This window comes from Aedes albopictus, chromosome 2 (genome assembly GCF_035046485.1).
Source record: "Aedes albopictus strain Foshan chromosome 2, AalbF5, whole genome shotgun sequence".
Classification (NCBI taxonomy): domain Eukaryota; kingdom Metazoa; phylum Arthropoda; class Insecta; order Diptera; family Culicidae; genus Aedes; species Aedes albopictus.
In genome coordinates this window covers 9,295,930-9,440,108 of record NC_085137.1, presented here as the reverse complement: position 1 = coordinate 9,440,108, position 144,179 = coordinate 9,295,930, and the positions used below count along the sequence as shown (strand labels likewise).

The 144,179-nt window shown below is 40.8% G+C and overlaps 6 protein-coding genes across 8 annotated transcripts in view; 3 read left to right on the top strand and 3 right to left on the bottom strand.

Annotated features, from left to right (window-relative positions):
- Positions 1–3,433, bottom strand: part of LOC109429791 (transport and Golgi organization protein 1) — a 33,995-nt gene extending 30,562 nt beyond the window's left edge. For both annotated transcript variants that reach the window (XM_062849137.1, XM_029864306.2), the window contains exons 1-2: positions 3,255–3,433; positions 1,633–3,054 (exon numbers count right to left, since the gene is read on the bottom strand). In XM_062849137.1, coding sequence (XP_062705121.1) covers positions 1,633–3,054; positions 3,255–3,360 — 1,528 coding nt within the window. In that variant the 5' untranslated portion in view covers positions 3,361–3,433. The remainder of the gene's footprint in view (positions 1–1,632; positions 3,055–3,254) is intronic.
- A 10,532-nt stretch (positions 3,434–13,965) lies between these two features.
- Positions 13,966–18,932, top strand: LOC134287374 (uncharacterized protein K02A2.6-like). Its single transcript, XM_062849119.1, has one exon. It carries the CDS (start codon positions 14,148–14,150, stop codon positions 18,741–18,743), a length of 4,596 nt encoding a protein of 1,531 aa, XP_062705103.1. The 5' UTR covers positions 13,966–14,147; the 3' UTR covers positions 18,744–18,932.
- Positions 18,933–29,483: 10,551 nt separating this feature from the next.
- Positions 29,484–75,907, top strand: LOC109398287 (UDP-glycosyltransferase UGT5). Of its 2 annotated transcripts, none has more exons than XM_029864308.2 (5): positions 29,484–29,632; positions 55,706–55,999; positions 61,349–62,141; positions 74,840–74,946; positions 75,022–75,907. In XM_029864308.2, exons 2-5 carry the CDS (start codon positions 55,742–55,744, stop codon positions 75,415–75,417), a joined length of 1,554 nt encoding a protein of 517 aa, XP_029720168.2. In that variant the 5' UTR covers positions 29,484–29,632; positions 55,706–55,741; the 3' UTR covers positions 75,418–75,907. The 2 variants fall into 2 exon arrangements, with proteins under 2 accessions (XP_029720168.2, XP_029720170.2); XM_029864310.2 differs by having other exon boundaries at positions 29,499–29,632; positions 55,710–55,999.
- LOC109429786 (sterol carrier protein 2) lies at positions 75,805–102,010 on the bottom strand. Its single transcript, XM_029864314.2, has 5 exons — positions 101,521–102,010; positions 81,997–82,511; positions 81,563–81,779; positions 80,835–81,501; positions 75,805–76,165 (listed from the first exon to the last, which is right to left on the bottom strand). Exons 1-5 carry the CDS (start codon positions 101,563–101,565, stop codon positions 75,975–75,977), a joined length of 1,635 nt encoding a protein of 544 aa, XP_029720174.2. The 5' UTR covers positions 101,566–102,010; the 3' UTR covers positions 75,805–75,974.
- An 8,237-nt stretch (positions 102,011–110,247) lies between these two features.
- On the top strand, positions 110,248–113,901 carry LOC109398329 (uncharacterized). The gene is made up of 3 exons (XM_019670683.3): positions 110,248–111,023; positions 111,101–111,652; positions 113,032–113,901. The coding sequence occupies exons 1-3, from the start codon at positions 110,793–110,795 to the stop codon at positions 113,884–113,886; spliced, it is 1,638 nt and encodes a 545-aa protein (XP_019526228.3). The 5' UTR covers positions 110,248–110,792; the 3' UTR covers positions 113,887–113,901.
- A 233-nt stretch (positions 113,902–114,134) lies between these two features.
- Positions 114,135–129,450, bottom strand: LOC109398328 (uncharacterized). The gene is made up of 6 exons (XM_062849118.1): positions 129,207–129,450; positions 128,536–129,063; positions 125,589–125,894; positions 125,325–125,526; positions 114,894–115,238; positions 114,135–114,827 (listed from the first exon to the last, which is right to left on the bottom strand). The coding sequence occupies exons 1-6, from the start codon at positions 129,330–129,332 to the stop codon at positions 114,349–114,351; spliced, it is 1,986 nt and encodes a 661-aa protein (XP_062705102.1). The 5' UTR covers positions 129,333–129,450; the 3' UTR covers positions 114,135–114,348.
- Positions 129,451–144,179: the final 14,729 nt, after the last annotated feature.

Sequence of the window (144,179 nt, the reverse complement as noted above, 5' to 3'; positions counted from 1 at the left end):
GTTTTCCTAGAAATTATAGAGAAATTTCAGAAGGCATCATTGGAGGAATTCTTGGAGAAATCCCTGATGGAATTCCTGGAGGAATCCCTAAAGGTATTCCTGGGAAAATCTCTAGAGAGAATCCTGGAGGAATGCCTGGAGAAATTTCTGGGCAAAATCCTGGCGTAATTACTGGAAGAATCCTAGGATGAGACCCAACAGGATTTCCTGGTGAAATTCCTGAAATTCTTGGATGAATTCTTAGAACAATCCCTGGAGAAAATCGAGGAGGTTTTCCTGGAAAAATTTCCAGAGAAACTCTGGGAGTAATTGTTGGAGAAATTTCTGAAAAAAAATATCTTTGAGAAATTCCACGGGAAATTACTGGAGGAAACCCTGGAGCGATCCCTGGAAGAATTTCTGGAGGAATCCCTGAAAAATTCCTGAAAGTATTCCTGGAGAATTTCCTGGAAGGATCTCTGAAGAAATCCCAAGACCGGGAGGATTTCCTGAAAAAAATCCTGGAGAAATTGCTGACGTAATTTCTGAGAGATGTCCTGGAGATATTCCTTGGGTAAATCCATTGAGAAATTTCTGGAGGAATTTCTTGCGGAATTTCTGAAGGAATTCCTGGAGAAATCCGCGAAGGAATTCCTGATGAAAACCCCGGGGGAATCCTTGAAGAAATTTGAGGAGAAATCCTTGGAGGAATTCTGAAAAATTACTGAAGGTATTCCTGGAGCACTTCGAGGAAGAATTTCTTAAGAAATCCCTAGAGGATTTGCTGGAAGTATCCTTGGTGGAACTTCTGAAGGATTTCCTGGAGGAATCCGTGGGAAAATCCCAGGAGAAATTCGTGGACAAATCTCTGGATAAATTCCTGAAGCAATTCCTGATGGGATCTCAGATTCCTGATGGGAATCTCAGGAGAAATTCATGGAGAAAAGCCTGGAGGACTCCCTAGAGGAATTGTTAATAATTTCTGAAGGATGTCCAGGATCAATTCCTGAAGTAATCCCTGGAAGAATTCCTGGATAAAATCTTCTAGGAATGCCTGCAAGAATTCCTAGAGATATTACTGTGGGATTGTTAGAGGAATCAATGATGAAATTCCTGGAGAAATCTCTAGACGAATTTATGAAAGAATTACTGAATAAGTTTCTAGAAGAATTTCCAGAGGAATTCTATTATTTTTTAACTTCTGAAAAAAATCTTTTAATAAAATCCTGGAGGAATTTCCAGTGGAATTTCTGAAAGCATTCCTGGAGAAATCCTCGAAATTCCTTGAAGAAAATTGTGAAGAAATCCCTGGAGGAATCTCTAAAGGAATTCCTGGAGTAATCCCTGAATCTTCGAATTATCTCCAGGAGGAATCCCTGGGAAAATCCATGGAGAAATTCGTTGAGAATTTCCTGAAATAATTTCTGAAAAAAAATCTGGTGAAATTGCTGACATAATTTCTGAAGGATTTCCAAGAGACCCCACCTCCCCTGCCCCAACTAGCTACGCCCATGATTTATTTTATTCTGTTCAAGTTAGGGCAAACTTATGTCGCATTGAGTGAAATGTCGCAACAAATTCAGGTTGCGACATTGTCATTATTGTTGAACGATGGTTGAATTTTTGATTCAGTGGTTTAAATAAATGTCCTACCTTCTTGTTGTTCTGGTTGTTTGTGATGGTCGAACGTTTCTTCGCTGAACGAAAAATCCGTTTTTTTCTCCTCCGCTTCCAAAGACTCAGTTTGCACAGGAATTTCTGGCTTCTCTAGATGCATCTGCTGTCCATGTTGTTCAACCTCCACTTGTTGTTGCTGTTGCTGTTGTTGGTGATGATGATGGCCACCTTCATGATGGACATGCAAATGATGATGATGGTCGTGATTATGATGATCATGTCCGTGACCGTGATGATGATGGTGATGATGCGAGTGCGACAGGAGACTTCCCAAGCCTCCCCTGAGCAGTCCCGATGGTGGTTGAGGTAGTGCCGACTCCGTAGTGGGAGTGGGAACATCTTCGACGAGAGTTGGATTGACGGTGCTAGGGGTTGTCTCTGGTGGAGGAAGCTCGGGTTGTTCCGTTACAGGAATTTCCACTCGAGAATCTACAACAGGGATAACTTCTGGAGCCGGTGTAGGTTCAACCGGAGTAGGATCAGCCACTTCCGGAACTGTGGTGGAGGTCTCAGTGGATTCGACTGGTGCTGTTGGATGTTCTTCCATAGAATTTGGAGTGGTAACTTCCACTGATTCCATCGTCGGTGGCAATTCAGGAGCACCATCTAATGGAACTTCCGTTACGGTGGTTTCTGATGAATCGGTTGTCACGCTATCCGATGAAGATCCTACTTCTTCGCTTACAACTACTGTTTCTTCGGATGTTGTTTCATCATTCACAGCAGTTTCACTGAGGTTTGCATTTTCTAATGCTTCTGCAGAAGCGGTTCTAGGTTGCTCTACAGGCTTATCACTAGAACTATCAGACGTTTGTTCACCATTACTTTCAGCTTCTTCTTCTTCATCATCTTCCACTCCAGCAACTTCCTCTTCATCGTCTTCACTTTCTCCGTCTTCATCTTCTTCTGTTTCACTGTCGTTATCCTGTAATTCTTCTGGTTCCGGTTCAGAAGTCTTCACTGGCTCCGAAGCCTCTGTTACTTTTGTTGGAAGACTCGATGACTCCTGATTCGAAGGAACCATCTCTAAATCCGGAGTTTTCTCTTCCATCGGTACCGGTTCTTGGGATGGCATGGGCTGTTCCGTGAACGGAACACCGCCAATGGTAGTTCCATCTACCACGCTCTGCTCGGTCGTTGCACTCGGATTAATTTGCTCCTGCGATTCGTCTTCATCCGGGATCACGATCCGGTTTTTCACCGAGACAAGGATCTCCATCTCCCGAATGAATGACGGGTTGGCCAAACCAATTTTTCCATCCCCCTTCTGAACCAGGTAATCATTATCCTTTCCAACGTTCCGCCCAAGAATCAACAACTTATCGCCTTTCGCCAAGTTGACCTTCTGGCCGCCTCCGCCCATATATTTGAGCAACGCATACGCTTTTGCGATCGGAGCTAAAATAAAAGAAATCACATCAGTAGATGTTTACAACAAAAAAAGGATATGTTCCGCTAACATCGACCCACACTGTTGTGGCTCGGGCGAGACGAGACGAAGACGAACGGTGTCACCGCCGTCCGTCCCGTCAACCAACCGAGAAAGTGCTCTTTCACTCAATCTGGAGCAGCGAACCCCCCAGGAAAATCGTACTTACTTTTGCATTCCGGATCACCGCATTCCTTGGCACCACCGCCGGCAATGGCCAGCACTAAAACCAAACAGCTAATATGTACAAAACAAGCAAAATTCGACTTTTTCATGATTTTTCTCGCTGCTTATGATAAAGCCACATCACTCGGTTTCGAACGCACACACAAAGTTATGAATGAGCGAGCCAGCTGTCAAAGTGCGAGACGGGGGGGGCTTGTGAATGGAACGTGTGGATTTTGGAAGCAAAACTCAATAAAAGGGAAGCAGTGAAACACATTCAAATATTTATAAATATACTTTTTTACAAAAAAGAACAACAAGACACATTTTGAGATATCATTTTTATAATGGGTGTATTGTTCACATGTCGAAACTTTTGTATGTGCTATAATTTTTAAGCAATTTCAAAACTAATAATTTAATTTAAAAAAAGTTATATTTATTGGTTGACCCCTCGGCTTGATCTCATTCCATGGCACTGCTTGCATCTCTAATATGTAGGTAACCCGATAAAAATGCTTCAAATAAAGCACGCAGAGAAACCTAATTATTAACCCTTCAGCGCGCGCGCTGTTGTAAAAAGTACAACACCACCAAAAAACCTCGCTCGTTGTATAAATCGCGAGCGCGGTGCAGTTTTAGCTGCTTGATGGCGCGTGTCCTGGAAGGTTAAGAGAAAAACAACTGGAAGCAACAGGAACAGGATTAAAGCGAGATTATAAGTATATATGAGCGGTTCCATATCATTTCAGCAACGAGTAATTTTCATATATCTTAATTTGGATGAAACCTTGCATACAAGTCTTTGGGGGAGAAAAACGCCGTTTTGCATACTTGGTTCGCCATTTTAAATCTAGCCTTACTTATGAGAAGGGCCTATGAAAAATGCACATGATATCTTCAAAAAATTGTATCTCGAAAACGGTTTGTCCGATCGGTTTGGTGTCTTCGGCGAAGTTTCAGACAATTGTTGGTGCTATATGGAGAAAATATGCACGGTAAAAAAATATGTTTGGTTTTTGTGATTTGAACTAAAATATAGTTTTTCCCTCAAAAGTGACATCCCGCATAGAAAATTACAGTTTGCATTAAACTCCAAACAGTACGTCACCTCTATCTGTTAAGGTAACTGTATCACGATCAGGTGCATTTCTGTTGAAAACTATGACCGGATGCTTTGAGATCATAAAGAATGGTCTAAATAACCCATATCAAGTTGTAACAGTATATCATATTGTGCAGAAATTGTCAAATGTTATAGCGATGAAAACTCGTGAGACATGGTAACAATATAGAATGGTCATATCTCAAATGGCTTGTAAATATGTTTGCACAATTCACTTACACATGTGTATTGCACTGTATGCCACTTAAATTCAACAGTTTGCCAAATAGTTGCAAACATTGGTATTTGTAACGACAGAACTTTGCAGTTCGCGCAGTTATGTAGAAAAATAAAAACAAAATCATTCGTGCGGCCATCGTCTGGTTCAGTGGAAAACAAAATGAAAATGCATTGCGATAAACTGTTTGAAGCACTTGGAGCAATCCTAGCAGCAATCTATACTAAACAGAGGTAAGTTTTGCGTGTTAATTCTATTTTGCTTTTGGTGGTTTAACTATTCAAACGAAAATTATTTTGCAGATTTCGCGCCCCATTTCGCCTGACTCTGTGCGACTACGAGGGACGTTGGAAGGATTCGTCCTGCTCTAGGCAAAAATGTTATGGAAAATCCGTATCTATTGGAGGAAGACCAAAAAGCATTTTTAATTCATCGTAGTTGTTACCGGATATCCCAAAATGTAATGCTTCTTGTGAATATAATCGAAATAAATGTTTTTTGAATAAAAAAGGAATCTTTGGGGAACGCACAAGCGACTTTTTATTTTAATGGTTTGAAAGCAGCATAACCATATACCATACGTTTAAAATACTATTGGGGACCATAAATCAATAATAACACATACATTGTCCGTTTTTCTTCCAGATTTATTGTTCAACTGTTCTCTAACCCTTTGCAATACAGTGAATTGTTTGAAAAACTGAATAATAAACTAACCATATCCTTTACTGTTTTGTGAAAATTTTGTTCGAGAATATGAGCGATTTTTTATGGTAACCTATCTTAACTGCCTATTCCACATACTGTAATTTGGCGGATTACCATTTGTCAAACTGGCAAATCTGTACGTGGCATGGTTAGCTTGCTGTTATCTCGGACAACTTGAAAAATGGTTAAATGACTATTGTTAATAGTCATATACAGTATGAGAAACGCTGCATTTACAGTTTGTGATTATGCGGGATGTCAATATTTTTTTTATTATCCTTATGTTATAGCTGACTGAAAATGCTACCTAGTGCACAGTGGGTTGTTCTGGAGAAAAATAGGTTACAATGAAAAAAAAATGTTTTAAAAAATTACGGTTTTCAAAAAAAGCTATTAAGTAAAGTCAAAAAAGTTTGTCGCCCTAATTTTATGAAAGTACACCAAATTTGCAAGAAAAAAGTACTTCGGTAACATTTTTCTAAGATGCACCGTTTAGAAGATATTACTAATTTAATATTGATTTTTTTGATAACTTAATAAGTTTTAGCCCTTTTCGGATGTACTCCGTGTTTCTCCAGTTTCAAAAGTATTTTTTTCGGAAAGATTGGAAAATTTTGAGTTAAAATGACACTGACAGCTTAAAGATTTGAGTGAAATTCACTGCCTTAAAAGTATTTTGAAACAAGTTACAAAATCCCACTATCAAGAACAATGATTTCTTCCAGTGGTTTTTATTGCCTTCTGCTGAAAACGTGCTAATAAGTATTAGATACAGGTAATTAGATACAGGTAATTAGATACCAGTTAGCTGTACTACGTACAGTTGGTGATTGTAAACATGGTCTTTGTTGGAACTAGTCCACCATGGCCACGCTGGCCCAGGCTTGTAAACATTCGACACTTTTCACTGCCTTCGTTTCGTTGTCGCGGTCGGGTGTCAGCTTGCTTTATTTCATTCGAACGCGACCGCTACCTCTTACACACAACACAAGCGGCAGAACAAAGATCAATAAACAAAAAAGTGGATCAAATCAACGTAGTCTGACACGATGACATTAGTATAATTTCAGCTTTTCGCAAGATTTCAGCCAATTTTGATTAAAATTGGTATAATATTAGTATAATATTAGTCACCTTCCATCAAACTAGACGGCTGCCGACTGATACCTCAATCAACAACCGCCGCACTCTTTATTTCAGGTATATACAATTTACAATCTTCTTCAATAACAATATACCTACGCCAGCAAATCTACCTCGCTCCAACTCTCCAAACTCGTACCTGACGATACCTGAGCGTTCAACTCTACCTATCTTCCAGCAGTCTTTACCCAGCATTCTATGATTTATACCCGTGAGCTGTATAATAATGTCTGACTCGGTTCTGAATTCATCCAGTATCTACTAGGGAAAACCAAACAGTAAATGCAGAAAGGTTGCTAGAAGCATAGTGATTTCATAGTAATTTCAGCTAATATTCCAGTGTTGTTTGATAACATAATAATTGTAAAGGAAAGTGTAACACGTTTTGGTGCAAAGGTAAGTTTTAAATACACATTTTAATTATATGTGTTGTGATATTTTCGTTCAAAACTAACAATTGGAAAATATTTTCTATGTTACAGATTACAAAATGAGTAAAATCAGATGTATTCGTCCATTCAAAGACATTCAGTGTTCGAAAGAGCTGCGATATCTCACGGATGGTATCATCCAAAAACTGAAGTCAATTGGATTTTCCAAGGTATCCACACTGAGCACCAAGGATTTTCGTATTTGTTCGTCTTGCCGTCTACATATTGATTCAAGAGCTCACCTCACCCAAAACGAAGAACAAAGCGTAGCCGGTGGCTCAAGGATGCCAACTGTTCAGACCATACCTGTTGTACCTGATTCGCAAAGCTATGAAAGTTTGGTCACGATACCATCAGCGTCAACGCTAAGCACAATTCAATCAAATGAAGACTTCACGATGCCTGTAGACGTCGAAATATTCAACCGAGGAATAGCAGCTATTCGTGTTTCGCCTATAGATTTAGGTAAGGTTAAAAATGTTCACTATCCTGAAAAAAAAAGTGCGCTGAAATCGTCGAAGGTGTACGAAGAAATCTTTTTAAATTAGACGCTAAAACAGAAAAAGCAAACGAGTTTAATGAAGTCATAGAAAATATGAAAATTAAATTTTTAAATTCAGCCACAAGGCAAGAAAAACTATCAATTTTATCATTGTTACCAAAATCATGGTCAGTACAAAAAATTGTAGACGAATTTAAAACTAGTAGAAATATGGCATCAGATGCAAGAAAGGAAAAAAATAATGTATTAGATTCATCTCAAGGTTCAAGCTCTGGAAAAGCTTTGAGTAATGAAACAAAAGAACTGGTTTTGAATTTTTTTGAGGACGATGATATAAGCCGTGCAATGCCAGGCCAAAGAGATTTTGTTAGCGTAAAGACAGGAAATAAGAGATTAGCTGTTCAGAAAAGATTGTTAATGATGACATTAAGAGAAGCTTTTAATCGCTTTAATGAAGTGTACGTCAATGTAAAAATAGGGTTTTCATCATTTGCAAGCCTCCGGCCAAGGCAATGTAAACTATTGACTATCACAGGAACACATAATGTTTGCGTTTGCACTACGCATGAAAATGTCAATTTAATTCTACATAGCTTAAAAAAATACAATGTCTTGAATGATCTAAAAACATTAACGAATAGATTACTTTGCGAAAATAAGACAACTCATTGCCATCTACGAAGATGTAAAAACTGCCCAGATACCTCAGTTTTAGAAGACAGTTTATTGAAACAACTGGAAGAAAACTTTGTTGAAAAGCTTTCATTCGAACAATGGGTTACCACTGACAGATGTGATTTAGAAACTATTGTAAAGCAAACCGATGACTTTGTTACATTTTTCAGCTCAAAATTAGAAAGTTTGTTTCCGCATGATTTTGTAAAAACCGAACAATCCAATTTTTTGAAAACTACAAAACAAAACTTGCAATATGGTGAATTTTTGGCTATTTGTGACTTTTCTGAAAATTACAGCTTCGTTTTGCAGGATGAAGTTCAATCACACCATTGGAACGTGCAACAGGCCACAATCCATCCTTTCGTAATATATTATACTGAAAATAGGCAAATTAAACATTTTAGCTTCATTATAATTTCAGAAGAACTAAGACATGATTCAGTCGCTGTTAATTTGTTTATTGATAAAATGATGAACTTTTTACAAATTGATCAAAATAAAAACATGAAAAAAAATTATTTTATGTCAGATGGTGCTGCTTCACAGTATAAAAACCGAAAAAACTTTTCTAGCCTTTGTAAGTTTAAGTCAAAGTATGGTATCGACGCTGAATGGCATTTCTTCGCAACATCGCACGGAAAAGGTCCATGCGATGCTATTGGAGGTACGATAAAACGCATGGCTACCAGAGCAAGTTTAGCCAAAGAACGCGAACACCCGATAAAGACTGCAAGAGAGTTGTTTAATTGGGCAAACAAACGAAAAGAAGAAGAACTTACAAAGTTGTCATTTTGTTATTCTACTACAGAAGAATACGAAAATATGTCTTTGCAGCTAAATAATCAATATAATAATGCAAAAACAATTCAAGGAACTCAAAAATTCCACTCATTTCTTCCTCTATCAGAAAATACAATAAAGGCAAAGCTTTATTCAAACTGCCCTGACAATGATGCCAAAATATTCGATATTGTTAAGAAAGTTGTGTAAACAATAATTTGATAAAAATACAGGAATAAAAATAAACTGATGTACAAAGTATAATGTTATTTTTTATTGCGCACAAATACCACCCCTGAAAAATAAGCCTTATTCGCTCTTTTGAATCTTGCTAATTGAGGAGCTTGCGATATGCAAGAGTTGAATGCACATTTTCAACACAATACACCAAAAACCACTGGAAGAAATCATTGTTCCTGATAGTGGGATTTTGTAACTTGTTTTTCAAAATACTTTTAAGGCAGAGAATTTCACTCAAATCTTTAAGCTGTCAGTGTCATTTTAACTCAAAATTTTCCAATCTTTCCGAAAAAAAATACTTTTGAAACTGGAGAAACACGGAGTACATCCGAAAAGGGCTAAAACTTATTAAGTTATCAAAAAAATCAATATTAAATTAGTAATATCTTCTAAACGGTGCATCTTAGAAAAATGTTACCGAAGTACTTTTTTCTTGCAAATTTGATGTACTTTCATAAAATTAGGGCGACAAACTTTTTTGACTTTACTTAATAGCTTTTTTTGAAAACCGTAATTTTTTAAAACATTTTTTTTTTCATTGTAACCTATTTTTCTCCAGAACAACCTACTGTGCACTAGGTAGCATTTTCAGTCAGCTATAACATAAGGATAATAAAAAAATATTGACATGTCACTTTTGAGGGAAAAACTATATTTTAGTTCAAATCACAGAAACCAAACATATTTTTTTACCGTGCATATTTTCTCCATATAGCACCAACAATTGTCTAAAACTTCGCCGAAGACACCAAACCGATCGGACAAACCGTTTTCGAGATACAATTTTTTGAAGATATCATGTGCATTTTTCATAGGCCCTTCTCATAAGTAAGGCTAGATTAAAAATGGCGAACCAAGTATGCAAAACGGCGTTTTTGTTCCCCAAAAACTTGTATGCAAGGTTTCATGCAAATAAAAAAATACAAAAAATAAAAACTGGAAAAATTTCCCACTTGTTCGTGGAATCGCTCATATACACTATAGTGAGCTGGATTTTTGTATGATGAGATGATCAATTCTCCATCTTTGCAATGAAATGGTGCAAACAGCGTGGGCATTATGATTTATTGACTAATTTGATGCTGTTAAAGCAAAAGTTTGTGTAACTGTGTTGTTGTATTTTTTATTTCTTGCATCTTTAACATCACAGCTACCCACACTATTGTTCAAACAGCATCAAGTTAGAGAAGAAATCATAGTACCCACGCTGTTTGCACCATTTGATTGCAGAAATGGAGAATTGATCATCTTATCCTATATTACCTGCTATTCTGCTATTCTGCTATTATCAACGCATCCCCTGGCTTTCGCCCATCTGCGTTGTCTTTTCACTAGGCAATGCGTCTACCAATTGATGTTTATGGGCTTGCCGGACCAAGTCATGTAGCTAAGCCAAACACCCCACCTACAACTGTTGGGTAGGCACCATTGTCCCGCCCACTGGTCTTTTACAGCTAGTTGTAGGTGCATGTGTGCGTGTAAGTATTGGTGTATGTGTGTTAGTGTTGGTGTATTGTAGGCGCCAACTCGTTCTAATCCACTCTGATTGCTAACACCCTATTGAACCATTACCCTCAAATCTGGCAATCTATGAAATAGAATGAGTTAAGCGCCTGGAATAATAGTCAGTTAATCAAACAAGGAATATTAGTATTAAAGTGAAGATACAATGAAGCAACGCCCCGAACCTCGAGAGCACAAACCCCAAGATCCAAATGACAGGCTGCGTGAACAGTCGATCGACTGGCCATCACCAGTGAATAACCAATCGAGCAAACCCTCCAGCACAAACCGCCACCAGCTCTCTCGACCTGCGCCCAACAAATCCGAGGCACAGCCCAGCCATAGCTTCACCTTAAAACCAAAATCTAGATTGCAGAGAACAATACTTCCCAAGTAACCACGCAGCTCGGGCCGCAAATCGCGCACAACACGTCACAAATGAGACAAACACTATCCCGCCCGTACAACCGAAACCGATCTATGGTAGAGAAGGGTCTCTTTCCACTACAACCCCGACTCAACTGCACCCACAGGGAGCGCACCCCACACACACACTGCACTCATGCATCCATCACGATCCGAGCCGCACGGTCACCTGGGTTGCTTCTATCTGCATGACCTCACCCAACCCGTAACGCAGAGTTTAAATCCCTCTCTTGCATTACAAAGCAGTCCCTCTTCCCAAAGTTTGTGCGTGGTATAAATGAGATTATAAAGCTGAAGAAATCGTCACCAACACATCCGTCAACACTGAGCACTCAATGGTGTCGGCAGAATCAATGACGACCTCCTCAGTCCCAAACCCAATTATCCTACACTACCCAAGTAACCACAATGCTGAAGCCGTACTCACTGCCCGTACGAAGTACATACAGACCTATCCGCACCGCCTAAACAAACCACCTAGGCCGAACACAAGTGAAAAGCGGCGCCACCACTGTTAAACCACGACTATGCCAGTAGGTATAATCGCAATTCAGCAATCGTAGATCCATTCCCCGCTCCTACTCAGCCCTAACGATCCATAGCAATGCTTGTCAATATATGCACCCCACATACGCAACCCCCACAACCCAGCGGTATGGTTACTTGAGTATCCCTGGGATTTTGATTACATGATGGTCAGGGATCACAGCCATCAAAACGTTCCACACTTTGCCAGGGCTTGCGACCTGTAACCATGATGATTTCCGCAATGGGAAACCATGATGGCTAGCGGTGTTATCATCTTATCCTATATTACCATACAAAAATCCAACTCACTACATTTAAGCTAGTATTGCGCATTAAGTTCACCACTGGACTGTGGACTCAGTCTTTTTTTCCGCCCCTGTTGGGGAAATTAAGCCATTGCGTTCAATAAGCTGAATTTTTGTGGCATTTCCCGTTTTGATATTCGCATCTAGCCATCCGAATAAAAAATACAGTAGAAAAACCGAACGTTGTATTGTAACAGTACTATTTAGAACCATATTTTTACAACCTTAACCGTTATTGCAATATTGAGGCTCCAGTATGACTAAAGTTTGAAATACACGGGGAAATACATAACAACTTTTGGAGAAAACTGTCAAGTTCGATTCAAGTCAAGTATAAGTTAGGTTAAAAAGCGAACCCACAGACGAACCTATATTATTTTATTTATTTTATTTATTTATTTGGTATTCAAATGCATGTAACTTAAGATAAACATCTTTTTTAATGTTACAATGTGGTTCTTCATCTGGAATTCACGTATTTTCTTAAAACTATAATTTGTTCTCTTTTGCTAATCATACTCAATCATCGCAGATTCTGCAGAAGATCCTTCTTGAATTGAGATGTTGAATTAAGTTCTTTCAAATAAGTTGATAAACTGTTCCAGCTTACAACACCCCTAACAAAAAACGATTGGCTATAGTAACAAGAACTATGCTGCGGAACTCTGAAGCTTTTCGTCCGTGTTCCTCGTAGTGGCACGAGCTTTTCCAAGAGATAAGCGGGCGAAGAAGTTTTGATTATTCTAAACAGAGTCACGCACGATCTGTATTTGTAAAAATTTACGAAGGAACAACCTATTAAGTTTTTTTGTAAATGTGATACGTGAGCATACCGTGAAAGATTATACACATAACGGACACAAGCATTTAAAGCAACCCCGAGCCTATCGACTGATCCGGCCATTGCATTAGAGTAGACAAAATCACCATATATAAAGTGAGGTAAAATCAAAGATTTAAAAAGTTTTAACTTAGTTCCACAGTCATAATGCCTAGTTATCAAACTCAATCTTTTCAAAGACCCATAAACTTTGGAGCATTGGTTATTTATATGGGCATCCCATTCTAAATTATTTTTGAAAAGAAGTTCTAAATTTTTAGCATTATCAACAAATTCTACTACTTCACCATCTATTAAAATTAGAGGTGGTTGGGGAGGAACTTTGCGCTTAGTAATAAGCATCGCCTTTGTTTTTTTTCTGAATTGATGGGAAGTAAATTTTCTTTAGACCATTTTATGACATTGCGCAGATCATGGTTTATCAAATTACCAATGGTATACATATCACTGCTACCATCAGTACAAATATAAATTTGGACATCATCAGCAAAAAGATGTACCGAACAAAACTCTAGAACACTTGGCAAATCGTTTATAAAAAGGGAAAAAAGTACTGGTCCCAGGACCGATCCCTGTGGAACTCCAGAAATGGTTGATGTGAAATCAGACAGCTCATCGTTACAGGACACAGCTTGAGTACGATTTTCTAAATAATTTCTTATCAGTTTTGCAGCAGGATTTGAAAAATTGTACAGAGAAATCAATTTGTTGATCAATTTACTGTGAGCCACACGGTCGAAAGCTTTAGCAAAGTCTATTAATAATAGAATTGTTACACCATTTTTGTCAACTGACTGTGCGATGTCATCATGTACTTTCAATAAAGCAGTTTCAGTACTATGTTGACTTCTGAAGCCTGATTGAAAAGGATGAATAAAATTCATTCTATTAACATATTGCAGGATTTGGCCTTTAAGCAGCTTCTCAAACACTTTAGAAACCGTAGACAGTAAACTTATTGGCCGCAAATTCGAAATATATTTAACATTGGGTTTTTTGTAGATTGGAATGACTTTTGTACGTTTCCAATTGGAAGGGAATTTACTAGCAGATATTATTGAGTTAAAAAGGTGTTGTGGACAACCCGATTGCGGTGTACCGCGCCGCTGAGCTCGCACAAGACAGAGCACTACTGTCGTGCGCGATGCAATAGAAGCGCATCAATGAATTTTAACTTGGTTGTCGTTTGTGCTCTGTGTCTGTGTATTGTTGTCCATAGTAGTTTAGTTATTGTTTACGTCTCGCGATAAATTGTTGTACCGTTTTAACGTGTCGCAAATAAATTAGTTTTAACCGTCTAATCGTGCGCGTTATCATTCCCTGATGTAGGGACACCGGTTCGAACACCGTCCGGTTACCACGGTACAAAAGTGGCGACGAGAATTCGCGAGTGAGAGTGGATTTTCGCAGTGAAAAAAATCGACTGCACCATTCCGTCACCCGCGCGAAAGAAACGCAAACGGAGTGCGATGGCTGACGAAGATCGCGAAAGTGCGCGAAATGGTGTCGACCCCCCGGGAGTGAGTAATCATCGCCAGGCAATTAACCAGCCTATCATCCCGGCGGCGGCGGCGGCGGTGGTCCATCAGCAGCAGCAGCAGCATCCAATCTACGTCCCCGTCGTGTCAACACACCAGCAGCAGCCGTTCATTCCTGTTTCTACCGCCCAGCATCAACAGTATGTACCCTTCCCACCCCACCAAACGCAACCGCAAGCCCCCCACACCGGCAATGAAGCTCTGCTGATTCAAATTGTGCAGATGATGCAGCAGCAGTTGTCGCAGCATAATGAGTTGATGGCTCAACTTGTTCAGAGGCAGAACCATACCGACGACCAGCAGCAACAGCTCCTTCGTGGCATGACGTCGCCAATCAACGTGCAGGTACCACCCAACCCGGAACAAATCCTTGATTCCCTAGCGAGCAACATTAAGGAATTCCGGTACGAGGCCGAAAGCAACGTCACTTTCGCGGCGTGGTACTCGAGATACGACGATCTCTTCGAGAAGGATGCTGCTAGGCTCGACGACGAAGCGAAAGTACGCCTACTAATGCGGAAATTGGGCTTGGCGGAGCACGAAAGGTATGTGAGTTACATTTTACCAAAATTGCCGAAGGAATTCACCTTCGAGCAAACAGTGACCAAACTGAAGTGCCTTTTCGGTGCGAAAGAATCGGTAATCAGCCGACGATACCGATGCCTGCAAATTGCGAGAAATCCCACTGAGGATCATGTAGCTTTCGCATGCAGGGTCAACAAAGCTTGCGTTGAATTCGAGCTAGGCAAGCTCAGCGAGGAGCAATTCAAGTGCTTGGTCTACGTCTGCGGCCTGAAGTCGGAGAATGACGTCGAAATTCGAACGCGCCTCCTCACCAAGATTGAGGACAACAACGACGTCACTCTAGAGCAACTCTCCGAGGAGTGTCAGCGGCTTTTCAACTTGAAGCATGACAGCGCGATGATCGAATCGCCCACTCCTTACGGCCAAGTCCAAGCAGTGCGCAAGTTTGGTGGGAAGCGGTTCAACAAGCGTGACCGAGAAGTGAAGCGTCCTTCCAGCGACACCGGGAAGAAGCCAAATACTCCGTGCTGGCTTTGTGGTGCGCTCCATTACGTCCGGGACTGCAGTTATAGGAATCACAAGTGCTCCGATTGTGGCCAATTCGGACATCGTGAGGGATACTGCGAGAGTGCCAAGCCCCGGAAACCAGGACATAGACGCTTCAGGAAACCCGACGTGTCGAGCAAGGTGGTAGTCGTCGACGTGTGCAGCGTGCAGCAGCGACGCCGTTTCGTCTCCGTTGGCCTTTCAGGAACGAACATTCGGCTGCAACTAGACACCGCCTCCGACATCACCGTCATCAACCGAGAAACATGGCGGAAACTCGGCAGCCCGGCTCTAACGCCGGCCACAGTGAACGCGAGGACAGCCTCCGGCAACATCCTATCGCTCGATGGAGAATTCGAGTGCGACGTCACTATCGGAGAAAGCACGCGGCGCGAAGTGATCCGCGTCACCGAGAAACAAATTCTTCTGCTCGGTTCCGATCTGGTGGACAGTTTCAACCTCTGGTCCGTTCCCATGGACACCTTCTGTTGTCACGTGTCAGGCTCTCCCACGTCTACCGCTGCACTCAAGTCGACCTTTCCCAAGGTTTTCAGCGACCAGCTCGGCTTGTGCAGTAAAACCAAAGTGAAGTTGGAGCTGAAAGAAAGCGTCCGACCCGTCTTCTGCCCGAAGCGTCCGGTGGCGTACGCCATGTACGATGCCGTCGACCAGGAGCTCGACCGACTGGAGAAACTCGACATCATCACTCCGGTCGACTATTCCGAGTGGGCAGCTCCCATCGTCGTAGTCCGCAAAGCCAACGGGTCGATCCGAATTTGCGGAGACTACTCCACGGGTTTGAACGCCGCTCTCCAACCAAACCAATATCCGCTTCCACTTCCGGACGACATCTTCGCCAAGCTTTCCGGCTGCACGGTCTTCAGCCAAATCGATTTGTCCGACGCCTTCTTGCAAGTGGAAGTCGACGAACAGCACCGCAAGTTGCTCACGATCAACACACACCGTGGCCTCTACTCGTACAACCGCCTACCGCCGGGTGTGAAAGTTGCACCTGGTGCCTTCCAGCAGCTCATCGACACCATGCTAGCCGGCCTGGAGTGTACTTCCGGCTATCTCGATGACGTCATCATCGGCGGTAAGACAGAGGAAGAGCACGATCGCAACCTGCGGGCCGCCTTGAAGCGAATCCAAGAGTTCGGCTTCACCATTCGTGAGGACAAGTGCACGTTTCGGAAGCAGCAAGTGCAGTACGTCGGGCATGTCGTGGACAGTCGCGGGCTCCGTCCGGATCCAGCCAAAATCGAGGCGATCGTCAAGCTTCCGCCTCCCACCGACGTTTCCGGAGTACGGTCCTTCCTGGGGGCCATCAACTATTACGGCAAGTTCGTCCCCAACATGCGCAAACTACGATACCCGCTCGACAATCTCCTCAAGGCAGACGCGAAGTTCAAGTGGACTCCGGAGTGCCAGCAAGCGTTCGAGCAGTTCAAGCGAATCCTCTCCTCGGATCTTCTCCTCACGCACTACGATCCGAAGCGGGAGATCATCGTTTCCGCCGACGCTTCTTCCGTTGGACTAGGGGCAACGATCAGCCACAAGTTCCCCGACGGCACCGTCAAGGTCGTCCAACACGCATCCCGAGCACTCACGAAAGCAGAGCAAGGCTACAGTCAGCCCGACCGTGAAGGTTTGGCCATCGTCTTCGCCGTTACGAAGTTCCATAAGATGCTCTTCGGCCGGCATTTCCGGCTCCAAACCGACCATCAGCCTCTGCTCCGGATCTTCGGGTCCAAGAAAGGTATACCAGTCTACACTGCCAACCGCCTTCAACGCTTCGCCCTCCATCTGCTGCTGTACGACTTCGACATCGAATACGTGCCCACCCACAAGTTCGGCAACGCGGACCTGCTTTCCCGGTTGATCAACCAGCACGTGAAGCCCGACGAGGATTACGTTATCGCTAGCGTCAACCTGGAAGAGGATCTCAGGTCAGTTATTTCTAGTTCCCGCAAAATGTTGCCTCTCCATTTCAGAGCCGTCGCGCAAAGCACCCAAGCAGACCCGCTGCTTCGCCAAGTCTACCACCACGTCCAAAACGGTTGGCCCCAGTCTAAACTGGCCGGGCCCGATCTGCAACGGTTCCAATCCAGGCAGGAATCGCTCACCGTGGTAGATGGGTGTATCATGTTTGCGGAACGGCTCGTCATCCCGTCGCTGCATCGTAAGCGCTGCTTGGAACAGTTCCATCGCGGCCATCCCGGAATGCAGCGAATGAAGGCCCTCGCTCGAAGCTACGCCTACTGGCCCAGCATGGACACCGACATCACCGACTTCGTCCGAGCATGCCAGCAGTGTGCGTCCGTAGCTAGATCGCCTCCTCACTCTCCACCGATGCCGTGGCCCAAACCGACCGCTCCGTGGCAACGCGTCCACGTCGACTATGCCGGTCCGATCGAAGGCGAGTACTACCTCCTCGCAGTCGACTCGTTCTCCAAATGGCCGGAGATCGTCCAGACAACCCGTATCACCTCAGCGGTGACAGTTTCCATTCTTCGTGGGTTGTTCGCTCGGCTGGGTATGCCCGCAACGTTGGTCAGCGACAACGGTACCCAATTCACCAGCGCTGAATTCGCCGAGTTCTGCACCTCCAACGGCATCGAACATCTCACGACGGCCCCGTTCCATCCGCAATCGAACGGTCAAGCGGAACGTTTCGTGGACACCTTCAAGCGGGCCGTGAAGAAAATTCGAGAGGGGAGAGGATCGATGCAAGAGGCACTGGATACCTTCCTCCTGACGTACCGAAGCACGCCCAACCGGGCTCTTCCAGACCAGAAGTCGCCATCCGAGGTCATGTTCGGGCGCAAAATCCGCACGTGCCTCGAGCTTCTGCGTCCTCCGCCGGTACGGACACCGGTGCCCACATCGAACGACAGCAAGCAACCGAGATCCTTCCACCGAGACGACCCCGTTTACGCCAAACTCCACGTTCGTAACGGTTGGAAGTGGGTTCCCGGTAAAATCATCGAGAAGATTGGAGACGTGATGTACAACGTGTGGGTCGAGAACCGCCGAATGTTGCGCTCGCACATCAACCAGCTCCGGAGTCGTATGGCCACTGACACGACGCCGAAGCAATCCGCTGGTCAGGTCAACTCTCGCCAGCATTCGCTACCACTCGACATCCTGTTGGGTGCCTGGAACTTGCCAAGCCATTCGCCAAGCACACCGACGTCAGCCACACCGCCGATCGCGCCAAGATCTGTATCTGTCTCCAGTCCCGAGCCTACCCTGATAGGTTCCGAGCCGGCTTGTGCCTCGTCTACGCCACGGCACGAGCTCCCGGCAGTCCCGTCAACGTCTTTGTCATCGTCAACGTCAACATCGACCGATTTCGAGTCCGCTATTGAAGTGGAACCGATGGTAGAGCTACCTAGGCGTTCTTCGCGTACCAGAAGGCCGCCAGTCAGGTTCGACCCCTACCAGCTCTATTAAGAGGGGAGATGTTGTGGACAACCCGATTGCGGTGTACCGCGCCGCTGAGCTCGCACAAGACAGAGCACTACTGTCGTGCGCGATGCAATAGAAGCGCATCAATGAATTTTAACTTGGTTGTCGTTTGTGCTCTGTGTCTGTGTATTGTTGTCCATAGTAGTTTAGTTATTGTTTACGTCTCGCGATAAATTGTTGTACCGTTTTAACGTGTCGCAAATAAATTAGTTTTAACCGTCTAATCGTGCGCGTTATCATTCCCTGATGTAGGGACACCGGTTCGAACACCGTCCGGTTACCACGGTACAAAAAAAGGTGTTCAAAAACAGGTAAGGCATAGGAAGTTATAATTCTCAGAAAACTTATGGGTATTCCATCAAAGCCAGTCACATTAGATTTGATATTAAATATTGCAATTATTATCTCATAGTCCAACACTGGTCTGAAGCGAAATCCGTTATCATTTGAAGAAAACTGGATTCTTTCATTACCTAGAGCCGAAAAGTTTGATGAAAAGTAATCATTGATGGAATTCACGGAATGCTCACAAACAACAGATGAAGAATTTTTCGCTGAAATTCCAAGATTCTTTACATTATTCCATAGCTGTTTACTAGGGAGATACAGATTTAACCTCTGGCGATCGTAGGCTGCTTTAGCATTGAAAATCATTGAATTCACAGTATTTCGCAATCTTTTGTATTGAGTTTTATTCTCAACAGTTTTCGACCGCTTCCAATTGCGATATGCTAAATCTCTTTCGATTATCGCTTTTTCAATATCTTGATTAAACCAGGGATTTTTGCGAAACTTTCGAAATTTCAATGGGAAAAATTGGTCATGTAGTAAACTAAAATGATTATTCAACATATCAGTAAGAATATTCGGGTCATCAATACAAAAATAACTGTTCCAGTCAATTTCGAAAAAAGGCATCGATTAGGGATGCATTATCGAAATTGAAGTAATCGCGGTACTAGTAACCGGATTGTCTATCCAGCTTTGAAAAATTCAACGATCCAAAAATAAGATCGTGTTTAGACATGCCTGGCATTGAAATCTGGCTGAATTTCAGTACTTCATCAGGTGTATTTGTTAACAGCAAGTCTAATAGCGAACTTCCCGAATTGAAAAAGAACGTAGGCTCATAATTTACAACTTTAAAAGACATACTTGCAACTACATCGTTGAAAAGTTTAGATCTTCTAGTTTCTTTAAGGAGATCGGTATTCAAATCACCAACGAAAAAGGTAGAGGAAAATCTGAAAGAAAATTCATTAATATGATTCTGTAGCAAATCAGAGCAGTCGACTTCAGGGGGGTTGTAATAAACAGCTAGTAGTAAACGATTATTACCTACTTGGATTTCTAAAATCAAATATTCGGTAGCATTAGATGAACCATTCATGTTTACTAATGATTTCCTGATCAGTCGATAAGTCAAGTCTTTTCGCAAGTATATACAGATTCCTCCCCCATGCCGGTTTCGATCATTCCGAATAAGATGGAAACCCTCAATGTTTATCATGGCGTCACTAATTGTACTATTAAGCCAAGTTTCTGTGAAACAAGCAATATCTATCTTACAATCCGGTTGCATATTTTTAAGCTCCTCAAATTTATTAAATCTGCGCGCACACAAACTTTGCACGTTTATGTGGGCAATATTGAGATTGTTCTTTTGCAGCACGGCATTGACTACAGCTTTACAAATTATGTTATTGTCAGAGATATTGCCGCTGGAAACCATAGTATCATCCATTGTCAATTAAGAGTTCAAAATACTTCAAGAAGAATCCATCCACAAAACCAACAGCAAAAGAGTAATCTATAGCAAAAGAGAACCACCACTTAAAACTAAACATAATCCATAGCATACGACGAATCATCGATCTCAATTTTGTCGCAGCCAAATCAACTAATATAGCAAATCTAATTTCAAAATACTGATTCATTAAGCAATTCAAAATCTAATTCATATAGAAATGCATAATCTTCCAAAACACATTCAATTCAAATCATATCAAGTTAAGTTCTCTACTGAATAGCCGAGAATTCAGGATGTATGATAATCCCAATTAGTAGCAACAATCCAACAGCACCAGCACAGCATCCCAGCAACAGCAACCCAGCAACAGCAATCCAGCAACAGCAGTACACCAACAGCAGCAAACATACCCATTATATAATCCCGGCAGAGGCAGCTACAAGCTTTTAGGAAGGAATGGATTCACGGAATAAGATCAGGAAATAATTCACGGATAAACAAGGACCAGGAGAATGATATTGCAAAGAATAGGTAAAACTGTTGTTAACTTTCAGGAGTCGATGGATTGATGGAGTAAAACTAGGAATGGAATCAAGGAAAAAGTAGGTAGGAAAAGAATATTTTATGAGGTAAGGGTTTTGCTTCGTGGAGCAATCTGTTGGAGTGGAAATATTGCAGATGCGGCTTCCGATCCTTTCCGTTTAACAAAAACAACTTCGTTCAGAGTAGTAACATTTTCCAGTTGTCCCGATTTTCTTAACTTGATAGCTTCGGCCCGAATTTGTCTCGCATTGCTTGTTAGGTTCTCGTTTATATAAACACGGTTTGCACTCTCAAAGCCAATGTTTTGCAGGCATAACGAACGTTTTGAGAGATACTGGCGGTAGAACTCATTTCTCTCCTGGCGAAGAGAAAACTCGCAGAGAATGAGTGGCGATGCACCCGATGATATCGGCTCTCGGGTCATACGTCGCAGACAAACGATCGGAAGGTTGTTTTCATCAAATCCAATTGAGACAGCAATTTTGCGAAATATATCGCTCAGATCCTCACGACTTTGGAATGGAATACCAGAGAAAACGAGATCCCTATTCTTCTCGATACGGCAAGCAGCTTCGGCAGCAAGATCAACATCGGCGCATACATCAGCTATAGCATCTTCTAGCTTGGCAACTTTATCCGAACACTCTTCCCGCACAGCCGTTAGCTTATCTTCGATGTTCGACATTCTTTTCTCCAGTGCCGCATTACAGCTCTCGATTTTCGTCTCAATTCTCTCGCTGGTAGTCCTGAGCATCGATTGCATCTTATTCCACAGATCTCCAGGCTCACTATCTCACCATCATCGTTTTTGGTGAGGTCATCAGATCGAGTAACCATTCCAGCACTCAGCGACATTTTGAAGAAATGACAAGTGAAAGCAGGCGATTGAAGAAATCTGAAGGGGTATAGCCACGAAATCTGTTTACGGGCAAAGCAATTTGCGACAATAATCGCTCAAAAAGCACTTTCCACTACGATACTTCAATCGCTACAACTTCTGGATGCTTTTGTTGTTAATCCAGCGCACTTGTCTTCTTCGGCGGAATTATTTTGCAGATGAAAAAATAGATTTGGCTGCGAACACTTTAGCACTAGGTACTGTCGCACATCCCTTCAGAATCACACGATTTTCGAAATTTATATGGAGCGTAAACTTTGGCCATTTTCTAAGTACTGAATTTTTAGCAAACCGTTAGTTCTATTTTTTGTCTAATAGCAAAAAAAATATTTTTTTGAATTACACTAAAAATTAAAAACACGCTACAAAAGGATAGTTGAAGCTTTTTTATTTGAGTTGCATTTCAATAACTTTATGTTTAAATAACATTCATTTTTTTTCCTTTTTACGTTGTAGCTAACCGTTTTCTACTGAACTGCTTTCACTACTTGTTTTGAAAATTGTATTTTTTAAACGTAGATCGTTTAAAATTGTATATTAGCATTTTTTTTTATTGGCCAGAAAATTGTTAAATTCTGAAAAGTTGCTTTTAATTACTAAATTATAATATTACCTTTAATTTTTCTAAATGGGGAGAGTTGATCCCCCTATTCATGATTTGTACTAAAATAATAATTATTTGACACATTTTATCAAGGCTTTTCGGGCCCGTATGAAGTTGATCACCAATATCAACTTCTTTTCCCGATCAGCCTAGATAGCTGTGTAGTGTCGGTAGGGGTTAGTTCAACTGGCTAAGAATAGCACTACGGACCGCCTGTTCCAGTGGTAGGAATCCACTAATCAGGTGACCCCTAATTCATGGTGTTATGCGGCTTTATGCTTACCGTGCCTAGGAATGAATGGCTAGGGGGGTCTAATAAAAACCTAACCGCAAACGGAGCCTGTGGAGTACCAGGGCACCCTCCACAGTATTTGCCCTTACTGTGCTAACCGGAGCAATAGCGCGGTGGACCTTGTGTTTCTCCGAGACAATCAGCTGCCCTTCTTCAATCTCATACTTGAGGCTGAATAAGGGCGGGATTATGAAGATGTTATTAATTAGTTTAGATTTTCACCTATATGGTTTCGCATTATGCGTTTTACACAGTGTATTCTGTGCATCCTCGCCTTTGGCGCACTCAATTCGATACCGATCTGGCTTTATTGTTGCTGTTCTTTTTTGTGCTGTGATTGTTAAGAGTTTAATCTTGCCTAGTTTGGGTAGTGGCTACGGTTAGGATAGCTCAGATCAATCTTCAGCACAAAAGAACAGCAACGATCAATCTTTGTAGACTTATGCAAAATGGTACAGCCCAAGTGGCGTTAGTCCAAGAACCTTACTTTCGTAAGGGGAATTTCTATTTAGGAAACCTTGTGAATCCGGTGTTTGCTACAGGGTATATTCCCAAATCCTGGCGGGATATTACTGTGAAGTTTATTCCGAAAGTGGGTCGCGCGTCGTATGAAGAAGCAAAGAGCTTCAGACCTATCAGTTTGACCTCTTTTCTTCTGAAATGCTTAGAACGCATTGTGGATCATCACATCCGTGATGTTTATCTGGCCAATGTGCCACTTCATGTGAACCAACATGCTTACCAATCTGGAAAGTCCACTGTGACTCTTTTACACAAAGTTGTTTACGATATTGAGGAGGCATTCGCTCAAAAGCAATCCTGCTTCGGTGTTTTCTTAGATATCGAGGGTGCCTTTGACAACGTGCCTTTCGATGCCATATTGGAAGCCGCACGGGGTCATGGTATATCTCCAATGATTTCCAATTGGATTCACCAAATGCTCAAAAACCGACATCTCTTCTCGACATTGCGTCAAGCGGCGATTAGGAAATTGAGTGTTTGTGGATGCCCCCAAGGGGGAGTCTTATCACCACTTTTATGGAATCTCGTAGCAGATACGCTATTGAGGCAACTCAATAATAGCGGTTTTCCTACTTATGGTTTTGCCGACGACTACCTAACATTGTTAGTCGGTATGTGCATCAGCACCCTTTTCGACCTGATGCAAAACGCTCTTCAGGTAGTTGAGGGTTGGTGTCGTCAATATGGCCTTTCGGTAAATCCGAGTAAAACATCTATTGTTCTTTTTACGAAAAAACGAAACCGTAATGGTGTTGCGTCTCTTTGATTCTGAAATCGATGTGACTGAACAGGTAAAGTACGTTGGAGTCATTCTTGATTCCAAGCTTTCCTGGATACCTCATGTTGAGTTCAGAATCAAGAAAGCTTGTATGGCCTTCGGGAAATGACGACGAACCTTTGGTACAACTTGGGGTCTAAAACCCAAGTATATCAAATGGATCTACACAACTGTTGTTCGGCCAATATTGGCCTATGGATGTCTTGTGTGGTGGCAAAAGGGCGAAGTGAGAACGGTCCAATCAAAGTTAGGCCATCTCCAAAGGATGTGCTTAATGGCGATATCTGGAGCGTTCTCTTCAACTCCCACGGCAGCGCTCGAAGTTCTCTTTGACGTTGTCCCACTACACATTCATCTCAAACAAGAAGCACTTTCTTGCACTTACCGTCTATGGGTACTCGGTTTACTAGAGGAAACTCCTGTGAACCGCAGTTCAACACACACCTCGTTGTTTCCACTTTTGGTGAATTGGGACAAAGTTGTCCTTGCTCCAAGTGATCTTACAATTGCTTGTAATTTTCCATATAGGACATTTTCCACGAAATTCCCTTCCCGGGAAGAGTGGACATCTGGTTATCTGGAGAGAAGTATTTCAGATGGCATCGTATGTTACACTGATGGCTCCCTTCTCGAAGGTCGAGCAGGTGCTAGTGTTTATTCTCGTGAGCTAAGGCTGTATCAGTCTTATTCACTTGGCAGACACTGCACCGTTTTTCAGGCCGAAATCTTTGCTCTTATGTGCGGAGTGCAATCAGCACTTCAGCAGCACGTAATGGGCAAAGTAATATACTTCTGTTCAGATAGCCAGGCTGCTATTAAAGCACTTGCTTCGGCCAACTCCAGGTCGAAGATAGTTATCGCTTGTCGAACTCAAATTGAGGAGCTGAATTCAGCAAACGCTGTTCACCTTGTATGGGTACCTGGCCATTCTTCCATCGCTGGAAATGAATTGGCTGATGAGTTAGCTCGCACTGGAGCATCACATGACTTCATTGGCCCTGAGCCAGCTATTCCGGTATCCAAGTGTTGGGTGAAGCTTCAGATTGACACCTGGGCTGCCACTCAGCACAAACAATACTGGAATAGTTTGGAGTCATGTCGTCAAACAAAATTGTATTGTACTGAGCCATCTCTAGGGGTGGCAAAGTATCTAACAAATCTGTCAAAGCAGAATTGCAGCATGCTGGTCAAAGCATTGACTGGCCACTGCCGACTCAGTTATCACATGGCGAATATTCAGCAAGCTGATTCATTTGCATGTGATAGCTGTGAATCCGATTATGGAACTTCGTATCATTTAATATGTAACTGTCCAGCTTTTGCGCAATTGCGTTTCCGAGTACTCGGGAAACACTTATTAAGTGAAACTAACTTCAGAAACCTGAATCTTCAGGACGTTCTGTTGTTCTTGACCCGCTGTGGTAAAGAGCTATAGGCTCTCTTTACGCTTTATGCATTATCACAGTGCCCTTCTCAGGGCGCTGTTCGAACCCATTGTGGCACGCTTATGCGTTATTACAGTGTCCTTTTCAGGACGCTATGTGAACCCATTGTGGTACGCTTTTGCGAGTATGACGATCCTATTCCCTTACCTGTCCTTTCCCATCTCCTATCCTTTTTCCTTCCCTTCTCCGTCAGGTAAATGATGAATAGGCTCGTGTTCATGGCGATGGCACAAATTTCCCAAATGGAGGAGAACGTGCCTCTAGAGCCGACCTACTGATACCTGATACGATACTTCAATCGCTACAACTTCTGGATGCTTTTGTTGTTAATCCAGCGCACTTGTCTTCTTCGGCGGAATTATTTTGCAGATGAAAAAATAGATTTGGCTGCGAACACTTTAGCACTAGGTACTGTCGCACATCCCTTCAGAATCACACGATTTTCGAAATTTATATGGAGCGTAAACTTTGGCCATTTTCTAAGTACTGAATTTTTAGCAAACCGTTAGTTCTATTTTTTGTCTAATAGCAAAAAAAATATTTTTTTGAATTACACTAAAAATTAAAAACACGCTACAAAAGGATAGTTGAAGCTTTTTTATTTGAGTTGCATTTCAATAACTTTATGTTTAAATAACATTAATTTTTTTTTCCTTTTTACGTTGTAGCTAACCGTTTTCTACTGAACTGCTTTCACTACTTGTTTTGAAAATTATATTTTTTAAACGTAGATCGTTTAAAATTGTATATTAGCATTTATTTTTATTGGCCAGAAAATTGTTAAATTCTGAAAAGTTGCTTTTAATTACTAAATTATAATATTACCTTTAATTTTTCTAAATGGGGAGAGTTGATCCCCCTATTCATGATTTGTACTAAAATAATAATTATTTGACACATTTTATCGTTGAATATACATACTAGAATCACAGACAAACAGACGTAACATTTCAAACATTTTTCGATTCAAATCATAGTCACGGAAACATATTCGCCCAATGCTAAAAGACTATGTTTGGCCGACCACCAACTAGGTAACGGTAGTGAGCAAACGTCAAACTCGAACAAAAACTATGCGAGCGCCACGGTTGGGCAGTTGGCTAACTATCGAATTTTGAAGAAGACCGTTAAATCGGTGTACGTTGGGAATTATCAGAGTATTACGTCTGTTTGTTTGTGCTAGAATTCCAAGTAAAAAAATAGGAGCTTCCGAACAGAATTTTATTTTTCACATTTATAATGTGTGTGTAATTTGTGATGTAATCCTCGAGGGATCGTGTCTCCCCATGTCCCTGTTGTGTATACTAATCTGCATTAATTAAAACATGTTTATGATAGCCTTATTCGAATGAATACTTTTGATAGTATTATATTTAAACTATGTGCTGTGAAATTTTGACACGATTTGGTTTAATTTGCACAAAGTTATTGAGGTTTTTCGGAATCGCCTACTTCTACTAGATTTCTGAAGGACTGAATATAAACCATCAGACGCTAAAAAAGCAATATACAATCGAAAAATATGTAGTCAAAATATAGTCTATTGTCCACGAGTAGTTTTGTAAAAATTATGCTAGAAGCATATTGTTTTTGATTCCGAGAAAATATGGGGGGAGCAAGTCTTCACAGGGATCAATTCTCCCCTAAGCGTATTCGACAGGGGATACTCAAAATAACTAGGACAGGTAAAATTTTCACTTTTAAAAAAATGTCCAACTAGCTGTAACTTTTCGAAAAGGGCATCAAATATTCTCAAATTTTAACTATAAGTTCATCAACTAGTTGTGTATCAGTGGTCTAAATTTGGAAAAGATCGGGCTATTCTACACAAAATTAGAGCGATTCTAGAAAAGGGTATAATTATCCGACAGCCAACTTTGATCATTTATGACTTACATGATGAACATTGAAACACAAACGAGTCCTATTAATATTCGAGCAATAAAAAAATGTCAAAATTTCCACAAATAAATTAACAATAGCAATAAAAACTATATTTTTTCCAACAAAAAATTTCGAACATATTACATTATATAACTATGATAGAAAGACTAAAACAATGTGTGCAATTTAACAAACAATTGCTTGCTGTCCGAACTCGCTAACGCTCCTCGGACTTTAAAAAGGGATTACCATGGGGATTACATTTCTGTTCGCATTATACCGGACAAATTCTTTTAATTTGTTATGAAAAAATCCGATATATGTATTTACGGAAAATTTAAACTTTTTTGATGGAAAAATATAGTTTGTTATTGTAATTGAATATTCGTGGAAATTCCGACATTTTTTATTGCTCAAAAATCAAAATTAATGAGAAATTTTGATTAATTATGCAATTTTTGATTTGTTTATGGAAACTTTGGAGTTTATTATTGCTCCCACACCTACTTCTTTATTGGCAATGGCTGATTTTGCTATGGAAAATGATTACTTTTTGGAATTTGATTCGTTAGCAAAATTACTAATTTTGTGTGTCGTCCATTTTTTTGAGAACTGCTGGCGAAAAGTAATTGCTTGTAATGATACGGAGACAATATATATATTTTCCAGTGACGAAATGGTCAATGGAGATCCTGCATCGAACTGATTAGATAAGAACTGATGTATCAATATGACACCAAGCATGCTATCAGAGAAGAGAAGGTCATCTCCCGAGTCAGAAATTGATAAATATTTCATGCCGTTGGTCGCGACACCTAGCGGTTGAAGCCACACTTTTTACACGGAAAATTTCAACCGTGTTGACACGAATAAGCAAAGTATTTCGGAGGCAGGTACACCAACTCAAAAACTGATTCGCAAAAAAAATTTGCTTAACTAGAATGTATTTCGGGGACATAACCAAAATTGCTTGTCTCTTAAAATCGTAAATAGGGTACGCGATACAATAGTGATGGGAATATGTATAAAATCGTTATGATAATTAAGAAAAATTGGCAAAACACCATTATGATGCTTTATAACAGCCTGCAATTGCAAAAAACAGTTTTGGTACGTGTACCATATTATTGCAATAGTGGTCGAAACAACAATTGATATGCTCTCAATGAAACAAAATTTCGAAGAATAAGATAATTTACCATCGATATGACGTCATCTGTTCATTAATTTTGCCTATACCTGAAATAATCAATACACTTTGATCCATGCAGTTGTTTTGACGTTTATACACGATGGAAACGAAATGGGAAGAAACAAAATAAATCGAGTCGATTTTTCACGCCTAAAATTTATCACTTCTCGTGTGTTCGGTTTGTTCTGAGATGCCCTTCTCTTCTCTGATGCTATGCACTATCAAAATTATTACCCAGTGATTTTGATACGTCTCAGCTTGGTCTCAGGCTCGGTAGCATGTATGTTACATTATTGATATGCTATTTAAAGTTGCTGCGCATAAGTTTATTGCCTTTGTTTATCAAATAAATACACAGAACGACCGATACCGGTGTTTTATGAGCTAACATCCAAATCCAGAGAAAGAGAGAGAATCCACATCATCTATTATGTCTCTTCTCTTTATAACATACGATACGCTAAATTAAATGTAATCTGTTTTGATTCTCTAACGTATTTTCATAATACTTTTAAATCCTGGGAATAACATTGTAATTTTTAGCAATTCCAACAATATAAGTTTTTTTTGAACATGTACTGCATGAATGTTACATACGTTATGTGTCATGCTCGTTTCTAGCGTGCCCAATCAATCGAATTTTTCTCTTGCGCTCTCTCACGTGAGCGAGATCCGCAACACGTGCGCGAATCGAACCTGCGCGCGCCAAGCGCGAGTCTTTCGCCATGCCGCCACCGTTGCAATATCTACCTAGAGCGCGCTCGCACCTAATCCTTCCTTATAATTTTCAGCATGCGAATCTGAGACCAATGATGCATGCGCGAACTTTTCTATAATGCTTCAGTTTTGGTGCAAACGTCGGGGCGTGCGGACGTGTTTTATTTTCCTTAGAAACGGTAACAGAGAGGAAACAGTTTTTCGGATTGCTTCGATCGAGTGGTGGCGGTGATTTGGGGAGCATATTTAGTGAGTCTTTATCAATTGGGCAGTTTTCGAACAGTCATTTCCGACCCACGGCACGACATCGAAACTTGATCGGTCAGATAAGTCAAGGGAAGCAGACGCGGGATGATAAGCTCTAGAGTGTGTCTGTTGGCGGATGGCATAAATTCGTTAATGGAGCAGTTATTTTTTCAACGAAGAAAAAGAATTCAAACCAATTTTCGTTCGGTTCATGAATGGAAGTGTTTCGCAACCTAGTGACCAGTTGCTGCAGAAAGCAAGCCATTGTTATGTAAAACGTTTAGACGGTGGTGCATGAGGTGATCTCTGATCCCAAGGTGGTTCAACGTTGGTGGTGCACAAATCTGATGGAAATGGAAATGTAAAAAATGCCCAAACCTCTCTATCACTGTTGTTACGCGTACACGTTACTATTCCCAAAAATACTAAGTTCAAAGTCAAAGTCAAATCGTGCAGAAAACATTTTTAGATCATGAAAGTGAATCGCCGTACGATAAGTTAAACATACCCGGCTTAGTTTAGTACTTGTCACGCTGCCAAGTTAGGTGTCAAAATAAACGAGTGCATTTCTTGCGTGTCTGGGAAAATCTAGGGGAATTTCACAGAAAGGTTTTCATTGCATACGGTTTAAAAAATTTGATAAACAAAATTTAAAATTTTCACAACAAAGTTAAAAGACTTAGAAGTTACATTTTTTATCCTGATCTTAGTAGGCCGTCCAAAACACTGTCATTCAGTAATTAGTGTCATCTTATTCCCTATTGTTCCCTTAGCTGACTGTTACAAAAGTCAATTACTCCATACAGGTGAAGCATTCACTACTTCACAGTTGCACATTTGGCGCCTCGAGTGCATGGTAGTAGGCGGTGCTGGATCAGCGGGTTGTTTGAGCCGTCGTACTATGTGCCGTATCATGTTACTATACCCAGCCGTAGAACAGCGCGGACTCTTTGTATTTACTTCCAAGACAATTAACAAATGGAAAAAAAGCCGGTCGGTGGTAATAAACATTGCTACAATTATGGCCAACTATCCTCCACTCAAACAACGGTGTTGCTGAGTTTTCCAATTTCAAGACCAAAATGACGAAAGCAGTTATTTGCACGTTTCCTAGCTGAGCGTGGCCATGACTCTAGGAGGTTAAAGATTAGAGGAAAGTGAATGCATTTGATCCCCCTATTTGAATGAAGTTTGTCTATGTGTACAATTTAAAATGTTGTAAAAATTTGATGATCGGGCGACAAGCAATGTATGAGGTATTAAAAACTCACTGTGTTAATAATATTTTGGATTAATTTCGGAAACAACTCAAGAAGCGAGATTTTACCAACTTGATAGTCAAATGCACTAAATTTTCCACTCAGTATTCCATAAATTTACATATTTACGGAGAATTCGAAGATTATGTTCTAATATGGGTGCCAATTCAGATTTTTTTTTAAATTTTGTTTATGTTTTTTATATATAACCAACTATTCCTTAAGAAGCTCCTCTCGAGAAACTCTCTTAAAAAAGTTGAAACATAATTCCTAACTACTGCTCACTTTACTAAAACTTCAAAAATTATTCTACAAGCATGAGTATTTATTGGGCAGAGAATAGGAAACACGTCTTGTCTCGTGTGTGGACGGTACTAAAGTAATGATTTATTTCTAATGTCTAATTCTAGTTACAGGTCATAGGTTGCTTCGATACGTTCTTCAACACTCCTCCTCAACCTAGTGACTCTGGATTCCCATAGCGGCTCGCTGTAGCTCGATCTTCGGTTTTGCGAGCGGCTTCGTCAAACAGTCCGCCAGTTGTTTCTCGGTACTGACGTAGACAACATCGACGTCGCCGCGTTGAACAGCCTCCCTGATGAAGCAATGACGGATGTCAATATGCTTAGTCCTTGGATAGTATCCACCGTTTTTGGCGACTGCGATAGTGCTTTGGTTGTCGCAATTGATCTGGACCGCTTCATCAACATCAAACGTTGCACGCAGGCGCTTCCACCAAAGCGCTTCTTGAACGGCTGCCGAGAGTGCCATGTACTCGGCTTCACAAGTCGAAAGCGCTACAGTCTGTTGACGTTTGCAGCACCAGGAAATCGCACCACCCTGCGCGATGAAAACGAATCCTGTAATGGACTTACGGTCCTCACTGCTCGTAGCCCAATCCGCGTCAGCGTACCCTGTAATCGTCGAGTCGGCGTCCTTCCTGTACGTTAGTCGAAACTTCGAGGTGCCTCTCAGGTATCTCAGCAGATGTTTGACGGCGTTCCAATGTTTTTCTCCGGGGTTTTCATTGAACCGGCACAAAACGTTGACAGCGTGGCATATGTCCGGACGTGTGCACTGCGCCAGGTACATCAGACATCCTACGGCCTCCTTGTACGGAACACGCTTCATTCGTTCGGCCTCTTCATCGTCGGTTGGTTGCATATCCTTCGTAAGCTTGTCGTTAGGGTTTAACGGTGTCGCAACCGGGTTGCTCTTGGCCATTTGGAACCGCTCCAGGATGGTCTCCACATACGCTTCTTGGTCGATGGAAATCTTACCTTGGCTTCTCGTGATACGCATCCCCAAAACGTGCTTGGCTGGACCGATGTCTTTCATCAGGAACTCCCGTGCCAGATCATCCTTCAGCTGCTTCCGCCATCGACGACAGTTCGTAAAGATGAGCACATCATCGACGTAGATCGCCACAAACATAATTTTGCTGCCGGCGATCTTGTAGTATACGCAGGGGTCGTAGTCCGTTGAAACCAGTCCAAACTTCTTCAGTGCGGTATCCAGCTTTTGGTTCCACACGCGGCTCGATTGCTTCAATCCGTAGAGAGCCTTGTTCAGCTTGCAGACCTTGGTCCTGTTCTGAGTGTCTTCGAAGTAAGGCGGTTGTTCCATATATATCTCCTCCGAGAGTTCTCCTTGGAGAAAGGCTGTAACCGCATCCATTTGATCGATGTCGAGATTCAAACGGGCTGCCGTCGCAAAGAGATATCGCAGGGAACTATGACGTACAACAGGGGAGTATGTTTCTTCATAGTCTACCCCCTTTCGCTGTGAGTATCCTTTGATTACCAGCCTGGCCTTGTGACGAGCTGGTCTTCCTTCCGCGTCGAGTTTGGTTTTGTAAACCCATTTGCAACGAATGGCCTTCCTTCCTGCCGGGAGATCCGTGAGAGTCCAGGTTCCATTTCGCATCTGCGCCTCATACTCCTCCTGCATCGCGGACTTCCATAGCTGGGCGTCGTCTCGCGATAATGCGTCTTCGGGAGTAGCGGGATCATCGGAAATGTGCTGCGGGGAATCATAACCGGTGGAACTGCCTTCAGGGATGGTATTACAATACTTGCCTTGGGGAAAGCGTCCCCTATCGCTGAGCATCAACCCTTGTTGAACATCATCAACTGGCCTTTGATTGGAGTACGACGGGGACGCAGAGTGCTGAGCAGATTCCGAACTGTTGGCCAAACTACCGGTGACCTCACCAGTCGCGTCGTCGCTCGTTCGGCATGGACCATCTGAAAACGTCGAAGCGGGTAGACCTTTGCATCGAATACTATATTGTTTATACTTGCCGGGGATGAAGCGCTCCCTACCGCTTCGCCTCGACGCCTCGTGTGACACGGGAGGATTTGAAACTGTTCGCGATGGGAGCGCAGTGGGGTTCGTCACAATGTTGTCAGCAGGGATCGTCACAGAGTCGTCTGCGCTATCGTAGTTGTCCTCGGAGCTGCTATCGTCATCTTGTTCGGGTGGATTCGTACGGTTCACTTCCAGCACTTCACGGGTTTCGTCTGGCACATCGCAATCCTCGAAATCCAACCGGACCATCGTTGGTTGTCGTCGCTTCGCTCTCAGGTTCACTTCACCATCACGCTTCTGGACCGCTAACTCTTGACACGCCGCTGACCTTCCTTCGTCAATGAACGTCACATCTCTTGATTTGAACACGGTTCTGGTTTTCTTGTTGTAGAGCCGGTATGCCTTGCTTTCCTCATCGAAGCCGATCAGGATACATTCTTCTGCCTTCGCATCCCATTTGCGCCGCCGTTGCTTCGGAATATGCGACATCGTTGTTGTCCCGAAAATCCTCAGGTTGGACAGATCCGGTTTCTGTCCCGACCAGGCTTCTTCGGGAGTCGTGCGAATTCCTTTCGACGGTGAACGGTTGATGATGTACACAGCGGTAGCAGTCGCTTCCGCCCAAAATCTCTTCGGCAGGTTGGCTTCGTGCAACATGCAACGGGCTCTCTCCACTATCGTCCGGTTGGCCCGTTCTGCCATCCCATTCTGCTCGGGTGTATACTCCACAGTTGTCTGATGGCAGATTCCTAGACGTTCCAGGAGCTTCTCGAATCCACGGTTCTTGAATTCCTTTCCGTTGTCGGTCCTCAAGATCTTCAACTTCTTGCCAGTCTGTCGCTCGGCCATGGTGTAGAAATTCTTGAACGCTTCGGTTACCTCTTCTTCGGATTTTGTGCGCAAGAAGTACACGAAAATCCTGCGGGTTTTGTCGTCGATGAATGTAATGTAATAGCGGCTGCCTCCGATGGAAACCTCCTCCATGGGACCGCATATATCGGAGTGGACCAGCTCGAGAATCTCCGTGGCCCTTCTTCCTTCCTTGCTGAACGGCAACCGGGTCTGCCGTCCCAAAGCGCAAACCTTGCAGTCACCAGTTTCCGATTCGACGAAATCCACGCCTGATGCTAATCCGTTATTCAATTGTTTCAGGCCCTTGATGGACAGATGTCCCGTACGCTTGTGCCACAAATCGATCGACTTCGTTGGTTGACACGCCAATGCCTTCGAGGGTTGCTGATCCAGCTTGAAAAGCCCATTCGATCGATGACCGGTGGCGATTTTCCGTCCCTCTGGGTTGATCACCTCGCAACCTTGCTGCCTGAAAATGACCGTGTGACCTCTATCGACGATTTTACTCACCGAAAGCAAATTTGCAGCCAGTCCCGGTATCAGCTGCACTTCGCTGACGTCAATCGGTGTTCCTTTCGAACATGAGGGATGCAATGCGACGGTGCCTTCCGCGACTACCTTCATCACACCCTTGTTCGCAGCGAAAATTTGTCCATCGGCGTTGTGTACGTCGCTTAGCAACGACTCGTTCCTCGTGAGATGACGACAGGACCCCGAATCGAAATACCAGTCTTCGGCTTCATCCATCGCAGCAACCGATAAAATGGTGCAAAAAGCGTCGCCCTTTTTGACACTTTTCTTCGCTGGTTCCTTGGAGGGACAAAATCGAGCGATATGTCCAAATCTTCCACAGCTTAGGCATTTCGGACCCTTCGACGGAAACTTTTCCACACCGTTTGGCTTGCTTCTTCCTGGACCTCTGGACACGAACGCCGGATCGACACTCGTTGACGACTGCTGAACCTCCTGGAGTAGCTTCGTTTTCACTACGTCTCCGGTTATCGCAGCTCCAGAGTTCTCCAATGCCATGACCATGGGCTTGTAGGACTCGGGCAGTCCAGCGAGAAGCAGCATTCCCAGCCACTCTTCGTCTATCTTCAAGCCGACGCCATTCAGTTGGTGAGCCGTACCAACCATCCTCGTCACATACGCTTCCATCGACCCACAGCTGTCCAGGTTGGTCGTTATCAGCTTATGGAGAAGTCCCCATTTCCGCGTGAGGCCGCTGTCTTCGAATACCTTCTCCAGCTTTTTCCAAGCTTCCCTGGCAGTCTTTGTGTCTTGAACGTGGACGTACAGCGTCGGATCCAGCCCAAGAATAATTTTTCCACGGGCTTTCCGGTCCTTGGCGGCGTTGACTTCAGGCAAATTCCCAACTTCGTCCGGAGTAGGTTCCACGGCTTCCCACAGCTCTTCGACTTCCAAAAACGTGCGAAGCGCAAACTTCCAGGTGTGCCAGTTTTCACGACCGACGAGCCGCTCGATCGCTGGCAGTCCGGGGGAAGCGAGTCCGTTACCACCTCCGTTCATCTTCTTTTGCTTCTTTTGGAAAAATCTTGAGATCCGGAACTTTCTTATTTTCTTCTGCGTACCTCTGCTGGCCCATAACCTATTGGGCAGAGAATAGGAAACACGTCTTGTCTCGTGTGTGGACGGTACTAAAGTAATGATTTATTTCTAATGTCTAATTCTAGTTACAGGTCATAGGTTGCTTCGATACGTTCTTCAACAGTATTATTATTAGTTTTTATTAACGACACTTTACCATTATTGTGGCATTCGTGTCAACAAGCATGAGTATGAATTTCCTGAAAATACCTGCTCTTTGGAAATTCTTTGAGAGCACTTCTAGATTTCTTTAGCAATTTACGAAAATTCAGCGGAAGCCTTGGAAATAAAAATATGTTCATGATTTTATCATGTAAAATTCACTGCTAATTCGAGGTTTTCAGTTAGTAGATTCTATACCTATTATAAGCAATTACTGCTTAAAAGAAAGTTGGCTTATTATTGACTCTGCTTAAATTCGTCCCACTCAATAACTCAGAATTCATGGACAAAGTAATAATTCAGCCATTCCATAGAAAATCGATAAAGTACAACTCCGATTGTCGTGAAATTTAATGGGTTGATAGTTCATCGAAAATAATTAGACCTTTTTTTATTATTTCGTCATTAGGGGTTCAAAAATCAAGGTTTTTCAAAACTATTTTTTTTAATCTTAAATTTCGAACAAGTTGACCGACTTTAAAAATGTTTTATTTTCTAGTTCAAGTTTTCTGGAAAAGAAAACGTTGAAGGAGCCAAAAGTAATGAATCTTGTATTGAATTGTAGTTTTCAGGAAAAAATATGGTGTTAAATTGTGTTTAGGTGATTTAGGTGAAATTATGCAAATACAATAGTTTTTTTCACGATTTTATGGTTTTAGAACCAGGGGTGCCCTGGTTTTATATTTTTTTCAGGAAATTTGGCACAGTAAGGACCCTATTTCGATAGCATTTTGGGCTGTCAAAATCAGGTATCCGACAAAATCGGGACATATTTAAAAATAATTTTTTATTCATAAAAAATCGACACTGATTCTTCATTTGGGCCTAACTGACATTTTAGAATTCTCTTCATCGATCTTCTCTTTGTGTTATCACAGAATATGTAATGAGTTTTCCAAAGATTTTTTGGTTGAAATGCGAAGAAGACGACAACATGCTGCTATAGAAACAAAAAAAAAAATGGTTTTGTTTGTTTTGATCAAGTTATTAGCGAAAGAGAGAGTCGGAAGAGAAATCGATCAAGTCAGTTAGGCCCTAATGAAAAATCATTGTCGAAATGTTCTGTGCTCGTCACAGACATTGGCAGCGAGTGAGGAGTCACAAAGAGGGGCCATTCATAAACCACGTAGACATTTTAAGGAAAGAGGGGGCGGTCTAGCCAAAGTCTACGCTCCATACAAATTTTAAAATTTTTGTATGGACAGAAGTCTACGAGGGGGGAGGGGGGATCTGAGATCGCCACATTTTGGTCTACGTGGTTTATGAACAGCCCCAGATACATGAGGAGGGTCTGCTTTGTGGTAAAAAAAATCGAGTGGAAGTTAAGGGCACATACAACAAAGGGATTTTAAAGTGAATATTCAGTGTCTTGGCATAATGAATGTTTTATTTGCATTTTACAGCTGAACTATTCAATCTTTCACTCCTTCTTCTTCTTCTTGTAATAAAATCCCTACTGGAACACAGCCTTCTCCCAGCAATTGTGGTCTATAGAATATAGTTGACGGCAATGGAAGCGAAACTGGTTAGCGCAGCTTGAATCATAACTTCTTGCTTTAGCTGTAAACAAATATGAAAATGAACCAACATCTGATTGACAAGTATGTCATACTCATACTGCCCGGATCAAGGCCCAAATTGGCTACGTTTCCGCTGCCTTTCCAAATAAATTTCCAGAGCTTAATCTTTAGAAAATCTCTAAAGAAATCTTTGAAGGAATTACGGAACGTAACTCGCAAGGCATTCCCGTAAGTAGTTTCCGCATAAACCATCACAGGAGCTCCGGAAAAATCCCTTAAGTAATTTCTAAAAGAAGCCCTACTGCAATCCCCGAAGAAATTACAAGAGGCATTCCTGGAGGAATCCCTACAGCAATTCCTGTAAAATCATTGAAGGATTTACTATTGCAACCTTTGAAGAAATCTCTGTCAAAATATCAGCTGAAATTCCTTGAGAAATCCATGGAAGAATTCCTGAAAAAAGTACCGGGAAAATATCTGGAGTAGTTCCAGGAGTAATTACCGCAGAAATGGGTTGATATATTCCAGCAAAGGAATTCCTAAAGCAATACCAAGAGATTTTAGAATAGCAATATCAAGCGGTAATCCAGGAAAATCCATAGAGAATGCTCAATCAGAGAATCTAATAGAGGAATCCTAGTGAAATCTCTTGAGGAATTCCTATATGAGTAATAACTTAAGGCATTTATAGATAAACATTTTAAGAAATTCCTAGAAGGATCTTTGAAGGAGTCATAAGAGAAATTCATCACTAGGTCGGCTTCAGTGGCATGTTCTATTCAATTTGGGCAGTTTGTGCCGTCCAGTTATTCATGGATGTAGTAATTCACAGAGGAATTATTGCAGGAATATCTACAAAAATTTCTGAATACATCACAAGAGGAGCTCATGCAGAAATTACTGGATACAGCCCTGCAGGCAGGGATGGAAAATGTCACGGAATTTCATGAAAAAAAAAATGTCATGACGCTTTTCTATTTACACCACTTTCGGTGTAAATTTCTGTTCGTATGCATCACCAGTTCATAACGCTGATTAGTTATGGATGATCAATGATGTCATCGATTATCATTTCCGACTAAGTGCATTAAAATTAGCAAATAACGAAATGACATTTCCCTCCCCCTGCCTACAGGAATACTAACAAGAATTTCTGGAGGAATCCTGCAGCTCCTGGGGTATCACAGGAAGAATGAACAATTCTTAGGGGAATATCTGAAAGAATTCTAATAGAAATTTCCAGAAAAAAAATTGGAGGAACTCCAGCAGAAATTCCTGGAATAATCAAAGCAGATATATATGGAGAAATCGCAGCAGGATTTCTTGAAATAATTCCTGGATACAGGGAATGGCCAAAATGTTTGGGATAGGCAACTTTTTTTTTCTCTCATAAAAATGTTCAACATGCTGTAACTTTTCATAGAGTGCATCAAAAATTCTCAAATTTTGACTTTTTGTTCACCTATTATATGTGCATGATTGGTACAAATTTGAACTCGTTTGGTTAATCTTTCGCGAAGTTAGTACCGTTCTGGTAAACACTATTTTTTAGACAACCAATTTTTCGTTAAACCTAAATTTTTCGACGTTATTTTGATGCAGATGTATCATTACATAAAAGATTAATAGTATTTCTGATAATAATACTAGAAATTTCAAGTGCTTGCAGGACATTTTATCGAAATCATTGAAAAACAGTTGGTCCGGTCTGACTTAACGCCGACCATATAGTAGGTGAACAAACAGTCACAATTTTTGGGTGATAGGTCAAAATTTGATCACACAATTTGTTTCATAACTTGAGACTGCGTACACCAAAACAGCTGATTTTTGGACCAGTAATGGTACATTATATGTAGCTTATACCATAAAATTTTCATCAAAATCGGTTTAGTATTTGCGGAGATATTGTGAATCCTGAAAACTGCAATTTTAAAATTTTGTACAAAGAGGATTAAAAAATAAGAACACATTTTTATTGTTTTATTTATAGAGCCAGAAATACTGAACCAATTTCAATGAATTTTTTTCTGTATGTAAAGTATACATTAGGTTGTCCCAAAATTGCACATGGTCAAAAAACTTGGGGGCTCACCCTGCAAATGATAGCTAAGGGTGTTAGAAACAAACTTTTGTATGACGGCAACTTTCAAAAATGACGTTTAGAGGTCGCCCCGGCGAGATTTTTGAAAAACGGCCATTTTTCGTAATAAATTTCATACAAATATTTTTTACCGTACAAAAATTGGCAATACCCACTATTTTTATATTTTTTACAGCTTGATATGGATCCAAACTTCTTGGAAAAAATAATTAACGACATGTTTTGCAGGTAACTTCTTGATACTGAATTTTTGAATTTACTAAAATTTGTCATTTTTTTATATACTTTGCATTTTACCCATCATAAAAAGTATCTGAACCTAATGCTAATTTGAAACAATTTCCATAAAAAGATAGGAAATTTTATGAGGAAAAACTTTGCCGAAGACAGCATGGCGTTTTTTCTATCCGTTTTACAGTTATTCACAATTTACTATTTGGTGAAATTTGAATTTTTAGGTATTTTTCTAAAAATTGCACAAAAGAACTGCCCAAAAGCGCCTACAAAGTAAAAAATCACATGTGCTCAACAAGTTTTTGTCTTGATTGTGTTATGGAATTATGGTGACATCATTATTTGATTTTTATTTTTTGTTATTCAATTCCTTCATGTGGAAATTAACTAGCAAAGATTTCTTAAAAAGCTAGTTCTCTTGACAAGCTTCGTACAGTCTATTGATTTTTTAAAGATATTCTCTACAAAATGTTGAGCCATATTTTCGCGTTTATCTTACTTTCCTGTCGATATTCTCAATTATTTTTCTTCATGAAGACGTATGAGTCCTGGACCAGTGAAACAGCCCAGGAAACAGTGGCAAAGTGAATAAAGGCGAATACGTTGATCCATGCCAAATTCAAATCGCGATTACGAACATCTTACGTAAGAATACCAATTTTTAGATACTAAGTTCCAATTCAAGACATTCTGAAAAGCAAGGTATGTCTTTTTTTACATCTACTGATTTGAACTATCTTATCAACACCGAAAATAAGATACACCGAGGCAAATTGAAACGAGTGGGATGAGATGAACCAGTGAGTTAACGTAATGTTATCCAAGGTTAGAACAATTTGATTACCATAACACATACACGGCATACAAAAAGACAAGGTAGGCTATTATTGCTAAACAACAGTTTTGGACGTAGACAAGTGACGTCATTTTTATCGTCCTATCTGTTGATCAAAATGATAGGGACTACTAGAACGTTTTATTCATGTCTTTGAACGATTTGAGCAACATCATTGAAAAACAAGATCGACATTTTTTGCGGAATGTATCACCTTCTAAATGATATAGAAAATGTGCCGTGCGTTTGAATGTGTATTATGCTCGTATAAACCATTGTCAGTACATAACCGTTATAAATGCCATGGCCTACTGAGGCATCTCAAAATGGTACCTAATGATAAAGTTTCTCGCTAGTATGCGCCTTTCTAGATCAAAGAAAATGGATTTGTCAACGGAAAGAAAAAATCAATGAATGATGCTACCATAATTCCTGAACACAATGAAGACAAAAAACTAGTTGAGCATGCGTAATTTTTTACTTTGTATGTGTTTTTGGGCAGTTCTTTTGTGATTTTTTTTTTAAATACCTAAAAATCCAGATTTCACCAAATAGTAAATCGTGAATAACTCTAAAACGGATAGAAAAAAACGCCATGCTGTCTTCGGCAAAGTTTTTCCTCATAAAATTTCCTATCTTTTAATGGAAATTGTTTCAAATTAGCATTAGGTTCAGATACTTTTTATGATGGGTAAAATGCAAAGTATATAAAAAAATGACAAATTTTAGTAAATTCAAAAATTCAGTATCAAAAAGTTACCTGCAAAACATGTCGTTAATTATTTTTCCCATGAAGTTTGGATCCATATCAAGCTGTAAAAAATATAAAAATAGTGGGTATTGCCAATTTTTGTACGGTAAAATATATTTGTATGAAATTTATTACGAAAAATGGCCATTTTTCAAAAATCTCGCCGGGGCGACCTCTAAACGTCATTTTTGAAAGTTGCCGTCATACAAAAGTTTGTTTCTAACACCCTTAGCTATCATTTGCAGGGTGAGCCCCCAAGCTTTTCGACCATGTGCAAATTTTGGGACAACCTAGTATACATATCAAAATGTTGTGTAAAAATGTCATTCAATTTGATCCAGCCGTTACAAAAATATAGGTATTTGTTTAGGTGGTCAAATTTTGTCAAATTTTGTTAAGTCAAGACAAATTTTGGTCACACAATTTTTTTTTCATAACTTTAGACTGCGTACACCAAAACAGCTGATTTGTGGATCAGTAATGGTACATTATATGTAGCTTGTACCATAAAATGTTCATCAAAATCGGTCTAGTATTTGCGGAGATATTGTTGAACCCTGAGATCTGCAATTTTAAAATTTTGTGCAAAGAGTATTCACAAATAAGAACACATTTTTACTGTTTTATTTATAGAGCCAGAGATACTTAACCGATTTCAATGAAAATTTTTCTGTATGTGAAGTATGCATATCAAATTGTTGTGTAAAAATTTCATTCAATTTGATCCAGCCGTTACAAAGTTATATTTGCTTAAGTGGCACCCGGTCAGTTTTTTTTCATATTTAAACTGCTACAACTTTGAAAGTATTCATACAAAATGGCTCAAAATTTTACTAAGAACATATTTTCATAATAGTATTATACTGTAAAATTTTGATAAAAATCTAAGCAGTATTGGTAGTTCTATAATCAAAATTGTGCTTTACTGACCTTAAATTTTCGAAAATTTACTATGGAGCGCCTTTGCACAAAATTTTAAAAAGGTAGGTCGTTGGTTTTATCTATATATCAACCAATACTTAATCGATTTTGATAAAAAGTTTATGGTATAAGCTACATATAATGAAGCATTACTGGTCCAAAAATCAGCTGTTTCGGTGTACGCAGTCTCAAGTTATGAAAAAAAAAAAATGTGTGACCAAATTTTGACCGCGTCACCCTTTATGAAAAGTTAAACCGGTTTGAACTTTTTTTGTGAGAGAAAAAAAAGTTGCCTATCCCAAACATTCTGGCCTCCCCCTGTCAATTCACGTAGTAATTCAAGGAGGAATTATTGAAGAAATTTCAAGAATCTCTTATATCTCTCAGAGACGAGTCGGGTAGTGGCACGAACTCCGGGATGGGATACACTATGCAGCTTCTCCATGATTCTCCGCCGAAATTCGTGTGGGACGAATGGACGGATGGCTTCTGTAGAGATGTCGCAGTATATCGGTGTGGAGGCTAGAGGTGATTTCAGTCGCTTCAGCTTGACGGTTGTGTTGGTTGGTGGGTTCTCCAAAAATTTCTGCAGCTCGGGATCGGTCTTCTGCAACTCAGCCATTCGGTCGTAGTCGATTGCCTCGGTGGTGGTAATGGTGTTGATACGACTCAGCATGTCGGCGACTTTATTTGCTTCGCCCGATACATGCCGAATGTCGGTGCAGTACTCACTGATGTAGCTGAGTCTGCGCTGTTGTGTTGGAGTTGCTTTGTCGGGTCGTTGCTGGAAAGCGGTGGTGAGGGGCTTGTGATCTGTATAGATACAGAAATCTCGAGCCTGCAGAATATCACGAAAGTGCTTGACTGCTTCGTACATAGCGATTAGCTCCCTATCGTACGTGCTAGCCTTTTGTTGGCTCTCGCTCAATTTTCTGGAAAAGAAAGCAAGTGGTTGAGGGCCTTTGTTCGTGATCTGGTGTAGGACGGCTCCGATGCACGTGTTAGAAGCGTCGACGTCTAGGGCGAGCTTCGCTTCGGGAGACGGGTGAGCAAGCAGAGTAGCGTTCGCCAAATCCTGCATGCATCGCTCGAATGCTTCATTCGTGGCTTCGCTCCATTCGAGTGCTGTGGTGTCGTTGCGGACATTTCCACCGATCATCGCCTGCAGAATCTGTTGGTTTGCTGCAGCTCGTGGGATGAAGCGTCGGTAGAAATTTATCGTGCCGAGGAACCTCTTCAGCTGCTTGGCGTTTGTTGGCCTCGGGACATCCAGGATGGCTTGGACCTTGCTGCGCTTGGGCTTTATTCCGTCGGGAGTGACTTCGTGGCCCAGGAAATCAACTGATTCCTGACCAATCTGGCATTTTGCGGCGTTGATGACGAGGCCGTTTTGCCTCAACCGCTCGAAAACTATGCGGAGGTGCTCTTTGTGCTGCTCTACGTTGTCTGATGCAATGCAGAGATCGTCGATGTAGGGATAGACGAAGTCGAGGTCGCCCAGGATGGCGTGCAGGTGCCTTTGCAGTGTTTGACCTGCATTCCGGAGCCCAAAGGTCATATACTTAAACTCGAAGAGTCCGAAAGGGGTTGTGATGGCCGTCTTGGGGACATCTTCTGGGGCTACTGGGATTTGGTGGTACGCACGCTGCAAATCAATACAGGTGAAAATTTTCTTACCGTGCATGATGCTGGAGAAATCCTGTATGTGTGGCACGGGGTACCGGTCGGGAACAGTGATGGCATTCAGGTTCCGGTAGTCGCCACAAGGTCGCCACTTGCCGTTCGACTTCTTGACGAGGTGCAGCGGGCTGGCCCAGCTGCTTTTCGATGGCTGACAAATTCCTTGCTCCATTAGGAACTGGAACTCAGCTTTCGCTTCTTTCAGCTTGTCCACAGGTAACCGGCGGGGACGGCAGAACACGGGTGGGCCGGTGGTGATGATCTGGTGAACGGTGTTGGCTTTGGTCGGTTTGTGTTTCATATCGAGGACGGTGATGTCTCGATACTCGGCGAGGATTTCGGCGAACGGGGAATTCGCATCGTATGTGGTGATAGCTGGCTCGGTCGCTGCTCGGATATTTTCGATCTCCAACCGGGTGGTGTTATCGATCAACTTGTTTCTCCGCAGATCCACGAGAAGATCGAAATGCTTGAGAAAGTCAGCACCGATGATTGGAGATTTCACATCGGCGATGACAAATACCCACAGGAATGTTCTTCGCAAACCAAGATCGACGGTGATGCGTTTGGTACCGTAGGTCTGAATTGGAGTACCGTTTGCGGCGAAAAGTTGTTCGGAGGTTGTTGGCTTGAGGCGTTCCTTTGGTGTGGGTGGTACGACAGAGATGTCGGCGCCGGTGTCGATGAGGTACCGGTTCGAAGTTTTGAGGTCGTGGATGTGGATTCGCTGGACGTCCGCGGTTTGGTTCAGGCTGCTGGTGTTTTGGGTCGGGGTAGGTTCGCTAGGTGTTGCGGGGTCGACGACGGTGGTACTTGGAGCTAATTCTCTCTCGGGCGAGAGTACACCTCGATATTCCCGTCGAAAAAAATGCACTTGACGTTGGGGTTATCACTTCTGTTCTTCTCACACTTCCTAGCTTGGGCACCGTGTCGGTAGTGAAACCAACAGATCCAACGACGGCTTGACTTGCTTCTCGCTGGGGTCTCTTCTCGCCGGCCGGACGAACGATGGCGCGGACGGCTACGTTGTCGGTCGCGTCCACGGAAGTTGCTTGACAAGGCTTCATCCAGGCGTCTCGATAGTGCTTCGATGCGTTGTTCGAGGGACGACGTCGATGAGGTTTCGGGCTTCTGAACGGCTGCGATCTTCTCACGGGGTGCTTCCAAGATTTTATCCGCCACCTTCGCTTGCTCGTCGAGCGTCGCAGTTGGCCTGGCGGCGATAATAGAACGAGTGGTGTTGGGAAGGGCTCGCAACCAGAGGTTAGACAATACGCTGTCGGTGCAACCTACTCCGCCCAAGCGGCGCATCTCGGAAAGAAGAACGCTTGGTTTTTGGTCCCCTAAGGACATACCGGAGAGCAGGCTGGTCAATCGCTGCGTTTCTGACGGCTGGAAGTGCGCCATCACAGCTGCTTTGAGACGGTCGTACTTGTCGTTAGTGTTCGATGCGTTGCAGCTAGTGATCATTGTGTGCACAAATTTCGCGCGCGAACCGAGGGCAACGATTACGGCATTAAACTTGAACTTATCGTTCCGTATGGAATTTACACTAAATGCCGCCTCGAGACACATGAACCAGGTCTCAATGTCGTCCGGGTCGAAATCCGGGAAACTGATTTTGGCAATGACCGGTTGTTCTTTGGAGTCGACGTCATCTTCTTTCTTGGTTTTGCTCGCGACTCCAGAAAGTTCTTCGGTCGCCATTGCGATTTTCACACGCGAGTGATATCGGCACTGTGATTTCGCGATTTCACGGTATCGAAAAGAGTTTTTTTACGATCGCGGTTCGATCACTTTTAGACAAATCGCGGTTCGAATGATTTCGCGACGTCGGGGTCACCAGTTGTAGGGTCCGTGGTACCTACAAGATCGGAACGGATAGAAGACGTTCTTTCGGACGATAGCTAGACTATCGGGTTTGGTGGTCCATATGAAACTAAAACTATATTTACAATTTCGTGTGAGAGTTCAAGGGAAATGTACATATGTGTGTTACGTAACAGATATTCATAGTGTTGTGTTATATAATAATTCACGTTGATTTGTGTTAATATGACGTAATAGGCCAATGTGTCGGATACGCCACAATCTATTATTCGGCAATCCAGTAAGAGTAAACGCAATACCCGCACCTATTGTTTGCGTTTCCGCTAAATATTAGCATACTTGGCAACACTGCCGTAAAAATCAATCGAAAGATATTTTTACAGGGATTTTTATAAGGAGTTGGACCTTCGAATATAAAATAAAAATACTGAAGTCTGAGCTACCAGTTGCACGACGATGCGTAGTATCTAATATTATCTAATCCCAAAGGATATCATACTTTATATTTTATCATATTCCATATTTTCAGGTTCAGCTTCTGAAATTAGCTGTGGGTCATTGAATGTAGTTATATCGAAATTACATTTTCAGCACTGTTGCTTATAAATAAACTCATCAAATGTTTTCCTGAAATATATTTTACGTCGATGTTGCCAAATGTACCAAACCTAAATAAAAAAATACTTTTGGCTTGTTAATTAGATTTCATACTAATGTTCTAATAAAATTAAGATTTCTACAATAAATATTACATATTTGGCAGCACTTCTGTTCAGATAATGTTAAAATATATGAAATTTGTTTAGAATTGATGATCTCAATCTCAGATACATTTTTTTAGTTCAACAGGTTATGCTAGTCCATTACGATAGACTCATAATTAATGAACTGGCAACACTGTAACATTTTTTAATCCTTTTTATACTATTGCGCGCAAACCCCAAAATTTTATTCCCACCTTTGGGTTTCCGCGCCGAAGACCCAGCGCCAGATTCGGCGACAAAGAAAACTGACAGCAGTCGCCGGACAGTTGGCAATCCTGATATTTGACGGCGGCCGCCCGGTAGTCATGGGAGTGGATTGTTGTCACGCAAATAGATCTTTTCGCTAAAAATGCATGTGTATTGAGTTATTGTTGACAGATTTTCTGCAGTGTTAGTGTGAAATTCAGCGATTTTCTGTATCGCGTAAGCCTTCGCTGGAAGAAAACGTCATGTTGTTCAGCGAAGCAAGGAAAATTTTCAGTGAAAAAAGCAATATTTTTCAAATTTTCAAAAAACAAAACGACTTTGTATGGCATTGAACAATTTTTTTTGCGAAATTCGTAAACTGCACCTGATTTTATATGATACTTTATATGAAAAAAATGAATATTGTTTCTTAAAAACGCTATATCTCAGGAACGACGCAAATTACTTTGGGGAGTTAAGCTTTTTCGATAGAAAAACGTCTGATAAACACGATGGAATCAAAATTTTTAAAATCAAAATATACGTATTTTGAGAAAAATCGATTTTTAGTTTTAAAATTGAAAAATATGATATCTGGCAACACTGTACCAAAAAAAATATATTTTTGCTGGATTCCCTGAATGATTCCCTTTAAAAAAGCCGAAGGTCAAAAATGTGTAGGTGCAATCGTTTCAATGATAAAAATAAAAGAAAGAGAGGATAATTTTCATATCGGCCAAAACGAGGGGTGCTGCCACGGGCCGAGGGGTGATCCGATCGGCACCAAAATTTGGATTTTTTCTTTTTCCATCTAAACAAATGTTTCAACCAAATTCGGTTCAAATACGTGATGGTCGGTCGCAAGTTTTCACATTTTCTCGGTCACTTCATATGGAATGACCCATATCTAATATCTTCATGAATACCACACGATATACAATAGGCAGTGGACGATCTCAGTAAATAATTGACAAAGTTCTCATAAAACATAAAACACTTTTTCTGTGATATGAATACTACTCGAAGTAAGAGGGAGTAAGGAAAGTAATGAAAGAATACGGTGGATAGATACGCAAACGAGCGATAAGAGAAATTGAACAGAAATTGAAATTAACAGAGGGCCATTAAAATAAAAAAATACGATGAACTACAAACCCACCAAGATTCATGACAATTGGAGTTGCACTATATGGATTTTGTATGGAGCTGCTGATTTTTTTTTTTAATTTTAATATTCATTATTTTTACACAAACACAGAAATATGTATAGCTTCTGCTACTTGTTTCTGTCATGGGATTAAACTGACACAGTCTTCCAGTTAAATGCTTTATTTGCACTTCTACGGTTAGTAAGGGGTTGTTCATAAACTACACAGACCATTTCTTTTATTATTTCTGACCCCCCTCACAACTTGTGATGAAATTTTGTACATTTTTACAATATGTTCAAAAATTTTAGGGAGTGTACACTTCGGCAAGACCCCTCTCCTACAAAAAGTCTGCGTTGTTTATGGCTGATTATGATTCAGATTTCTACTAGATCCTGATATACATAGATATCTAACTCAGTACTTTTTCTGTTTATCAATTTCATTACTTTGCCCTGGCTGATAAACGTTCAGTCTCCAACGTCAATATATCTCAACAAATGCAAACAGAATTCATAGTAAATAAGCACTTCTTCAAAGGTATCCACTAGGTATTCAAGAAACGGCGATCGCCATACCTTCAGTTTGCACAATCCATACCATTACCCAGCAGTTAGAGCCCAGCTGTTTTCCGCTCGCTGCACTTACTGCTGCACCATATGCACCCTGCCACCATGTGCTCATCGTGGCAGTGGCTTTGTCGCAGCTAAAAACAAAACGCTTACAACTGCTCGACTCTGAGACTCGATTACCTACGATGCCGGTTCCTAAGTATAGCAGGCCGATTCATTCGTACCGAAACACTAGTGATTCGCTAGTTAGGTAGGTATAGAGTAGTCGAAGAAGCATAAACGGAAAAGGTCAGTGCTAACATGTTCCATGTGCAATAGCCGTAAGTAGGTATTTACTTACCTAGGTTTGAACCGCGTATTGCGCGTACAATTATACCAATTGCGACAGTTAGCTGTGTAACGCTTCCTCGCCGTTTGACCGGTCGCTATTAAAGCACTAGTATTGACACCGCTTCAGATTTAAATTTCCGCCTGGAAGTTCGCGCTCTGTCGCAATGAGTGAATGAATCAATGAATATGGATGGAAGAAAATGGATCTGCGACGAGATTTGGACGGTGGAGATCAATTAGTGACATGAAGCTGGTAGTTACATAAATAGGTATTGGCGTGCGCAGAGAGCATACCATAGGACCATGATGTGCTAACTAAACTGCACTTCGAATATAAACCTGATTGTGAAAGTCTTAAACGTTGTCGGTTATACCTTTGAGCATAACCGAGCACTTGCTGTAGCATTGAACTACACCTATACCAACACCAGCCCTTTCAATCATCACACAAAAACGATCAATCTGATTCAGTTTTCGTGACTAAGAAAACATGTTTGGTGGAATACCCCCCATGCCCGGTTTCATGAGATGAATTTACTTCGTAATTGTTTTCATGTATAACTAGTTCAGGTAGAGCTAGATAGACCCTTGACATAAACAAGTATCAAGGATCAGAATATATAACGAGTCAGTCGTTTCCTGTTTGTTTATTATTACGGAAATATTTCGCGTCTTTTCGTCGTTCATTTTGGTTTATCGGAAGTTGGCTTGTCTAGGAGTTTTCGTTGTGAAATCAAAGGGCTTTCTCTAGCCAAATTTGCATATTTGTATTCACCATGCGAATTCAAAAGACTTACTCGTAGGTATCATAAGCTACACCAGATTAAATAATTCTCACATCTACCTATCATTTGTCCTGCTTAGAGAACCACAAGAATATGAATTATCATTGACGAATGGAAAGTCTGAAATGGGATGTGATAAGAGATTGTCCGAAGGTAGGAAGGTAAATGGTGATAAGGAAAATGTAGGTCAACCAAACGGTGACCATCACTAGCAAAAATATTGCATTTATGAACAGCTGCTATCAACATTGAATATTTGAACGGATTACTTTAAATGGTGGCTACCTAGAGGAGGGCATAAAGGATAATGGACTGTCATACAAGAATGCTCAAATAGCCACTGCAACGTCAAAGCAGTGAATGATCGAGCGAAAACACGAGGAGCCAAAGCTGCAGTGCATTCACCTGCTTGAAATAGTAGCGTAGATAGAGGTTGCGGAGAATGCGATCCACACCTTGCCTCCAAATTCAGAGGATCACCGAATGAAGAAAGATTACTTTATATACTTAAAAAAGGGCTGCAAAACGGTGTGTCGAAAAGGAGAGCGTCCAACATAGCTCTGGTTCTCGCAAGTTCCTACCTCATGCTTCCACGGGTCAAGCGATGACGAAGACCACCAGCTAAGAGTTGTGTGCTTAGCTGGTAGTGTAGTCTGGGCACTGTTGTCCTTCTGACTTCAGCTAGAATGAGAGGGTACGTCTCGAGCGTCTGTTCACCAAGGAGGTGCGGCTCAAACAGCGTCTGTTCTGGCATCTAGAGCGGCTGAGTATGAAATGCTCCTCCACCGGAAGCTATACCTAAGGTGGCAGCCCCACCACGGTGGATAGGAGACCTTAGCCAACAACAACTACTGTTTCCGAAACTGTAAAAAAACCATTACAAAAACCGAAAAAGAATGACTACGAACTGATTCAACGGCAACGACTTTAAGCGCGAAACAACGGGCAAGGATTGGAACTTGGAATGTATTAACCCTAGCCCAGCAGGGTAAACTGGCACAACTAGCCAATGAGGCATGCCGTATGAAGCTTGAGATCCTAGGACTGAGCGAAGTCCGTTGGCCGAACTTTGGAGAACACAGATTGGCGTCGGGTCAAATTCTGCTATACTCTGGCCTACGAGGTGAACACGCTCCTCGCCACCGTGGAGTTGGTTTCCTGCTCACGCCCACGTAGCGCTCATGAAGTGGGAACCTATTAATGAGAGGATAATTGAAGCCAGATTTACAACACGGGTTAGAAACCTTACCATGAATCAATGTTAGGCGCCAACCGATGCTGCCGAATTGCAACACAAAGAGAACTTTTACAGTCAACTGAATGCTATCGTGGACAAGATTTCGAAAGGAGATGTCAAGATCCTCATGGGCGACTTCAACGCGAAGGTTGGTTTTGACAACTCGGACTATGAGCACGTCATGTTTGCAGAGCTTTATTGTGGCAACAATGACATGGTGATTGGGGGATCGCTCTTTCCTCATCGACCAGTGCACAAAGTGACATGGGTTTCCCGTGATGGCGTCACGGAAAAACCAATCAACCACGTCTGCATCAGCCGAAAATGGAGACGGAGCCTTCTTGATGTTCGCAACAAACGTAGCGCCGACATTGCGTCCGACCATCATCTCCTAATAGACGAGATCCGACTGCGCATTGCTAGGATTCATCGGCAGGAGGAGAACATCGGGCGCCGGTTCAACACACGCCGACTGGAAGACGCTGCGGTGAAAAGGTCCTTCGTCGAGGAGCTAGAGAACCGTGCTGCGAATATTCCAACAGGTGGAAGCGTAGAAGATCAATGGAGCGCCATCAAGAACGCCTTCATCGCCACTGGCCACTTGGGTGAGCTACGCACCCGGAGAAAGCAGTGGATCCCAGATGATATCTGGAGGAAGATAGAGGAGCAAAGGAAAGCCAAAGCCGCGATAGAGCGGGCGAAAACTCGAGGAGCCAAAGCCGTAGCCCGTCAGAGCAATTCGGCTCTCGAGAAGGAAGTGCAACGTTCATGTAGACGGGACAAAAGAGCGTGAGTGGACTCCCTAGCCGACGAAGGCGAGTAAGCCGCAAACACCGGCGACATCCGTCTTCTCTACGATGTCTCACGTCGCCTTAGTGGGACTAAGATGAATGCTACGATGCCCGTGAAAGACACGTCTGGACAGTTACTGATCGACCCGGTTGACCAGTTGAAACGCTGGTTCGAGCACTTTGGAAACCTTTTTCAAGTGTCGGTCACGCCATCAACACCTCAGCATGATCCGCCAAGGGTTCGACGCAGTACCTGTGTCAATACCGAAGCTCCATCAGTACAGGAGATAGAAACAGCCATCCGTAGCATGAAATCGAATAGGGCCCCAGTAGTGACTGCTGCTCTCGACGAACTGGCTGCTCTCCTAACTCAACGGCGCTCAAGAAGGCGAGGGCTGCTTTAGCGAGTTTAAGAAATGTATGGAAAAACAATTAGATTAGTCGACGCACTAAAATCCGAATTTTCAACTCGAACGTGAAATCTGTGCTTCTGTACGCCAGTGAAACTTGGTGTGTATCAGTGGAGAAAACTCAACGGCTGCTGCTGCAGGCCTTCATTAAGAGATGCCTGTGGTATATAATTCATCCATGGTGGCCTGACAATTGGATCTCCAACGTGGAGCTCCATCGTCGATTACATCAAAGCCGATAGCGACAGAAATTCGGGAGCGAAAGAGGAGGTGGGTCGGCCACACTCCACACTCTACGCAGGGGCGGAAACGTATGTAAGCAAGTGTTAGATTGGACCCAGCCAACCACGTATCGTAAATCATTGTGTGAAAAAAATCGTATATTTTCATATATTGAATCAGAATTGTATAATAATATGTATATTTGTTGACAATGATTGCGAAAAATCGCATTTCATGCCAAATTAAATTTCAATTGCGATTTTGTTTCATATAGTCGTCTCCGATCATAAAAGGTGCGAGATACTATCGGTAGGATCGCACAGAATCGGATAGAATCTTGAAAAAAACATACATTCTTAGTGTCAAGCTGCAAGTTCGCTAGCATCGTATATATGATTTCTTTAAATCGTGGAAATCGTCGCTTCACATCGTATATGAATCTGCCAAATCGAGCTTGCTACCTAAAGGTATGATCAAAATCGGTGAAATCGTATACAACTATAACAATGTTGTATATTGATCGTTTGCGTCACATTTGCGTCGTATACGAAGTGAATGAAATCGTAGAAATCGTATATTCATTTTTACAGTCGCCCTTTTAATAGTCGAATCTTAATTTCGGAAATCGTAAATGGTTTTGTTTACATATTTGTATGATGGAGAAAAAGAAAAAAATAGCATTCATCACAAATGTGTATTTTTGTTGTTGTTGTTGACACATTTCAACCATAATATATAATAATTTCAACCAATAATTTCAACCTATATTCATTATAGGTTTTCATACTAGCAGATGACTAGCAGATTATTGTAAGTGATGTATAGATTCCAACAACGATGTGAATTCCGGGCCTCTTGCACGGCACCACTTTTGGTGCCACTCATTGCACAACAATAACGCTCCCACCACAAGTCTCGCACCGTATCATGCTAATTTTTATTCGTTTCATGCCATTCATTTTGAACTCTCTATTTTCAACTTGGCGATATAGCCAATAGAGATAACGCGCAGTTCTCAATCAAAGGACCTAAGTTCGTTTCCCACTGAACACCATTTGCATTTTTTTTTATTTGAAAATCTTGAGTCGTATATTGGTATTCCCAATCGTAATAATATCATGCATAATCGTATATTTAGACGGATAAAATCGGCGAAATCGTAGATTTTTTTCCGGAAAACGTAAATTATGTTGAATGGAATCGCAGTAATCGTATATATGATTCGATATGGCCTCCACTTTAGTATGTATATGCCTGTTTCGTGCATTGAATACGATTTCTTTGGTGCTATATATGTGTGACTATTTCAGTTGCAATTTCGATATAGCAACCAAATTGCTGGCTGGGGAACCCAGCAGGACGTCGAAGCAGAGGCAGACCCAGAGGCTCAGGGCAGCGCAGCATCTACAACAAAATCAAGCAAGTCGACAGAAATTTGACCTGGCCACAGATCAAGGCGATGGCGGGCAATCACCCAGGATGGAGATTGTTGGGTAGATGTTTCGGACTTCGATAAAGAATTGCAGGCTTGACAGTTTTTTGCAACTTGCCGAACCACGGTGCGAAGGTTCGGCACATGAAAGCGTTGACGAATTTCATTATGGACCGTCTCGTGCTTCGCATGCAGGTAGCGACGATGGTACCAGTTGATCAGGAGCAAAGTCAGAGGATGGCGTCTAGGTAAGATAATCGGGAACGTAGGTTAAATACGCTGCCGATCATATACGACTGTCCTTGTGCATTACTCCCTGGTGGTCGATGTATGGAGAGAGCTTGTAGACCGGGCTGGTCTTCTCGATGAGTTTCCTGGATTTTCCGTTGCTCTGGTACAGAATCGCCATTTCATCGAACGCCATTTCACGAACGCAAGTGGAGAAGCGTTCGCTGCAGCAGCCTATTTTCGGACAGCGGTGAGTGACACGGTGTTTTGCACATTGGTGATGGCCAAAGCAAAGGTAGCTCCACTAAAATCATTGTCGGTTCCACACTTGGAGCTTATGGGTGCACTGCTGGGAGCAAGATTATCAAAATCAGTTTGCGAATACCACACGATTCCGATTAGTCGCCGAGTTCTATGGACAGATTTTTCGGCAACATTGCGTGGATCCAATCACAACACTGCAGGTATCGACAGTTCGTGGCATTTCGAGTAGGAGAGATCCTGAACAAAACGGAGGCAACAGAATGGAGATGGGTCCCCAAGCAACATAACGTAGCCGATGAGGCCACCAAGTGGGGGGAGAGGACCATCCACAGACGTCGAATCCCGCTGGTTTCGAGGGCCGAGTTTCCTATATCTTCCGGAAACGGAGTGGCCGAAGAAATCGTCATTAGGTCCATTCGTTACGGACGAAGAGCTTCGACCATGTCCGGTTCACCAAGAGGCGGTTGGTGGCTCCACCGAGGAAGCAATTTGTTGGGGAAACTTCTCCAGACGGTAACGCCTTCTGAGGGCAATGGGCTACGTACACCGTACACATGCGAATTACGAGATGGTCCACAATGAAGTTCGTCAACGCTTTCATGTGCCGAACCTTCGCACCGTGGTTCGGCAAGTTGCAAAAAACTGTCAAGCCTGCAAGAATTCAAGTATTGGTACTATAGTCGCGTACATAATTATGTTAAGGAGTGCATTTGTTAAGCGGAGTTTCTGTAGTATACAATAAATGATGGATGAGTGTATGATTTACTACATTTTTGTTTGAATTGTTTGTAAATTAATTTACAATTGAAACATAAAGTAAACCACCATCAGTTGAGGTAAAATGAGTTAACGATTTATGAGGATGTCACAACTCCGTCACAAAACCATTCAAGCACATCTATCGACTAAGTAAGTCGTGCCTGTTTGTTGTTTACGTATAGGTCAGCAAAACTCATCATGAATGAACAAATCCGGTAAATTTCCGAGATTAAATGCTTGAATCACTTCGAAGCTGACCGTCATAGTACCTGTTATTCGAAATTGCAATGACTTAGCAATACTTTGTTATATGTCGTGTGTAATCTGCCACTGTTTTACGACTTGAAAGTCATCATGTCGCACCATTAAGCGTTCGCTAATTTGCTTCTGAAACGACCGAAATTATCTAACACTAAATCATTACTGGGGTACTGATCTCACCCAATTCAAACAGTATTGCTTATTTGTCTGTTTTCTGTTTATGGTTCAAACCATATTAGACTGGCAATCTCCCAGGGCTATAAGAACGTAAACGAAACCGAAACTTCATGAAGGCATAACAGCATGAAAAGGGAGAAGCAAAGACCTTGAGTTAGACGTGTGCGCAAATTGCCTCCACACTGTCTAAGAGAGTTTCCATTCGGAGAGGAATACGACTCTTGAATAACAATCAGCTGACGACCGCCAACCAATCCATCCAATTGCGTTCAGCTGAGATTGAATCGTTTCTTGTGGTGCTGTTCTGCTTAAGCTCTCTTGACTTATCTCTGAAGATTTAGATCCAGCTGCGATCTCCACGAAAGGTGTCGTGTATCAGCAAAACGAGTTTTGTTTAAAAAATCAGCTGAAATTTAAAACCTCATTTCATTATGCATGCAACAGGTAGGTTGGATGAAGTGAGTCGACGCCGTCGCCAGGATGAAACCGTTGGCTGTGATATTGGCGCTTCTGAGCCTCCTAGCGTGTGAACCGGCCTGGTCGTACAAAATTCTGGGACTATTCCCCCATCCGGGCGCCAGTCATTTTCACTTTTTCGAGCCAGTCCTGAAGGGGTTAGCTGCGGTGGGCCACGAGGTGACTGTCGTAAGCCACTTCCCGAAAGATGACCCTCCGCCGAACTATGTCGATATACCGCTGGAAGGAATGAAGCTGCTGTCGGATTCGGTCAGCTTCGAGGTGAGTAATTTGATAACACGGAATAAGTAAGAAATTTGATCACTGAATGACTGACTGACCACAACTGATAGAGACATGAGGAAAGAACTAACATAATAAACCAACTGAAGTGATGGAGAACAAGATTGTTGACATTTGGTTTAATTTGATTGAATACATTTGAAATTCGGACAAAATCGACAAACACAAAAATAGAAAATGTAGATCTAGAGTGAATAGCAGAAGTAGTATGAAACGAGCTCACCAAAATTTCTTAAAACTGCGTTTTTAATGCACTTTCAAATGTGCGAAAAAGAAAACGGTTAAGACGACAACAATGCAAGTTATCATAACTCAAACACCTTGATTCTGATTTTTTCTAAATAAAATAAAAATTAAGAAATGCGGAGACATCAGGTCAATTTAAGGTGGACTAATATAAGGTTTAAATTACAACCTACACTTACAAGGGCGTAGGCAGCTTTTTGGTCAGGGGGGGGGGGGGGGTCCAAGCACCCTTGGCAAATTTATACCTACCTACTAGTTTTTATAACTTAACGCAACACGATGAAATTGAATATAATAATATTACACTCTAAAATAGGGTGGGGCGGGGCAAGATGGGTCACCATAACTTTGTAAATACAAATCGTATTGGTTTGTATTCGTCCGCTACTCTTTAATACACTAGTTAGCTATGCTAAAAGGCGATAAAAAGTTCATTACATACAAAATATGATGTTAAACGAGCAGTTTTAAAAAGTGATCAATTTGGCGCCGTGAAAAAAGTGCGGGGCAAGATGGGTCACCTTTTAAGTAATTCACATTTTCTCAACGAAAAACGTCAAAATATGAGATTTGTTCCGCATTCATATATGCTCCATATCCATACTGAGTAAACAAGAGCTACTAGTAAACATTTTATAAATTTATTTGGAATATAAAAAACTTTACGATTTGAGTGGTCCTAAGGCGACTTGAAAATCGATGTTTTCACTAAAAAATTATCATAATTTTATGTTATAATTTTGAGCGTTCATTGATTGATTGATTGATTGAAGTCATTTATGAGATGGTCTTGTAATAAAAAATAATTAACTTTTGAATGCTCCAACAATAAATTGAAGGTGACCCATCTTGCCCCGCGGCCGTTTATATGGAGATTATATGGTAGCTAAAAACCATTTTATTTTTTATTTCCAATAAGAGTGAATAATTATTTTTCAATCAATGCTCCAAACTTTTGTATATTCATGCTGGTCATCTAACAAAATTATTAACATCAACAAAACATGAGTAATGCGCCCAAAAATGGCACTGACCCATCTTGCCCCGCCCCACCCTATTTAACCCTTCAGCACTCCCGATGTTGTATTTTGAATAATACGTTGAAAATAGCTCGCCTGTTCTACACAAGTTAACGTGGTGCTGTTAGCGGTGGACAGTTTCTGGAAGATTTAGAATTTTAGGATTACTCGGGCATTGTTTCTTCTGGACCTAAGATTTTTTTGGTGATATCTACAAAACATTCGTAAGAAATTAAAGCTGAGCTCTTTTGGAAATTACCAACTCTTTTGAGGACTAATCCAGAAGTTTCTTTTTGATTGCCTTAAACAAGATATTCCAATAGAACATAATGAAACCCCGGCCGAAGATTTTTTGTTTTCAAAATGTCTGCATAATGTCTTCCATGACTAACTGGAGTTCTTTCAGTAATTTGTACATATACATATACATATGTGAATTGTACACTGTGGTGCATAATTGATCGGACAAACGCCGATTTTCATACAAAATGGCCAAGTTTGAGATGCTGTAACTATAGTTTGCTTTGGTGGATTGAGCTCAATTTTTGACACAAAACTACGAATATGCTGAATTTTGTGTATACAAAGTATAAAATGTTTTCCTTCACAGGTTTGGGCGTGGCAAGGCGTTGAAAATATTGCAAAAGTGATCGGACAGCGGCACGCGTGTAAATCAAAGGGGTACCGCTGTCCGATCACTTTTGCAATATTTTCAACGCCGTGCCACGCCCAGACCTGTGAACGAAAACATGTTATACTTTGTATACACAAAATTCAGCATATTCGTAGTTCCGTGTCAAAAATTGAGCTCAATCCACCAAAGCAAACCATAGTTACAGCACCTCAAACATGGCGATTTTGTATGAAAATCAGCGTTTGTCCGATCAATTATGCACCACAGTGTATATGCTTATTGGCAATCTTGGAATGTCCTGGACCTCTATTCCTTTAAGAATAAGCCTTCAGTTGAATTGTTCCGAGTATATCCTTGTCGAAATCTCCCTAAAGATTGTTTTATATACTCATATACTGCAAATACTCATCTCAGAGCATAATCCTATAAAAATATCAATTGACGTATTCCCGGGAGGATCCTTGGAAATATTTTTTAAAATATTCTCATAAAAGCCTTTAAACTATCACTGAAGAAAACCCTCGAGTTATTCCTGTGAGAATTCCTGGAAGAAATGCCTAGAGAAATTCTTGAAGAATTTTGCTGCAGGTATTTTCGGAGAACTCTCAAATAATGGACTTTTTGAAAAGATCCTGGCATTCATTCAAAAATAACTGTCTGGAGGAATTTAAGAAGGAATTTATAGAAAAACTATGAAGAATTCCGAAATAGTCTTTCCTGGATGAATCCCTGGAGAAATATCTGAAAACACTCTTAGCATGTAAGAATCACTGGAGGACTTATTGTCTCGCTTATTGTAGGAATTGCTAATGGCATCCCTTAGTAAACTTCTGAAGAAACTGCTGAAGGGGATCTTGAAAGAATTCCTGGATAATTTCCTGATTCCTGTGTGCATCCTTTTTAAATTATCTTCAAATTCCTCCAAAATTTCTTGAAATAATTAAAAACAATCATCAGGTAATCCTGGAAACATTCTTGGGTACATCCCAAAAACAAATGATTGAAGGATTTTTGAAATTTCATAAGGAACTCTTTAATGAATTTTTGAGGAGAAATTGAGAGGAATGTATGAAGAAATCATTTCAGGTATTCCTGGAGCAATCCCTGGAAGAATTCCCGGAGGAATTCCTGGATAAATTCTTGGATGAGACCCGGTAGGAATTCCTGGAAGAATTTCTGGAGAAATCTCCAGAGGAATTTTTGGAGAAATTTATGAAAAAAAAAATCAAGATGGTATCCCTAGAAAGAAAGAAATCTCTTGAGGAATTCCTAGAGTAAATCTCAGAGGAATTTCTGAAGAAATCTTTGGAGGAGTTCTTAGAGAAATTCCTGAAGGAATTCCTGGAGGAATCCCTGAAGTAATTTCTAGAAAAATATCTTGAGAGAATCCTGAAGGAATGCCTGGAGGAACTTCTGAACGAATTTCTGGTGTAATCCCTGGAAAAATTCATGGAGCAATTCTTGGATGAGCTCCAGCAGGAATTCCTGGAGAATTTCCTGGTGAAATTCTTGGATAAATTCTTGGAGCAATCCCTGGAAGAATTCCTGGAGAAATCTTCAGAGGAATTCTGGGAGGAATTCCTTGAGAAATTTCTGGAACAATCACTTGAGTAGTTTCAGAAGAAATTCCTAGAAGAATCCATGGAGGAATTTCTGGAGGATTTCCTGAAGGAATCTCCGAAGAATTTTCTGGAGGAATCTCTAGTAAAATCCTGTAAAATCCCTGGAGAAATTTGTGGAGATCTCAGGAGGAATCCCTGGAGGAATTCATGGAGAAAAGCTTGGAAGAATCCCTGAAAAAATCTCTGAAGAAATCCCTAGAGGATTTCCTGGAGAAATTCTTGGAGAAATTGCTAACATAATTTCTGAAAGATGTCCAGCAGCAATTCCAGGAAATTTCCTGGTGGAATTTTTGAAGATGGAGGAGGAGGAGGAGGAGGAGGAGGAGGAGGAAGACGAGGAGGAGGAATCCCTGGAGGAATCTCTGAAGCGATTCCTGAAGGAATCTTTGGAAACAATCCTGCAAAAATCCTGAAGGTATTCCCGAAAAATTTCCTCGATGAATTTCTGAAGAAATTCCTAGAGGATTTCCTACAGAAGTTCCTGAAGAAGTTGATGACAAAATTTCTGAGGGTTGTTCAGATGCAATACCTGGATCAATTCCCGGAGAAATCAATGGAGGAGTTCCTGGAGAAATTCCTGGATAAAATCCTGGAGGAATGCCTGGAGGTATTCCTGTGGGAATTGCTGGAAGAATCCCTGAGGGAATTCCTGGAGGAATCAATTACTGGATGAATTTCTGGAGGATTCTCTAGGGTATCTCTTGGAGAAATTTCTGAAGCAATCCCTTGAGAATTCCTGGAGGATTTCTGGAGGAATTCCTGGAAAAATCCTCGAAGGAATTACTGAAAGAATCCCTGGAAATATTCATGGAGAAATCCCTGCAGAAGTTCCTGGAGCAATTTTGAGCGGAATTCCTGTTAGAATTCCTGGAGGAATCCTTTCAGCAACTCTTGGAGGAAATTCTGGAAGAATTCCTGGAGGAATCCCTGGAAAAATTTCAGAAGGTATTCCTAGAGAAAATCCTGGAATCTCTAGAGGCATTTCTGTAGGATTCCCTGGAGAGATTTTGAGAGGGATCCCTGCAGCAATTTCCAAAGGAATCCCTGGAGTAATTCATGGAGGAATCCCTTAAGGAATTCCTGGAGGAATCCCAGGAAGAATTCCTGAAGAAATCGCACATGGAATTCTTGGAGATATCTTGAAGGAATACTAAGATGAGTTCGTGGAGGAGCTCCTTGAGGAATCTCTGTTGCAGTTCCTGAAGGAATCCCTGCAGGAATTCCTGAAGAAACCCCATGCGGAATCCTGGAAGCAATTCCAAGAGGAACTCCTGAAGGAATGCTATAAAGAGTTCCTGGGAGAATCCTTGGAGGAATTTCCCTGGAGTTGTTCCTGAAAGAATCACAGAAGAAATTTTCGAGTGAATCTTTGGAGGAATTCTTGGAAGAATCCCAGGAAGAATTCCTGAAGAAATCACAGATGAAATTTTTGGAGAAATCGTGAAGGAATCCTAAGAGAAGTTCGTGGAGGAACTCATAGAGGAATCCCTGTAGCAGTTTCTGGAGGAATTCCTGAAGAAACCCCAGAAGAAATCTTGGACGCAATACCAAGGGGAATTCCTAAGGGAATCCCTATACATTTCCAGGAGGAAGTACTGGATTAATTCCTGGAGCAGTTCCTGAAAGAATTCCAAGTGGAACTCCTGAAGGAATTATGGACGAATTTTATTGTTGGAATCATTGGATGGACTCACACAATTTAAAATTCTATGATAAAATTGAAATGGTTTTCCTGGAGAAATGCCCAACTCTGGCTACGCCCATGTACACTTATGCTAAATCTCCTTCCATTTTTTTCGATTTCCAGCTATTCGAATACCGACCCGCCTTCTCCCACTTCATGGAATTCTTCATGCTGTACGATTGGGGTAAGCAAGCCTGTGATAATGCGCTCAACTCAGCCGCCATCAAGCAAATACTGGAATCCAAAGTCCAGTACGATCTGATACTGGTGGAACAATTCAACAACGACTGTATGCTCGGTGTGGCACACCTGTTGAATGCACCCTTCATTGGGCTCAGTAGTTGCCCGCTGATGCCGTGGCATTATGACCGAATTGGCAATCCAATTAACCCATCGTACATCCCAGCTCTGTTCATGGGCTATTCGGAGAAGATGAGCTTCTCGCAGCGAACGGCCAACTTCATCACCGCACAAACGTTCAAAGCCATGTACAGCTGGTTCAACGATAATGCCGCCAATGCGATGATCAAACAACGCTTCGGTGAAGGCTTGCCGGACATCAAGGACCTCCAGAAGCGAACCAGCATGATGTTCGTCAATCAGCACTACTCGCTCAGCGGTCCAAAGCCGTTGACTCCAGCTGTGGTCGAAATCGGAGGAGCGCACATTCAGGTGTTCAGAGAACTGGACGCAAAGCTGAAGCAACTGCTGGATACGGCCGACCACGGAGTGATCTACATCAGCTGGGGCTCGATGATCCGAGCGGAAACCCTTCCGGAGGACAAACGCAATGCGCTACTGAGTGCACTGGGCTCGTTTAAGCAACGAGTCATCTGGAAGTGGGAGAACGAAACTCTGCCAAATCAGCCGTCCAACGTGTACATTAGGAAGTGGCTACCACAGAAGGAAATCCTATGTAAGTACTATTGCACCTTTTAACAATTCTGCATTACTGTATCATGTGGTAGATTCTATGCCCAGAGAAGTCTTGAAACCATCTAACTCCAGAAAGACCATTGACCCAAGCACAGACATGTAGCTTTAGCCGTCTTCTGCATGGTCTCACTCACTGTCCACGCACGTTATCGCTGCTGACCTACATACCTGCATCTGCAGACATCACCAAACGAAACACTTCCGTTGCAAATGTACACATACGTACCTATCTATATACCAAAAATCAAATATTTTTCCACTTGTCACCACTGCTGATTGTCGGGCAGGACAGTAGCCAGACGAGCCATTATTGAGTGGCGCAAGCTATTTTGTTTTTGCTGTATCATCGCCAGACCCAAAATTAGATCACACGGTTTCCAAGCGTGGGACTTATTGGTGCTAATGAAACGAAAAACACTTCAGATCGAAGATTTTGGACCTTTTGAAAACTTTCTGCGGAAGTAATTTTGAAAATGTTTTTTTTACTACAGATATCTATCGATTATGTTAGGACATTTTTCTCGATTTTTTTAGATTTTCTGTAATAAAAAATAAATAAAATACTCATTTCCAATACTTCTAATGTGCCTCTAAATCTTCGATCGGAAATGTAAATTTTCTATCACACTGTTGGGTTAGGTCATCGATAACGTTTAAAGACGTCTAATGAAAGACGAAAAGCAGAAAACAGTCTGCCGAGTCAATTCGGTAGTATTCGTTGAGCAGCTGAACGCCACTAGGTAGAAGATTATTTTTTTCTGTTCCATGAGATATGATTCGACCGAACCAAAGAGACCGAACGTTAATGTACGTGCGGCGATATGAGTATATGTGGAAAGATTTATTGGTTTATATTGGAGTGAATTATATCTATGATATGAAAAAAAAAGATTCTAAAATCACAATGATTGACCTTCAGAGCACGTTTCGTCTTTGCAAGATCGTGGTATCCAATTTGAACACTTGTCACTAGATTGGGATAAAATTCTTTGTCTAAACCGTGATTAACATTAGTAATACCAGGTTTTAAAACATTTTACCCCGAATTTTTTTTATAGTCAAGGAAAATAGTTGTGCTAAGAAATGCATGGTACCTCCCCTCTTTGCACCCTCCCCCCTTTTGCTGGGAGCCGAAAATACGTGGCTTTTTTTGTTTTTTTTTTTTATATATTCTAAATGTTTTTGCTCAAATTTCATCGTTTTGCTAATCATCAATAATTTTCACTGCTCCTTGACATGCAATGTACTGCGCGTTTCGCCGTAAATCCACCCGCAAATTTGATCGCAATCGTAAATAGACGTGCGCTTTGACGTTAAATCGATTTGGTGTCTTCTACAATAAGTTCGCAAATTACCCCAGGAATAATTCGCATATGACACCAAAACGGTTTCTTGCAGTCGCGCGCGTCTATTTATCATTGCGATTAAATTTGCGTGCAAACTTTTCCCGCAACGCAGGATATCATTACCCATCATAGTCTGTTGAAGTTTTGATCCCAGAGCAATTCTAAGGCCTCCAAAGTACACCGAAGTTTGTGACACAAATTCAATATATTCAACAAATTTTATACACGATGAATGATCACAGAACATGGTCTACGGTACTCAAAAAGCCTCAAAGCACCCCTAGAAAAAAATCATGATTGGGTAATCTAGGTCATCCAAACTACTCTGGAATTCATTTTCTTAAGATCTACAACATCTATCATCGTTTGTGACTCAGAAATTTAGTCACGTTGATGTCCATTAGACCTCGCAATGCTATGAGCAACTTGATATTTTGGTAGTTGGAAGTTCCGTGAAATACAAATGGCCTCCAATACACTTTGAAGTTTGGGTTTCCATGATATTTGATATTGTTCCACCATCTATTGTAGCAAGGCAGCTGCCTATAGCACTGGAATAATCTGAAAAGCGATTTGATCAAGACTGTGCTGCTGTTAGTGGTCAGTCATTCTCCTGTATGAAGGGCCAAAAAGGGTTGTGCGGACCCGCAAGCAGAGACACTTGCGCGAAACCCGCGTCAGGGGAAAAGAATCTCCTTCCAGAAGAAAGTTCTCACGAACAACTGCAAAATCAAGCCCTCGATTGACGGAATACTCCCAATAGATGGGGTCGAAGAGCCCGCCCTCAATCCACGAAATGTTAACAACAAGGAGGAGGCAGTTCCAAGCTCCTGTCCAAATCGTTTCAATCGGGTGCCCTGATGGTCCCTCCCTTTCCCAATATATGATGAGATATGTATATGTAATGTATGTCAGTGTGTGTTGTATATATTTTGTTATACATTTGTTTGAAAAACAATCATAAACATGATTAATAAGCATTTATAAACAAAGCATTTACCTGATTACTCCTGAAATAAAATGTGGATTAGTAACAAAACATTAAAAAACACATTAAATCTCGATCCTGGAATGTCTGCTCACCACTGATCGGCCACTTAAGGCATGAAAACATGAACAAGATCGAAATTTAATGTGGTGGTAGATCTTACGCCGCAATGCACCATTCTAAGGTGATTTACCCACATTACGGGGCCTTTGAAGTTTGGGTTTCCATATCTACATACTGTATCATGCTTTAGTTGTAAAAAAAAAAATCCTGGAATGTATTCTATACTACTGATAGAACTTCAGTGCATAGCTGTAATGCTTTTAGTGCATTCATGGGATATGCCAGGCTTTCCAAACTATTCTGGAATTAGGACCTTCAAGGTCTACAGGCTCTACTCTTGTTTTTCTTCACTCTATCAACATAATTCTTTTACGATTGCGTCTGTTGCACCTCATTATATTACGAGTATCTCTATTTGTTGCTATTTAGGTGTCCACTGGCATACAAATGGACCCCATGTATTTTGAAGTATGGGTTGCAATACCCGTAAATCTTAGGATATTTTTATTGTAGCGAATTCTCACCGAACATAATCTACGCTACTCTTGGAGTCGCAGAGTGCAATTTTGATAACTTGGTGATCTAGGTCATCCAAACTTTTCTGGAATTAAGACCTTCAAGCTCTACAAGCTCTACTCTTGTAATTCTTTACTTTATCGATGTAATTCTTTCACGATTGCCTCTGCTGTATCTCATAATATTTTGAGTATTTTTTGTGTTACTTGTTCATCCACTGACATACAAATGATCTTCATGGCTGAGATGGCCAACATTTGATCTACGTGGTTCATGAACAGCCCCCCAGGGGTTCCTCCAGCGATTTCTCTAGAAATTTTTCCTTAAGCGGTTCCTTCAGGAATACTCCGAGGGATTCCTTCGCGAACAAAAAAAACTTCAAAAATTCCTTTATGAATACCTCCTAGATTCTTCAGGGAACCTTGAATTCCTTCAAGGCTTTCTCCAGGAACTACTCCGAGACTTCTTCCAAGAACTTCTCCAAGAATTTCTCAAGGAAATACTCCAAGAATTTCTCCAAAATTTTCTCCAAAACTTCCTCTAGGAATTTTTCAAATAATTTCTCCAAATATTCCTCCAAGAATCCGTCCAGGCATTTCTCCAGAAATTCCTTCAAGAATTTCGACAGGAACTCTAATAAGAATATCTTCAAGACCAGCTCCAATAATTCTGTCAAAAATTCCTTCAAGAATCTCTCCAGGAATTTGGCCAAAGATTACTTTATTAATTTTTCTAGGAATACCTTCAGAGGTTTTCAATAAGTACCTCCAGAAATTCCTACAAGAATACCCCCCGGAATTCCTCCAAGTATTCCTTCAGGAAATCCTCCAAAAATTCGTCCAGGAATTCCTCCAAGACATCCGCCAAGAACTTCTCCAAGCTCCAACAATCTCTTCCAGAATTCCCTTCCGTGAATTACTACAGGAATACCTCCAAGAAATCTTTCAAGAATTCCTTCAAGAATCTCTCTATGATTTTTTCCAGGAATTCCTTGAAGATTTTTTTCAGGAATATCTCTAAGAATTCCTACAAAAATACTTCCAGTATTTTATTCAAGAATTCCTTGAAGAAATATCTGGAGAAAACACTGGAGAATTCCTGGAGTCTAGCCTGGAGTATTTCCTGTAAGAATTCATGGAGTAATTCATGCGAGTAATGCCGAATTCATGCGAGGAATTACTAAAGCATTTCCCGCAATAAATGGAACTGAAGTAATTTCAGGAGAAATTCCTGTAGTAATTCCTACAGCAATTCTTGTTGATAACTAGCAATGTTAATAACACAAAAATTCCTGATTTTGTTACTCAGTTATTTTTCCAATATAACACATTTTATGTTATTCCTTTCTGCTCGGGAACTACCGGAGGATTCGGTGAAGATGAGAGTAAAAAAGAAGGAACACCTGGAGCATTCTAATCAACTCATGGAGCAAGTCACGGAAGAAAGTCACGAAAAAACCGCTATTTTTCGAATATTTAAAGTAAATGCAAACAATAAAAATATAAAGAATGCCATCTTTTACCTTTTTCTATGCAAACGTCAAGCGACAAGACAAGTGGCGCTCTCTAAGCGTATTAAGGTGGAAGATCTCTCTGTAACAGTGTTCGTGATTTGTCATAAGAGAAGGTGGTGTGCGTACGTTTTGGTACCCGTATTCAATCAGTAACGCAGACTGCCATATAAAAGTTTGAACTTTCATCCGCAGATAGCGCTGCGATAGTGTCCCCCCGAACATCAGCGGAGTGGTCATTCCTGATATCCTTATTCTTTGGTAAATGCCACGGACTACCTCCGAAAAATGCCAATGATATTCACGGTGAATATCAATTGGCGTTTTTCAAAGGTAGTCCGTGACACTTACCGTAAAACGGGGTAACTTTGATAGTTTTTCAGCAAATTTTCTTAATATTTTTCCATGTCAAAGTTTTTCGCCGACTTTTATATTTTTGAAACAAGTACTGGGGTATCAGTTATCAATATCAATTGAAAGATTCGATAATCTGAAATATTTTGGGTGACTTTTTGTTTCCATATGAGCGAGAATCAGATTTCCATTTTGGGGTAACTTTGATAATGCCCTGGAAAACACATCAAATCTCAAAAAATAGTCACAGGTTGGAATCTTAGGAGTATGAACATGATGAGAGAAGCTTTGTGGCATATATCAGATAACATTTTTCTATCAAAACACTGATTTTTTTTTACTAAATTCTACATATAAAATGAGTTTGTGGAGTACTGAGTGAAAAACACAGTGAATTTGGCTATCAAATCTCATTATCTTTGTAAAAATATATGTTTAACAGTATATCAATATATGATTACATGCTATTCATAATGACTTTTCTTTTTTGGGTGGTTTTTTAATGTTTTATTAACAAATTTTGAACAACACAGATTTATCTACATAGACTTACAAGGGCATTGCATACTTTTAGGCGTTTATCGATGTATGAAGATTTATGTCCCAATTTACAAAATTGCTTCCATTTCGTAAAAACACACTTCGTTAAGAGATTCAAGGCCAGATTTGGAATCGACTATGATGAATCTATCGAGAATAAGGTTCCATTCATTCAAAAAATAGTTGTAACGAAGTTGTATAGCAGATTGTTTGAAGGGGTTGACAAATGACAAAAAAATCTACAATTTTTATTTTTTGTCCAAAAAGTTGTATATAAACTAGGTTTTAATGAGCATACGTCTAAGATAAACTTTCATTATAGAATTGATCTACGTTATCATTTTTCTTAGGTTGAAGGAATCAAAGTTATTAGATAAACTATACAATGCCTTCCGCACTATCAAAGTTACCCGCATTATCAAAGATATCCCGTTTTACGGTACCTTACATATTCGAAAAATAGCTATTTTTCTGTGACTTTCATGCAGAACTGGTCTAGCCGCACAAGTTTTCCATATACCATATTCTCAGGTAAAGCTTTTAAAATGAGCTGTAGGTTGTTGAATTTAGATATGAGAAAATGAAATTTTCAACACTGGTAAGAACCCTCAGCATTACAAGAAAATAATCGTTTAGGCAGTTTTTACTACAAACATGTAGTAAAAGCCCATGCCGAAATGTTCTCATACCAACAATCAGAGCCGTAGCGTGCACAGTGTTCGAAATCGATGATTTTACGATCAAAATTAAATAACTTTTTTTAGGTTGGTTCTAGAGGCTTGGCGTGTTCTACAAAGTTTTTCTGCATGTTAAAAGGCGTCTTTTGATAAAATGTAATAAATGATCAATCCCCCTAGAAGTGAGATAAAAAAAATATTTTTTCGAAATATTTTTTTAGAGGTTTGACGTCTTCGGCAAAGTTGTAGCCCATAATAAGAGAACAAAAATCGTAGAACATGTCAAAGCTCCATGTCTTACGGTTTTCGAGATATGAAGCGTTTTGTGCGAAGTACCCCTAAAACTAGTTTTTTCAGTGTAGCTTCAACAGATAAAATCCTACAGTTTTGTGACCTTCTACAAACTCGTTCAAGACGTCGAATTACACATTTCTTCCGACTAATGACTTGACTCATTATATCTTAAAACAAAAAAGTTATAGGCAAATTTATCATATTTTAAGGTGTACTTTCACCTTAAGTAACTATTTCCGGCGCAAAATGGTGCAGATGGCTCAGTCGGTAGTTGAAAGATTAGACTTTTTACTATCACTTGGGGGTGGAAACCCTCGTGGGCAATAGTTGGAAAGGTGGTTTAAATACATGACAAAAACTAATTATTTTGCCTGTAATACAAGCAAAATAAATGAAAAAATAATAATTAAGAAGCCCACAGTAATTTTTACTGCACTGTGTTTCTTGCGGCAATATTTTACAACGCTTTTGCAAAAACCAGTGGGTTTTTATCACTAAAAATTAAAACATCAGAACAAAATATTGTTCCCGAGAGTTATAACTAAAGCTAGTTCCAAATAAATGTATTGAATTTCTTCAAACTTATAATAACATATCTATGCCCAAACGAATGACAACCTACTTAATTGTCATAAAACTGAATGGCTACGGTGGTTAGAAAATCAAATGCGTTTTGATAAATACCTTCGCAGTTCTTATTAAGGTAGTTGTAATTTTACATTCTTCAATACATATTTTGACGATTTCCTGGTGAAAATAAAGTTAATCTTTTATATCAAATGATCAATTTGATATAAAATTTTATTTTCAACCCGATTTTTGTGAAAAGTACTGTTAAAAATATGAAAAGTGCTTCAATTAACTCATGATGCAGACGATGGGACGTAACATGGAATTGGTTAACGTCAAGAGATTAAAAATATTAAAATATATTAAAAAAAAACTAACGCGTTATTCTCGGCACCCCTGTATTTTATTGATTTATAACTGATATATTTCTATTGCTTCCCAGTTGTAAGTCAAACTCGTGGATTACCGAAAAAGCTGTTAATCTGCTATCGGACGAATCAAAACTTCTCCCGATGTTTTCCGATACTGATTCCGTAGTTGAAAAGTCAAACAACAAATATAAATATAAATACATGAAAAAATAACAAAAAAATCTACTATGTGTTTTGATGCACATCTTGAACTGTTTAATATTTCCTTCTTCCTATTTCTAGCGCTACTTAACTACTTAATCAATATTCAGCCCAAAAAAAAACTTCAAACAGGTAATTTTAAAGTAACTTTATCAGAAATTGTCTGACCATCTGATAGTAAACAATATGAATTCAAAATCATGAATAAAATATTTTGTTTGGTAAAAACAATGCTCAAAAACGACACGAATGCAACTTTGGAGTAAAGTGTCGCTAATTTAGGTAAATAAATAAATAAATCATGCTCAAAAATGTTGTAAAATATTGCTGGAAATAACGCAATACAGTAAAAATTACTGCGGGCTCCTAAATGATTAATTTTTCAACTACCGACTGAGCCATCTGCGCCATTTTGCGCCGGAAATAGTTACTTAAGGTGAAAGTACACCTTAAAATATGATAAATTTGCCTATAACTTTTTTGTTTTAAGATATAATGACTTGACATCTTCTGAAGAAATGTGTAATTCGACGTCCTGAACAAGTTTGTAGAAGGTCACAAAACTGTAGGATTTTATATGTTGAAGCTACAATGAAAAAACTAGTTTTAGGGGTACTTCGCACAAAACGCTCCATATTTCGAAAACCGTAAGAGATAGAGCTTTGACATGTTCTACCGATTTTTTTTTATATTTTATTAAAAAGTTTTTGATTCTTGTTTTTCTTTGGGAATTTCAATGGGAGTTGTCCAAAAAACCAAAATTTATTACTCTTATACGAGTATACGTACGAACACATTTTGCACTTCAAGAATCACACTAAGCCCAGCACAATAATTAGAAACTTAGAAACAACATTTCAGATTCTCAACATGCATAAATTTGTTCAAGAGTCTTACAGTATTTTTTTTTTTTTTTTTTTCATCTTCTTATATTCTTTTTTTTCAACTGAATTTTGTTTTCGAAAATACTTGGGTTTGAGTGGTTTTCAGGTATCCTCAAACGATCCATTTTAACAATTTTGGGCGATTCACAGTTGACAGTCACCACCTGAAGACAACAGACGTGTGCGAAATTTTCTCCGTGATTACAAAGCAATTTACGATGGCGAATGTACGCAAAAACATACTCGTCGTGGACTTTAGTGTTCTTCCAGTGCGTCCGGATGCGGCCAATATTGAGAAGTTTCTGTGCGAGAAAATCAAGCTTCAACTGAAAGATATTGCAATGATACAGTTTCATACCATTCGAAACTGTGTTTTGATTGAACTATCAGATGCTGATTTAGCTAAAAAATACCATGATGCACACAATATGCGACACGTAGTAGCTCACGAAGGAAAAAGTTTTAAAATACCAGTTTACGTAGATGATGATGCCGTTACCGTTCGGATCCATGATCTGTCAACGGACATCCCTCATACCACCGTGAAAAAGTATATGGAGGACCGATACGGTGTGGTACTCTCTATCGGAAGGGAGCGCTGGAAGCATTATTTTCCAGGAATACCAAACGGAGTTCGTTTACTGAGGATGCATCTATCTAAACCGATACCATCCTACATCGAGATCGAGAATCAGCAGACCTTGGTGACCTACGAAAATCAGGTCAAAAGTTGCAGGTTCTGCCAAAAGGAAGCGCATCCAAAACGGAAGTGTTCAGAAGTTTCGCAAGGAACAACATCATCCTCACCAAAAACAGCATTACTTTTTACCCAGAGTGATTTCCCCGCGTTGAGCGGAGTGGTAACACACAATGGGAAACAAAAAACACCATCCGTGCCATCCACTACAACTGCCGCTATCCCATCTGAACCGCATTGTGCTCCAAAATCTGATGCCGACCACGAAAAAGAAGACACGGGCAGCAGCACCAGCAACGAAGACGAAACCAACAGCTCGAGTCAGGAAATTATTGAAACAGAAACGAACAAACGGCGACTGTCAACTCGGCTACAGAAAAAGGATCCCAAAAAAATGTGCATGCCGCAAGGTTGCCAGAATAAAGAAAAAGTGGTTACTACTGCAATTAAATCAAAATTGAGGAACGTTAAAAAATGAACTTTTGTATGCAAAGATGTTGTTTTGTAAGAATTTTCTATGGAGACGAACCAGCCTCAGGCTGAAAATCTCCTTAATAAAGGAAAAAAAAAAATTTTTTGGGCGATTAGTTCAATTGATTTCACTAGAATTTTTCAATAACTTTACCAAAGTTTGTTCAAAATATTTCCCAGAAGACCTGTAAGCCTGGATAAATACCAGGAGAAGTTCCTTTAGATATTTCTACATGAGTATATGTTGGAATCTCTGGAGGGATTCCTGCAGGAATATCCGGTGCATATTAAAATCCGGGAGACATTTCAGAAAAAAATCCAAATGGAATTCATGGAGTAATTCTTGCTGGAATTCCTGGAATAGTTCGTAAAGAAATGCCTGAAGGAATTCTTGTAAAAAACTGTGGAGAATCACTGGAAGAACTCTTGAAAAAATACTTGGAATAATTTTTGAATGAATCCCTGCAAAACTTTTTTAAGCAATCTCATGAAAATCTTCTTCAATCTCTAGTGAGCATGGAACAATTTCGGAAGGAATCAATGGAAGATTATCTATGCTATATTAGAGATTTCTTCAATTTAAAGGGATCTACCAAAGACTTTCTGACAACTTTGATAAAATTTCTAAAGAAATCTATATACGATTAAAAAAAAAAATACCTGGAAGAATGTTTGAAGGAATTCTTAGAGGCATTTCCCTGGAGGAAATCCATGGAAAGATTTCTGAAGGAATCTCTGCTGAATTTTCTATAGGAATCCATGGTGGAATTACTGGTGAAATTTAGAGTTACTAAGTAATCCTTATAAATATTTTTGCAGAAATCTCTATAAGATTTTCTGGAGGAAACTTTGGAAAATTTCTGAAGAAATTCATTGAAGAATTTCCTCAAGGACTCCTGGACATTAATTGTGAAACAGCAGTAATGAGAAATAGAGTTATGTAAAATTTTCGAAGGAAATTGAAGAAAATTTATCCCTGAAAGATAAGTATCTACCGAAATTTATCAAGGAAGCTGTGGAAAATTGTCTAATCAAATCTTTGGGGGAATATAAGGAGGAATCCTTTCACCAATTTCTGAATTAATTCCAAAATAACTTCCTGAATTTCTTGAGGAATAAAGGAAAAAAATCAATGAATGCGAAGAAAATTTTCGAAAGTAACCTAGTGAGAATATCTAGGATTTTTTTTAAACAAAAATCACTGTAATTTTGAAAGCATTTGATCTTGCTTTGCTCGATAAAAAAGCTTAACTAATTACAAAAAAAAATAAAAATTAGATAAATTCCCAGGTAACATTATGGTAAATGTTCAAAATAAATTAAAACAAACTAAAAAAAAATGAGAATACGGAAAACTAAAGAACATATTACCAATTTTAGATACTGAAAAAAGTGAAACCTTGATAACATTCAAGAAAACAGTAGCATCATCCTGTTTTCCTCTAGCCTTAGGACTTTTCGGCGCCCCTTTGCGGCTGGCGCCCTTGGCGGGGGCCAACCTGGCCAACCCCACGCTACGGCTCTGCCAACAATATACTAAACCAAAGTATTTTTTTTAGTTAAATAGACTAGAATAGGTTCTTAGTATCATCATAAAACCAAAATAACAGGTATAAGGCTTTATGTCGGTTCTTAAAACCTCTACTAGTCTAATTCGTCATCAAAATGTTACTTGGGAACTCTGTGAACTTATCTTCTAAGTAGATCTAAAAGTAGTTCGCTATTAACTGTTTTTGGCTACGCAGTCATAAAATGAACAAACGACGTTATTTATTTGCCCAACGTTTCGACACGGGGTTTGTGTCGAAACGTTGGGCAAATAAATAACGTCGTTTGTTCATTTTATGACTGCGTAGCCAAAAACAGTTAATTGTACCATACAGTCGATTCAATCCCAGTAGTTCGCTATTTTTTGTAGATATTGTATTGCGCATTTCCCACCCCACTGGACCCCTTTCGCAGTTAGAATAAGTGCGGGATCGTGAATAAAACTGCGATTTTGCATCGAATCGTGTCGGTGTCTTCTGCGCACTTATGCATTACAAAGTGCTGAATAAGTGCGCAGAAGACACCGAAACGATTCGATGCAAAATCGCAGTTTTATTCACGATCCCGCACTTATACTAACTGCGAAAGGGGTCCAGTTGGGTGGGAACTGCGCAATAGCTGCTCGCGTATTGCGCAGTTCCCACCCAACTGGACCCCTTTCGCAGTTAGTATAAGTGCGGGATCGTGAATAAAACTGCGATTTTGCATCGAATCGTTTCGGTGTCTTCTGCGCACTTATTCAGCACTTTGTAATGCATAAGTGCGCAGAAGACACCGACACGATTCGATGCAAAATCGCAGTTTTATTCACGATCCCGCACTTATTCTAACTGCGAAAGGGGTCCAGTGGGGTGGGAAATGCGCAATATATCAAGAAATTCTTAGATGAATTCCGCTAAACTGCCCTCACTCGCATTATTGCTTATCCAGAGAAATCTTCCAACCTGGCGGAGTGAAGAAGACAAAGAAGACCTGTTCCGCAAACGTCAAACTGCTGCACACTTCAAAAAGTATGCACACAGTCTTGAAACAAAAATAAATAGTTGAAAATCTAAATTATGTTTAAAGGCATACAGCTGCATACTAAAGTGCTAAAACTACACCTAATATAGTTTAGAAATAAGTTACATGTTGTGGCAGCAATTGCGATTACATAAACCATAAATGAAACAATTTTCATCATTTTTGAATTTTATGGCAACCAAGTGAGTGAGAGCTTTTTAGCGTGAGCCGAGCACTTTTGACGTTTGCGGAACGACTGCGGCGGTCGAAACCACCGCAACGCCGTTGGATTTTTTTTCTATTTTACCGCAATACTGTCCCATATGAATAGGAAACCCAGCAAAGATGGGACTGTTATGCGAGTGGGGGCAGTAAAAAAGATGCAAAAAAGGTGGTAGTCGAGATGAGTAGTGTACTAATTATTTGAAATGGAGTAAAAAGCTGTTATTCACATGGTTATAACAATCAATGCACATTGCACATATACGTACATATGTGAGGTATCCGGTGACTCACAATTCTTTCTCTCGACTGACCTTGTAAGTCACGTACAATTGTGGTTTTTACCGTCATGAGAAAATTATTTCGACAGAACATTTTGTTCGTGAAAGAATGACATATTTATCATTCTCGTTTCTCATCGCAGGTCATCCAAAGGTTCGTGTCTTCATGAGCCACGGTGGACTGCTAGGAAGTTCCGAAACGGCTTACTGCGGAGTTCCAGTGGTTGCCACTCCCATGTACGGAGATCAGGTACGATATAGCCTTCTCCAAATACACTGTTTCTGTCTAACTAAAAACTAACGTCCAATTTCTCCTTTCCCACAGTACAACAATGCCGCCGCACTGGAGCACCGCGGAATGGGCGTGGTTTTGCCGTACGAACAAATCACCCGCGACACCGTCTACGAATCGTTGAAGAAAGCCCTTGAGCCGGCCACCATGGAGAAAGCCAAGCAAGTTTCGTACTCCTATCGGAACCGGCCGATGAATCCGGTCCAAACGGCCGTCTGGTGGTGCGAACACGTGGTGGCCACCGGAGGTCTCCCGCTGGCCAAGTCCTACTCCACCGAGCTGCCGTGGTACGTGTACCACCTGTTGGACGTCAACTTTGCCCTGCATGCGTTCAACTTTGTGTACCACCTGTGCTGGTTCTGGCTGGTGAAGCGAGTTTGCTGTCGCGGCGTTTCGGCGTTCAGTGAACCCAAAGTGAAGACCAATTAAGCGCGTGGTGGGTAGGATTAGGAGGACGATATAGACTGTACAATAGCAAAATGAACGGGGAGTTAGACGATTACCAACTCTGCCTTTGTGAATGAAAATCCAGTTACTACTAAGTTAGGTTTTAGCTAAAAAGTAGATAATTAAAAACTTCTCATGTCCTAAGTCTTTAAGTTTATCTTATGATAGAAAGGATTTGCAAGGATACTTCCTGAATGAACATTAGACAATATTTTTGGCTTTCTTTCGAATGAACTGCTGAACTTAGAATCCATTTATTTTATTTTGGATAATCTTGAAAACGAAGTGTTATGAAGAATAAATAGATTTGAATCGAGATAATGAACAAGACCTTTTAAAATAGACTTCGGATGCAGTAATGAACGTAGATTGTAGTTAGTTAACTATCACCAGTGTAAATTTTATTTCGTGTAAAAATATTGTGTACAATAAATCACCACATTTTTTAAATGCCGCGACGGAACCAAAATAATTGATAAACTGCCACTCCTAAACAGTTCTTTTAAAACCTAAGCTAGCTTTGCACTGTGTTACAGTTTTTACAGCTTCGCCCGCAGCTCCTCGATGCGGGAATTGGCGCTCTTCTGCAGGTCCACCAGCTTCATGGCCAGGCCCATGTTGCCCTGAACTTTCACCTTACCCTGGAAGAAGGCTTTCTGGGGATTCAGCTTGCCGGAAATCAGATCCACCACGTCGATGTCGTTGATGATGAAGGTGACGTCGGGTTTTTCTGCAAAAATGATGGAGGTTGTGAACAGAGATGACTTACATTTCTTCACTGGGCTTAAAGTTATTTAATAGAGGTAAAGAAAACAAGTGCACCATAATACTAGTAGACCACTCATAAAAGCGTATAAACGGAAGTCTAATTCATAGATTTGTCTGAAGTTTTCAAGGATAATAATTGATGCTTGGAGCAGGTAGCTAATCAAATGAACATCAGGTAACAGGAAGATGGAAGCAGCACTACGATGAACAGGCTTAGATGACACAAGTCAGACCAGTTACCGTATTATTGAACGGAAGTACTACAGCTCCTTAGGGGCCATCTATTAAGTACGTCACGGTCATAGGGGGGAGGGGGGTTTGTGAAAGTGTGACGAGCACTGTATTAATGTATTATTCCCATTTTAACGTGACGTAATTAATGGATGTTCCCTTATCTTAAAAAGGACTGGCATGCCGAAATAGATCATAAACGATCGCTGATCAAGCAATCAGGTAGCAAATCCTTTGACAATACCGTGAACTGAACAATGGAAGACGGGAACAGGTAGTCAAGAATTTTTCCAGGTAGACGTACAATATCTACTTGTATGCGGGACTGGATTTGATCCGATACCCTGCCATCTCAGAGTGTCTACTGATAACACAAAATAAAATTCCCTGAGTTTTCCAATTTTTTCCAGGGGAAATTTTAACGTTCTAATTCAAAAAAATAACACAAATTTTCTAAAAAATCCTTCAAGATTTCTGAGAGCTGTTCCTGGGATTTTTACCAGAGTTCCTTCCTGGATTTCCGCAGAAGTTTTACACGAGATATCTGTTGGAGTACCTCCCGATATTTCTTCTAGAAGTTTTTTCGATATGCTTTCAGAGACTCTCGCTGGATTCCTCCTGAAGATCCATCTAAAATTATTCAAAGTTCCTTCACGAATGTCATTTAGTTGTTTTCCGGGATAGCTATCCAACTAGTTTATATCGGGATTTTTACCGATAGTTTTCCTTGGTTTTCCTCGTGGAGTTTTGCGCGTAGGTGCTTTTCGGAGCTCCTCTCTGGATGACCTTAATATTTCCTCTCGGGATTATAGTGACCCCACAATTTATGAATCGGCAAAAATGCCCACAGTTTATGGATCACTCATTTGATCAACATGGTGATTCATAAATAGTGTACAAAATTAAGGTGTTTCATCGGTGTGGGGTCACTGCATTATTAGAATTTTTTTTTCGAAATGTCTTATTTTTTCTCAAGTTTTTCCTGTCGAGATTTCTTCAATAAGACTTTGCGGAGTTTCTCGCAAAATTTCACTAGAATTCCATTGAATATTTCTCCAGGAATTTCTTATAAGGAATTTCGTAAGTTATAGTTAAGAGACATTCTGAAGAAAATTCGTGGAAAATCCCTCTAAGAACTTTGGGAGTATTTATTAAAGACCTAAAGGAATATCCAGAATATCGTGATTATTTCCGGTAAAGATTCCGGGAAGAATTTGAGAATAATGCAAAATGTAAAACAAATCTCAGGTAGATCACTGCAAAAAATCCAGAACAACTACGAGGAACAGCCTGTGAATAAGTTCACAGGAAGAATTCAATGAGAAATATCAGCAATAGCTCCTGTAGAAATCTCAGAAGGCACTTAGTAAAAAAATCTTAGGAAAAAGTCCAAGGTAAACTGAGAAAAAAAATTGAGACACATCCTAGAACTAATATCGGGAGGAATTATCTGAGAAAAGTTTCAGGAGAAAATTCGAGATAAATCTCAGGGAAAACATAAAAATGAACCTCTCGAGAACATTTAACAAATATCCCAGCTAGAATTTCTGTAGAAAAACAGGAAGGGAATATCGAACATAACTAACAGAAATTTCTTGAAGTTATTACAAGAAAAACTTTGGAAGAAATCTCTGGAGTACGTCTTGCCGAAAATTCGTAAAAATCTTCTTAAAAAATCCTTGGAGGAACTTTAGTAGAAATCCCAGGAATAACTCCTTTAGCAACTCTGAGAAAAATTCTTGGAATCCTACCAAGATTCCTATGAGAAGGAGAAACTCCGGGATAAATCCCACAAGGGGCTCTGGGAGCAATACCGGGAGAATTTATGTAGCATCCCCGTGAAAAGATCCAGGAAAAATCAGTCGGAATTCAGAAATCTTAGAAAAAAAAAATGCAGGAAGGAATTCGGAAGTATACACACCAAAAATCGATTGAAAGTTTCAGCAAATTCGTTTGCTGAAGCACAACCAGCAAATACACTTTTTACTGAAAAAATCAGTGAACCAATGGCGTTTGCTTATCTGTTCCGGGATTTTCCCTGGTAAATAAAATTCCCTGAGGATTCCCGGTTTTCCAGGGTTTTCCAGATAGTAAACACAGGGTGTCTACTAAAAACTAAAAAATTGGAAAACCAAGAATCTTAAGGGAATTTTATCTAACAGAAAAAACCCTGAAATAAATACGCGAGAAATTTTGTACCGATAAAAAATAAAACATTGGGTCGTATGAATAAAAAGTAGCGAACTTGTAGATTCACTCAAATGAAAGTTATAAACTAAATAGGTATTTGTTATGAAGATAAAAGTTTTAAAATATTTAAAATATCTTTCTGGGATACTTTTTTAAGCATCCTTATGGATTTTTTTTCGAATGAGTGTAATCAGTTTCGTACCTTTTAATTCCGCCCTATGTTGCTTATCCTTTGACAGATACGCGTATTTTGACTACCACTTGTAATCTTCCTCAGTGTCAGTTATCCACTTGGATAACTGGATAACTGGAGTGGATAACTGACACTGAGGAAGATTACAAGTGGTAGTCGAAATACGCGTATCTGTCAAAGGATAAGCAACATAGGGCGGAATTAAAAGGTACGAAACTGATTACACTCATTCGAAGAGGGTATTCTGCTTAGAGGGTTCGAAAAGTCGGTACAAGATCCTTATGGATTCCAGAATTTCTTCGTTAGGGTTTTCCGATATTGCCTAGTGCCCCTCGTGGGATTTTCCCGGAGTTTTCCCCAAAAAAAATTTAATGGATTTTCGTCCAGGATTTATCCCAAGATCATCACAAGAGTTCCCATCAGAATAACTCTCAAATGTTATCGCGGAATTTTTCCTAGAGTTTCTCTCGGCTCTCAGGTTTTCCCTTGAAAACTTTCTGTGATTTCTTCCAGTATTCCTCTTGGGACTTCTCCAGGAAATCTTCCCGGAATTTCTCCCAGAGTTTCTGTGGGAGTTATTCCTGGTATTTTTACTAGAGCACCTCCAAAGATATCGTAAGGAGTTTTCACGAATTTTCTGCAGGAGTTCCTGCTGCGATTTCTTCCAAAGTTTTTCCTGTAATTTATTCAAGAATATACCGTAAGCTTTCTTCTAGCTGCGTTATTTCCTAAAGGTTCTTGCGGGATTTTTTTTTGAATTTTCTCTCAGTTCTCTCTGAAGATTGCTTCCAATGTTGGTGTTTCTGGACTTTCACCTAAGATTTTTTTTTTCTTTTGGGATATCTGCAGGAGCTATTTTTTATGGAGTTATTTCTGTCGTTTCTTTCAGAGCTTTTTTCTAGGATTTTCATCGTAGTTGTATTCAGGATTTCTTGCAGATTATTTTCGTGCAGATTGGCTCAGGATTATTTCTACAACTCGTCTCGGGATCCCCAACGAAAATTGTCTCTAGATCCTGGGTGCTTATTCTGGGATTTTTTCAATAGTTACACTACTGGGAGTTCTTGCAGGGTTGTTTTCAGGTTTTTTTTTATAAATTTCTCTTGGGATAACTGACAAAATTCCCTGTGAGAAAAGTTGGAACATATTTAGTTGAAATCTTGCGAGAATCTCCACAGACCTATTGGATAAATCTCGAAAGGAGCTCCGGAACATCCGGAAATCTACGGAAAACGGCAACATCTTAGAAAAAGGCTCTGGAAGTGAACCTGGGAGGAAATACTAAGAAAATTCAAGTAGGAACTCTGAAAACCTCTAAGTGAAATTTTGCGAGGAAACGCAAGAGAAATCCCTGCAATAATTTCGCAAAAATCCTACAGCGAGAAACTCTGGAGGCATATCGGGAAAACTTCGGGAAGAAATCCCAAAAGAACAGCGACAAAATCTTAGAAGGAATTATGGAGGCAGATACGTTAAATATCTCCGGATGTAAACATGAGAGAACTGGATAAAGCCAAAAAAATAACTCCGGCAAACCTCCAGGAAACAAAAAAACATTGATAAATTCTAAGAAGAACTCTCGGAAATAATTTGGAAAGAATTGAAGTAGGAATTGCCGTAGAAATCCAAGAAGGAATTTGGTAAAGAAATCAAAGAAGAATCATGGAGAAAGAAAGCGTCAAAGGTGCACCGAAACAAATTCTGGACAGATTTGTTCTCAAATTTTGAAGCAAATCTTTGCAGAAATTTCTAGTCTTTGAAAGAGTTTTTGAGAAGTATTAATCGGAATAGCTAGGATAATCGATGTGACACTGAACTCGACCTGCTGAACTACTTTACAGTTGCTAACTAGCACTACCTTCGTCTTGTGGTGAGCTACTATTGTTCGCTCCGCGAATAGAAATGTGTTATGCTACAGAATTTCCAAAACTGGTTCTCCTTCGACACTAATTAAGCAGATACCCGCAACGCTGGAAGAGGATTTACAAAAACATGTCTAAATAGTCAATAAGCTTACCTGTTCCCTTATAGGTAACCGAACCCTTTCCGGTCTTGGCGTTGATCACCCAGTAGCCTTCAGCTCCACTTGGTCCATTGGTAACCTTAAATCCGTAGATGCCCCGCACCTTCTCGATCAGGTTGTCCTTATCATCTGCCATAGCTTCCTCGAGCAGTTTCATGTACGGTGCCACCAAAAATCCTTCAGGCGTATCCTTCAGCTTGCCGGCCGACGTCAAATTCAGGTTGACCGATTTCTTGGCATGCGGGAATCCAAGTCGATACAGACCCACCACAGCCGCACCTCCCAAACCAATGTTGTGCTGCAGAGCCAACTTCGCCCCCTTAACCTGACGCTTATCGGCTTCACCTCGCAGTTGCCAGCATAGCTCGCTGCACTGGGCCAGCCCAGTGGCACCCAAAGGATGACCCTTGGAGATCAAACCTCCACTCGGGTTCACAACTACGCGACCTCCGTAGGTGTTGTCCCCTCGGTCGATGAACTCGGCGGCCTTGCCCGGCTGACAGAGACCCAGGGCCTCGTAAGTAATCAACTCGTTCGCCGAGAAGCAATCATGCAGTTCCACCACATCGACGTCCTGGGGTTTGAAGTTCGTCTTGGCGAAGACCTTCTCGGCTGCGTTACGAGTCATGTCGTAACCGACGATTTTCATTGCACTGCCCTCCTAAAAAGGTAGAAGAATAAGGATTAGAAATCTCGTAGGAATCGACATAGAATACACTTACTCCAAACGATGACGGCAGATCGGTGGACATTTCCATACCAACAATCTCGACGGCTTGTCCCTCTAGTCCGTGTCGTTTGACGAAACTTTCCGAGGCGAGAATACAGCACGCGGCTCCATCACTCGTGGGACAACACTGCAACTTCGTCAGGTATTCGTGCACTTGCGTTGATTTGACGATCTGATCGAACGAATACTCATCTTGGAACTGCGAGTAGCTATAAGAGACAAAATGCGCCTGAATGTCGGCAACTGGGGCTGTTTTATAGCTCAGTGTTTCTCATGCGGTTTTGATTTGAAGTTACTTACGACGATAATTTAGAAACACTGAACCACCGTCGCGTGCAGCATATTTGTCCCATAATTACAGGAAATGCCTATTGTCATGGGACATACACGCTGCAGCGTACCTAACTAAAACTAGCAATAACTCACGGATTGTTGGTGGAATGTTTGTGATTTTTGTAGGCAATTTTCGCAAAATGTTCCGGCTTGGTTCCATACTTTTGCATGTGCTCTAGCCCGGCGTTGCCGAACAGCTGCGCCGAGATGGGAGCTCCCGTGATGTCGTGCTTCTCCGCCATAGCAGATACCAACAGCTCCACCGGATTGGTCCGATCCATGTACTTCGAGGTCAGCGAACCTCGTTCCATTTTCTCGAACCCGAGCGCCAGCACGCAGTCGTTGTTTCCGGTTTCGATCAGCTGCTTGGCCAACAGAAGCGCTGTAGAACCCGTCGAGCAGTTGTTGTTCACGTTGTAGATCGGAATTCCGGTGAATCCGACTTCGTACAGAGCACGCTGGCCACAGGTCGAGTCACCATAGACGTATCCCACAGTGGCCTGCTGAACATCCTTGTACTGAATACGGGCATCGTTCAGCGCCTTGGTCACGGCTTCCTTGGCCATCTGTGGATAGTCAAAGTTCTCCCGGCGGCCGGGTTTTTCGAACTTTGTTCAGGAATAGACATGGCACAGTGATTGATTAATTACAAGTGGAAGGGATTAAAAATGCAGTCGATGAAATGTGATGAACAGTGGGATGCTTTGGATCGGTCGGTACGTGCTTGGACCGTTGGTTGTTTGGTCAAAACAATCTTGCTGATAACGACAAAAATAGCAACTCATCGAAGATAAAGGCACCCAGTGGATGAAAGTTCAACCGCTTTATCTTAACAAATGGCTGTAAAATGTGATTATACTCGTTGTGTCAGCAAAGATGAAATGTGCAATAACGGTAGATATCTTTAGCTTGCGCTGCGGGTGGCATTTTTATGAAATCTTTTATATTTTCAAATCAAATACTAGGTATAAAACGATGTTTTCTTAAAAGTTAATAGGTAATATGCAAACTAGAACTGATTAAGACATATTAGATTATTAGGAAGATTCACTAAACAGCGTATGCCGCTGAATCAATATTATCATGCGTTTACTCGCGATCACCGATTATTTCATTCGCAATTTCATGAAACACTTCAATAAGCGAATAATCATGGATTCGCGGCTATTTACGTAAATCCCCTTATTATTTTTTATTAGGGAAGTGGAACCATCTCGGCAGGGGTCCTATTTTGGGCACTTTTCTGCTATAACTCAGTTATTTTGAATCAATTGACACAATTTTTGGAACGCGATGAGATACGTATAGTATCTAGCCATGTACAATATTTCAAGTCAATTGGTTTGGAATTGACTGAGTTATAGCGAAGAATGCCCAAAATACCGGCCGCTGCCCAAGTGGTTCGCTACCCTATATTGCGGTGTGAATTCAAAATGCAAATATCAAATGCGGGAGCACCAAATGCGGTAAGATTTTCTAACAAGTAACCCGATGTCAGTGGGAGCTTTCGAATCCTAGGGAGGCGGTGATATTGACTATGGTTGCTACGTTGCCTTTGGTAACATGTGTTACCGCGTTTGAAGCGCATTTGGGCACCGTTTGCATCTTGAACGCACACAGCAATATTAAAAAATCTGATGGTACTTTTCATTAAAATAAGTAGAATAATTATTAAGTTTAGATTGCTGCGTCTACTGGTAACACTGATAACCTATATTAGTCAGTATTGAATGCATGAGTCGATACTTAAACACGGTGGAAGCGCGGTCACTGAGTCCATTCACACAATTACGTTGCGTGTTGAGGCCGATGAGTGGTATACTTAGCCGGCTGCCTAATTTACATTTGTTTAGCAGCACATTGAAATGTGCGTTAAAGAGGCCCGCTAAACCGGTGAAATTGTGTAACAGGCGGACAGGAACTGATTTTGAATTCGATACTCACGTGCCACGCACAGAAAGATCTCTTCCCGCGTTTTAATGACGATGACTTGAAATTAAAATACGTCTCTATTATGGGGGGCAAAAACGCTTCTTGAGCTGTGCTGACGTGACGTAAATAGTAGTCATGTCTCATGAGCTCATAGAAGCAATATGCTGCTTTTACAAAAGAAGCTTCAAGCACTAGACAATTTTCAATGTTCGTCACTGATGGTTCTGGCTTAACTTTGATCTAATTATTTTTTTTGTCTGTATTAACGAGATTTTTAACCCTAGGCTATTTCATCTCGGAACCCACATTTTACTTCCCTTCCGAAGGAAGAACCCACATTTTGTGAGATTCGATCCCAGGTCCTCGGCGTGATAGTCAAGTGTTCTAACCACCACATCAGATCCGCTCCGATCTAATTAAAAGTTTAACGATGTTTTCCAAAATGACCACGATGTTGAAGCTTTACTTGTTGCATTTACATAGCACATATATTGACATGTATTACTCTATATAAACAATCAAAGACGAATCAACTCTTTGGTTGAGGCCCCAAGCCCTTAATAGAAGTGAACTGTTTTCGGCAAAGTTACAGTGCAAGTGCATCAGTAGAGGTAAATGTTGCTTTTTGATATGGTTTACTTACATTCATACGGACTTGTTGTATACTGTATAGTAAAGTGGCCACACTTATATGAAAAGCATTCAAAATTCGAAAAAAAAAGTCAAGTCAGATCTCATGAATCAGTTGTTTTAGAATCCCAGAAGCTACGTTCAAAACTTGAGCAAAATTGATTAAGTCTAAACGAGCTTGAAGTTTGAATGGAAAAACTTGGCCAAATTAATGTACATTGGCGAAACTACGGATTTTTGCCTGGGGGCACTGAAAACAAATATTTTCAAGGAATTCTTTGAGAAACCTCTGAAGGAACTTCAGGCAGAAATCCTAAAGAGATTTCTATAGAGGATTACCTGAAGGAACTACTGGAGCAACCTCTAAATTCATGAAAAACTCCTGGAGAAATCCCTCAAGGAATTTCTGGAAGTGTCTCTCAAGGAATTCCTGGAGGAACCTCGGACCCCCAAAGAAAAAAACCTTCTGGAAGAACCTCTGAAAGAACTCCTAGAGTAATTCTTGAATTAACTCCAGAAGAAAGCTCTGGCGGAACTTGAAGGAAATGTCTTTGAGGAATCCCTCAAAGAATTCCTGAAGAAATCTCTCACTCAAGGAATGTCTGGTGGAATCCTTCAAAGAATCCCTAAAGGGACGCATACAGAAATCCCTGAAAGATCTCCTCAACGAATCTTTGAACGAACTCGAAAAGGAACCTCTGAGGAAACTCTTTGAGGCATCTTCAAACGAATTTCTGAATGGCATCCCAGAGGAATCCATTAAGGAACTTCTACACTAATGCTTGAATGAACTCCAGTAGGAACCTCTAGGGGAACTCTTTGAAGTAACTCCTGCAGAAATCTCTGAAAAACATTCCTGATGGAATCCCTCAAGAAATTCCTGAAGGAATCCCTAAAGGAACTCCTAAACGAACCCCTGCAGGCACTCTTAGAGAAATCCTTGATGAACTCTCCAGGAGGAACTTCGGAGGAAACTGTTTGAGAAATCTTTGAATTTCTGAAGGAATCCCTCAATGAAAACTTCTTCGAATCACTGTTCAACATTGCACCAAAAATCCGGTGCGATAGTTTAGTTTATCATGAAATTTGTGCGCTGGCCACATTGGAATTCCAATAGGCTTCTTTTTAAGAAATTCTTATAGGGGAATCCCTAAGGAAACTTTCACAAGAGCTCAAGGAGGAAACCCTGACGAAGAAATTTCTGGAAACCCCTAAATAAATCTCTGTAACGCCAATAACACATCACACGGTTTGCGGTAGTACGGATATTAACAGTCAAGGAGAGTCACTATTATAGTATTAGAGTATCTGTCTTCCAACAATATCGACATTTGCAATACATAATGGTAATAAACCTACTTTCTCAAATGCAATCAGACATGGTTCCATCACTAATTGAGGTGTTCAAGGTTGGTTTTAAATAGAATTACGTTCCGTGGAGACTTGTAAAAGTTTTTTTTAAAGGTTTTTAGCGGCACTCCGAGGGACGTAGAAATCTCTCCCATCACTCTAATTTGTCATAAATAGGTTACGTTAGTCAAAGTCGTAGTAATCAGTTTTTGTCGATTTCGTCAAATATGCGTCGTAAGTGTTGATCACCCGTTAGCAGCGGGGTAGCGCGGACGTCAACCACGAATAGATGAGCCGTAGTCCACATGAATTTGACATGTTTGGGAAATTGACACTTTTGGGCACTCTGACAGATCTGGGATGTGTTCGACATTTGCGAATTAGTCATTACCATAAGTTATTACTTAAGTAAAACGTGTAAAACTAGCAAAGGGTTATCAAAATTTTAGCGTGCAATCGTTCGAAATTACACGACAACGCGGAGATAGCAAATAAATCAGTAAGAAATTGTGTAATGCATCAATTTACAGCACAAACCATTTTGGACGTGTTTTTGTTGTGAGCTACGGAGATTTTGGCTTTCGCTGCCCCCCTGCCCGTTAGCTTCGAATCTATAAGCAAGCACTATTACCCAAGTAACCTAAAGTTCAGATAAAAGGGTACTTTATAGCAAAGCAGCTTGTTCAAGGTTGCTCATTAGCCTTCTAAGCAGCTTCATTTTTAAGTAATTTTGGAACTTGAAAGTTCACAAAAGCACGCTGGATAGCCTTCTAGGCAGCTTCTGACAGAACTTTGACAAAATTCATACAGAAACAAAAATGTGTTTTTCAGCATCACAAACCTGTTTGGTGGGTTTGTGATTCATGTCTCACAGTTCGAAAAAAACCTGTAAAATTATGACGGATCGAATGTAACAAAAGGACCCCGTCATATATGATGGAAATTTTTGTGCGATCTTAAAATTACATTGCAGATAGGGTATCGCGCTACTTGGGCGGTGGTTTTCTTCGTCTGTTATTTTCGTCTGTTTTCCACTGTAACTCGGTCAATTTTGAAGCGATTGACTTGAAATTTTGTACACGGGTAGATACTCTACCTATCTCACCGCATTCCAAGAATTGTGTCAATTGGTTCAAGATTGACTGAGTTATAGTGGAAAACAGACGAATATAGAAGCCACCGCCCAAGTAGCGCGATTCCCTATCTGTTAGAAAACATAAAGTAAAATTGAGCTCCGAGCGAGAATTGAACTCAGATCCTTGGGGTGTGAGTAGCACGCCCGAGCTCTCTTGGCTATCTCAGCAAGTTGAATAGTAGACAGTCAAAGTTAAACTGCTTCTACCATAGACGAGTGCACCGATGAACTGAATTCATCGCGGTCCGATAATTTTGACACTACAGCGGGGTCGTTCCCAATCAGAATTGTTCAATTCTGATTGGAAATCTTTCACTTCTGATTGGAAGCGACCCCGCTCTAGTGTCAAAATGCTCGGACCGCGATGAATTCAGTTCATCGGTGCACTCGTCTATAATGCACGAGTTTCCGACATGCCTCGGCTGCTGCTGAGAGTACTGAGAGAGACAACGGGGAAACTACCACAGCTGCGAGCAGCCGTTCGTTTAGCTGATGACGGAGAGTGGTTGGCATGATTGATAGTAGATGAATATAAATTTAAAGCGAATATGCTTTAAAATCTGTTAACAAGCCGTCTGACCAGCAGCGGCTGCTCGGCTGACGTTATTTGCAGGTGATTTACATTTTTCTGCCGCAAATTTCAGTTGATCTTCGATTTACGTGCTGTTGACCTTTCATATTTTTTGCTGTGAGTTGCCGACAGGAAATCGATTCAAGTCAGATTTTACCTGCTATTAACTCAATCGCAACTGTAGTACTGTGGTAGAGCGTAGGGTTGTCACGCAGCGACTATCGGTTCGAATCCGATGGGCGGCATTTTGTTTTTGCTCAAACCTAGTATTCATTGATTTGATGAATTCATATTAAATCTGTAGATGTAGATCGGAAAAGGATTGCTCTAACTACTTTCTGACGCAAAAAGTAAATCAAAATTTATATATACAAGCACGTTATAATCGAAAGAGGAGACTCTTTTGCAGATTGGATCTTTAAACATGTTTGGCCAGAATTTGTCTTTTATTCGTGTATGCTTAAACAGTTGTTTTCTGTAAAAGAAATAAATTTAATCTTCATTGAAACACAATGCTACTGAACTGAACTTCCATGAATTTGAAAGTTCCGACAAAGTTCCGAGTAACATCTTGAGCAGTTTTAAAGTTCCGCGAAGTTCAGATAAAGTTCCGAATGGAACTTTCTGGCTGCTTAAGAAGCTAACAATGAGCCTTGCCGGAACTTGTGACTGAAGTTCAGGCAAGGCTCATCGTTAGCTTCTTAAGCAGCCAGAAAGTTCCATTTGGAACTTTATCTGAACTTCACGGAACTTGAAAGTGCATTTTGTCATGGGAGGCGGAACTTTCGGACTTGGGTAAATGCTGCACTTTCACACTATTAGTTCCTTAGTTATTTTAAATTGATATTGCAAGAAAACATTACTAAGCATTAGGTATTCGGAACATATTAGGGTTTACTCACAAAACTATCACATATAAAAATAATGAAAGTGAAAATTAAATTACGAGTAAATCAAATATCGAGAATTGGATACACGAGATACTACTAATTATTGCTTTTGAATAGATTAACTTGATGATTTTGTGGCTATATCGGTCTCTTTCTACTCATAAGCAGTGAAGAGAATTGTCAGACAAAAGAGGCACAAAACAAGCAACAAACACGACGCGGCGATTACTAATTATCCCAACTGGTAACGGATAATGACATGATCTCGAAATTTTTTGTTGCAGACAAAACGGAGGCTGAATTTGTTGCGTACTTTTCAACTCGTGAATAATCAATTACACAGCGTAACAAAAATTAACTTTTGGTCTGTCTCAAAAGCAAACTTATGTGTCTCCGAAGGATTTTGGGCCGCTAAATCCGAATCCGGGCTCAGATTTGCTCTAACACGTCACAATTTTGAGCTATACCTCAATTTATAGGGCAAAATATGCGATTTTGGGCTTTTTTGACTGCAAGCCATTAAGCAAGGAAACATTTTTTTTAAGCAATCAAAAGGTTAATTGGTCAATTAACATCTAAATTAACGACTCATGCAAAATATTTCATTTTACCAAATCGAATTTGATAGTTTTAAGCGATTTATGTTGGGTACGATATTTCCCATACAAGTCACCCTCCAAAAGTTGCATGCAAGTTTTCATACTAACATAAAATGCTTAAATCTATCAAATTTGATTAGGTAAAACTAAATATTTTGCATGAGTCGTTAATTTAGATGTTAATTGACCAATTAACCTTTTGATTGCTTAAAAAAAATATTTCCAAGCTTAATGGCCTGCAGTCAAAAAAGCCCAAAATCGCATATTTTGCCCTATAAATTGAGGTATAGCTCAAAATTGTGACGTGTTAGAGCAAATCTGAGCCCGGATTCGGATTCAGCAGCCCAAAATCCTTCGGAGGCACACAAGTTTGCTCTTGAGACAAAAAAATGTTGCGCTGTGTTATTACTAATTTTCTTTCAAACAAGCACTGAAATCTTTGCATTAGACTAAAAGACAGATTATTTCAAAATCAAACATTGCCGTTAATTTCAAGTTTTCAATTTGTAGGTTCGATTAATTTTCCTTTGTAAACTTTGTTACACAATTGTGTTGTTTAACTTTCCTTAACCTGATACAAAGTTGTAAAACTGACAGGCTTACGTACGATTAATAAATTACAAAATTACAAATTACTAACCCAAAATCGAAACTTTTTGATGATACATCTTCTGCAGCGTTGTAGTGTTTACCGACTCGAAGTTACCGCTCGAAAATCACAATGCAAGGCTTAAAAATCTTTAAACTCGTGGTGCACGATCTTTGTCCTACACAGCAAATAATTTTGTAATATCCAGGCGCGTAATTTCTGGCGACGTATCCAATTTCTAACGTAATTTCAATCGGTTACATCGTTTTCCAACAATTATCACACTCACCATGCACACCCTGGTTGGCACCGGAAAGTATCAACAAACCCATTCGAGCAGATACCTAGAAGCAGTATCATATTTATCACCTTCCTTCTAACTCGGTGAGATAGCCAAGAGGTGAGGGATATGCCTCACAATCAACGGATCAGTGTACGAATCCATGCCAATATTTTACTTATATATGATTCAACTACAGATCCGGTTCTAGCGATTGCTAGACCCTGTTTCAAGCTGCGGCGGCTAGTTTGTTGCATGAAAATGATGTTATTGTTTACATCACTTTTATGACGCGACTGATGTGCAGAGCCGTAGCGTGATCCCATGGCGCCCTTGGCAAGCATCCAAATTGGCGCCCCACGACAATTGGACTTTTTTAATTAGCAAACCTTTGTTGTAAATTATTTTTATAAAATTCTTGAAAAGATTGATTTCGGTGGTTCGAAGACACAAATTAACGCCAATTTTTTGTTATAGTGTTTTTCTTTGGGAATTTCAATGAGAGTTGCCCAGAAATTTTTCAAAATTTATTTCTTTTATACGAGTAGTAATACGAACATATTTTGCATTTCAAGAATCTCACTAAGATTAGAAATGACATTTCAGATTCCTAACAAAAACGATGCATGAATTTGTTCAAGAAATCTTATAAAAACTATAAGATTTCTTGAACAAATTCATGCATTTTTTCATTTCTGAAATTTTTGTTCAACTGAAGTTTGTTTTCAATTGATTCTACCAAAATATTTTCAAGAAGATCTGTAAAAAAACAGTAATCATAGATGAACCATGGATATGGATAAATACCAGGAGAAATTCGTTGACAAATCTCCATTTTAGCTTATGTTGGAATCTCTAAAAGAATTCCTGCTGGAATTACAGAATGAAAACATGCAGAAACCACTGAAGGAATTCCTGTAAGAATATCCGGTGCACATATCACTATCAGCAAGAATTTCCAATGGAATTCATAAAGTATTTTTAACAGAAATTCTTGGAGTAGTCCGTGATGAAACGCCTGAAGGAATTTGTGGTGAAACACTGGAAGAATTTCTGAAAGATTACCTGGAAGATTTTTTGATGGAATCCCTGTTGAAGTTTCATAAGGAATCCATGGAAGGCTTTCAAAATTATCCTTTGGAGAAACTGTGTACAAAGTCAATGGCAGATTTTCCAACAGAATATTTAGATAAATTTCTGAAAGAATTCCAAATTTATGGTTTTCTGGAGGAATTTACGAGAAAATTCATGAAAGGTATTCAAGGGGAATTCTAGCAGAAATTCATGGAGCAATATCTAGTGAAAATGAACCAATTTCGGAAAGAAATAATAAATGATTTTGAAAGCGCTTTGAAGGAATCTATACAAGACTTCCTAAAGGAAACTTAAGTTTTTTACTAAAAAAAATTAAAGACGATTTTCTAAAAAAATATCTGTAGGTAGTTAATCCTTTAGCAACTTTCAGAGGTATTTCTGAAGAAATCCCTGGAGGGATATCTAAAGGAATCGCTGCAGGATTTTATAGGAATCTATGGAGGAGCTACTGAGGAAATTTACAATTTCAAAGTATACCTTATAGGTATTTTTGCACGAATCTCTATAAGAATTTCTGAAGAAATTCTGGAAAATTCAAAAACCCAGAAAAAAATGTGGAATAGTAGTATTGAGAAAAATAACTATTTTTAAGGAATCTGTGAAGGAATTTCTGGAGGTATCCTTGAAGAAAGTTCACAAATTTATTAATGAAAAATTTTGGGAATATCTGCTGAAATTCCTTGAGGAAATTTCGGAAGATTACCTAATAAAATCCTTAGAGAAATATCAGGAATACTTCATTGACTAATTTCTGAATAAATTGCTAGATATCCTATATCTTGAATTTCTAAAGGAATAAAAGACATATTAAAATGAATGCGTAGAAAATCCTTGGAAGTAGTCTCTTGTGAACGTGTTTAAAAATTTTAAAAAGGACTTTTAGAAAGAACTTTCAATAGAACTTTGAAAGCATATTGATTTAGCTTGGCTCATTAAAAACCTTAAATAGTTTCTCAAAAGAGAATAGAGACATCATGGTAAATGTTCAAAACTAGAGGATTCAGATTTTTTGAGAATATGGAACAACTTATAAAAAAACAAATTATCGATCTTAGATACTGAAAATGGTGATATCTTGATAACATTCAAGGAAGCAGTTGCATCTCCTGTTTTCTTCTAGCCTTAGGCCTTTTCAGCGCCCCTCTGAGGCTGTCGCCCTTGGCGGGGGCCAACCTGGCCAACCACCCGCTACGGCTCTGCTGATGTGCAGCGAAAATGATGTGATATCACAAGATTTTTTTTGCTGTGTATTCTGTTCAAGTTGGGACAAACCTATGTCGCATTGGGTAGAATGTCGCAACAAATTCAGGTTGCGAGATTGTCGTTATTGTTGCGCGATGGTTGAATTTTGATTCACTGCTCATAAGTATAAGGGAGTAGAGATCAAAGTGGATAATGGAATGATAGATATGATAGAATTCGCTAGGTAGCGAACAAGTGTGAAAATTTTATAGAAGGTGAAATTAGGCAAGTAGGCCATGTATTGAACGAATACATCGAATGCGTGAAACTTCTGCCGTGCGACCTGTGCTTTTAAACAGATCGGCTTGGTTGGTAGTTCATACCACCTTACCAAGACTGGCAAAAGTTTCAGGCACCCGACTGCCTAATGTATTGTTCTGTTTTCATCACAAATTCTATCGATCGGTAGCTTTTTCGGAATTCGCACTCCGTTCATAGAGGTATGTCTATATCGCGGCGTGTTCTTCCTATTAGCTTTTTCGATCTTATAGGATAGAACACTTTGTTTTTTGAGCCAAACTTTTCATATCATATGCTGATTTATCGACCGTATTCTATTAATAACTTGATGATTTTGTGGCTATATCGGTCTCTTTCTACTCATAAGTATAAGGGAGTAGAGATCAAAGTGGATAATGAAATGATAGATATGATAGAATTCGCTAGGTAGCGAACAAGTGTGAAAATTTTATAGAAGGTGAAATTAGGCAAGTAGGCCATGTATTGAACGAATACATCGAATGCGTGACACTTCTGCCGTGCGACCTGTGCTTTTAAACAGATCGGCTTGGTTGGTCGTTCATACCACCTTACCAAGACTGGCAAAAGTTTCAGGCACCCGACTGCCTTCCGAAAAAGCTACCGATCGATAGAATTTGTGATGAAAACAGAACAATACATTAGGCAGTCGGGTGCCTGAAACTTTTGCCAGTCTTGGTAAGGTGGTATGAACCACCAACCAAGCCGATCTGTTTAAAAGCACAGGTCGCACGGCAGAAGTTTCACGCATTCGATGTATTCGTTCAATACATGGCCTACTTGCCTAATTTCACCTTCTATAAAATTTTCACACTTGTTCGCTACCTAGCGAATTCTATCATATCTATCATTTTATTATCCACTTTGATCTCTACTCCCTTATACTTATGAGTAGAAAGAGACCGATATAGCCACAAAATCATCAAGTTATTAATAGAATACGGTCGATAAATCAGCATATGATTTGAATAGATTGTTAAAATTAACCGAATAGTGGCAAGCCCAGACAACAATTCAAAGTCTGCTGACTCCAAAAAGATTCTGAGATTCGTCACAAAACACAAATGTTTTCATTACGATTCACAACGACTCTCATAACCCTTTCAGACTCAACCGACTGGAACTGTTTTCTGAGTATATAAACTAATAAGCCCTAGCAGGTCCTTCCTGTTTATCGAGCATTTCTGATAAATCAGCTATACTTCATCTGTAGCAGCCGGTTCGCAATGAACCGTTGGAGGCGCATTAAAGAGTTAAAGGTAATAATTTCATTACAAGAATGGGGCACGTTCGGTGTAGTACTAGATTTGTAGTAATGAGCTGAATTTTAGAATAGTGAGAAGGTCAGTTCTCTGTTTCTGCAATGAAATTGTACAAAAAGCGTGGGTATTATGATTCCTTGCCTAATTTGATTTGGGCTGCAAAACGGTGAGTCGATAAGGAGAGCATCCAATATAGCTCTGGTCCTCACAAGTTCCTACCTCATGCTTCCACGGGTCAAGCGATGACAAAGACCGCCAGCTAAGAGTTGTGTGCTTAGCTGGTAGTGCAGCCTGGGCACTGTTGTCCTTCTGACTTCAGCTAGATTGAGGAGGTACGATCCGAGTGTCTGTTCACCAAGGAGGTGCGGCTCAAACAGCGTCTGTTCTGGCATCCAGCGGCTGAGTAAGAAACGCTGCACCACGCCCAGCTAGATCCAAGGTGGTAGCCCCATCAGCGTGGTCGTCCCAGTGTTGGTTGGGACGTTAAACAGAACTGGCACGATGGCCCTCCGGCGAGACAGGAGTGTTGGCGTAGGCCCAATAAGCCACCCGTAAAAATCCCCATTGCGAATAACATAGGAGAAAATACGACTCGATACAATCGGCAAAGACCCACGCGACGAAATAAGGACTACGATTGGAAACTTGGAACATGGAATTGCAAGTCACTAGGTTTCGCAGGATGTGACAGGATAATCTACGACGAACTACATCCCCGCAACTTCGACATCGTGGCGTTGCAGGAACTTTGTTGGACTGGACAGAAAGTGTGGAAAAGCGGGCATCGAGCGGCTACCTTCTACCAAAGCTGTGGTACCACCAATGAACTGGGAACAGGATTTATAGTGTTGGGCAAGATGCGACAACGTGTGATCGGGTGGCAGCCGATCAACGCAAGGATGTGCATGTTGAGAGTTAAGGGCCGTTTCTTCAACTACAGCATCATCAACGTCCACTGCCCACACGAAGGGAGACCCGATGACGAGAAAGAAGCGTTCTACGCGCAGTTAGAGCAAACATACGATGGTTGCTCGCCGCGTGACGTGAAAATCGTTGTCGGCGACATGAACGCGCAGGTAGGAAGGGAGGAAATGTACAGACCGGTAATCGGGCGAAACAGCCTGCACGCCGTATCGAATGATAACGGCCAGCGATGCGTAAACTTTGCAGCCTCCCGTGGTATGGTAGTCCGAAGCTTCTTCTTCCCCCGCAAAGATATCCACAAAGCCACCTGGAGATCACCCGGCCATCAAACAGAAAACCAAATCGACCACGTTCTAATCGACGGTAAATTCTTCTCAGATATAACCAACGTCCGCACATACCGCAGTGCGAATATAGATTCGGATCACTACTTAGTCGCTGTATGCATGCGCTCAAAACTTTCGACAGTTATCACCACGCGTCGAAGTCGAACGCCGCGGCTCAACATCGAGCAACTTCGTAACGTAGAAGTGGCTCATGACTACGCGCAGCAGTTAGCAGTGGCCCTACCAACGGAAGAGCAGCTTGGCGCAGCTACACTTGAAGATGGCTGGAGGGACATCCGATCCGCCATAGGTAGAACCTCGGCTACAGCACTAGGCTTCGCGACTCCGAATCACAGAAACGACTGGTACGACGGCGAATGTAAACAGTTGAAAAACGAGAAGAATGCAGCATGGGCGAGAATGCTGCAACACCGTACGAGAGCGAATGAGGCACGTTACAAACAGGCGCGGAACAGGCAGAACTCAGTCTTCCGGATGAAGAAGCGCCAGCAGGAAGAACGAGATCGCGAAGCGATGGGAGAGCTGTACCGCGCTAAGGACACACGAAAGTTCTACGAGAAGCTGAACCGCTCGCGCAGAGGCTTTGTGCCACAAGCCGACATGTGCCGAGATAATCACGGGAATATTCTCACGAGCGAGCGTGAGGTGGTCGAGAGGTGGCGGCAGCATTACGATGAGCACCTCAATGGCGACGTTGCAAGTACCGAAGGTGGCGTGGTAACAGATCTAGGAGTATGTGCACAGGACGAAAGACTTCCGGCCCCTGACCTTCAAGAGATTGAGGAGGAGGTTGGCCGGTTGAAAAACAACAAAGCCGCTGGAGCAGATCAACTACCAAGCGAGCTTCTAAAATACGGTGGAGAAGCACTGGTGAGAGCACTACACTGGGTCATTACCAAGATTTGGGAGGAGGAAGTATTACCGGAGGAATGGATGGAAGGTATCGTGTGTCCCATCTACAAAAAGGGCGACAAGTTGGATTGTGGGAACTACCGCGCGATCACACTACTGAGCGCTGCCTACAAGATACTCTCTCAAATTTTATGCCGCCGTCTATCACCGATTGCAAGAGAGTTCGTGGGGCAATATCAGGCTGGATTTATGGGTGAACGCGCTACAACGGACCAGATGTTCGCCATCCGCCAGGTGTTGCAGAAATGCCGCGAATACAACGTGCCCACACATCACTTGTTCATCGATTTCAAATCGGCGTATGATACAATCGATCGAGAACAGCTATGGCAGATTATGCACGAATACGGATTCCCGGATAAACTGATACGGTTGATCAAGGCGACGATGGATCGAGTGATGTGCGTAGTTCGAGTATCAGGGACACTCTCGAGTCCCTTCGAATCTCGCAGAGGGTTACGGCAAGGTGATGGTCTTTCGTGTTGGCGGGAGCGATGTTTTCCACCCGCCGCCACTGTGTCATCCATCATCGATGATCTCACAATTGTGAGCGCGAGACAGATGAGTGCTTTATTATTAACCCGTTTTTATATACCCCTACACTCAGTATTAAACACAACACGTTCAAGTAAAGAAGTGCCCCGGTCGTTCCCGGTTGTATATCCGATTCTGAAGTTTCCCCGTCTTCCCGGTCTCAATCCTGGTCCGCCGCATAGCTTGCCCCGTCGGAAGTTCCAACAGGTTATGGGCCCAGTGACGCGAGTGTAATAAATGTCCTCCGCGGGTCGGAAGCTAAGGACAATTCGGTGCGAGTCGGAAGAGTTGGCTGTCTGGAAAGCTAAATAATTAGGCTGTGTGATATGCGTTCGGCGTTTTGATTTAAACATTGTTCCCTGTCCCGAGAGTGAACGGAAGAGTTGGCTGACTAAAAGCTGAAAAAGATGGACAAAAGTTGACTTTCTGTTCGGTACATGTGTGAGACTTTGTCGGTGATTGTGTTTGTATCCTGAACGTAGTGAGAAGTGTTTCGTCAGTTGGTTCCTCACTGCCGGTTCGAAGTGAGTCGTGAGTTGGACTGTTGTTTACAAACAGTGTGTCGGAAACTTGTTTGTGACGGTAAAGAAAAACAGAAAATGACGGAGAAAATTTTGATTCCACTGTTGACAAACAGTAATTATTCGACGTGGAGGATCAGAATGCAGGCGTTGCTGATGCGCGAAGATTTCTGGTTTGTAATTGAGGATCCACAACCAGACCCGATTACCTCTAACTGGAAGAGAGGGAACCAGAAGGCGCTGGCGACGATTGTGCTATTTTTATCTGACAACCAGATGAATTTAGTGAAAAATGTTGCGACGGCCAAGGACGCATGGATACAATTGAAGGAGTATCATGAGAAGGCGACTATGACGTCACGGGTGTCACTTCTCAAGCGGATTTGTAGTCTGAACATGACCGAAGGACAGGAGATGGAGAAGCATATCTTTGAGCTGGAAGAGCTTTTCGACCGACTGCAGTGTGCAGGGCAGCAGATGGATTCGTCACTCAAGATCGCGATGATTCTGCGAAGCGTTCCGAGTTCTTATGGTGGATTGGTGACAGCCCTAGAGAGCCGGAAGGACGAAGATTTGACCATCGAGCTGGTGAAGCAAAAATTGATTGACGAGTGGCAACGACGATCGGAACAGTCGGAGAATTCCAATGAATCAGACGAGAGGGCGATGAAGGCACAGAGTAAGCGACAGGAGGAGAAGGTATGCTATTATTGCAGGAAGCCGGGCCACTTCAAAAGGAACTGCCGGCTGTTCAAGAAGAAGCAAGGTGAACAAGAAGAAGATGATCGTGCCGTTCGAGCCAAGCAGGTTGCGGAGGCGGCGAACCCGATTTGCTTCACAGTTGGAAGTAGTCAGTGTAAAGGTCGTTGGTTTGTGGACAGCGGATGCTCGAACCATATGACGAGTGACAGAAGCTTCTTCGACAAACTGGACGAAACTGCTACAGTGGACGTGATACTGGCTGACGGTTCGAAGTCAAAATCAGCAGGTATTGGAGAAGGTTCAGTGAAGTGTTTCGGCAGCGATGGAAGAGCGCACAAGATTCTATTCAAGGATGTAATGTATGTACCCAATCTGTGCAGTGGATTACTCTCCGTTCGGAAGTTAACCCAGAAAGGATATAGAGTGCAGTTCCAAACTTCAAGGTGTGACGTAATCGATCCAACGGGAAAGGTGGTGGCCATTGGCGAGATCCGTGAGAACCTATATGAGCTGAAATCAGAAGAGATGACGAAAGCGAGTTTCAGTTCTGGACGTCAACGTGATTGTCAGCTAGTTTTTCGGAAACAATCTTGCAAGGCCGCTTTTGCGCCGTCGGATCCTACCGTAAAGAGTGTCGGTAAAGTTTTCAACAAGTACAATCGGGAGCAGTCGTTCGGTCATTACGGGCAGTTCATTCAGGAGGAGCTGCAAAACGACGTGCAGGTCGACAAGCAACAGCTGACGAAGCGGAACGAGCTGGAGTCTACCATGAACTTGGAGAAGCTGTGCTGGCACGAGTGCCGGTGCGTTCGAAATTAGAAGTACGTATGTTAGGATACCATACGTTCGAGGAAGAAGACCACAGTGTCTGCTAGCGGTTAAACATCGAGGAGGAGTGTTGGCGGGAGCGATGTTTTCCACCCGCCGCCACTGTGTCATCCATCATCGATGATCTCACAATTGTGAGCGCGAGACAGATGAGTGCTTTATTATTAACCCGTTTTTATATACCCCTACACTCAGTATTAAACACAACACGTTCAAGTAAAGAAGTGCCCCGGTCGTTCCCGGTTGTATATCCGATTCTGAAGTTTCCCCGTCTTCCCGGTCTCAATCCTGGTCCGCCGCATAGCTTGCCCCGTCGGAAGTTCCAACGCTTGCTGTTCAACATTGCGTTAGAAGGTGTAATAAGAAGAGCGGGGATAAACACGAGTAGGACGATTTTCACGAAGTCCGTTCAGCTGCTTGGTTTCGCCGATGATATTGATATTATTGCTCGTAAATTTGAGACGATGGCGGAAACGTACATCCGACTAAAGAGTGAAGCCAGGCGAATCGGATTAGTCATTAATGTGTCGAAAACAAAGTACATGATGGCAAAGGGCTCCAGGGATGAATCACCGCGCCCGCCACCCCGAATTCATATCGACGGTGATGAAATCGAGGCGGTTGAAGAATTCGTGTACTTGGGCTCACTGGTGACCGCCGACAACGACACCAGCAGAGAAATTCAGAGGCGCATTGTGGCAGGAAATCGTTCTTACTTTGGACTCCGCAGAACTCTACGATCGAATAAAGTTCGCCGTAACACGAAGTTAACCATCTACAAAACGCTGATTAGACCGGTCGTCCTCTATGGGCACGAAACATGGACCCTACGTGCAGAGGACCAACGCGCCCTTGGAGTTTTCGAACGGAAGGTGTTGCGCACCATCTACGGCGGAGTGCAGATGGAAGACGGGACTTGGAGAAGGCGAATGAACCACGAGCTGCATCAGCTGCTGAGAGAACCAACCATCGTCCATACCGCTAAAATCGGGAGGCTACGGTGGGCGGGTCACGTCATCAGGATGTCGGATAGCAACCCGACTAAAATGGTTCTCGAGAGTCATCCGACCGGTACAAGAAGACGTGGAGCGCAGCGAGCTAGGTGGGTCGACCAAGTGGAGGACGATCTGCGGACCCTACGCAGAGTGCGGAACTGGAGACAAACAGCCATGGACCGAGTGGAATGGAGGCGGCTACTATGTACAGCAGAGGCCACCCCGGCCTTAGCCTGACCGGTAAGGTAAGGTAAGCCTAATTTGATGCTGTTTGAGCAAAACTTTGGATAATTATGTTGTTTATGTAGCAAGAAATGGAGAAAACAACAACACTGTTGACCAAAGTTTTGCTCAAACAGCACCAAATTAGGCAAGGAATCATAATACCCACGCTTTTTGCATCATTTCATTGCAGAAACGGAGAATCGACCTTCTCACCATACTAAAATTCAGCTCATTACTACAAATCTAGTACTTCACCGATCTGTCCTATTAAAATTAACTTTTTTAAAATTCACTTTAATACCGTCAAACCCTGTAATCTTGGCTAGGGACTTGTAAAAGTTATTATACCAAAAAAGAGCAAGTGACACAAGACGCATCCGAAAGCATATAGGCCGATTAGTCTTTCTGCAGTTTTGTTGAAGACTATGGAAAAAAGTTTTGAAGGGTTTTATCAATTCTTCTTACATAAAATAGTTCGCTTATTAATCTGGTAGGTAAGTCAACCATTATGGCACTTCATTCGCTAGTAACAAAGGTGGAAAAAATTATTTTAGCAGAAGAAATAGTTCTATGCGCCTTTTTAGACATAGAAAGAGCTTTTGATAATGCCTCCTATTTATCTATGAAACGAGTAGTAGTTGGCTTTCATACTTTTTAAACAGACTTCCAAACTTAGGGAGTTACTGCATAGAACATATGGAGATTGGAGAACCATGATGTTCCCTACAAGTTGCACGAAACAACTCGAGATTGGGAAGTCGGAGGCCCCACTGTTCGTCAAGGATAAATCAAATTCTATACAGATGGCTCAAAAGTTGGAATGAAAACGGGAGCAGCAATCTACGGCCCTGGAATAAAAAAATCAGTGGGTATGGGACACTATCCTACGGTGTTTCAAGCAGATTCTTGCTATTTTGAAATGCGCAAATATTTGCCTTCAGAGAAAATACAAAAAATGCAAATAGCTCCAGCTAATAATATTCCATCAGCCTAATGCTATATGTTTGTGGTTCATAAGTGGCTTCGACAAATTAATACTGCAAAGCACATCGTCATAATTGTAATTTTAATTGAGAACGATATCCTGTTAGTTTACACTTTGTATCAGGGCAAGGAATGCCTGAAGTCAATGTTTCAAGCAAGATGTAAAATAAACGCAGGAAGATAAAACACCCTATACTTAATTGCGACTAAATACTGTGATCTAAGCCGCTCGTATCACCGTTATTGAGAACTATTATAGTTATATGTTTCTCATCAACTCTACAGAATGATCTGAAAGTCAGAGTGATTCCAATCTTCAATGTTACCATCCAAGCATTGGAGATCGCGTAACCACAATTTCTCATAAAGCACAGAGTTCAAAGGTTGAAACTCGGTAACAAAACGAGTACCTATACCGACCGACGTGATTTGTATGTGTTGAAACGATTAACTTTATCTGACTTCAATGACAATGCAAATTCGTTTAAAGAAATCTAAGATTTTTTCCCAAAAGATCTAAAAAAGCAGTAGTTTAAAACCACGCAGATACCTAAAACATATCAATATACTTCCAATGAATTCCTACTCTCTTGTCTTCCAACTACTTCAGCGACCTTCGCTCTTTTGCATTACATGTATGCATTGCACTGCTTCATTCCATTACACAATAATTACGGTACGGAGCGGCAATTGCCTGCTGCCTACCACTCTCAAAGTCTACACTCTTCCAAGTACGTATACGTACAACCTGCTGGCGTTGCATGAGAAAATGGTATGAACCAGAACTGGACAAGCAAGAAAACTCCTCTTACCTTGGTCATGCCGACTCCGACGACGTAGACCTTCGGTACACCCATTTCGATGCTGCTGCTTTCTTCGTTGTTGCTCTACACGAATGATGATCAGCCCTGCCTTGGTTCGATTGATTGCGATCGTTTCGTCTCGTTATCACTTTTGTCCTGGATTTTGCTGATGCGTAAACCTTCCGGAACTGGGCCGCACAATCACAAAACCCCGATCTCACTCTCTGCGTGCGACGATGACGATGACGAGTCTAATTATTGCACCACCAAGTAATTGCGGACGGAAAGCAGTCGCGGGAAACCACCTCTCGTACGAGTGCGACCAGGTCGAGATCAAGACACGGAATGAATTAAAATTACCACCAGTTCTAGCGTAAAACAGTGAACGAAAGCACTCTTATTGAATCGAATACCGACGTACAAAAAAGATAATGATTACGCAGCGCACAGAAACCTCTCTCCGCAGCAGTCTAGCGCAAGCACAACACAAACACTGTCGTGTCGGTCGACGGACGGACTGTGCGATGAAAGTAGCTAGCTGTCAAAATATCATCGCATAACGAACCCCAGTGGATTTGGAGTTTTTAGTTTAAAAATGGGGCACGACCAGGGGCGTAAGATGAGTGTCAAAACGCGGAATTGGGTTGTTTAGTGAATAAAATATTGCTATTTTCTATAGCCTACACACCAAACGCTTTCAGCAATATTTTGCTGAATTTTGCCGAGCTGAAGGGATCAGCAAAATTTTTTGCTGAACTTTCGGCAAAGTTTGCTGAATTTCAGCAAAACGTTACTGGTGATCAGCAGAGTTTACTGAACAAATCAGCAAAATTTTGCTGAATTTCAGCAAAATGTTTACTGAAACCTTCAACTCGGCAAAATTCAGCAAAATTTTGCTGAAACCCTTAACAGATTTTTGGTGTGTAATCAAAAAAGCTCATTTTTCTGAGTATAACGTGATTTTATTGGATTCCAATTCCTTTGTTTTGATGGTTAAAATAACAAAACATTTTTAATTTTCGTGGATAGAATGACAGTTCAATTGATAAAGTGACAGTTCCCCATACAAACTTTAGGGCCCATATAGCCGAGGCGGTAAACGCACGGGTATTCAGCATGACCATGCTGAGGGTGACGGGTTCGATTCCCGGTCGGTCCAGGCGAGGGGCGATTCACTAGTGTATTTTCGATTCACCTCGGTGTATTGAGAGCAAGGGGAATGACATATCCTTTTCTAACCGGAATATCCGCTTTTATCCGTTTCTAACCGTCGCTAACCGTTGCTAAGCGAGCTGCTAAGTGAGCAGAAGTTAGACGCGGTTAGCGACGGTTAGAAACATATAAATGCGGATATTCCGGTTAGAAAAGGATATGTCATTCCCCTTGATTGAGAGTCAAATTTGTGTATTTTTGGCGCATTGACATGTATTTTTTGTATTTGTGTATTGTTTTGCACTTTTGCGAATAAAATATAATTGATACGTATTGGTGCAATGATTGAGTATTTTTCGAATAAATTTGTATTTTTTCAATCGATTTTGGCTTTTGCATTTGGGACTTGGGATTTGTAAACAAATCGAAATTTATGCTGCATTAAACCAAAACCTGGATATTCTTTCCCAAAGACGAGAAAAGCCTAATTTAACTCGAATTTTATCTTATCCATCCAAAACTAAAGAATGCGACAACATTTTTAGTTTCCCCGTTACCAACATATCATTCGGCGAAGGCTGCGGTAGCTTCTGGAGGAAGCAACAAGTGATTATTTACTTTTGTGATCACATTTTTGAAGGAGCTCCTGGATGAACATCTTTGAAGCCGCTATTGATGAAATTCTTGGAAGAAGCTTCCAGAAGAATCTGATCATGAAATATTAGAAGATTCTCCAAGAAAGAACTCCTGAAATAATTTTAAAGGAGGGAATTCCTGGAGGACAGAGTTTTGATTGGATTGCCTGAAGAGTTTTTGTTTCGAATTGTTGGAGAATACCGTTTGACAATATCTTGAGGAACGCCGGAAAAAATCCAGAATCAGTCCTAGTAGAGAAATTCCATTAGATGCACACGAAGAAATCTGAATTTGAATATTTCAAGGGAATCCGGAATAAATATTTGAAGGAATCTAAAAAAACTGATAAATCACCACAAGAAATCCTCTTGGAGGAATGTTTCGGAGAAGTTCATTTTATTGGAATCTCCCAAAGAAGTTCTCTTGAAGGAGCTTCCGAAGGCATTCCGCTTAGAGATAACAAAGATAAATATAAAGATAAAATGGAGGAATCTTCGAAGGAATCTCGGGAGGCATTTCTCTTGGTAGAATTTTCCTAAAATCAATTCCGATGAAATTTCATTTGGAATAATCGCTGTTGGAGTTAATTTGGGGAAATATCCGAAGGAATTTCTCTTGGACGGATCTTTGCACATATTCCTCTTGGAGGATTTTCCGAAGCAATGTCTCTCTTACGTAATCCCTCGTGTAATCCGGGAAACTGGTAAAGTCTGCCTCTAGCCTCCAGCATCGTACTAGGCAACATTCACATAAGCTCCACACAATGATTTATTTTCAATTACAAGTTTCTGATACTGTTTGTTGACGGATTATGTTCAAGGAAGTATATTTATCATTTCCTCCGGAAGTTTGGCTTTAATCCAGCGTCAGGTCGTTTGCCAGTCCGGGAATGTGTAAATATCACACTTTATGAAATTTCACGCGTTTTTTCACGAAATCGTCACATTATTCCCGAATTCGGGCATTGCACCAATTCCGTCATATGTATTTGCAAATTTTTGTCAAATTTGAACTTTTATTGTATTTTTCATGCAATGGAGCATTTTTGAATTTTATTCTGAATTTGTGCATTTTCTCGAATATGGTGTATTTGTGTATTTTTATTTCAATTACGAATTAATCGTGTATTGATGTATTTTTGTGTACTTTTTTCGAATGTTGTGTATTTTTCGTTCAGTTTTGATTTTATCGTGTATTTATGTATTTTTGTGCATTACTTTCATTTGTGTATTTTCAACTCAGTAACTCAGTACAGTGAATCGCCCCTCGGGTCCAGGATCTTTTCGTAAAGGAAATTTCCTTGACTTCCTTGGGCATAGGGTATTTTCGTGCCTGCCACACGATATACGCATGCAAAATGGTCATTGGCAGAGGAAGCTCTCAGTTAATAACCGTGGAAGTGCTCATAGAACACTAAGCTGAGAAGCAGGCTTTGTCCCAATGAGGACGTTACGCCAAGAAGAGAATGAGCATGAGCATGAGCATGAGCATAGATGATCGCACAATTCGTAGTTGCTACTCCGTGATTGACCAGAGCAATCGAAATTGCAAAAGGAACCAATGAATAGGGCTTGGGACTAGCTTACTATTCTCAATGTACACAGGTCGAGAGCTCTCAACTTTAATAAGGTCAATAACGGCGCCGGCCACGTCCTTACGGTCATCGAGGATGGAAGGGAATGTTAGTAAGACAAACGTTGTTATAAAGACCGCGAATCGCTGCATCCCCACGTTTGTCCAAGGGGAATGACATATCCTTTTCTAACCGGAATATCCGCATTTATCCGTTTCTAACCGTCGCTAACCGCGTCTAACTTCTGCTCACTTAGCAGCTCGCTTAGCAACGGTTAGCGACGGTTAGAAACGGATAAAAGCGGATATTCCGGTTAGAAAAGGATATGTCATTCCCCTTGCGTTTGTCTCAGGAAGGATTTTTTTGTTAGTAGGGTAAGGTACATTGTCAGTCCGGGAGTCACCTATGGTTGGTGATATGATTTGACAATGGATCAATATACACAAACCGCCGTTAACAACCGACCACTTTTCGACGCAAGAACTAGCCAAAAAGAAAATTCTCCACTAGGGAGCAGAAACCTTTAGTCTAATCCACACAGAAATACACTGAACGCGACTCACTTGTCGGCGCCCGGATTTTTTCTCGACCGGCGAACCCGAAGTATCATTTTTCACTCTTTTGTGTAAATGCAAAAAATGAAAGAAAATATTTATTATCAACTAAAAGTGTATTGGAAACTAGAATAGAGTTAATAAACTATAGAGGACGAATGTCGCTGCTGTTCCCTTTGTTCTCGCTCGCAAACATGTCGGGTATCTATCTGTCAAACTGCATACTTTTTCGCTTTGACACTTATAGCCCGGCCTATCTCCGCCAGCAAGAGATGTTTCGGCAGCGACGCCAGCGACATTCTTCCTCTATAGTTTATTACCTCTATTGAAACTAGCGCCGAAGGGAAGCGAAAAATTCGGAACCGACTCGAACCACGGCGCGCGCACACTCGTCCCGTCTTCGGAGCCCCGCAGAGGGAAGAGGAAAAAAAACGCATAAATCTAGCAAAGCGAGCGCGCGAAACTTTGCTGCTGCCGAACTACCGCACACTACTGACTGCTTGGCGTCCCGTCGTCGGAGCCCCGCAGAGGGAAGAGGATAAAAAAATCGCAAAAATCTAGCAAAGCGAGCGCGCGAAACTTTGCTGCTGCCGAACTACCGCACACTACTCTGAGGACGTTACGCCAAGAAGAGAAAGAGAAAAACTTTAAATAGTTTAAAACTTTAAAAATAGTTCCCGGACTCCAAAAATTATTAAATTTAGGATTTCGACTAATTTTTGGGCGGAGAATCCGATTATGAAATAATCCTGATACCTCTAAAGAACCCACCCGGATAAAAACTAACCATAGGGTATTTGGTGAAAACCATTCCTGTACCATACAGTGTACCAGCTACAATATAGTGTATTGTAATGGAATGGTTCGCTAAAAGCTTTGCACATTGGTAGCTATTATGTAACAATATATTATACTGTTTTTCTCGAGGTTTTTCTTACGTTTGAACCATCCACTATTCCGAAACAATCTTTTTCCGTGCATTTTTTAATTTTTTATTCAGTTTATGATATTTTTCGTGCTTTGTTTTGTTGATGTCCGTGACATTTTTGTTGCAAAGGAAATGAAAGAGAAAAAAGTGAATAAGTTGAAACATCATTTTCAGTTTCTTTGAAACCTGCACGCCGCGCTGCGAATCCCAACTTATAAAAAATACACCGCAGGAAGGTTGCTAGATTGTTTACCACTAATAATTGCAAATTAAACGGTGGGCTTCGATTTTTTAGCTAATACTGGCACCACTTCCTTATGTGTTGATCCACCATAACAAACAAACGTCAATCGGTTGTTGGTTCGTTTACAGCAAGAAGAACTAAGTAAATAATTCTCTGTTTAAAGTTGCTTACGTGATATTTTACGAGTTTGTTTCATTTAGTCCGTGCAGTGCAGAAGGTGCGAAAAACGGTAAAGATGGGTATTAATTGATACACTTAATTTATCATGGAAATTCCACGATTTCAGATATGAATCAGCTTATTGTTGAGCGGAAAGTGAGCGATGTGGAGGAGGAGCTTGAAGAGGCGCTGGAGGAAGAATACCTGATTGAGGATCCACAACACAATGCCGATTTGAACGAGGACCCATTCGCTGAAGATGAATCGCAGAAGTGGCCATCAACTAATGACAACAGCAGGACGGCGTTCAGTGACCAGGGAGATTCATCCGTTGATTCGACGCCAGATAGTGGGGGCGTAGTTGAATTGCCGGAGAAGAAAAAGTATTACTTTTCAGCAAACTACTTCGTCAAAAAGTATACGAGGCAAAAGAATGGCATATGTATTAACGAAAAATCTAACGTACTTGAAAAAGTTTTCGGAAACAACCTGGGGGCTGTCCATTAATTACGTAAGGGTTTATAGGGGGAGGGGGGGGTTCGAGAAATCTTACTCGCCATACAAAAATATTTGGCTTTCTATCCACTTATCCACGAGTGGTAATGGCGGCGGCGGGCATATCCAACCGGTTCGGATTTTGACGTTTCTTGGGGGAAAGTCAAAGCAGTTTCATTCTCCTCCTCACCCCTTCATCCTCCGTTTGGTGGCGCCAACCGATTGCGATCCCCAAGAAACGTCAAAATTCTAAACGGTTATTTGTGCCCGCCGCCGCCATTACCGCTCGCGGATAAGTGGATAAAAAAAATTTAACAGGGGGGGAGGGGGTGTCGAAAAGTCGCAAAAATTCCCTTACGTAATTAATGGACAGCCCCCTGTCAGAAGTGCAGCGATGCATTTGGAACTTTGTCAAACCCCATCTGTGCCGAGAAGTTGATGTACAGGAAGCTGATGGAATGGAAAGTGGCTTGGTCATTGAAAGAGGAACCGGACATTCGTGACATACATAAGTTTGTCTACCTGAGAGATTCAAAAAGAAAGACTCTGATCAAAATGGACCAGCTGGGAGAAGGAAAGCTGATGTTGAACTGGAGAGAAAAAGTCATGAACGTGTTTGCCTTCGCCTATTCACAGTCTATCAGCTCCGTGGCCATATGGGAGGAAGTAAACAAATGCCTGTTGAAACCCAGTGATACAGACAGAGCAGGAGCACCCAGCAATGTAATCTTGGAGGAGCTGGTTCAGGATTTAAAGCACAAGAATTCTCATTTGAGAAGCCACGATTCCGGTTGGATCCAGTGGGCCAATTGGATTCACTCGTCTCCGGCGCACCTACAAGAAAGTTTGATGACGCAGCTTCCGCCTCCAGAGTTGAAAGCCATGTTTTGGTCTCTACCTGTCTCCGAGGGAAGCCGAGCAGAGTGTCTACGTGAAGGTCTAGTTGTGGCACAAAATATCGTACAAAATCTGGCCCCCGATATTCAAGGCTTGTGCGACAAAGCAGAACAACTCACAAACCTTGCTTTTGACGTGAAAGTGGCGGCTCAAGGCTTGAAGGAGAGATTGGACATGTGCAGTGATATGCTGAAAGGGATGCAAACTTCCATACAACCACAGGAATCATCATTGAGTTGCCGATTGAGGGATGAGGTGGGAGATATGATGGATGTTGATCACGCTTGATTCGAATAAAATTTGAACGAACAGAAATAAAAGTTTTAATCATTTTATTTTATTTAAGCAGTTACTCTTCAAATCCAAAGTCTTTGAAAGGCTGGTCGAGACCAATATTCGGATCAAAGTTACTTCCAGCTACATAGCCACACTTGTGAAATAGTGCCGTGCACGAATAGTTTCCGAATTTAACAAAAGTCTCTGTGATTATATACGCCAACGGCATTTTGCTGTTCTCGACGTAATGACGCTTCAAATATTTCTTACAGATTCCAAAAATGACTTCAATGGGGTTGAACATTGGACAGTAAGCAGGTAGAAAGATTGGTAGAATGCCCAACGACCGAAGATACATGATGATGTTTTTGTCACAGTGTATTCGGGCACCATCCATTATCCAGATTGAGTGGCGCCCCGGATACGTCTCTGCTTTTCCACTCTGTAATGCGAATTTCCGAATGCACTCGGAAAACTTCTGTCTAGTGAAAGTACCTTCTGTCCTGTACGACTCAAGCATTCCCATTTGTCTCAGAAAACACAGATACGATTCTCGGGGGCGCCGATTGAATTCACCTCGATAGATGATTTTCTTTCCTTTCACTCCGTACCCGTGATTCCGCAACATGTCTCGGGAATCGAAAGAAACCTCATCAATGAAGACCATTTGATGTAGTTCCCAATTGAATGCGTCTAGCTCGTCGGCATACCTGGAACAAAAAACCGAACTTCATGTAGTTTTGTATTACGAAATGCCACAGGAGTTGATTTATGAATGATTCTTACCTGAGAATGTCTGCTTTCCGTATTTGAATTGCACGTCTCTCAATCTTTTTCCACGTTAGTCCCGCTGTTTTTAGAATATACGAATTACAGAAGCGGCACTGATTGTTGTTTTAAAATGTCGTTGAAAACGGTCGCGCGCTTCATCGATGAATATCACTGGCTTCTTGTAGTACAGGTCCAACAACCACTGCCGTTGTGCGGTTCCGAAACGTCGATAAACCACGATCCATTCCGAGGAAATAAAACGCGTAAAGGCAATGATAGACCGTATTCACACTTGCATGCTTATTTTTCACTCGATGCAAAATATCCTGGTGCAACATTTTTTGTGTTTTGTTCCGATCCGAACAGCGATAAAAACTGTGATTTCTCAACTTCTAAATATTATTGTCTAGTCGGCCGCAACGCTCGCTGAAGCTCACACGGTTGTTTACACAATTTTGACAGTTAGCCTAGCGCGGTGTTTGTTCAAAGCGCGACCGTTCCTTTCGGCTGGCATAGGCCGCGTGAACTTTTGTGCAAATCCCTCAAACTAATGTCGTTTTCGTTTTTGCGGCGGTGCTACACCGTTTCGTGCTACACTTTTCACTGAAAAAACGATCGTTTTTGGTGTAGTTGCATTGGTGTGCGTATATAAAAACCAAAATATTTACAACTTTCCAAACGCTGATTGGTGGACGCGGTGTACACCTGCTACACTCCTGATTTTTTGAGTGCTGCACTATCATGAGCGGTGCAGAAAAAGTGCTACACCGGTGCAGCACGAAAATCAAAAACGAACGTTTTCGGTGCAAAAGTGCTGCACCGGTGTAGCACCACCGCAAAAACGAAAACGACATAAATAAAACTATAAAAAATAACTAAACTTAACTCCGAACGAGTGTGATTTCCCTCCGTGTTCTCATCCCTCTGGACCTTGCTTTGCACTCATTAATTCCTACCTGTTTCAAAAACCTTGAATACCTTCTTTACTTCTGGTGTTGTGCACCGCAGAAATTGTTTGTAAACAAGTATTTTTGCCGGCGTCTGATAGTGAAGCAAATTTCAAGCATAACTTTTCAATCCGACGTAACTCGAGAATGTAAACAAATCCGGGTTAACTGCTGCATGCATGATTCATAAAGCAAATTGAAGAATCCATATCACTGTTTGATGATTTATTGCTTAATTTGTTTAACTAAGCATATTATTCGAAACGACGTATCTAACTATTTTGATGTATACAACTTTACTGATAGATACACCGTTTTGATATATGAGAAAACCAAACGACGTATCTAGCCAAAATCAAAAGTAACAGATACACCAAACTGGCACCATACAAAAGCGACGTATCTGGCATGACGTATCTCTAACCAACCCGGTGTATGTGTATTTTTATCAAAATTCATTGTGAAAATGATATGGAATGAGTAGGTTGTGTTTCTTACCTAGTGCGTGCTATATCCCTGGTGATGTTAAGCACGAAAAAACTTATGAAAAGTATTTTTATAAAAAACTATTTTAGTGAAATGGTCGTCAACATTGACCATGAATTTACTCAGATCAGTGAAAAAGTTAGATACGTCGATTTGAAAAATTATGCTTGATTTGTCTGGAATTCCTTCAATCTTCACCTCCTTCAAAAGTATTTATTTTAAGTATTACAGAAAAGTACTACTGAAAAGTGTACATAAATTGGACACGATGGAATCCGGTTCGTGTCGCGCTTGCTCGCGTACCGAAAATTTTCGTCGGTTTTCATTATATGCGGTCGCAGAAGCCACCCAGGAAGTAATCGCCATGATGATTCTCGAAACTAGCAACATACAGGTATGATTCGAATATGTTTTATTTGGAGGATTCATGAGATATTATTCAATGATATAATTTAATATACTTCTATTCAGGTTTCAACTGCAGACGGTTTGCCACAGCACATCTGCTCTGATTGCTTGATAGCCCTTAGCTTGGCTTATTCCTTTCGGCAGCAGTGCCATCGTGCTGATGCCAAATTTCGTGGAATACACGGAAGAGTGTCGCATCTAACAGTGGTAGGTCAACAGCAATCACATCAACTTCCCGAGAATCGATCATCCCACACTCAGAACACCGATACGTTTGAAATCATAATCCCTAAAGAGGAGGTCGACCCTGATGACCACCGCCATGGATACAATGAGTACAGCAGTTCATCTAATCACGACAGCCAATGGGGGAATCCGAATGCCCACCAACCCATTGGCGGAGGAGCAATGACTGTGGTGCATAACGTCAGTGAACCGTACTTCGGAGGAGCATTTGCTGGCAGGATCAGTGAACCATCAGATGCTGATGACAGCAATTTGGTGCAACCAATGGAGGTTACACCGGAAATGGCAGAATTTACGGCCCTTGGTCAGAACACATTGAAGCAGGAATCGCTTTCCTCGGAGGAAAGTCCGAAAGGTCGCAAGCGACAGGTGAGCATAATAATGATATTTTTTTGGAATGTTTTAGCTTAGCCAAGACTGACGGGAATCGCCAGATCATCTAGAAAATAGACGAGAACCCGAATTCGTTTCTAGCCGGAATCCACATGATCTTCAAGACTCGATCAAGATTCTATTCTCTGTCCAGCAAAACCCGTACGCCTGTACCGGTACACACATCCTCTCCCCGTCATTCCGAGAGATCCTCCAACAGCACCATCGACGTATTACACAAAGAAACATTCCACCACTCGTGGATAGAGAAGATCCAAAGGAAAGACATAACAATATGCTGGGTCCCAGGCCACGCAAGCATAAAGGGAAACTAACTAGTAGACAAAGCTGCACAAAAGGTAGAGAAAACGGAACAAAATACGAAGCACTACCACCACAAGATGCAATCAGCTGGTACAAGACAAGAACAGTATGGTCCCATGAATACCGTTGGAGTAGAAAGTCAAATACCTTTCTCAAAAGATACAAACCAACCACACTACCGGGGAAAGACAGAAAAAAAAACGTTAAGGAACAAAGGACACTAACGAGATTAAAAATAGGCCACACATGGTAATCACAGCAGAACATATAATAAGGGACTGCGCAGGATACGATGAAATAAGAACGATGCACAATATAACAGGACTAAGCATATACAACAACACAGAGACAAGCAAAAGAAACCTCCTCGAGGTTCTCAACGAATCGGCACTACTATAAACTATAAACAAAATATAAACCGAAACGCTCTAGATCAAAAGAAATACACAACCAAAGGCAGGGTTTTTAGAGCATAAACCGCGCACCACAAGAAATAGGGTTAGTGCGACTTTTTCCCTATAGGACGACACGAAGAAGACTAAACAGACAACAACACATGTGCCACAAAACGATACCCCTACCAGAAATTAAATTTACGATCCCAACATCCGCCCCTCGAAAACCTCACACGAGGGTTTGGAGGCAAATATACTCCTAGGTGTGGGTGGTCACGGTCAACGGCAGCTATAGCTAACTGACTAAAGAAAACTCACCCATAATCGACCTAATGATCAAATAGAAGCAGTTAAAAATTGTGAACAACTACGACAGTGGTCACTGACCACCGTGGTGAACCGAACTAAACCTTTGGAAAACCTCGTTAATCTCTAACCAACTCAAACAACACCAGAATTCTGTGCAACGGACCCTACATTACGCCCTCATTTATCTGCTCAGGTGTCTGCTGATAAGATTTCTTTATCCTACTAGCTGCTGAGCTTTTTTCTTGCAACTGTAAAGCTTGTGCATTTGTCGATATTATCTCAGTTTTTTTTTTGTAACAGACAAATATAAAGCAATCGTAAATTTTGAATCGCTTTTTACTTTTCCAGCTTACAAAAAAACAGAACACAAAAACATGCCAACAGGAAAAGGGACAACAAAACCCTAAAGACGGACCCAAAACTTGGAGCGCCGAAACAATGGATTCCGCCTTGGAAGCAATAAAGAACGGCATGAGCTATTACAAAGCATCGTGCTCTTTCGAGATTCCAATAGCAACGCTTTATTGGACAGCCCAGCGGCAAGGCGTCAAAAGTCAGCAAGCCGAGTTTAATAAAAGTTACAAGGAACAACAGTTGCCGACTGCTTTGGAAGCAATCAAGGCGGGTCTAAGTGTGACAAAAGCCTCAACAAAGTTCAACATTCCGCCATCAACCCTGCGACGACACATTGGCTATCATGGAATAAAAATTAATAGTCCGGAGCCTACGTGGACGGAGGAACAGATGAGTGAAGCCTTCGAAGCGATACAAGGAGGTATGAATTGGAAATCAGCGTCCATCAAGTATAACATTCCCTATGCCACACTCATCAAGCGCGGAAAACGCTGCGGAATATCATATCCTGATCAGAAAAAGCCCCATGAACAGATGAGCGAAGCCCTTAAAGCTATCCAGGACGGAATGAGTTATAGGAAAGCAAGAACGGTATTCAACATTCCCCATGGTACGCTCTACCAGCATGCTAGAGCTAGTGGTATAAATCACCCCAAAGCCGCCGCTACTAACGCTAAGAATGATAACACTGACAAACCGATGGGCATGGCTTCGGAAGCGTGGCCAAGCAGTTCCAACGAGAGTCATGAGCACAGTGTTGAGGCATCAGAATCCAGCAGCTCCCATCACACAACCAGTGATGTGAAAGTCAAAACCGAAAAGGATGTTGACGAAACGAATTCTTCATAAAAGTGAACGTTGCCCTGTAAAGTAAAAATATAAAAGAATTTCTGAAATCCTGATTAAAATGGCTTTTTTTTTAATATTTTATTACTATTATTATTACATAGAATACGTATTTATTTCTCATTTGATAAGAATATTGCTATTTCCAAATCTACCAACATGGTTGAGTAAATCTTCAAAGGAGAAAATACTCACACGTCAGGTACCATCAGTGCACCAGATTCCGCTCATTTAAGGCCAGTTTCGAAAATGAAAAAAATGTATTGAATGGCTGTTAAGTCTTTACTAATTTATTTATGCTATCAATTCCACACTACGAAGACTGAACACCGAAAAACATTTACTCTTCCACACACTTATACACTGAAACAATCGAATCACTTATAAACTTACGAATTAGGTTTCCATTTGTTTCGGAATTTTTTAGAGTCCCAACCACAACTTCCACCGCAACTCGCAGAACCATTATGCTGGCTGTTGCGTCCGTAGCGTGGCAGCCAGCGTTAAAATTCTCGCCTTGTTTGCGTCCTCGGGAGGTTCAAAATCAAACAACATATGTGCTAGAAAGTTCCAAAAGCCAGCCGCGCCAATCGGAAAACTTATGTCGTATGTTTTATAGATTTTGAGTGCGATTTCAAGTGCTTTCAGGAATGATTCCGTTTCGTAAATGACGACGTTCTGGTATCGCACGAAGAACCGATCGACACGTTCGATGGCAGATCCGATTACGATTATGATCGGGCAATCTGGGAAGTCTCTCAGTTGATTCCGATGGGGCAGTTTCGAAAGTGTTGTTTCATAATTTGTGAGCGATTTCAGATGCAAGATGGAACTATCACGACTGTCCTGCACTGACGGTCTCCACTTTGTTCCATTGGATAGGCGTATAGATGTACAAGGCCAAAAGAAGAATAGTAGGAACGCGGTGATGGTATTTCGTGAATCTGTTGATAGACGAAAAGGATTTGATATGTAACATAATGTGTGTTGATCTTACACTTAACACTAACCTTCCGTTAGTTCTCGATGTAGCAAAGACAAAAGCGGTTTTCCTTGTGCTGGTATCTCGTTGTCAAACAGAACTTTAACACGATCACGAAGATGCACAAATTTCCTGCCCAGTAGATCAGAAGATTTATCCGGATACCTGAAGTTGAAATCCTGTTCCACCAACTGATAGCCGCTGTTGTTCGTTAGCACCGGATACTCGTCAAGTAAGTGCTGGTAAGTGATTCCATTTAATTTGCTGATTTCATGCAAACGAACGGCACTAGTTGCTTTCCATCGCTCTTTGATGTCATCCCATTGGCCTTGATGGCACCGAAACCAGCGTTTCGTTTCCTGGTATGCTGTTACTGAAATATTCAAAAGAGATAAAGTCCATGTCACGTGTCCAGAGACCCACACGGCAAAAAATCTGCACTCTGATATGAACTGATTGGCACTTGAATTCGCACTACTGTCTAATCAGTTTGTTATCAATTCAAAAACATTCGAAAAAGGGAAGATTCAAAAATTACGTCCATCGTTTTCCTCCCCCCTCTGTCACGCAATTTCCCTATACCCAATACACGTACTGTCACACTTTTCTAGACCCCCCCCCTCCCCCAAATGTTGGACGTAATTTTTGAACGTTCCCAAAGAACATTCCATGCCTCTTCAATTTAAATGGAAATTCACTTCAATTCGTTGTTGACAATGTTTTGATTTCAAAACTAGAATTAAAAAAAAAGTGTTCACCACACTCAGATTCGATACCAGGACCTTGAGATTCATGATCAACAGTTTTCCCACTACACTACATCTCATCTGTTAGAAAGGTGCGTTTCGAAGCGAAACACTTTCTACCACCTGTCATCTATATTTACTTTCATGTCCAAAACAGTCATTACCAAACCAATAGCTTTTCACTTTGAATCGTACTGCTTTATACAGTAGTGAAAATCGAAGTGTTTTCAGTTAATTTCTCCGGTGGGTTTGTTTTGGTTCTAAAATCAACACTGACAGCATTGTGATTTCAAAGGAAAAACATTGCTGATCATGTTGATTGGGATGTTGAAGAGTTAATGGATTTTTCCCTTACATCGAGCGTGCAGAATTTTTACCGTGCAGGGGTGCAATATGCCGACAACATTCTAGCAACTAAAAATCATCCCGCGACTTACAGTAAGCACCATTTTAAGTTCCATGAAGTCCAGATACAGTTCCTCGCGAAACTTTTTTACTGCTCAACACTATGTTCAGGTAATAAACTTGAAAGCTTTTTTTATTTTTCTTGGTGTAACGTCCACATTGGGATAAAGCCTGATTCTCAGCTTATTGTTCTATGTGCAAAGGACGATCAGCTGGACCGCCATCGAAAGCGCCTTACTCTAGGAGTTCCGGATAGCCTGTGCCGAATACTAGTGATTCTCAAAAGAACTTCCGGTAACTTGGAATACTTTGAAGATCTCTGAAAGGCTATCTACTCATAAGACAAAATAAAATTCCCTGAGTATTCCAGGTTTTTCCAGGGGGAAATTTCAAATGTTGACAAATAAAAAATCAGACCAAATTTTATAAAATTTCTATTTTCTCAAAAACTACATAGACACATCATCAAAACTTAAGTAAACCATTCAAAGGAGAAATGCACAAGATTTATTATACTGTTAACTGTTTAACAAAACTCTTTCGTATATATTGCAAAAATCGGTTGAGGAATATTTCTAAACTTTTTCCAGTTATTTTGGGTTGATTGCAAGAAATGGACATTTCCACTTACAATGACATCCAAATACTCTAGAAAATAAAAAAAATCAAGAGTTCAGTCAGTAATTGCAAAGACTAGGTAGGGTGACAATGGGTATTATCGGCAGGTTTGTTCTCTTCGTCATGGGGGGTTTTTGTCAGCCAAATTGCCTGAAACTTGGCCATATAATTCAGCTTAGTTGGGAAGGATTTGAGACCAACTCTGAGTTCAATAGGTTTCAAAAAACCCCCAAAGACGAAGAAAACAAAACGGCCGAGAATAGGTAATTTCCCCTATATGATCGTTAAATTCCATACACAGTTTTGAATTTGAACTAGGATGTTTGTACTCTGTGCTGGTGGTAAGTAATGTTGAGATTTCGAAATATTACCCATGATTCTTCCTTCAAATCCTTCCAGAATTCCTCCTTCAAATTCATTCCCAGTTTCTCGCAGAGTTTTCCCATGAAATTATCGAAGATTTTTGTTTTCTGGCTTTCTCCAGTTTTCCCAAGAATATCCAGAGATTTTTACAAATAGGTCCTTCCCAGATTTTTCACGATTTCAGGTTTTTCACGAGGTCTCTGCTAGAGTATGAACCCAGGACTTTCTTCCAGAGTTTCTCGCTGGATTGCTCCCGGAGATCTTTCCAAAGTTCTGCCAGGAGTTTTTCTTAGAGGTTGCGGGATAGTTTTCCAACAGTTTTTTAGGGATTTTTTGCAGAAATTCTTCCAGAAACAGTTTTTAGATATTTCTCGTGGTTTTCCTTGCGGGATTTCACACGTAGTTTCTCCCCGGAATACTTTTAGAGGTTTTCAGAGTTCCTCTTTAAATTTCCTTAATATTTCGTCTTTGGATTAGCCCCAGAACTTGTTTAAGAGCTAGAAGGAGGATGCAAAGGGCTCGTACCGATGAGGATAGAATTGAACGAAGCGAGGCCTACAGGGCGGCTAAACTGGCACTGAATAAGGAGATTAAGACTCGTAAGCGGGCGTGCTTCGAAAATCTCTGCCAGGCAGCCAACACGACCCCATGGGGTGATGCCTACAGAGTAGTCATGGCCAAAACGAAGGGCGCGTCAGCACCCCCAGAACGCTCCCCAGAGATGCTGCAGAAAATCGTGGAAACGCTGTTCCCGCGCCACGATACAAGACCATGGGCCCCCGTTCCCTATAGCCAAACCGGCCATAGCGAGGTAGCCCCGGTCACGAACGACGAACTCATTGCAATAGCGAAGTCGCTTAAGTTGAACAAGGCTCCGGGTCCGGACGGTATCCCGACATTACCCAAGTAACCATGACGCTTTATATAGAGCATTATTTTCGCTTTATAGTGTATTATATGACATGCGATATAAAGTTGTTTTGTCATATAGGCACCATTAAAGTAGGTTTAAGGTCGAAAGTGGCGCTACTATTGTTGATTTACAGCAAGCTTTACTGTGGTGATTGCTAAAGCATATAAAATGCTTGTACCTTATAGCTAATGCAATCAAATCGCATGGAATGCACACTTAATGCATCATGTCGAAAAAGAAAAAAAGTATGTTTATCATTTTTCTATCTATTTTTATCTTCCGATACTCTCACTTTGATGTTTTTTTATTGTATTTCGGGAATTGAACCTAGACTGCTGAAACTGACCACGATGAAACTCGGACGCGCTAACGCTGTGTGCTACGATACCATGTATTTTGCACCTGGAAAAATGTGCAACATAAAGTAAAGTATACTCAGCTAGTGCCTTATTGAGTTGTGTTTTCAGCAACTCTAAAAAATGTGCCGGGGTCTGAATGCCATCAGTTATGTTACTCTCGAATATAAATTCGTCTGTGTTGATTCTGTTTTTTTTTTGTTTTCATATGTGCTCACTTCTACCTAAAATACAATAAATAAGAAACAATACAAACAGCGCTTCAATTCTTCCTTTTATGAAATCGGGTTAAACAAGGAAACCGATACCCCACATAATTTTTGTTCCCTCAGCATCTGATTTTTTTCATGTCCCAACCAGAAACCCAAAAAACCATACATAATATAAATTTTCACACAGCAACATCAGAGCATGATAATCTAAGTGCTCCGCAGCAATCCATGAAAATTTTAGTTTGTTTTGAATGGTTCTGTTTCTAAAAGTGTATTACAGTTTTTTTTCGAACTGAGCGATATTTTTCTGTTTACAACGATGGAAGCTTTAGTAAAGGCACATATAAAGTAATAAATGCTTGCATTATTGATTGCTATAAAGCTTTTAACATGGTAATGCAATGAAGCATTTAACAACGGCTCTATAGAACTATACAGAACTGTCAAAATCTCGTAATGCTTCAATGCTTTCATAATGTAGATTAAACGCTTCATTACTTGACAGATGTAAAATAAAAGTTATGTTGCATTAGCTAAACTATAATACGATGGAATTAATGTTATGATATAATGCTTGTGGTTACTTGGGTAGCCATCAAGACGGCCATCGAGGCTAAGCCTGACATGTTCAGAATGGCTATGCAGATGTGCCTAGACAGAGGCGAATTTCCGGAGAGGTGGAAACGGCAAAGATTGGTTCTACTGCCCAAACCCGGGAAGCCACCTGGCGACCCGTCGGCATACAGACCTATCTGCCTGCTGGACACCGCCGGAAAACTGTTGGAACGGATCATTCTGTCGAGGCTGATGGTCTATACCGAGAAACCCGATGACTCTGGTCTCTCGGATAACCAGTTCGGCTTCCGGAAGGGTCGATCGACGGTGGACGCTATTAGGGCTGTAACCAAAACGGCCGAAATAGCGCTCCAAAAGAAGCGAACAGGAATCCGCTATTGCGCGGTCGTCACGCTGGACGTTAAGAATGCGTTCAACAGCGTCAGCTGGACCGCCATTGAGTGCGCAATACACCACCTAGGAGTCCCGGTTAGCCTATGCCGGATATTGGAGAGCTACTTCCAGAATAGAGTGCTAATCTATGACACCGAGGAAGACGAGAGGAGCTACAAAATCATCGCAGGGGTACCGCAGGGGTCCATCTTGGGCCCGGTACTATGGAACGCGGCGTATGATGGCGTATTGAGGCTCAAACTTCCACCGGGCGTAAAGCTGGTCGGCTTCGCCGATGATATTACCCTCGTGGTATACGGCGAGTCGATAGAGGTATCAGGTATCAGAAGGCCGGCTCCAGAGGCACGTTATCCTCCATTTGGGACATTTGTGCCATCGCCATACATATAAGCCTATTTCATCATTTACCTGAGGGAGAATGGGACAAGGGATGGAATGGGATTAGGAAAGGGAAAGGTGATGAAATAGGAAGGGGTACCCTAGAAGAGGGAATGAACGCATAAGCGCAATGAGAGCTCATAGCCCATACCACAATGGGTTTATTCAGTGCCCTGAAAAGGACACTGTAAAACGCATAAGCGTAAAGAGAGCCAATAGCTCATTGGAGGTAGCTTGTGACGTCATGCGACTTTCAATATGACATTGAAAGGCACGTCATCGAAAGCATCCTCAATATTCAAGAAATTACCGCAAAACCTACGTTTGAGCGAGTACTTTCTTGAAAACATATACAACTTTGTGTAAAAGAATCACTGTGGACATCCCAAATTGGGAGGCATGTGAGTTCACATAAGTAGGCATGTCAGCCAGACGAACATCACAGATGTGATAATCGACAATGCGTTTTAAGCATTTCAGAAAGAACGAGGTAACCAGATAAATCTGAAACTCATTCCATCTTAATACAACGCACGCACCCTTTCGGGATAAAACTACAGAGTAATTTCACGCCATGAAAATACCTCATAGAAAACTACAAGAGTTCAAAACATGTTTGAAATACTCAAATCCCTCTGCAGGAAATAGGACAAAACCCCATTTCCTCCTGAAGATTTGAATTAAGCAGAGCTTTTTAGGGCCCACTAAGTCGATTATATAGCTATAATTCTCAAGCGGAAGCTAGAGATTCGTAACTATACAAAAGAATGGTTTATCCGAAGATATTTTGAACTTGAACAGATCAGAGTTCTATTCAGGAATACCTCTGCAGTCCGCACAGACTGCAGAGGACAAGCTTCTTTCAAAGCAATAGTTATGGTATGCCACAATGGAGGGCGTTACAGGTACAAAACCACAATGAAACTCTCTTGAAGTAGCAATGGAAGCGAGTTATCCACAAAATGTGGTCGCAACCAATTAGTACAGGTGTCCTAGTTCGTTGAGCAGGGACGCCTGAATACTAAGGTGGCCCACACTTATATGAAAAACAAAAATTTCGAAAAATGCCAAGTCTTACCTCCTAAATCAGTTGTTTTGGACATCCAGAAGCTACGTTCAAAATTTGAGCAAAATCGGTTGAGCCTAAGGGGGCGCTCAAAACGCTTGAAGTTTGTATGGGAAAACTTGGCCAAATGTATGCAGAAATTTTAAGTTTTCGAATTTGGCCGCTAGGAGGCGCTGTAAGCATTCCATAATCAAACCCTTTGGTATTATTGTAGGTGACTATATGCCAAACAACTTTGTCGAAGACCGCAAAGTGATCCAACGTCTGAGGAAAAAGTTATACCCTAGGTAAAGTGATGATAAACTTTATTGTTGTTTTTCCAATACATGTAAAGGAATAATATCAATAATGAAATCTTAATACTTTGCCTCACTTTACCTAGGGTATAACTTTTTTCACAGCCGTCGGATCACTTCGCGGTCTTCGACAAAGTTCTTTGGCATATAGTCACCTACAAAAATACCAAAGGGTTTATTTATTGAACGCTTACAGCGCCACCTAGCGGCCAAATTCGAAAACTTAAAATTTCTGCATACATTTGGCCAAGTTTTCCCATACAAACTTCAAGCGTTTTGAGCGCCCCGTTAGGCTCAACCGATTTTGCTCAAATTTTGAACGTAGCTTCTGGAAGTCCAAAACAACAGATTTAGGAGGTAAGACTTGGCATTTTTAGAAATTTTTGTTTTTCATATAAATGTGGGCCACCCTACTGAATACGCAAATTTTGCGAAGGAACACTCAAAAGTGAAAAGAAGGTCAAATGGAGACTCGTCATCTGACACATGCCAATCAGTCAACTCATGACAAATTCTGCTCATGAAGAGATTGGTTAGGTGCAATTCTATGTTAAGTTATCCATGAACTGTACTACCTAAGTAATCCATCAAACTGAAGCATCTCAAATTAATGTTTGAGCTACTTCAGATGATGTAATCATCGTAGCAATACTGCCAAATATCAACGAAAAAATGCTGAATACAAGAGCTTGCTTGAAGGCATCCATAAGGAAAGGTTGAAAAATACTGTTAACGTTATTCTAAGATATAGCATGCTCGAGGCACGACACTTCATTTATAATGAAAGAAGCAAAACTAGGTTCACAAGGTAACCTATACAGAAGTTACCCTATGAAAATGAACTTTTTGAAGTAGAGCCACTTGGGCCACGCACGCTTTTTACGCTGAAGATTGATCTGAGATTTCCTAGCCGTAGCCACTACCCAAACTAGACAGGATTACACTCTTCACAATCACAGCACCAAAAGGAAATATCAACGACAAACCAAATCGGTGTCAATTGATAAAACGCCAATGGCGAAAACGCATTAAGCGAAACCGTATAGGTAGTAATGTAAGCTAATTTACAACATTTGAATAGTCCCGCCCTTATTTAGCCTCAAATTTGAGACTTAAGAAAGGCAACTGATTATCTCGGAGAAACGCAAGGTCCACTGCACTATTGCTCCGGTTAGCGCAGTAAGGGCGTAATACTGTGGAGGACGCCCTAATTCTCCACAGGCTCCGTTTGTGGTTAGGTTTTTATTAGACCCCCCTAACCATTCATTCCTTGGCACGGTAAGCATAAAGCCGCATAACACCATGAATTAGGGGTCACCTGTTTAGTGGACTCTTACCACTGGATCAGGCGGTCCGTAGTGTTATTCTTAGCCAATGGACTACCCGCTTTGCGCGCAGCCACAGTTGATCAGCAGGAGTAAATCAATTTAATTTGGTATGGCGAAATGCATCTAAACTTGAATTACTTGAAATACAAAGCTTTTCCCGAAAAAATATTTGGTAGGCTTAATAGTGGTCACCATTGTGCACAACCATTACCAAATATTTTTTCGAATAATATGTTCCACTTTGAAGAATTTGCCTTTAGATGGTATTCGCCATACAATATTTTTGCGATTTACTTTTAGCGATTTTTCGCGCATAGAAGCTAGCGCCACATTGGTCGATGCGGAGAGTAGGAAAACAGCCGATGTAGTTAGTTCATTGAGACAACCGCTACCGACACTACACAGCTATCTAGGCTGATCGGGAAAAGAAGTTAACATTGATGGCTAACTTCCGAACAAATCCGAACAAGCCGATAAACGAGTGCTAATCTATAACACCGAGGAAGACGAGAGGAGCTACAAAATCACCGCAGGGGTACCGCAGGGGTCCATCTTGGGCCCGGTACTATGGAACGCGGCGTATGATGGCGTATTGAGGCTCAAACTTCCACCGGGCGTAAAGCTGATCGGCTTCGCCGATGATATTACCCTCGTGGTATACGGCGAGTCGATAGAGGAAGTGGAACTGACAGCAACTCACGCAATTGGCATAGTGGAGGATTGGATGAGGTCGAGACATTTGGCACTCGCGAACCACAAAACGGAGGTGGTGGTGGTGAACAATCGCAAGTCTGAACAGCAGGCAGTGGTCACCACAGGTGGATGCACGATCAACTCTAAGCGCTCACTGAAGCAATTGGGGGTCATGATCGACGATAAGCCGAAATTCGGAAGTCACGTAGAATATGCCTGCAAAAGGGCAAGCATGGCGATAATGGCATTGTCAAAGATAATGTCAAACAGCTCGGCAATAGTCTCGAGTAAGCGTAAGCTGCTCGCGGCAGTAGCGGTCTCCATACTACGGTATGGCGCCGCTGCATGGTCGAAGGCGCTAGTGGTTAACCGAAACGTGAAGCGACTTGAGAGTACCCACAGGCTGATGTGCCTTAGGGTGGTGAGCGCATACCGCACGGTCTCAAAGGACGCGGTATGTGTGCTAGCGGGCATGATGCTCATAGCTTTAGTGGTGGCAGAGGATGAAGAATGCTTTGAGCGACGCGGCATAAGAGGCGCGAGGCGTTTCGCCAGAACCTCGTCTATGCTGAAGTGGCAGAGCGAATGGGATTCCTCCAGCAAGGGTAGATGGACACACAGGCTCATACCGAGCGTGTCTAAGTGGACGAGCAGGCCCCATGGCGAGGTGAATTTTCACTTGACTCAATTTCTGTCAGGCCATGGGTGCTTTAGGTGGTATCTGCATAGATTCGGACACGCAGGCTCCCCCGCATGTCCGGAGTGTGCAGACTGCGATGAGACCGCGGAGCATGTGCTCTTTGAATGTCCACGTTTCGTGGAGCAAAGGTCGAGTATGCAGGAGGTATGCGGTAGAGATATCACGCCTGACAACATTGTTGAAAGGATGTGTATGGGGGCGGACAAGTGGGACTCCGTTACTTCCACGGTTTCTCGAATCGTACTTGAACTACAGAGTAAATGGCGAGCCGAACAACAGCTAGTTGAGTTGGCCCCCCATCCCCATCCAGGAGCTTGAGTTCAACGGGTAGTCTAAGTACTAGCCAGGACCCGAGCCTCCAGGGGAGAGTGAACAACTTAAGGCGGTAGCTGGTGGAACGCTTACTATTAGAGTGTACTCATGTACGGTCCCCCCCTTCTCGAAGTCATCCCTAACGGGCGTACCGCGAAGGTAAGGAAGAGAGAGAATGAGTTTTTAGTGGGTCGATCCCCACATCACCCGAGGAACCACTTCTTGGGTATCTGTTGCAGATTTTCTCATTCTATATAAAAAAAAGAACTTTTTTTTTCTAGATGTCCCAATTTTTCTCAGGATTTCTTTCGTAGTTCCTCTCGAGTTTCTCTAACAAGTCTTTGCGGAGTTTTTCGCGAAATTTGACCATTATTCCTTTAGAGATTTCTCCGGAAATTTCTTACAAGAAATCTCTTAAGTTATCCCAGGAGATATTCTAAAAAAAAAAACTGAAAAAATCCTGCAAGAACTCCGGGAGCAATTTAAAAAGAATCCCAAAGAGGAGCATCCAGAATCTCGGGATAATTTGTAGTAGAGATTCCGGAAAGAGCTCTGGGAATAATCCCGAGAAAATCTGTAGGAAAATAATATCAGGTGGATCAATGCAAGAAATTAGACCATCAACTACATAGAAAAGCCTTGGTAAATATATACAAAAAAAAAAAAAAAAAATACGGCGCGAACTCCATGAGAAATATTAGCAGTTATTTCTGCAGAAATCCCAGAAGGCTCTCTAGAACATCTTAGGAGAAAGTCTATTATGAATTCTGAAAAAAAAAAACTCTGAGAAACATCCCACGATCAACACCGGAAGGAATCTTTCTCTCAGAAGCTCCGAGAGAAATCTCAAAAGAAATCCCGTGAGAACCTTTGGGAAATATATCAGCTGAAACTTCTGTAAATCCAAGGAGAAACTCTTGAAGAAAGATAAATTTCTTGAAGTAATCACAGGACAGACTTCGGAAGAAATCCCGGTATTGAAACAAGTGTCGCTAGCCAAAACGTTGCTATTCGGTTTGGTGCTGGCGCCATAATAGTAAGCCGAAGATTTTTAATTGTAGACATATTCCCACACCAGGCATTGACGATATGATGCGAACAAACCTTCGTTTTCTGTGACGGCATCATCTACAAACGATCGAGATGGGCTTGGTGAAGATTGCTCGTTGGCTTTGAACTTCGTGCCCAGACCGGATGTATGGCTGTAGTTATGATTCCGATCATGCAAGCAACCCCTTGCTATTCGTCCTAATTTGATCTTCTTTCCATTTTCGTCACGATAAAAAGTGGGTTGGTACCAGATGTGCTGAATTCAGGAAAAAAGCTTAAAATTTATAACTTTTTCAAAATCCCTAGTAAGGTCTTTACCTTTTCGATGGTCGGGAAAATGCACTTCAACTCTGCGGCACGAAGCATAAGTTCCTCCCGTGTCAGCTTTCCGAATTCATCTATAAACTGGTCGACGATCAGATGGGTGATGAAGACACGGTCCTTCCTTGGTAGGATATTGGTTGACGCGAATGCTTCCACAATGAGCCTGCCTTTTTTGGATCTGTTTATCAAGGTTTGTGCCGTCCACTGGCTTCGCGGCAAATGTCCTAATACGGCTTTTGGTAGACCACAACTTTGTGATGCTGAATAGCGGTTTGGCAGTGCCACCACTGTATGCATTGCCTATACAAATATGAATATTGGATTAGTATTAGTATCTTGACCAAGTGTATGTAGCAATGACTTATTTTTTGTATTTATGTAGGTAACTACATATGTCATACAACTTTATCGAAGGCCGTAAAGTAATTCAAGGCCTGTTGAAGAAAGTTATGTCTTAGGCAAAGTGATACTTAAAACCTAGCTTTCGTTGTTATTTCTACTTGCATAGTTGTAAAAATAATAAAACCTGAAAGTAACTTATCTCATAGTACTCGAATCACTCAAGGCTCAAATAACCATCATTCAATCATCAGCAATTAAACTAATAAATCAACTATTAAAAAGCATTTTTTTGCTCCAATTCACAAAGCCACTAATGAAAATTATTTCACTGTTATATAGAATGCAGTGATAAATTTTAATTACCTTTGGGTGGAATTTGAGCGAAAAAACTGCAGGGTTTTCCAATACGGATGATGGTTTGTTTCCTCTTAATGATTTTCGACAAAGTTATAGAGGTAATCAAGTTCAAAATGTATGCGTGTCCGAACGTTAAATTCATCATTCTCTTACTTTACGGGTTCACTTACCCGTTTTACGCAACTCGATTGGGTAATGTTTGCATATGAAATTTGAATAGCCTTTGAGTTGGCGTGTATTTTTGTGTGAGGAAAAACTTGCGCTAGTGTTCGTGTGAAAGAAGGCTTGCAGTTGAAATAACTGTTCTGCAATGTTAATTTAAATACACAACGCCACTAAATTTGTGCAGACTGAGTTTCGAGCATAGAGTACAGATTCATGGGATGATTTATTTGTCTAAATAAATTTAATATCTAAATTGAGATTGTACACCTAACCGTCTTTAGAGGAATTCCTGGATGGAATTCCTAGGAGGAATTCCTAAAGAAATTTCTGGAGAAATTCCTGCATGAATATCTGAAGGAATCCCTGGAGGAATCGCAGGAGAATTTCTTGGAGGATTCTTTGGAGAAATTCTTGGATCAATGCCTGGAGCACATCCTGGAAATTCTTAGACACATTTCTGGAGAAATCCTTGAAGAACTCCTGGAGGACTTTTTGGAAAAATCGTTGAAGCAATTTCTGGAGGAACCTCAGGAGGAATGCCTGGAGGATCTTCTGGGCAAATTCCTGGCGGAATTCCAGGTGGAACTCCTGGAGAAATCCCTAGAGGAATTCTTGAAGAAATCCCTGAATGAATCCCTGTAGGAATCTCTAGATGAATTCTGGGAGGAATCCCTGCAGAAATTTGTGAACAAAGTTCTAGAAGAATTATTTCTGGAGGAATTCTAGGAGGAATCGTCGGAGAAATTTCAGGAGGAAACTCTGGAAGAATCCTAAGAGGAATCCGTGGAGAAATTTCTGATGAAATTCCTAGAGGACTTCCCAGAGGTATTCCTGGAGGAAATCCTGGAAGAAATCCCGGAGGAATCCCTGGAAAAATTCCTCAAGGAATTCCTGAAGGAAAATTCCTTGAAGGAATTCCTAGAGGAATCTCAGAAGGAATTCATGCAGGAATCGCTGGAGAAATTTGTGGATTACTTCCTGGATAAACTCCGGGAGGAATTCCTGGGGAAATTTCTAAAGGAATCCCTAGAGGTTTTTTTAGAGCAATTTCTGAAGAAATTGCTGTGGAGGTAGTCCTAAAGGAATTTCTGGAGGAATGCTTAGAGCAATCCCAAGAGGAATTCCTGTAGACATGCCGGTAGAAATTCTTGGAGGAATTTCTAGAGAAATTCCTTGCGAAATCTCTAGAGGAATTCTTGGAAGAATCCCTGTATATATTCCGTGGGGAATCCCTGGAGGAATCCTTAGAGAATTTCCTTCAAGAACTACTGGAGCACTTTCAGGAGGAATTCCCGGACGAATACCTGTAAGAATTTTTAAAGGAATCCATGTAGGAATTCTTAGAGGAATTTCTGGAGGAATCCTTTGAGAAATTCTTGGAGGAATCCCAGGAAGAATTCCTGAAGAAATCCAAGGATCAATTTCTGAGGGAAATCTAGGAGGAGTCTCTGAAGAATCCCAGGAGGAAATTCTGTAGAAATCGATTAAAATTCAGAGGAATACCTTAAAGAAATCCTATAAAGAGTACGCAGAGGAACTTTTGGAGCACTCCCTGTAGCAGTTCCTAAAGGAATCCTTGAAGGAGTTTCTGAAGAAACCCCAGGAGGAAGCTTGAAAGCAATCCCAAGAGGAATTCGTAAGGAATCTCTAAACAGTTCCTGGAGGAAGTCTTAGGATTTTTCCTGGATGAGTTTATGGAAGAATTCCATGAGGATTACCTGAAGGAATCCCAAGAAGAGTTCTCGGAGGCATTTTCAAAATAATCCAGGAAGTTGTTCTCGAAAGAATCAAAGAAGGAATTTCCAGGTAAATCCCTGGAGGAATTTTTGAGAGTTTTGTTAAGGAACCCCAGGATGAATCCTGGAAGCAATCCCATGAAGAATTCCTTAGGGAATCTCACGAGAGCTTTCTTAGCGAACTACTGGAAGAATTTCTGTAGGAATCCCGCTATAAAATTTTGAAGAAAACCATATCTGCAGTGATTGTGCCACCTTGTAAACATCTAAACTTGTCCTCTCTACATGTGCACTTCTATGCGTTTTATGATTAAAATCGCGTCGTTGGGCGACCCACTAACCTGACGATTGAAGCTTTGATTAAACCGTTGTGCTGAATCTGGCAAATAATTTTGTTCTTGAAAACAGCCATCCATTTCCGGTTCATCATTGTTCATTGGTTGTACCATACTGTTGCTATCGTGGTCTGATGCTGCATCTCTTACATTGACAAATTCCGTAGGTTCCATCTCATCCCCACACCGTTCACTGGAGTTATGTCCCGCAGAAATTGACCCATCATCTGTGAATTGAACATCCTGACTTGTCAATGGATACTGATGAGCAGATAAACTGATGGCATACCTACCCAACCCATAGTCGTCAATGTCCACCTCTTCTTTAGGGACTATGCCGTTGAATAGGCTATCATCGTGTGCTTGATGTTGCTGATGTAGCTTATCAACCGTTGAAAATGCTGGTAACTTTTCGCAATTTTCGCGGAATTTTGCATCCGCACGATAACACTGCTTTCGAAATGAATAAGCCAAGCTGAGTGCTATCAAACAATCAGAGCAGATGTGCTGTGGCAAGCCATCTTCCGCTGAAACCTGGAAGAAAATTTTGTCTGAACATATTTCTATAGAGGTAACAATCTTATTGTGGTTAAAACGGAAATAGCTGAATAACACTTTTCTTAATTTAAAAAGTTTGTCAAGACAACTTTCGTTGAGAATAAAAAAACGGTACTTGCCTGTACGCCGATCACGTCCAGTAGCATATTGGCGATCACTTCCTGGGTCACTTCTGCCACCGCATACAAGGAAAACGGTCGGAAATTTTCACTGCCCGAACAGGTCCGACAGTGGCCTGCCTCCATCGTGTTCGATTCACGTATAAAATGCTGCAACGGCGACTGAAATCCAAGAGAAATTTGAATTTTGTAACCACGGCGCTGATGGTTTCTGTTTTATGCCGTCTGCTGGTTTTTGTTTACAAACAACTTCGGTCGGGCACGGGCACTGGCGGCAGTACCTTGCAGGAAGAAGGTATTCCAGATTCTTACAAATGGTAGGAATCTGGGTTTTAAGCTCTCGTGGGCTTTTGCGAGCGCCATCTATCTGTGGATAGCTTAATAATTTGCTAAAACTATAGACACTGTAGATTTCATATAGACATGCGGAGAGATGTAAAAAAAAACAACACTTCGCGATTACAGCCCTTTAACACGCAGAAAAATGAGGCTTATTTAAAACAATAAAACGCATGGTTAATTTTTAAACTGAGCATTTACTTATTCCAAAGTTATGTTTATTTGTTCTTACTTAGAGTTTATCGATCAAAACAACCAATTCCCATCATTCCATATAACGTTAAAATCTGCATTTGTTTCAACAAAATGGGGACCATAAACATGGCCCGGGAGCACTCACACATCTTCAAAATTCTTACCCCAACATCGCCACAACGAAGAAAGTGTAGCAAATCCATCACTCCAACTTCCAAGTGCAGTTTTGGCCGTGATGGATAACGCGCAGGTACTCAATACTGCATCCAAAAAAAAAAGTTGGTCCGTTACGATTTTTTGTCTTTTTTCATTCGTTCTCGCTTCCTTCCGCTTGTCGAGTGTCTAAAAATAGATTTCCGAGCTGCCGCAGGAGCTGCCGTCACCAACAAAATCACTTCCCGGCTTTGTTAGTGGCAAAAGTGCAGTCGTTTAAAACAATCTGTTATTTTATGTTGAAAGTACCAAATAACGGGTGGCCACTAAATAACGGGAATGCTTTTAGCAGCTGATTAAAAACAATAGAAGCATCCATAGAGTAAACATTTTTTAGACAAAACCATCGCCTATCTATCCACAAAGTCAGCGTATTTTTTATTTTGTGTCAACTTATTCTGTTCTGCAGAAAACGCCATTGAAACAGGAAGCACTACCAAAACGCCTTGGACGGCTCTACTGATTGCTCAAAACAACCGTAAAAAAAGTTAATAGTAAACCATTATAAAACTAGAACCCGCCCGGTTTTGAATGAATTCCACATTTCGGCATCCCAAGAAACAGATCCTGAAGGAAATAGAGGAAAACTAGCAAAACCAATAAGCATGATATCATTTCACATAATAAAATCTTCTTTTGTGACATGGGCTGGATAAATCAATAGAATGCCTTGTTAAATAACAAATATTTACATCAAATCACATTTACACATTGAACAACATGTAAATGGTTCGTTATAAAAAAATAGCACAAAAAAAGTTCAACAATGAACCGCAGTGCACAAATTACATCGACACGTTTTGGTGATACAGAAAAATAACATTTTTTGTAAATTTCTATAAATGTCATTTACGGCTACAACCAAAGCAAAAAAAAAAAACAAGTCAGTATCCCCATTTTTTCTTATTACTGTTTGAGTGTGTAGATGCTAAAGGTAGCTGAGAAACCATTTATTTTGACCAACGATTTCACAGACGCAGAAAATGCGTGAAAGTAAACTCTGAAAAGTCGTACAAAGCAGTTGCTCCAACATCACTGCAAAAAAATACTGTACAAATTACTACGTTCAACTTTCTTAAATTTTATATTTTCCATGGACGTACATTGTTAAACCTTTATGATAGTTAAATTCAGATTGCCATTTTTAAAGATCATATATTTTTAAGAGCACATTCAAAGCATTCCCGTTATTTAGTGACCACCCGTTATCTGTTTGTTCTAACAAACTGTCAAAAATTTCGGCAACTGAAAATATTTGTATTATCAAACAATGGAACAGTTCAGTTTAAACTAGAAATCAGTTTGTCGCTATAACCGAGGCTATAACAAACTGAAAAATCGGTTGATTTGAACTAGAATTAAATTGTGTTTACAAAATATTTTTCTGCGTGAAGGTGAAACATATTTATCAGTAGGCTCCAGGGGCACGTTCTCCTCCATTTTGGAAATTTGTGCCATCGCCATGAACACGAGCCTATTCATCATTTACCTGACGGAGAAGGGAAGGAAAAAGGATAGGACAGGGGAAAGAACAGATAAGGGAACAAGATCGTCATACACGCATAAGCGTACCACAATGGATTCAAACAGCGCCCTGAGTAAGGCACTGTGATAACACATAAAGCGTAAAGAGAGTCTATAGGCTATAGCTCTTTACCACAGCGGGTCAATAACAACAGAATGTCCTGCAGATTCTGCTAGGAAGCGCAGTTGCGCAAAAACTAGACAGTTGCATATTAAATGATACGAAGTTCCATAATCGGATTCACTTTTCAGGGATTCACATGTAAACGTCTGAATCTAATGTTTTTTACATCAACATACATCAGAAATACGTTTGAATCTAATGTATTTGCACACCATAAAACATCTAAAAACGTCTAAATCAAATATCCGAATGGACTACCCGCTTTGCGCGCAGCCACAGTTGATCAGCAGGAGTAAATCAATTTAATTTTGTATGGCGAAAAGCATCTAAACTTGAATTACTTGAAATAGAAAGCTTTTCCCGAGAAAATATTTGGTAGGCTTAATAGTGGTCAGCATTGTGCACAACCACTACCAAATATTTTTTCGAATAATGTGTTCCACTTCGAGAAATTTGCCTTTAGATGCTATTCGCCATACAATATTTTTGCGATTTACTTTTAGCGATTTTTCGCGCATAGAAGCTAGCGCCACATTGGTCGATGCGGAGAGTAGGAAAACAGCCGATGTAGTTAATTCATTGACGTCAACATACATCAGGAAACGTCTAAATCTGATGTTTTAAACATCAACATACATCAGAAATACGTTTGAAACTAATGTATTTGCACACCATAAAACATCTGAAAACATCTAAATCTTATGTTTTAATGGAGCACTGAAATAACTAAAACGGACGCTATGAAATGAACAGATAGCGCCACCGTAGCCTTGTGTGTTTGACGTAACTCGACTGCTGTCACTGTGTTACCGTCCATATATGGTGGCGCTTTTGTTTTGATGCGGTCAGTAGCGGAAAAGTCGGCTTCAATGATCCATCAGCAAACGTATGATTCTAATGTTTTTTACATCTACATACATAAAAAAAAACGTTTGAATCTAATGTTTTTGCACATCATAAAACATCTGAAAACGTCCAAATCTATTGTTATTTTACATCAACATACAAAAGAAAAACGTTTGAGTTTTATGTTTTTTGCACATCAAAAAACATTTGAAAACGTCAGATTTTGATGTTTCGGATTACATACTTGAGCCACAGACAAACAGACGTAACACTTGCGAAATTTTCATCGACCACTCCTTTAACGATAATTTTGAATCTTCATAGTTGTAGGTTTCACGACCAGAGGCGCGCGCATCGCTTTTCTCTGCGTTTGACATTTCACACTAGCGCCTTCTGTTGACGATATTGCACAACTCAGTGTAACGTGAAACATTTCCACCAGGTGATGGTAGTGTGAGCAGGGCAATGGATTTTCACGAAAATTGTTCTAGGTGTTACGTCTGTGCTTGAGCATACAAGCATACTTGACATCAGAAAAACGTTTGATTTCCTGTTGTATACATTATGTTACCTTGCATAAACACATCTGAATCGTAATGTTTTCTAATGTTCAACATCAGAAGTATATCAAACCTTGATGTTGATGTATACATCGAAACTTAACGTCAGGCTAATGTAAATTTTTATTCGGGCAGCTATCACATGGAAATGAATCAGCTTGCTGAATTATTCGCCATGTGATAGTTGAGTCGGCAGTGGCCAGTCAATGCTGCAATTCTGCTTTGACAGATTTTTTAGATACTTTGCCACCCCAAGACATGGAAATACTTCTTTCCAGATAACCAGATGTTTACTCTTCCCTGGAATTTCGTGGAAAATGTCCTATATGGAAAATTACAAGCAATTGTAAGATCACTTGGAGCAAGGACAACTTTGTTCCAATTCACCAAAAGTGGAAACAACGAGGTGTGCGTTGATCATATTATAAGCGTATTAGTAACTTTGCAAAATAATCAATTGCTTTCTAAGGAAGCTATAGGGGACGATTTTTCCAACGTTGTCCTCAGCCTGTCCAAAATACATGAATTACCCTAGTTAGGCAAACCAGCTATTGAATAAAGAAATACAACATTTCTGATTAAAATATAAGTACCTAAAGAGTAAATAGTTATGTCAGTAAAGTTAACAGAAGTTTCAAGAACAACCTATAAATTTAAGAAGGGAAAACTCCAGAACAAAAAATCAAGCTAGATTGTCATTGGGAAGACGTTGCTGGATTGATTGTGGATCAGTTTTGAAACGGATTTTGAAAGGTGAAGTAGTATCTGTGGAATCTGGACTACGGGGATTTCGGAAAGACGATTATTCACAGGATTCAACTATAAATTCAGAACACACGCTTGGCTTTATTCTCGGCTTCCACACTTCTACCTAACTGTACCCAACACTGTCTCCTTTCACGCACTCTTCTTCTGCTCTCTCGCTACTCCCTATCGGTGCCCTATTCGCGCTACCTGCTTGTCATACACTGAGAGTAATCATCACATGTGGGATACCACAGTGTCGTGGGAAAAATAACTGAAAAATAAATGGAAGTGAAATTAAAAGTAACAGTTAGTGCATTATTTGTGCAATTTATCGATTCACAAACCCATCATTACCCAAGTAACCACAAGCATTATATCATAACATTAATTCAATCGTATTATAGTTTAGCTAATGCAAGATAACTTTTATTCTACATCTGTCAAGTAATGAAGCGTTACATCTACATTATGAAAGCATTGAAGCATTATGGGATTTTGACAGTTCGGTGTAGTTCTATACGGCCGTTGTTTAATGCTTCATTGCATTATCATGTTAAAAGCTTTATAGCAAGCAACAATGCAAGCATTTATAACTTTATATATGCCTTTACTAAGGGTTCCATCACTGTAAACAGAAAAAACACTCAGTTCAAAGAAAAAAAAAAACTGTAAAACATTTTTAGAAACAGAACCATTAAAAAGAAAGGAAAACAAACCCAAATTTTCATGGATTGCTGCGTAGCACTTAGATTATCATGCTCAGATGTTGCTGATTGAAAATTTTCTGGTTGGGACATGAAGACAGATGCTGAGGGAACAAAACTTATGCGGGGTATTGATTTCCTTATTTAAAATAGTGCTCCGATTTCATAAAAGAAAGGATTAAAGCGCTGTTTGTATTGTTCCTTATTTATTATGCTTTTTGAGCACATATGAAAACAAAAAGAACAGAATCAACACAGACGAATTAATATCTTTATATTATCTTCGTTTGTGGAATCAATCGGTTCTGTAATCGCTTGTTTTCGACTAGGATGAGTTTGGGAAAGTAAGATAACTGATAGCATGCCGACCCCAGCACAACTTTTAGAGCTGCTGAAAACGCAACTCAATAAGGCACGAGCTGAGTAAACGTTATCTTATGTTGTACATTTTTCCAGCTGCAAAATACATTGTCATCGTAGCACACAGAGTTAGCGCGTCCGACTTCCATCGTGGTCCAGTTTCAGCAGTCTTGGTTCACTTCCCGAAATAGAATAAAAAAAATCAGAGTGAGAGTATCGGAACAGGTATGAGTAGATAAAAATAGATAGAAAAATGACAAAAACACTTTTTTCCTTTTGTTGACATGATGCTTTAAGTATACATTCCATACGATTTCATTGCATTAGCTTTATGGCACAAGCATTTTATATGCTTTAGCAATCACCACAGTAAAGCTTGCTTTAAATCAACAATAGTAGCGCCACTTTCGACTTTAAACCTACTTTAATGGTACTTAAATGACAAAACAACTTTATATCGCATGTCATATAATACACTATAAAGCGAAATTAATGCTCTATATCCAGCGTCATGGTTACTTGGGTAGTTTGAGTTCGAGCTCCTCAAGTATTGACTTGTAGTTGCAGCGCCATTTTCCTCTCCAGTGGCAAAAAATGCTACTGCCTTCAATTAATAGTAATTAAACTGCTGCTACTGGTTTCATTGCCCGCGGGAGGGAGGCGCCTCTTCTAGTAGTAGGCTTTTTTATGCTTGGAATAAGACTGCGTGAGCATGTATAAAAAAGCATACTGTACAGCTACCTATGGCAGTGTATATTTCAGCGCCATTACTGATAGCAGTTACCTGCTCATCGCTCATCGGTGTTGCCAATCATCAGCAGCAGCCCACCTATCTTATCATGCTCAATCGTCACGAGAAAAACTGTGCCCATTGAACGGGCACAAATCGGTATCGATTCTCGTGGATTCCAAAATGGGAAGAAAATCGCAGGTAAAGTACACTAGACGATCGCTCGGTGAAAACACTTTAACCACAGACAAACAGACATACTACTTAGAAGAAATTTGTTTCAAAATCATCGTTTGGCATCTCACTAGCACCCTCTATAATGCTCAATCCGAAGCATTCATTTGCAGGTGTTGTTTCCCTCGGTTCGATGTAACAATTTAGCAGGTGACGACTCCCTCGTGGCATTACCCATTCATAAAACATGAATAAAGGTTCATGATTGAGTCATTTTATGTAAACATTGATCGGCGTCGCGTTCATTTCTCTCGAAAATTGAGATGTGGTGTAGGCACAGCAGCGCCACCATGACACATGCGAGCACAGTCCGAACCACACTGCATTTTTAAAATGACCGTTAAATCGTGCGACGATTGTGATTTGAGTGGTATGTCTGTTTGTCTGTGCTTTAACTTCAAGACTTTTTAACTGCAAGTCCGTTAAGTGTAACAACTTGGCAGTTATCGCACCGCTTCAGGTTAAAATGTCATGTCAACAACGGTGCAATGTTTTTCGCATTCAATTTTGTTGCAATGCGATGTTTGCCAAATGGATTCTGCGGAAGCTGATAGTTCTTTGACGTCTGTCAGTTGTTGCAGTTTTCGAATTTCATTCGGTAAGTGAAACGTAAACATGTTGCAGCTATCGAACGTCTACTGTACGCAGAAATGCCAGTTTAATAAACAAGGGGTGCTCAAAAAATATTTTCATTGCATGTTCTTATAAAATATTTAAAAAATATGATAGAATTTATTAATCACAACTCTAAAAATGGTCAGCAGAATAAGATAGGGTTTAACGTGACTATCACGCCGAGCACATGGGATCGAATCACACTCCCGAAAAACTCACAAACTGCTGTCTAGGGCTCAAAATCTCGTTAATTCAGATAAAAAACCGGTAAGTCGATAATGAGAGGGTTTAACATAGCTCTGGTCCTCACAAGTTCCTACCTCATGCTTCCATGGATAAAGAGATGACAAATACCGCCAGCTAAGAGTGCTTTTTGTAGATTTGTTATATTTTTATGTAGAGAAAACTCTAACATTTTACGAATTTTTGGGTTTTCATAGTTTTTATGAAATCTCGTCAGAATTTTGGACACTTCCTTCGAAATCGCTGAATTCTCACCAGAACCAGAGAATTTTAACTCATCCCTAGCAATGTCTGGAGCTGGCTACTCAATAAATAAAGTTATTACTATCTTCATTCATTCTCATTATGTTGATATTAAAATCAATATTTGAAGATATCAGAGTAATAAATTCTCTCTTACATACGCTCTAAAAGTAGTACATATTTACTGCCTAAAATGTAGTAAACACAAGCTTACTACATGTTATTCATACGACTCAATGGTTGTCTATGTCCAACTATCTTTCCATCCCTCATTTAATTTTTCCCCAAGGGCTTGCTATAAATTTGAGCAGTTAATATTCCTTTGCAGTCCCAAGAAAAAATTACACTGCTCGACAAAATTTTACAAAATTTGGTGTTATGGGATGAGAAAAAAAAATAACAGGGGTTTGGGACCCTAGAAGTGTCATAGTGAAAGAATTTTTGAAAAATATTGGACCGGGCCTTCACAGTTTAAAACCGAAGTTTGTATGGAGAACTTGGGGTGTTCAATGAATTAACTACATCGGCTGTTTTCCTACTCTCCGCATCGACCAATGTGGCGCTAGCTTCTATGCGCGAAAAATCGCTAAAAGTAAATCGCAAAAATATTGCATGGCGAATAGCATCTAAAGGCAAATTTAGCGAAGTGGAATACATTATTCGAAAAAATATTTGGTAGTGGTTGTGCACAATGGTTACTGCTATTAAGCCTACCAAATACTTATACAGTAAAAGCTTTCTATTTCAAGTAATTCAAGTTTAGGTGCTTTTCACCATACAAAATAAAATGGATTTACTCCTGCTGATCAACTGTGGGTGTGCGCCAAGCGGGTAGTCCATTGATATGTGCAATGTGCATTAGAACGTGCCGTGCATATTTTTAGGCGTTTTCGGTATTTGGGTTGGTTTCGTTATTGTCTAACGCCTAAATATATGCACAGCGTGTTCTAATGCGCATATCACCCCAAGTTCTCCATACAAACTTCGGTTTTTAACTGTGAAGGCCCGGTCCAATATTTTTTAAAAATTCTTTCACTATTACACTTCTAGGGTCCCAAACCCATATTATTTTTTTTTCTCATCCCATAACAAAATTTTGTGTTGAGTATTGTGTTGTTCTTTGCTGTGCGTGCATCGCTCCTGTAAGGGGTGAGTATGGCAGCATAATCGATCGCGTTCGCTACTGTCTCGAGTGAAAATCAAAACAATAGATGCGCGGGAGTTTAGTGTTCAATATTGTGTTGTTCTTTGCTGAGTATTGTGTTGTTCTTTACAGAGAAGAATATTAATCAAGGCAATTAGATGATCGGCATTGAACCACAAAATCCCCACAACAATTGGTGAGATCTTTCCAATATTATTTATTTATAAATAATTCTACTTCAGTATATTTACAGTGACCCCACAATTTATGAATCGGCAAAAATGACCACAGTTTATGGATCACTCATTTGATCAACATGGTGATTCATAAATAGTGTACAAAATTAAGGTGATTCATCGGTGTGGGGTCACTGTACCGTATAACTGCATATAAGTTGAAAATTCGCTATTTTCAACATCCTTTCATCTATTGGAAGATGCTTCAGCTCTGGGCTCTTTCTAAGTTGATGAAGGGATTTATAAATGCTTGCAAGGACTTGGCCAGGTGTGTGGAGCTGAGTGAATCTATGGACATTGTAGATAGTAGCGACATCAGCAATGTCGATGGATATATTCAACTTTGCAACTCCATCCAAGATTTGTGCAAGTATTCATGCTATGCTATGCTATGCTATGCTATGCTATCCCATAACAAAATTTAGTGTTGAACGGTGTTATCAGTCCTTGAATATTTGTTCATATTGCTGGTACACAGTTACGCAATCATAACGTTTGCTGGTAGATCATTGCAAATACGAATTCGGTTATCAAAGGATGTTCCAATGCAGTGAACGAACATGCATTGTAAAATAAATCACTTAAGAATACATTTCTGCAGTTCAATTATCACATATTGTGTCCTAGACCATCGGTGATACCTCCTTCCAAATGTCCTTTATTGCATGGAAAAATTAATAAAGAATTTTCCCGCTCACCGAGTGTCCCGGATGGCTGCAAGCTTTTCGGAACGAACAGTTCCACCATTTACCACCACCACGTCGTATAAATATAGAAATCCCAGAAATCTCCATTGGAACGAGCGGGGGTGGTCCCCGCCATGTGTGGGGGCGCAAAATAATATAAGAACGCGAAGAACGAAAGACTCATTTACAAGTTTCGAGCAGTCGGTGTCGTCGTCATCGCCGTTGTTGTCGTCAGGTCGGTCGGGAGCGCACTCTTGTTGGTTGGTTGGTGGCGCCAAGGACGTGCATGTGTATGAAAAATGTATTCCTAGATAAAGGAATTTCGAAAAGAAATTAAATTCACTGTACTTGGGCCGGTCGCGGTGTGGCAGAGTAGAGGTGGCGGTATATAAAATATGGTGTACCAGGTCCTGGTAGCTACCGTTTCGAAGAGGGTAACCGGCGTATTTTGGGCTCTATGGGTCATATTTTCAAGGCTTTTTCTATCGAAAGCGACAGTTGTTGTGCGTTTTCAGCAAAGCCATGCTGAGGGTCTGGGTTGGATTCTCGGTCCTTGTTCTACTTGGGCAAAGAATATTTTTGTGCCTGCCTTGAAATAGGAGCACCAAGTAGAAAAATAGAGACTCTGTCAAGGACTCTGCTGTAGCAGAAAAAGAAAAAAAGGGGAACACGAAGATGAAAAAAAAAGTACACGAAGTAGAGAAAAAGAAGAAAAAAGAAAAAGAAAAAAGAAAAAGAGGAAAGGAAAACAAAGAAGAAAAGTGGTTGATGATAAGGAAGAATCAAAAAGGAAAAAGTTTACGAGAACTCAGTAATAAATGATGAAAATATCGAGCTAATCTTAGTGTGTACAAGCCTGAGGCTGAAAACTCTTCAATAAATGTACAATAATAATGTAACTAAATACTGGTGACAGGTTTTTGAGCGAGCTAATGTAACAGAAAAATCAATGAAATTGAAAAACATAAAAAAAAATCTGGGAAGATTTTAACAAATTACTGCTTCTAGCACAGATTGGTATTCGAAAGAAAAAGTTTACGGTGACTGCCATTTTTTCGCAACTGCGTACTGCAATCGATGAAAAAAGAAACCTTTTAAAAGAACACTTTTTAAGTACTTGGGATTGCGTTGAATCGTCAAAGGTCACTCAGGCCAAGCCCCGATCCCGTAGAGACAACAGGAATTCCTGAAGGAGGCAATCCCTGGAAGAACTTCTGTAGTAGATATTTAAAAAAAAATCCTGGGTGAACTCTTGAAGGAATTCTGGGGGAAAATTGCTGAATGAATTTCTTGAAAAATCTCTAGAGGGATTCCTTAACAAATATCCCTGAAGCAAGCACTGTCGCAATGTTTGAAGCAACGCCTGAGAAAGTTTTTGACTCAGTGGAAATTTTGGAAAGAATTGCTGGCGGGATTCTTAAAGGGATCGTTTCTGAAGCAATCCCTGAAGTATCTCTAGATGAATTATTAAAAAAAAATCTTGAGAAACTTTGGAGTTTCAACTAGAATTTTTCAAGAAATTTCTGGACAAATACTAAGGAATAACTCCAGGAGAATTTTTAAAGAGAATCTCTGAAAAGTTTCTTATAAGACTCCAGAATGGTTAAAAATGCCTTAGATGGACTTCGTGGCCATGTGGTTAACAACGTTGTCTAGTGTATGTATTGTTCAGGCTATGTAGCATCTAACTGAACACGATTTGATTTGTCTAGTTCAGAATACTTGTAGCCTACAAGTTGTAGGATATACGGAGGTATTCTTGAAGGATGATCCCCTCTAGAGGAATACCCGCCAAACTTTCATAAGGAATTCCTGGAGCCCTGGAGGAAATACTAGAAGATCTTTTTGTGAAATTTGAGGAAGATTTCAAGAAGCAAACATGAAAAATCAAATTAAAAAAATCCAGGAATAAGGACTTTCTGCAAAATTCCCCAAAGAAATACCTGGAAAAAATCCGGAAAGAACCCTTGGAACAACTTACTGCTAGAATCTCCGGTGGGATTCCTGGAGAAATTTCTAAAAGAATATTTAATGGAACTTCTAGAGGAATTCTACAAGAATATCTGCAGGAATCTCAGAAGACACCCCTGCTGAAATCTCAAGTGAAACTCCTGCAAGAACTTGTGCAGGAACTTCTGTAAAAAAAGTTGTCCTGTAAAAAAATGATATGAAATGTAAAAAAAGCTGTCCTGTAAAAGCTAAATGAATCAAATTAAATAAATAGAAATAAGGGGAGATCCTGGGGAAAAACAATAATAACCTGATTCTGTCAGTTCATTTTTGCAATACACTGTTTGCTTTTATTAAAGCAAACCCTCAGTAGTAGTTTGATGAAAAGCATATGGAGAAATTTGGAAGAAATATAGGATGAAATTATGAAATACCGTGAACCGGAGTCAAATTGATCACTTTAAAGCAACTTTTGCTGATAACATTAGATGCAATTCAAATATTTCCAAAAGAATTTCTGGGAAATCAGAATCGTTGAAATTTATAAAACTACAGTCGACTCTTCACATGTCGATGTTCTACATCTCGATATCTCTCCCTATCTCGATGGTTTGATCGGTCCCTTCAATCTGCATACATTTTACCTCTCTGTATGTCGATATCTCTTTATCTCGATATCTCCCTATCTCGATACGATGTCGTTCGTTTTTGTTCTAGATTTTCTCTCCATATGTCGATATGCCCATATTCACAGGTTGCTAGATCTCGTTTCGTGGGTACAAACATTCTGGGAAAGCGAAGTGACATCTGTTTGTTGACGGTTCTTCCTAGTTACGGAGGATTTTTCATTCTAGTGTGCATTACAAATTTGTTCTGCATTTCAATCTCTCCCTATCTCGATGGTCCCTTCAATATCGAGATGTAGAGAGTCAACTGTATGAGACAGAATTTTGTTCATTATATATAGTTAACTCTCTTAAGATGTTAGGTTTTTGCACTACGATGGCGTAGTGCACGTTCAGTGTGCCTGTCTGGGTACTATTAACCTCAACATCCTATATAAGCTAAATAACTCCAAAAAATAAAAACTTGAAAATGCCACTTTGGGGCATTCCGGAATGATGGCTTTCTCTTCTTCTGGGTCAAAACGGCAAGTTTTGCTTTTCCCGACGTTTCGGCTTTTTATTAAGCTTTTTTCAAGGGGTAAGCTGGCAACCGTTCCTCGTTATATAAGTTATTGCCGAATTTTTCAGAGGGAGATTCTTGTATGTTATTTTGTACACTTTGGTAATTATCAACGACATGCACTACACAGTCTATCGTCTAGTGTAGTCCATGTCGTTGATAATTACCAAAGTGTCCCAAAATTGTTGAACTAATGTACAAAATTGAATACAAGAAGCTCCCTCTAAAAAATCCGGCAATACCTTATGTAACGAGGAACGGTTGACAGCTTATTCCTTGGAAAAGGCTTAATAAAAAGCCGAAACGTCGGGAAAAGCAAAACCCAAGATTGAGAAAGCCAGCATTTCGGAATCAACATACAATCAAACGTCAGTAAGAATGCCTGCTCCACTTAATCTTGATCTTCTAAACACAAATAAACGCGTCAAAACTTTTATACAACTTGTTAATTCGATTGTTAAAATGCAAATTTAAATTTTTGAAATTGGCCCTTAAGCGCTTAAAAGTAGGCATTTTTTTTAATAAATGAGTTCAACCGCATTAACCCTCCTTTGGCATTAGGGTCATTTTTGACCCAAACCGTATACTGCGTTAGCGAGAAGCTCGCAACGTGATGCAAAAGGAAGGTTAAATCACTGTTTGAACAAAAACTGCAACTTTTGGAGCTCACCTTCGTCCACAATACCTACATCCACAGAATCTGAAAACAGAATGTTTACAGATACTCCTGGTAAGAAATACTTTGAAAAACTCTTAAAAAAGTTACTCCTGCACTTCTTCTAAAAACTTTTTTCTGTTTTTATTTCTGGGCTGAAAAGTCCACACTCATCTTTAGACATCTATGAACTAGATAAGGTATGCATTTTATGATATTCACGACGTGTAAAAGTTGCTTATATGGGATTACAATTTGGTCCACGAATGATCAATGATCAGCGAGGTGATCAATTCGACCCCGGTTCACGGTACCTGTACGAATTTCTGAACCAATTCTTGGAGGAATTTTAGAAATAATGCTTGAATGAATTTCAGGAGAAATTTCTGAAGAAATTCTTTGAGGAATACCTGGAGAAGCTCCCTGGAAGGTCATAGAACAATCTTTTTTGAAATATCTAGAGGAATTGCTGGAGTAGCCCCAAAGAAAAAAATCCAGAAGAAAGTTTCAATAAAATCTCTGGAAACATATCTGGAAAAAAAAAGTTATCGATTTAATCTTTTTGAATTCAGCTACCGCTGCTCTAGATACATATGTTCTCCTAATTACCTACAAAGCAGTATATTGTGTGAAATTTTGTGAATAAAAGCTCATTCTTATAAAACAGGATACAATGCTTCTGAGCTCAGGTAAAAACCCATATAATAAAAATCTGGCTTATATGAACAGATGAATGCCGGGGCCCGTGACGCAGTGGCTACACGTTCGCTTCATAAGTGGATAGTCATGGGTTCGATCCCAGCCCCGGAACTTTGTCAGTTGCTCTTCCCCCCGAGAGCGGCTGGCACTTGACCCTCTTCTGAGATCTCATAGCTCAAACGGACCCGGATAATTGGATATCGGCGAACGGCAACCCATAATGGACGACCCCCAATCGGACTGGAAAAGGAACAACAGCCACACATCATTTCATCATCGTGCTCATCATTCTACCAAGGACATTATTGCGGGAGGTGTTTATTGTGGATAACGAATCTTACAGCAAACGCGACGGTTACAGTCTTAGTTAGAAAGCTAAAAATAAAGTTTTCAAGCATATTTAAAAATACATTTACCTTAACTAATTTACAATTTTGGTGACCTGTCACGGGAACACCTCCTCACTATAAGGTACACCGGGGCAAGTTGAAACGGGTGGGGCAAGATGAAACACGAAGTTTTAAATTAAATTTCAATACAATTTGGAAATTTATCCTTCGCTAAAAGATGGTTTGAATCAAAAACTATGTGTTATGGCGATTAAACTGTTTATCATCATTAGAAAACATCATGTTAACCCGCTGCACAGTGGGAAAAATAGACCCAAAAAACGGATCTTTTAACGCCGCTGGTTTCGGTACGTGAAGTTGACCGTTTCTGACGTAAAAAAAATATGAGAAA

Coding starts and splice junctions, on each gene's coding strand:
- LOC109398287 (XM_029864308.2), top strand. CDS start 55,742: ATGAAACCGTTGGCTGTGATATTGGCGCTTCTGAGCCTCCTAGCGTGT. Junction 56,000..61,348: donor CGGATTCGGTCAGCTTCGAG/GTGAGTAATTTG, acceptor TTCGATTTCCAG/CTATTCGAATACCGACCCGC. Junction 62,142..74,839: donor ACCACAGAAGGAAATCCTAT/GTAAGTACTATT, acceptor TTCTCATCGCAG/GTCATCCAAAGGTTCGTGTC.
- LOC134287374 (XM_062849119.1), top strand. CDS start 14,148: ATGGCTGACGAAGATCGCGAAAGTGCGCGAAATGGTGTCGACCCCCCG.
- LOC109398329 (XM_019670683.3), top strand. CDS start 110,793: ATGCTTGATTTGTCTGGAATTCCTTCAATCTTCACCTCCTTCAAAAGT. Junction 111,024..111,100: donor TCGAAACTAGCAACATACAG/GTATGATTCGAA, acceptor ACTTCTATTCAG/GTTTCAACTGCAGACGGTTT. Junction 111,653..113,031: donor CGAAAGGTCGCAAGCGACAG/GTGAGCATAATA, acceptor TTACTTTTCCAG/CTTACAAAAAAACAGAACAC.
- LOC109398328 (XM_062849118.1), bottom strand. CDS start 129,332: ATGGAGGCAGGCCACTGTCGGACCTGTTCGGGCAGTGAAAATTTCCGA. Junction 115,239..125,324: donor TGCCGTCACAGAAAACGAAG/GTTTGTTCGCAT, acceptor TGAATATTTCAG/TAACAGCATACCAGGAAACG. Junction 114,828..114,893: donor ACATCGAGAACTAACGGAAG/GTTAGTGTTAAG, acceptor GTCTATCAACAG/ATTCACGAAATACCATCACC.
- LOC109429786 (XM_029864314.2), bottom strand. CDS start 101,565: ATGGGTGTACCGAAGGTCTACGTCGTCGGAGTCGGCATGACCAAG. Junction 82,512..101,520: donor TCGGAGTCGGCATGACCAAG/GTAAGAGGAGTT, acceptor TCCTGAACAAAG/TTCGAAAAACCCGGCCGCCG. Junction 81,780..81,996: donor AAACATTCCACCAACAATCC/GTGAGTTATTGC, acceptor TGTCTCTTATAG/CTACTCGCAGTTCCAAGATG.